Source organism: Coregonus clupeaformis, chromosome 17 (assembly GCF_020615455.1).
Source record: "Coregonus clupeaformis isolate EN_2021a chromosome 17, ASM2061545v1, whole genome shotgun sequence".
Classification (NCBI taxonomy): Eukaryota; Metazoa; Chordata; class Actinopteri; order Salmoniformes; family Salmonidae; genus Coregonus; species Coregonus clupeaformis.
In genome coordinates this window covers 45,422,851-45,544,546 of record NC_059208.1, presented here as the reverse complement: position 1 = coordinate 45,544,546, position 121,696 = coordinate 45,422,851, and the positions used below count along the sequence as shown (strand labels likewise).

At 44.0% G+C, this 121,696-nt stretch overlaps 2 protein-coding genes and 2 pseudogenes across 8 annotated transcripts; 1 reads left to right on the top strand and 3 right to left on the bottom strand.

The window, feature by feature from the left end:
* Positions 1–1,771: 1,771 nt before the first annotated feature.
* LOC121564671 lies at positions 1,772–31,645 on the bottom strand (annotated as a pseudogene).
* Positions 31,646–67,752: 36,107 nt separating this feature from the next.
* Positions 67,753–104,532, bottom strand: LOC121586909 (annotated as a pseudogene).
* Positions 104,533–106,909: 2,377 nt separating this feature from the next.
* Positions 106,910–114,002, bottom strand: LOC121586908 (SNARE-associated protein Snapin). The gene is made up of 4 exons (XM_041903956.2): positions 113,854–114,002; positions 109,586–109,632; positions 109,021–109,139; positions 106,910–108,712 (listed from the first exon to the last, which is right to left on the bottom strand). The coding sequence occupies exons 1-4, from the start codon at positions 113,967–113,969 to the stop codon at positions 108,605–108,607; spliced, it is 390 nt and encodes a 129-aa protein (XP_041759890.1). The 5' UTR covers positions 113,970–114,002; the 3' UTR covers positions 106,910–108,604.
* A 71-nt stretch (positions 114,003–114,073) lies between these two features.
* Positions 114,074–119,938, top strand: LOC121586906 (chromatin target of PRMT1 protein). 7 transcript variants are annotated; one of them, XM_041903953.2, is made up of 6 exons: positions 114,074–114,338; positions 115,011–115,094; positions 116,282–116,432; positions 116,911–117,094; positions 118,289–118,420; positions 118,591–119,938. In XM_041903953.2, exons 2-6 carry the CDS (start codon positions 115,030–115,032, stop codon positions 118,806–118,808), a joined length of 750 nt encoding a protein of 249 aa, XP_041759887.1. In that variant the 5' UTR covers positions 114,074–114,338; positions 115,011–115,029; the 3' UTR covers positions 118,809–119,938. The 7 variants fall into 7 exon arrangements, with proteins under 7 accessions (XP_041759887.1, XP_041759886.1, XP_041759888.1 ...); XM_041903952.2 differs by having other exon boundaries at positions 114,076–114,338; positions 118,271–118,420; XM_041903954.2 differs by lacking the exon at positions 115,011–115,094 and having other exon boundaries at positions 114,076–114,338; positions 118,271–118,420.
* The last annotated feature ends 1,758 nt before the right edge of the window (positions 119,939–121,696 follow it).

The following is a 121,696-nucleotide window of genomic DNA, read 5'->3' as shown; positions in this document are numbered from 1 at the left end:
TGTGTTAGTCAGATGTTTTTATTCAGCCATCAAGGATCAATATAAAGATTCAGTCTAGTTCGTCCTGTTTGTCAAAACCCGATCCAAAATAACAAGATACTGCGAGATTTTGCAGACTCACGGATACAGAGCCTCAGAAATAAAAAGTTCTGACCACGGGATCAGGAGCCACTGCCAATATTTTATGTGATATCATGTTATCTACTGTATATTACAGTAGAGGCTGCTGGGGAGGACGACTCACAATAATGGCTGGAACGGAGAGAATGGGAATTGCATGAAACACATACCATTCAGCTCCAGCCATTACCACGAGCCCATCCTCCCCAATTAAGGTGCCACCAACTTCCTGTGGTATATTATAATACCAAAAGCTTCTCAGCTGCGGGAGGATCTCTTCCTACAATTTTGCGCTGACTTTGATAATGAATAATGTTCTGGAGGCAGCTCTGCAGAGTGGTCACTAGCTGGCACAGCTACAAAGTTATAAAATCTTATTTAAACCTAAACCAAATTTAATGTCTAACCTAACCTGCTAAATTAAGACCAAGAAAACATAGCCAATTTTGACTTTGCAGCTGGTTTAAGGGGAAATTGCTCAGTTCTGCCTCCAGGACAAGACTCATGACAATTAACGCCTAACCTGCTTTTGAAATTACATTTTACATTTTAGTCATTTAGCAGACGCTCTTATCCAGAGCGACTTACAGTTAGTGAGTGAATACATTTTTTTTTTTGGGAAATCGAACCCACAACCCTGGCGTTGCAAACGCCATGCTCTACCAACTGAGCTACATCCCTGCCGGCCACACGAGGTGCCACCAATGGATTCAAATGGAGTAGCCTAACAATCAGCCTATTTACATGGCCCTAGTTGCATTTGCAACTAAATAACTTTTCTGTGCGACATCAATAATAGTTGCACACATTAGGATGACAGTGAGCAATTGACATTGATCAGTGAGCAAAATAACCATAGACAGGAAGTTGACAATAGCTTATAAATAGTATAAATAAAATGTATTTATATGGTGGCAGTCCTCAAAAAATGGAATCGCATCGAATGGAATTAATCAGATGCAATGATTTACCGCCGTATGGCGGGGTGCTGCAAGTTTGTGTATATTAGAACATTCATCAATATGAACCTGAGTGGTGTGGCTACGAATCTAGCTAGATGTACTCAGGCTTTTCTGAAGTTATCTAAGTTAGCTTCACATTCCAGCTCAGGCTTCATCCATGTTACGAAGTTGGATATTGATTATATACCCATCGCTTTTTTTTAGCTTGCTCGAGCCAGGCTTGTAACTGCACATTCATGTCGCATGTGGCTAGGGTTTTCAACCTAGCTTCATTTTCTTCTGAAAACCGGACGTGGGAACTCCGCTCAGGCGTTTCTCTTATGCCTGGTATGTTAGGTTAGTCGAAGGCAACCTCTTCATGTACAGTAGACAACGCTGAAACATTAATCCATAGGCGAGTCAGTGGCACATTTTTATTTTTGCCGAAATCAAAATGAAAGAAAAGTTATCTTGCAAATTCAGCAGGCTATGGTGTGAAATAGGCTATTAGAAGTGCCACCATTCTTATATTATGTATCATTAATGCTGTCTTTGGTGTGCTTTGGTGTGGTGTATCAATTCAAGAGCACCTTTTTCTACACCTCTATAGATACTATTATTTTATTAAAGGGATACTTCGGATTTTTTGGCAAAGAGCATGCTAGCATACTAACAGATACCCATAGACTTCCATTCATTGTGCTAAAGCTTCATACTGGACACAGAGACATAAAAATGGTATCCACGAGTTCATCTGCCTCTGGGGAAGTAGATAAAGGGCCTCATTACCAAAATCCCGAAGTATCCCTTTAACATACAAAAGTTTTACTGTGCATCAAGTTGCAAATGCATCCTGTTATTACTAAATGTGTAAAGTAATAGGCATTTTAATGTTACTATTTTTAACACAAAAACATGGAGGGGATGATGATGCACTCTTTGCAAGAGGGAGGGAATCTAATATGATTGTTCCTCAACTCACATCTCAAACACTTCATTCAGGATAAGTGTAGTTAGCCCTGAGATAGCCTGCCCCAGAGCGGGTTAGTTCTGAAGGATTCATTGCCATAGAAATGTACCTGGCAAAAGGTGAGCTACTTTTGTGTCACCAGTTATCCCGAGTTGAACTCAGGGTTGACCAAAGTTACCTCACTAACTCCCTCAAACCATATTCGTAGTATAGGGCTCTGTTCACCTTAATCTTCATATATGAAACATCTGATCCTGTATTACACACACACACATACACACAAACACACGCATGAAGAAATAATTGGATCAATCATTTATAGAAAAATAAATTAAAACCATACAGTAAGGAAATCCAAATAGAAGTATAACATTTTAATGTTTCCAATAAAATATAAAACCACAGCATACAAATAATGTATAAATAACTTTTTAGGATGTAGGTTAGACAGAGTCCAACATGTAGCTGTATCGCCCCCTGGCTGTGGAGTTGTATTAACACGGGTTAGGGTGTAGGAGTTATGGTGAAGGGTTAGGGTGTAGGGGTTAGGGTGTACAGGCATTTTATTGGAAACATTAAAATGTTATACTTCTATTTGGATTTCTTCATGCGTGTGTATGTGTGTGTGTGTCTCTAGCATTTTGGGGGCCCTACGCAAGATTTGGTTGGGGGGCCCCCCAGTAAGTTTTCTGCAGTTCTACACATTTTGCAATGGAGCGGAGAGAACATTTTGCAATTTTATAACACATTTCATGCAATTCTACTCATTTTGCCATGGGGCAGAGATACATTATTGCCGTTTTAAAGCTAATTTCCTGCAATGCTACAGATTTTGCAATGATTTACGCCCTTAACCCTAATTGCTGATGTAAGTCGCTCTGGACAAGAGCGTCTGCTAAATGACTAAAATGTAAATGTTAATGATATCTGAGTGAGAGTGACAAACAAAGTCAATGGGGGCCCATACTGTGTCTCAGTGTAATCAAGGTATGAAATTACTGTTATTTTCAAATACAACCTCTTTTTGGGCTTAGTTGTGGTCAATTTGCAGTGTACAAATTGTTATAATTATGTTCCTGCCCCCCCGACCATCCGCTTGTTAGGTGTACAGGGTCCAACATGTAGCTGTAGCGCCCCCTGGCTGTGGAGTTGTAGTAATAGTAGGAACTCTTTAGGCATGGTGTGCATGAAGTGACTTGGACCAACGTTGTCATAGTAATGATGGGGCAAAGTATTTTGGGATAGATCCAGACGGAAGGGCCAGAAGCCGTACAGATGAACCTGACAGAGAGAGATAAAGACTTAGAAACATACATGCACGCGCGCACACACACACACTTAATCTCTTAAGGTAGTCGATCGCATCCAATAATGACTTCTAATGACCTCTAATGCTTGTGGATTCGCTGATGACTGTATAATCCGATGCGGGATGCACACTGTCGTTGAGGCCAGTGCAGCCATGGACATATGTCTTCTCTGTCACTTTGCCAGGCATCGTTCAGTACATTTCTCCTCAGCCAACTGCACTCCTTCATGACAGAGGCCGGTCTGCAGCAACAGTTCATGGAGGCAGGGTTTATCCCACACTTCTTTAGTGAAGTCTTCAATTGGTCCTTTAGACGCTTTTTCTGACCACCTGCTGAACGACGGCCCAGTTGTAGCTGTCTGTACAGCTGCTGTGAGGGTGGCTTGTAGAGCTTCTTGGGTATGTGCCACAAGAGCACAATCATCCACGTACTGAAGCTCAAGTACTCGTTCAGATTCAAGCTTTGTGGCAGATGCTACCAGAGTCCCAGTGCGGCTTCAGAAAGAACAGAAGCACGTGGACATGATCTTCAGTGCACGCCAACTGCAGGACAAGTGCAGTGAAACAATACCTATTCATGGGCTTTGTGGACCTCTCCAAAGCCTTCAACACAGTACAACGTGAACTCCTTTGGAAGGTCCTCCTGCAGCATGGCTGCCCCGGGAAATGTGTGAACATCCTGTGTTAGTTCCATGAGGGGATGATGGCCAGGATAACAGTTGGTGGTCAGGAGTCTGAACCCTTTGGAGTAGACACTAGTGTGAGGCAAGGGTGTGTGCTTGCGCCGGTCCTATTCAATGTTTTCCTCATTTGTGTCCCAACACTCCTGCACAAGGACATGGAAACTTCAGATTGGACGGGAACCTCTTCTGAGGCAACACACACACACACACCTGTTCACAAATCTCCAGAGCAGTGCTGGCCAGCATCATACCAGAAGAGAGCCGTGGGGCTCGTTGCCCGCGGCGACGCCAGAACCTGTCCAGCTCAAGCAGGTAGACTGGGTGAAAGAACTCCACTTCCTGTTGGGGGGCGGGCCTTACGAAGGGCGTGGTACACCTCGGACAGAACAAAGACTGATTAATGACATTATTACGATCTACCCTCCTCGCCCAACCCTCCTCTCCTCCCCAGGATCAAAATGTTAGTTATCAATTTTGTCGTTCTTAAAAATGCTACCGAGCCCGGCCCATGCCCTAGTTATTGATGAAAAAATAGGCCCGGCCCTTACCAGGTGCATAGCAATGGGTCCTGTTGGGCCGGTGCCGGGTAGCAGGGCCCTAACTAGTCTCATCTCAAAATAGCAGCTCACCTTGAAGCAGGAGGTGGTCCCAAGCCAAAAGAGAAGGCTGGAGAAGCAGATGGGCGTGGCCATAGACTGACACGCGTTCCACCAGGGGTCCAGGGTTCCGCTGGAGGTCAGGGTATCTGAGGACAAGCGAGGGGAGGTGTTAGGAGACAGGTGAGAGGCAGAGTTAGGAGACAGATGGGGAGGAGTTAGGAGGCAGGTGAGAGGCGGAGTTAGGAGACAGATGGGGAGGAGTTAGGAGGCAGGTGAGTGGACGAGATAGGAGAGAGATGATTATTAACGATATACAGTGCATTCGGAAAGTATTCAGACCCCTTTACGTTACAGCTTTATTATGAAATTGATTAAATTGTTTTTTTCCCCACATCAATCTACACACAATACTCCATAACTACAAAGTAAAAACAGTTTTTTTGCAAATTTATTAAAAATTAAAAACGGAAATATCACATTTACATACAGTACCAGTCATCAGTTTGGAAACACCTAATCATTTTTTTTTTTACTATTTTCTACATTGTAGAATAACAGTGAAGAAATCAAAACTATGAAATAACGCATATGGAATCATGTAGTAACCAAAAAAGTTTTAAACAAATCAAAATATATTTTAGATTCTTCAAAGTAGCCACCCTTTGCCTTCATGACAGCTTTGCACACTCTTGGCATTCTCTCAACCAGCTTCACCTGGAATGCTTTTCCAACAGTCTTGAAGGAGTTCCCACATATGCTTAGCACTTGTTGGCTGCTTATCCTTCACTCTGCGGTCCAACTCATCCCAAACCATCTCAATTGGGTTGAGGTCGGGTGATTGTGGAGGCCAGGTCATCTGATGCAGCACTCCATCACTCTCCTTCTTGGTCAAATAGCCCTTACACAGCCTGGAGGTGTGTTGGGTCATTGTCCTGTTGAAAAACAAATGATAGTCCCACTAAGCCCAAACCAGATGGGATGGTGTATCGCTGCAGAATGCTGTGGTAGCCAGGCTGGTTAAGTGTGCCTTGAACTCTAAATAAATCACAGACAGTGTCACCAGCAAAGCGCCCCCACACTATAACACCACCTCCTCCACGCTTTACGGTGGGAAATAAACATGTGGAGATCATCCGTTCACACACACCGCGTCTCACAAAGACACAGCGGTTTGAACCAAAAATCTCCAATTTGGATTCCATACCAATGGACACATTTCCACCAGTCTAATGTCCATTGCTCGTGTTTCTTGGCCCAAGCAAGTCTCTTCTTCTTATTGGTGTCCTTTAGTAGTGGTTTCTTTGCAGCAATTCGACAATGAAGGCCTGATTCACACAGTCCCCTCTGAACAGTTGATGTTGAGATGTGTCTGTTACTTGTACTCTGTGAAGCATTTATTTGGGTTGCAATTTCTGAGGCTGGTAACTCTAATGAACTTATCCTCTGCAGCAGAGTTAACTCTGGGTCTTCCATTCCTGTGGCGGTCCTCATGAGAGCCAGTTTCATCATACTGCTGGATTGTTTTTGCAACTGCACTTGAAGAAACTTTCAAAGTTTTTGAAACTTTCCGTATTGATTGACCTTCATGTCTTAAAGTAATGATGGACTGTCGTTTCTCTGTGCTTATTTGAGCTGTTCTTGCCATGATAACAGGGCTATCTTCTGTATGCCCCCCCCTCCCCCCACCCCCCACCTTGTCACAACACAACTGATTGGCTCAAACGCATTAAGAAGGAAATCAATTCCACAAATTCACTTTTAAGAAGGCACACCTGTTAATTTAAATGCATTCCAGGTGACTACCGCATGAAGCTGGTTGAGAGAATGCCAAGAGTGTGCAAAGCTGTCATGAAGGCAAAGGGTGGCTATTTGAAGAATCTCAAATGTAAAATATATTTTGATTTGTTTAACACTTTTTTGGTTACTACATGATTCCATAGGTGTTATTTCATAGTTTTGATGTCTTCACTATTATTCTACAATGTAGAAAATAGTCAAAATAAAGAAAAACCCTTGAATGAGTAGGTGTTTTAAAACTTTTGACCAGTAGTTTATATTGTATGCAACAACAAAAACTATCGGGAACTTACAGTATATTATTTTTATAGTAATACAATTGCTCATAGAAAAATATTTTGTTTAAGTAATAAAGAAATCTCAAGGGGTCAAATTATTGTCACCCCTGTGAGGATCATCCCTTGTGAGGATTATCCCTTGTGAGGATAACAACACTGAGCCTTGGGGAGGGTGCTAATTAATTGACCAAAAATGTTGATTTTGTGGTGAATTACAGCTGCACTGCATAACTATGTGTGTACAGATGTTTTGTAGTGACCCCTCTGACAAGAATGCAGATTTTTTTCTAGATTTGATTTCTACAATTTCCCAGAACACCCCCCCTTCATGGGTAGTCGGCTGGGAGTGACGTAGTAACAACATCCTCTCTGAACAGTCTAGGCTGCTGCAAATCTTTAACTGATAGTGGATGCGATAACAGTTTACAGACAAGATTGAAAAGAAGATTAATCTATTCCATTTTCCAATGTCTTCAGAACAGGTAAAAAAAGATATACACTGTATATAAATCTTTGTTTTTACACTGAAATAAAACGTATTCATGCTGTTTGCCAGAAAGGTAGCAATGTTAGGTACATTGTCTTGTAATAATGTTGTAGCTACTGCTAATTTCTCTGCCTGGTAAAATATTTGATCGATATCCAAGCTAGCTAACGTGGTAGCTACATTAACTATCACACTGGAAAAAAAGCAGTGTAAAACAAGTTTGGCAGTATTGAGCCCTGGGACAAGAAAAGGGTGGTGATCCCTAGGCTGTAGAGCTCAGATGTCTTCACTCCAGAAGGCAGCACAGTAAATAAACTTTCAGCACCATCAAAAGAAAGCCTATAACAACATGGTGAACTGTTCTATCATTTACAGTCCAGCAGTACTACCAGAGACATCTCCAAGTTCACAGACTGCTAAATACCTCCATCCAAAGACTCATGCACCTTACACCATACCACTGCTGCCATTTCACAACTGCACTATTCTATTTATTTATTACCAAGTATGTTTACATACTGGCTGTATTGGAGGGGGGAGTGGTTTCTCCTCTCTTAGGGAATCAGCAATTAGTACCGGCAGGTGTGCTCTTCACCTCTGCTAGGCAATTAGCAATTAGTGATGGTATTTCAACCTCCCCTGTTTTCTCAGCGGCAGTCATGTCAGCAGCGGTCTCATAGCCAAATCTAAGATCGTCGCCGAAAGGAAGAAAGGCTCCACACCACTCTCACGTTTTTTTTTTTGTAGGGGGTAGATCAGCTTTAATATTGCAGATAGATTGTAGCTTCCATCAATGTAATTGTCTGCATAATTTCCAATCCCCCATAAAATATTTTTGTTAATATATTTATATACACTACCGGTCAAAAGTTTTAGAACACCGACTCATTCAAGGGTTTTTCTTTGTTTTTACTAACCCGTCGTCCAGGTTAGGGTAGGGTTTGGTTAGGGTAGGGTAGGGTTTGGCCGGGGGGCTTTACTTGGCTCATCGCTCTCTAGTGACTCCTTGTAGCGGGCCGGGCGCCTGCAGGCTGACCTCGATCGTCAGGTGAATGGTGTTTCCTCCGATACATTGATGCAGCTGGCTTCCGGATTAAGCAGGCATATGTTAAGAAGCGCGGTTTGGCGGGTAATGTTTTGGAGGACGCATGACTCGAACTTCACCTCCCGAGCCCGTTGGGGAGTTGCAGCGATGAGACAAGATCGAAATTGGGGAGAAAAAGGGGGTAAAATATTTTTTTTATATAGATATATGAGGACGAGCAATGTCGGAGACCGGAGTATAAATACACTACATGACCAAAAGTATGTGGACACCTTCTCGTCGAACATCTCATTACAAAATCATGGGCATTAATATGGAGTTGGTCCCCCCTTTGCTGCTATAACAGCCTCCACTCTTCTGGGAAGGCTTTCCACTAGATGTTGAAACATTGCTGCGGTTGACTTGCTTCCATTCAGCCACAAGAGCATTGGTGAGGTCGGGCACTGATGTTGGGCGATTAGGCCTGGCTCGAAGTCGGAGTTCCAATTCATCCCAAAGGTGTTCGATGGAGTTGAGGTCAGGGCTCTGTGTCCAGTCAAGTTCTTCCACACTGATCTCGACAAACCATTTCTGTATGGACCTCACTTTGTGCACGGAGGCATTGTCATGCTGAAACAGGAAAGGGCCTTCCCCAAACTGTTGCCACAAAGTTGGAAGCACAGAATCATCTAGAATGTCATTATATGCTGTAGCGTTAAGATTTCCCTTTACTGGAACTAAGGGGCCTAGCACAAAGCATAAAAAACTGCCCCAGACCATTATTCCTCCTCCACCAAACTTTACAGTTGGCACTATGCATTGGGGCAGGTAGCATTCTCCTGGCATCCGCCACACCCAGATTCGTCTGTCGTACTGCCAGATGGTGAAGCGTGTTTCATCACTCCAGAGAACACGTTTCCACTGCTCCAGAGTCCAGTGGCGGCAAGCTTTACATCACTCCAGCCGACGCTTGGCATTGCACATGGTGATCTTAGGCTTGTGTGCGGCTGCATGACGGTGCCATGTTGAAAGACACTGAGCTCTTCAGTAAGGCCATTCTACTGCCACTGTTTGTCTATGGAGATTGCATGGCGGTGTGCTCAATTTTATACACCTGTCAGCAACGGGTGTGGCTGAAATAGCAGAGTCCACTAATTTGAAGGGGTGTCCACATACTTTTGTATATATAGTGTGGTTGAGATTCTTCATTATCTTCTTAGCTTTCCTGTGACACCGGGTGCTGTAGATGTCCTGGAGGGCAGGCAGTGTGCCCCCCGGTGATGCGTTGGGCAGACCTCACCACCCTCTGGAGAGCCCTACAGTTGTGGACGGTGCAGTTGCCGTACTAGGTGGTGATACAGCCTGACTGGATGCTCTCAATGGTGCATCTGTAAAAGTTTGTGAGGGTCTTAGGGGCCAAGCCGAATGAAGAAGGCACTGGTGCGCCTTCTTCACCACACTGTCTGTGTGGTGGACCATTTCAGAATGTCAGTGATGTGTACGCTGAGGAACTTAAAGCTTTTCAACTTCTACTATTATTGCAAACAGGATGCATGTTTTGGAATATTTTTTTAATTCTGTACAAGATTCTTTCTTTTCACTCTGTAATTTAGGTTAGTATTGTGAAGTACCTACAATGTTGTTGCTCCATCCTCACTCTTCTCCTATCACAGCCATTAAACGCTGTAACTGTTTTAAAGTCACCATTGAACTCATGAGCGGTTTCCTTCCTCTCTGGCAAGTTAGGAAGGGGGCCTCCCCGAGTGGCCCATCGGCACCTAGTGTGTAGGTGCCACTACAGCCTCGGGATCGATCCCAGGTTGTGTCACAGCCGGCCGTGACCGCGCACAATTGGCCCAGCGTTGTCCGGGTTAGGGGAGGGTTTGGCTGGGGGGATTTCCTTGTCCTATCGTGCTCTAGTAAGTCCTTGTGGTGGTATGGGCACCTGCAAGCTGACTTCCGGCTCGCTTCCGTGTTAAGTGAGCAGTGTGTTTCGGAGAACGCATGACTCTCGACCTTCGCCTCTCCCGAGTCCGTTGGGGAGTTGCAGCAATGAGACAAGATTATAACTACCAATTGGGGAACAAAAGGGGGTAAAACAAACACAGAGTTAGGAAGGACGCCTGTATCTTTGTAGTGACTGGGTATATTGATACACCATCCAAAGTGTAATTAATGACTTCACCATGCTCAAAGGGAGCAATAGGTGCCAGTCTTTGCGAGGCATTGGAAAACGTCCCTGGTCTTTGTGGTTGAATCTGTGTTTGAAATTCACTGCTCGACTGAGGGACCTTACAGATAATTTTATGTGTGGGGTTTAGAGATGAGGTTGTCATAAAAAAAATCACGTTAAACACTGTTATTGCACACAGAGTCCATGGAACTTATGTAACTTATTAAGCAAATTTTTACTCCTGAACTTATTTAGGCTTGCCATAACAAAGGGGTTGAATACTTATTGACTCAAGACATTTCAGCTTTCTTTTTTAAAATTAATTTGTAAACATTTCGAAAAACATAATTCCACTTTCACATTATGGGGTATAGTGTGTAGGCCAGTGACATAAAATCTCTATTTAATTTAAATTCATGCTGTAACAACAAAATGTGGAAAAAGACTCCTTTAGCTGGAAGATAGAATAATACTTGGTGAGTATTTCCATGATCCACACTTCTTTGACAATATATATAATAAATTATCAACTATGCAAGCAATTCAATACTCTATTATTATGGTGGGAGATTATAATACCATTTTAAATAGCTCAATGGACCGTAAAGGAAATCACACTACAAACAATCACCCTCATGCTCTTAAGGAAATTGTGAATGTCATGGATACATTAGAACTAGTAGATATATGGAGGCTTAAATATCCTGATCTAGTGAGATATACATGGCGGAGACTCAATCAAGCTAGTCGTCTTGACTTCTTTCCTATGTCATTCTCGTTGGCACCAAAAGTTTAAAAAGTGTTGATAGGGTACAGAATGCGGTCGGACCATCATATAATCGGCATATACATTACTCTTACTGAATATCCACGTGGGGCGAGGATATTGGAAAATTAATCAAAGCCTATTGGATGATAACTTGTTTTTAACTAGGACAGAGGAATTTATAACTGATTTCTTCCGACATAACATAGGTACAGCAAATCCCCTTATTGTATGGGACACCTTTAAATGTGCCTTTAGAGGCCATGCAATTCAGTACTCATCTAGAAAACAAAAGCAATTTAGGTCAAAAGAGTCCACACTAACAAAGGAAATAGAAGGTCTAACAGAACAGATAGATAGCAATAAAAACTGTAACATAGAGGCTCGAATACATTAGAGGAAAAACTAAAAGAAATGGATAAACTTATTCAAGAAAGATCAAGTGTAATATATTATAAAAAATAAAGCAAACTGGATGGAATATGGGGAAAAATGCACCAAATAATGTTTTCATCTTCAACATAGGAATGCTGCCAAAAAGAATTTACTGAAACTGGTTACAAATGACGGAGTCACCCATGATTCACCAAATGATATTTTGAAGGAGGAAACAAAGTACTTTAAGCATATGTTTTCGTTTCAGTCGCCTCCATCTCCTCTAACTGAAGCAAATTGAAGAGATTATTTTTCTATTGATAATGTAAAACTAACAGCCATACAGAAAGACTCATGTGAAGGTGAAATTACAGAGAAGGAACTTCTGGATGCAATTAAAGACTTTAAGTCCGGGAAAACTCCAGGGTTGGATGGCATACCAGTCGAGGTATACCAAACCTTTTTTGATATACTCAGAGGACCGTTATTAGCATGTGTTAACCACTCCTATGTAAATGGTAGATTATCAGACACTCAAGAAGAGCAAAATAAATAACAATATAGGGATGAGGTAGTTGGGTGGGCTAATTTCAGATGGGCTGTGTACAGGTGCAGTGATCGGTAAGGTGCTCTGACAACTGATGCTTAAAGTTAGTGAGGGAGATAAGAGTCTCCAGCTTCAGAGATTTTTGCAATTCGTTCCAGTCATTGGCAGCAGAGAACTGGAAGGAATGGCGGCCAAAGGAGGTGTTGGTTTTGGGAATGACCAGTGAGATATACCTGCTGGAGCGCAGACTACGGGTGGGTGCTGCTATGGTGACCAATGAGCTAAGATAAGGCGGGGATTTGCCTAGCAGTGATTTATAGATGGCCTGGAGCCAGTGGGTTTGGCGACGAACATGTAGTGAGGACCAGCCAACAAGAGCGTACAGGTCACAGTGGTGGGTAGTGTATGGGGCTTTGGAGACAAAACGGATGGCACTGTGATAGACTACATCCAATTTGCTGAGTAGAGTGTTGGAGGCTATTTTGTAAATGACATCGCCGAAGTCAAGGATCGGTAGGATAGTCAGTTTTACGAGGGCATGTTTGGCAGCATGAGTGAAGGAGGCTTTGTTGCGAAATAGGAAGCCGATTCTAGATTTAACTTTGGATTGGAGATTCTTTATGTGAGTCTGGAAGGAGAGTTTACAGTCTAACCAGACACCTAGGTATTTGTAGTTGTCCACATACTCTAGGTCAGACCCGTCGAGAGTGGTGATTCTAGTCGGGTGGGCGGGTGCCAGCAGCGTTCGATTGAAAAGCATGCATTTAGTTTTACTAGTGTTTAAGAGCAGTTGGAGGCTACTGAAGGAGTGTTGTATGGCATTGAAGCTCATTTGGAGGTTTGTTAACACAGTGTCCAATGAAGGGCCAGATGTATACAAAATGGTGTCGTCTGCGTAGAGGTGGATCTGAGAGTCACCAGCAGCAAGAGCGACATCATTGATATAAACTCTTTAGTATTATCCCAGTTTGTCTATTTGCTTATGGTCTTGCCTACAGTTTTTTTTTATTATATGAGAAAAAAATATTCAATTTTATTTGGAACGGCAAGCCAGACAAAATTAAACGGGCCTATTTATATAATGAATATGAATTCGGAGGACAGAAATTATTAAATATTAAAGCATTAGACCTATCACTAAAAGCTTCAGTCATACAAAAGTTATACTTAAATCCGAACTGGTTCTCTAGCAAATTAGTAAGATTGTCTCACCCAATGTTCAAGAATGGCCTTTTTCCCTTTATTCAGATTACAACCTCTCACTTTCCGTTATTTGAAAAATAAATAATCTCCCAAATATCACTATTTCTAAAACAAGCCATAGAAAGTTGGTTGCAATTTCAATTTAATCCTCCAGAAACGACAGAACAAATATTGCAACAAATTTTGTGGTTAAACTCAAATATACTAATTGATGAAAAACAATTTTTTTGGACAAAATGTTTAAAAAAGGTATAATCTTCGTAAATGATATTATCGGTAGGACTGGTGGAGTTATGTACCACATGCAGCTAACAAAACATATGGAAATGTCTGCTCTACCCAAAATTACAACCAAATAATTGCAGCATTACCGCAAAAAATGGAAGAGGAAAGTGGAAGGGGGAAAAAGTAAGGAACTTGTCTGTTGGCCTTGCATTAAAGAACATAATTGGTTAAAGAAAATTGTGATAAATAAAAAAGTATACCAGTTTCAATTAAGGACCAAAGGATTGACAGCCGTCCCATATAGATTGCAAAATAGTTGGGAAGAGATTTTTGACGTACCGATTCCATGGCATAGTGTTTATGAACTGATACGCAAAACGACGCCGGATTCAAAACTTAGAATTGTTCTATTTAAATTATTATATAAAATTCTTGCTACCAATAGAATGTTATTTATATGGGGTATACAATCTTCCCAGCTCTGCAGATTTTGCTGCGAAGAGACAGAATCATTAGATCATTTGTTTTGGTACTGTCCATTTGTAGCTTGTTTTTGGACAAAGGTCCAGGAATGGCTAAAGGATTGCAATATTTACCTGGAGCTAACCCTGCAGTTAGCACTACTGGGTGATCTGAAAAGTCATAGTCAATCGATCAATAATATAATAATACTTAAGCAAAAATGTTTATTTTCAATTTACAATCTGTAGAAACAATGAGAATTGAAAGGTTCAGAACTTTTGTAAAACATCACAGTACAGTTGAAAAATATATGGCAAATAGAAATCCAATATGGATGGTGTTAAGAGATAGATGGGTGGTGTTGAATGGAGCTGAAGGATGGGACTAATAACAACAACTAATAACAGCAAGATAACTCATGTAGGGTATACTGTGTTCATAATAAGTATACAAGTTATAGGTTGAGAGCTTTTGTGAAAGAGCACAGTTAGAAAAATATGGCATATAGAAGCAAACCAGATGGACATTATGAAAATGAACGGAGGAAGTTCAGGAGTAAAAACAAACAAAATATAATTATTGTAAAATTTGACAGTGTCCATAAAATGTATATAATATGTATAAGCTGGAAGTAGAGGCCTAAGCATTGTTGTTCACAAGTTTACTCCAATTAGGGAAGGGGTGGTGGGGTTGGAAAGTAATGAAGGGAAATATCATTTAAAAAAGGATATGTATGTGTGTGTATATATATATATATATATGTGTGTGTGTGTGTATGTACAGTTGAAGTCATACAGTTGAAGTCGGAAGTTTACATACACCTTAGCCAAATAGATTTAAACTCAGTTTTTCACAATTCCTGGCATTTAATCCTAGCAATTGCAGGCCTCCTTGCTCGCACACGCTTTTTCAGTTCTGCCTACTAAAATCTTTAAGGATTGAGGTCAGGGCTTTGTGACGGCCACTCCAATACCTTGACTTTGTTGTCCTTAAGCCATTTTGCCACAACTATGGAAGTATGCTTGGGGTCATTGTCCATTTGGAAGACCCATTTGCGACCAAGCTTTAACTTCCTGACTGATGTCTTGAGATGTTGCTTCAATATATCCACCAAATTTTCCTTCCTCATGATGCCATCTATTTTGTGAAGTGCACCAGTCCCTCTTGCAGCAAAGCATCCCCACAGCATGATGCTGCCACCCCCGTGCTTCACGGTTGGGATGGTGTTCTTCGGCTTGCAAGCGACCCCCTTTTTCCTCCAAACATAACGATGGTCATTATGGCCAAACAGTTCTATTTTTGTTTCATCAGACCAGAGGACATTTCTCCAAAAAGTACGATGTGCAGTTGCAAACAGTAGTCTGGCTTTTTTATGGTGGTTTTGGAGCAGTGGCTTCTTCCTTGCTGAGCTGCCTTTCAGGTTATGTCGATATAGGACTCGTTTTACTGTGGATATAGATACTTTTGTACCTGTTTCCTCCAGCATCTTCACAAGGTCCTTTGCTGTTGTTCTGGGATTGATTTGCACTTTTCGCACAAAAGTATCGTTCATCTCTAGGAGACAGAACGCGTCTCCTTACTGAGTGGTATGACGGCTGCGTGGTCCCATAGTGTTTATACTTGCATACTATTGTTTGTACAGATGAACGTGGTACCTTCAGGCGTTTGGAAATTGCTCCCACCAGACTTGTGGAGGTCTACAATTGTTTTTCTGAGGTCTTGGCTGATTTCTTTTGATTTTCCCATGATGTCAAGCAAAGAGGCACTGAGTTTGAAGGTAGGCCTTGAAATACACCCACAGGTACACCTCCAATTGACTCAAATGATGTCAATTAGCCTATCAGAAGCTTCTAAAGCCATGACATCATTTTCTGGAATTTTACAAGCTGTTTAAAGACACAGTCAACTTAGTGTATGTAAACTTCAGACTCACTTTAATTGTGCTACAGTGAATTATAAGTGAAATAATCTGTCTGTAAACAATTGTTGAAAAAATTACTTGTGTCATGAACAAAGTAGATGTCCTAACCGACTTGCCAAAACTATAGTTTGTTAACAAGAAAATTGTGGAGTGGTTGAAAAACGAGTTTTAATGACTCCAACCTAAGTGTATGTAACCTTGCGTCCAAATAATCAGTGATGAAAACCCAAACACAGGAACTACTGCTGCTCGTTATCCTATGAATTCAATCCCGCCGTGACAGATTCTTCGTTTTTATGCACAGAATCTGTCCATGAGAGATTAGATGACAACTTTCTTCAAATGCTGCTAGTATAATTCTCCCGCTAGTGTAAATTGCTAGCTAGCCAACACGACCAGCTAACTGTACTGTAGTAGCTAAATACAATATACTTGTGCTAGCTAGCCAACGTTTAATTATTGCTGCATTATGAAAGGAACTAGACACGGACACGAATTATCTGTTTAGTGTGTTAACACACTATTGGTAGTTTGTTGTAACCAAGTATTGGTGCTAAACTGTGTGTTATTGGATGCTAGCATGCTAGTTAGCTATGGTGTCATAGTTAGCTAGCTGAATAAAGTGGGTTGAGTCTATTCCTTGAAACATTGAACCGCTGTGGTTCACAACAATTCTGATTTTGAAAAGGTGGAAGTTGGGAGAGTTTTTGTTCGGGTGGTTCAGTGAAACAATTATAGTTTCTGAGGTGGAAGTTTTGGTGAGGGAGGCCCTGCTCTCTCCTCTCCCAGATGTTTAGCTCATTTCATTCCGATCTCCTCTGCATTATTGTAGCCATTTGCTACAGCCTGTCAACTATGCCTCTGCCTATCCCTGTTCTCTCCTCTCTGCACAGGCTACACAAACGCCTCACACCGCGTGGCTGCTGCCTCTCTAACCTGGTGGTCCCTGCACGCACCCCACACCTGGAGTTCCAGGTCTCAGGCAGCCTCTGGAACTGCCGTTCTGCTGCCAACAAAGCTGACTTCATCCCAGCCTATGCTAACCTCCAGTCCCTCGACTTCCTGGCGCTGACGGAAACATGGATTACCACTGAAAACACTGCTACTCCTACTGCTCTCTCCTCGTCTGACCATGTGTTCTCGCATACCCCGAGAGCATCTGGTCAGAGGGGTGGTGGCACAGGAATCCTCATCTCTCTCCAAGTGGACATTCTCAATTTTTCCCCTAACCCATCTGTCTATCTCCTCATTTGAATTCCATGCTGTCACAGTCACTAGCCCATTTAAGCTTAATATCCTTGTCATCTATCGCCCTCCAGGTTCCCTTGGAGAGTTCATCAATGAGCTTGACGCCTTGATAAGTTCCTTTCCTGAGGATGGCTCACCCCTCACAGTTTTGGGGGATTTCAACCTCCCTACGTCCACATTTGACTCATTTCTCTCTGCCTCCTTCTTTCCACTCCTCTCCTCTTTTGACCTCACCCTCTCACCGTCCCCCCCTACTCACAAGGCAGGCAATACGCTTGACCTCATCTTTACTAGATGCTGCTCTTCTACTAATCTCACTGCAACTCCCCTCCATGTCTCCGACCACTACTTTGTTTCCTTTTCTCTCTCGCTCTCCTCCAACACTACTCACTCTGCCCCTACACAGATGGTAATGCGCCGCCGCAACCTTCGCTCTCTCTCTCCCACTACTCTCTCCTCTTCCATCCTATCATCTCTTCCCTCTGCTCAATCCTTCTCCCTCCAATCTCCTGATTCTGCCTCCTCAACCCTCCTCTCCTCCCTTTCTGCATCCTTTGACTCTCTGTGTCCCCTATCCTCCCGGCCGGCTCGGTCCTCCCCTCCAGCTCCGTGGCTTGATGACTCATTGCGAGCTCACAGAACAGAGCTCCGGGCAGCGGAGCGGAAATGGAAGAAAACTAAACTCCCTGCCGACCTGGCATCTTTTCACTCCCTCCTCTCTACATTTTCTTCATCTGTTTCTGCTGCTAAGGCCACTTTCTACCACTCTAAATTCCAAGCATCTGCCTCTAACCCTAGGAAGCTCTTTGCCACATTTTCCTCCCTGCTGAATCGCACCCCCAGGTTTCAGGACTGGTCATTCAACTGAGACTGCTCTTCTCTGTGTCACGGAGGCTCTCCGCACTGCTAAAGCTAACTCTCTCTCCTCTGCTCTTGTCCTTCTAGACCTGTCTGCTGCCTTTGATACTGTGAACCATCAGATCCTCCTCTCCACCCTCTCCGAGCTGGGCATCTCCGGCGTGGCTCACTCCTGGATTGCGTCCTACCTGACCGGTCGCTCCTACCAAGTGGCGTGGCGAGAAGCTGTCTCCGCACCACGTGCTCTCACCACTGGTGTCCCCCAGGGCTCAGTTCTAGGCCCTCTCCTATTCTCCCCTATACACCAAGTCACTTGGCTCTGTCATATCCTCACATGGCCTCTCCTATCATTGCTACGCTGACGATACACAACTAATCTTCTCCTTTCCCCCTTCTGATAACCAGGTGGCGAATCGCATCTCTGCATGTCTGGCAGACATATCAGTATGGATGACGGATCACCACCTCAAGCTGAACCCTGGCAAGACGGAGCTGCTCTTCCTCCCGGGGAAGGACTGCCCGTTCCATGATCTCGCCATCACGGTTGACAACTCCGTTGTGTCCTCCTCCCAGAGTGCGAAGAGCCTTGGCGTGACCCTGGACAACACCCTGTCGTTCTCCGCTAACATCAAGGCGGTGACCCGATCCTGCAGGTTCATGCTCTACAACATTCGGAGAGTACGACCCTGCCTTACACAGGAAGCGGCACAGGTCCTAATCCAGGCACTTGTCATCTCCCGTCTGGATTACTGCAACTCGCTGTTGGCTGGCCTCCCTGCCTGTGCCATTAAACCCCTACAACTCATCCAGAATGCCGCAGCCCGTCTGGTGTTCAACCTTCCCAAGTTCTCTCACGTCACCCCCCTCCTCCGCACACTCCACTGGCTTCCAGTTGAAGCTCGCATCCGTTACAAGACCATGGTGCTTGCCTATGGAGCAGTGAGGGGAACGGCACCTCCGTACCTTCAGGCTCTGATCAGTCCCTACACCCAAACGAGGGCATTGCGTTCATCCACCTCTGGCCTGCTGGCTCCCTTCCTCTGCGGAAGCATAGTTCCCGCTCAGCCCAGTCAAAACTGTTCGCTGCTCTGGCACCCCAATGGTGGAACAAGCTCCCTCACGACGCCAGGACAGCTGGCGTCGTGAGGGACACTGGCTATAGGGTGAATGCACCAATTTGTAAGTCGCTCTGGATAAGAGCGTCTGCTAAATGACGTAAATGTGCCCTTGAGCAAGGCACTTAACTCTAATTGCTCCTGTAAGTCGCTCTGGATAAGAGCGTCTGCTAAATGACTAAAATGTAATGTAAATGTAATGTAAACTTCCGACTTCAACTGTATATATATATATATATATACAGTGGGGAGAACAAGTATTTGATACACTGCCGATTTTGCAGGTTTTCCTACTTACAAAGCATGTAGAGGTCTGTAATTTTTATCATAGATACACTTCAACTGTGAGAGACGGAATCTAAATCAAAAATCCAGAAAATCACATTGGATGATTTTTAAGTAATTAATTTGCATTTTATTGCATGACATAAGTATTTGATACATCAGAAAAGCAGAACTTAATATTTGGTACAGAAACCTTTGTTTGCAATTACAGAGATCATACGTTTCCTGTAGGTCTTGACCAGGTTTGCACACACTGCAGTAGGGATTTTGGCCCACTCCTCCATACAGACCTTCTCCAGATCCTTCAGGTTTCGGGGCTGTCGCTGGGCAATACAGACTTTCAGCTCCCTCCAAAGATTTTCTATTGGGTTCAGGTCTGGAGACTGGCTAGGCCACTCCAGGACCTTGAGATGCCTCTTACGGAGCCACTCCTTAGTTGCCCTGGCTGTGTGTTTCGGGTCGTTGTCATGCTGGAAGACCCAGTCACGACCCATCTTCAATGCTCTTACTGAGGGAAGGAGGTTGTTGGCCAAGATCTCGCGATACATGGCCCCATCTATCCTCCCCTCAATACGGTGCAGTTGTCCTGTCCCCTTTGCAGAAAAGCATCCCCAAAGAATGATGTTTCCACCTCCATGCTTCACGGTTGGGATGGTGTTCTTGGGGTTGTACTCATCCTTCTTCTACCTCCAAACACGGCGAGTGGAGTTTAGACCAAAAAGCTCTATTTTTGTCTCATCAGACCACATGACCTTCTCCCATTCCTCCTCTGGATCATCCAGATGGTCATTACCAACTTCAGACGGGCCTGGACATGCGCTGGCTTGAGCAGGGGGACCTTGCGTGCGCTGCAGGATTTTAATCCATGACGGCGTAGTGTGTTACTAATGGTTTCCTTTGAGACTGTGGTCCCAGCTCTCTTCAGGTCATTGACCAGGTCCTGCCGTGTAGTTCTGGGCTGATCCCTCAACTTCCTCATGATCATTGATGCCCCACGAGGTGAGATCTTGCATGGAGCCCCAGACCGAGGGTGATTGACCGTCATCTTGAACTTCTTCCATTTTCTAATAATTGTGCCAACAGTTGTTGCCTTCTCACCAAGCTGCTTGCCTATTGTCCTGTAGCCCATCCCAGCCTTGTGCAGGTCTACAATTTTATCCCTGATGTCCTTACACAGCTCTCTGGTCTTGGCCATTGTGGAGAGGTTGGATTCTGTTTGATTGAGTGTGTGGACTGGTGTCTTTTATACAGGTAACGAGTTCAAACAGGTGCAGTTAATACAGGTAATGAGTGGAGAACAGGAGGGCTTCTTAAAGAAAAACTAACAGGTCTGTGAGAGCCGGAATTCTTACTGGTTGGTAGGTGATCAAATACTTATGTCATGCAATAAAATGCAAATTAATTACTTAAAAATCATACAATGTGATTTTCTGGATTTTTGTTTTAGATTCCGTCTCTCACAGTTGAAGTGTACATATAATAAAAATTACAGACCTCTACATGCTTTGTAAGTAGGGAAACCTGCAAAATCGGCAGTGTATCAAATACTTGTTCTCCCCACTGTATACCCTTTGTTGGCAATGACACAGGTCAAACGTTTTCTGTAAGTCTTCACAAGGTTTTCACACACTGTTGCTGGTATTTTGGCCCATTCCTCCATGCAGATCTCCTCTAGAGCAGTGATGTTTTGGGGCTGTCGCTGGGCAACACGGACTTTCAACTCCCTCCAAAGATTTTCTATGGGGTTGAGATCTGGAGACTGGCTAAGCCACTCCAGGACCTTGAAATGCTTCTTACGAAGCCACTCCTTCGTTGCCCGGGCGGTGTGTTTGGGATCATTGTCATGCTGAAAGACCCAGCCACGTTTCATCTTCAATGCCCTTGCTGATGGAAGGAGGTTTTCACTCAAATTCTCACGATACATGGCCCCATTCATTCTTTCCTTTACACGGATCAGTCGTCCTGGTCCCTTTGCAGAAAAAACAGCCCCAAAGCATGATGTTTCCACCCCCATGCTTCACAGTAGGTATGGTGTTCTTTGGATGCAACTCAGCATTCTTTGTCCTCCAAACACGACGAGTTGAGTTTTTACCAAAAAAGTTATATTTTGGTTTCATCTGACCATATGACATTCTCCCAATCCTCTTCTGGATCATCCAAATGCACTCTAGCAAACTTCAGACGGGCCTGGACATGTACTGGCTTAAGCAGGGGGACACGTCTGGCACTGCAGGATTTGAGTCCCCGGCGGTGTGGTGTGTTACTGATGGTAGGCTTTGTTACTTTGGTCCCAGCTCTCTGCAGGTCATTCACTAGGTCCCCCCCGTGTGGTTCTGGGATTTTTGCTCACCGTTCTTGTGATCATTTTGACCCCACGGGGTGAGATCTTGCGTCGAGCCCCAGATCGAGGGAGATTATCAGTGGTCTTGTATGTCTTCCATTTCCAAATAATTGCTCCCACAGTTGATTTCTTCAAACCAAGCTGCTTACCTATTGCAGATTCAGTCTTCCCAGCCTGGTGCAGGTCTACAATTTTGTTTCTGGTGTCCTTTGACAGCTCTTTGGTCTTGGCCATAGTGGAGTTTGCACAATTGGTGGCTGACTAAATACTTTTTTCCCCCACTGTATATATATATATATATATATATATATATATATATATATATATATATATATATATATATATATATATATTTTCGAAGAAAAAAAAACATATGGGGGATTGGAAGTGATGCAGACAATTACATTGATGGAAGTTACAATCTATCTGCAATATTAAAGCTGATCTATACCCTGGCCTCAGGACCAGTGGAAGCAAAATAGCCCCATAACATCAAAGATCCACCATCATATTTTACTGTAGGTATGAACTACTTTTCTGCATATGCTTCTATTTTTCAACACCAAGCTCTATTTTTATGTCATCTGACCATAGCACCGCCTGGAGTTTGATAAACGGCATTGGCTCTAGGATTGGAACAGGTGCTTCGGTCAGATGACATGAAAATAGAGCTCTTTAACTGTATCTGATCATGTGTATTGATAGAGTATATACTGTACCCTTTAATGATCTGGGAAGGGTTGGCTGTTATGAGGTCTGTCTTCACTCCCACGTCACGACTCTTGTTGATAGGAGCCAGGTTAAACCTAACAACAACAACAACAATAACAATCACACAACATTACAAACAACTAAGATCACACAACATTCACACAAGATTAGAAACAACAATCTAGACAACAACATTCACAGAATATTAAATCGACATTCACACAACATTACATCAACATTCACACAACTTTACATCAATATTCACGCAACATTCACATGACAACTGAATACCCCTACCTACATGTACATATTCCCTCAACTAACCTGTACCCTCGCACATTGACTCGGTACCGGTACCCCCTGTATATAGCCTCATTATTGTTATTTTACTGTGTTACTTTTTTTTCCATTTTTTATTATATATTTTTAGCAAATATTTTGTTACTTAATTAAATAAAATAAAACTCTGCATTGTTGGTTAAGGGCTTGTAAGTAAGCATTTCACGGTAAGGTCCTACACCTGTTGTATTCGCGCATGTGACAAATTACATTTGATTTGATTTGATTTGAATAAGAGCGCCATATACAAACTAGTGATGGACTCAGAAAGAGGTGCCGGTTTCGATAGGATAAAACAACATTCTAACAACATATTTTTTACCTTTATTTAACTAGGCAAGTCAGTTAAGAACAAATTCTTATTTTCAATGACAGCCTACACCGGCCAAACCCGGACGAAGCTGGGCCAATTGTGCGCCGCCCTATGGAACTCCCAATCACGGGCGGTTGTGATACAGCCTGGAATCTAACCAGGGGGTCTGTAGTGACGCCTCAAGCACTGAGATGCGCCACTCGGGAGCACATACACAGAATGTCTACACAATGTTCAAACAACATTATAAACAACAACATTCATACATCACGTCAACGTTAAACCCTACACAACAGCACTACATTGCTATAGATTACTACCTATAACAAATTGATTGATTGATTGCTTGCTTGATTGATAGATGTTGTTGCTGATACCTGATGACATAATCAGCATTGTCAATTTCCGCTCCACAGCTGCTGTTCTGCAGGATTCCTCCACTTCCCACCACGGCACAACGACTCAATGAACCTTTACTCCAGGGCACGGTCTACAGACACACACACACGTTTTGTTCTTCTATCCTCATGGGGACATAAAATTGATTTCTGTTAAAAATCCTATTTTCCCTGACCACTAACCCTAACCCTTACTATAACCATAACCCTATTCTTAACCCCTAACCCAAACCCTAAATCTAACTCATAACCACCAACCCCTTACCCTAACCCTAAGTCTAACCCTAAACCTAACCCCTAAGCTTAAAATAGCCTTTGTCCTGATGGGGACGTGGGAAATGTCCCCACGGGCGACAATTGTCCTGGTTTGACTATCCTTGTAGGGACTTTTGGGAATTTTAGCTCCCCACAAGGATAGAAGAACTAACCCACACAAACCTGAGGCAGCATCTCCCATAGTGCTTGGTCCACCTTTCTCTTCCTCCACCTCTCTCCATCATAAGCCAGAATCTGGTTCTGATTGGTGTTCTGTCTGGTCACCATCAGCCTGTCAGAAGCATTACAGCATGACCACAACTCTGTCCTGGGGGGGAAGGACAGGAAGTTTGTTGGAGACGATCGCAAGACTGAGCAAGGTGTGTGTGTGTGTGTGTGTGTATATCAGTGGAGGCTGGTGGGAGGAGCTATAGGAGGACGGGCTCATTGTAATGGCTGGAATGGAATATTTGGAATGGGTTCAAATGTGGTTTCCATGTATTTGATACAGTTCCATTCATTCCACTACAGCCATTACAATGAGCCCGTCCTCCTATAGCTCCTCCCACCAGCCTCCACTGGTGTGTATCTCACCTGTGTAGTTCTCTGTGTGTGAGGTTGAGTCTCCAAGGACAGTCCATCAGCTCTCTCACCTCCTGAGAGAACAGGGCAATGTCTACTCTGACACACACATACAGACACACACACACACACACACCAGCCAGGTCACTCCAGATCCAATGCAATATTCAACGTTCGTCCAGGTCCCCACGACGTCGGGAGATGCCTTCAATACTGGCCACTAGGGGCAACGGTGAGCATTATTACTATCAAGTAGTCTTGCGTCGTTGGCTCCAAGAATCGTGGGTTCATTCCCAGTGCTAGGCATTCGTTTGTATTTAATTTGTTATTTTTTTTACCCTATCCCAAACCTTAACCCTTACCTTAACTATTCAGAATTAATACCTAAACATAACCTTCGAGTTGTTTCTGTTTGAACCCTCTCCCAAACCTTAACCCTTACCTTAACTATTCGGAATTAATACCTAAACATAACCTTCGAATTGTTTCTGTTTTAACCCTCTCCCAAACCTTAACCCTTACCTTAACTATTTGGAATTAATACCTAAACATAACCTTCGAGTTGTTTCTGTTTTAACCCTCTCCCAAACCTTAACCCTTAAAACCCTTTCCTGCAGTTAAATGACCAAATCGCCCTCTACTGGCCTCATCGATTAAATGTTATTAATATTTTTCATAATTTCATAATTAATCAACATTATTTATTTTAAACAGCCGAAAATCCGGTGCTTCTATGTGAAATGGTTTTGTTATATTTCAGTCTTCTGTGATGTATATAAAGTGTAATATTGGGATGTAAACTCAAAATTGAATACATTTCAACTCTATATTTGGGCCCATACCATGTGTGTGAGGTGTATACTTTTGTTTCAAAGTAGATTTGTTTAAGACTACCAAGAAACACTCTGTGACCCTGATTTAGCCCACCCTAGTAAAAGGTTACTTAACCAATCAGAATTCATTCCTAAAATTAACCGTCAAATTATGACGTTTAGACAAATGTGGACAAACGTAGAATACTGAATTCAGACCATGTCAAACCGTGAAATCTTGTTGCACACACACACTCATAATGTAAATAAACATATAGATGGAGAACTTGTTGGATCAGGATGGATTGTCTGGTTGATCTGATCAGACTTTCAGACTTTCCAGTAAAGAATATCTTACATAGAATCTTTCTCTCTCGGACCCCAGGAAGATTAGCTTGCATCATGGTGTCAGCTAATGGGGATCCCAAAAAAAAATCTAATTCAAAACTCCACCTACTTTTTCATAGTAGTCATGGTCACCAGTTTCTCTCGCAGTCTCCTGCACTGCAACATCTTCTGGACAGAGTCCAGGAACCCATCTCTGCAACACACAAACACACGCATGCACACAAAAACACACACATTTATCATTTAGCCTAATCAGAGAAGTGACCTATCATAGAAAGGCTTTATGACTAGATAAGGTTGTAAACTAGTCTATAAGGTTTAGTATGAAAAGACAATTATGCAGTACTCGGAAATCCGGCTCCGGTTAGAGATTGAGGTGGACAAGACTCCAATGAACATTCAACCATTTATTTTAACTGCAAAAACCAGAACAGCACAGATGGCAAAACACAGATGAGAACATAGAATGTATGGTTATGTTTTTTCATCAAGAACACATACTGGAAGAGTCCTCTGATGGTGGCCAAACCAAATAATGGTAGACAGCCCTCAGCCCTAAGCCCTCAGCCTTTGAATTACGTTTTACATCGTCACATCCGAGTGTACCTTAAATGTCCCTTGCCCAAGAGAGGGAGAGGGATGATCAGAGAGGCAACGTCCTTGGTGGAAATCTTGAAGTTGAGCTTAAAAACAACCAACCTAAAGCTATTAATGTACCTAGAAAGCTAACATAGCTAGCTAGCACTCCTGTCAGGTAGTTAGCTACCCATAGCTGGCAAGCTAGTTTTATAGTTTGGTCATTTATTCCAATACATTTCAGAATTCCCAAAAATATGTTTATGAAGCTAGCTAGCTCCTCACTACAAGACTAAGCCAATTTGCCAACGCTAAAATCAATGTCATCTACAGTAGCAGTCAAATGTTCGGACACACCTACTCATTCAAGGGTTTTTCTTTATTTTGAAAATGTTTTACATTGTAGAATGATAGTGAAGACATCAAAACTATGAAATAACACATATGGAACCATGTAGTAACCCAAAAAGTGTTAAACAAATCAAAATATATTTTATATTTGAGATTCTTCAAATAGCCACTGTTTGCCTAGATGACAGCTTTGCACACACTTGGCATTCTCTCAACCAGCTTCACCTGGAATGCTTTTCCAACAGTCTTGAAGGAGTTCCCACATATGCTGAGCACTTGTTGGCTGCATTTCCTTCACTCTGCCACCCGACTCATCCCAAACCATCTCAATTGGGTTGAGGTCAGGGGATTGTGGAGGCCAGGTCATCTGATGCAGCACTCCATCACTCTCCTTCTTGGTAAAATAGCCCTTACACAGCCTGGAGATGTGTTGGGTCATTGTCCTGTTGAAAAACAAATGATAGTCCCACTAAGCCCAAACCAGATGGGATGGTGTATCGCTGCAGAATGCTGTGGTAGCCATGCTGGTTAAGTGTGCCTTGAATTCTAAATAAATCACAGACAGTGTCACCAGCAAAGCACCCCCACACCATAACACATCCTCCTCCATGCTTTACAGTGGGAACTACACATGCGAAGATCATCCGTTCACCCACACCGCGTCTCACAAACACACCGCGGTTTGAACCAAAAATCTATAATTTGGACAAATTTCCACCGGTCTAATGTCCATTGCTCGTGTTTCTTGGCCCAAGCAGGTCTCTTCTTATTATTGGTGTCCTTTAGTAGTGGTTTCTTTGCAGCAATTCGACCATGAAGGCCTGATTGTTGAGATGTGTCTGTGACTTGAACTCTATGAAGCATTTATTTGAGCTGTAATTTCTGAGGCTGGTAACTCTAATGAACTTATCCTCTGCAGCAGAGGTAACTCTGGGTCTTCCATTCCTGTGGCGGTCCTCATGAGAGCCAGTTTCATCATAGCGCTTGATGTTTTTCAAAGTTCTTTACATTTTCCGTATTGACTGACCTTCATGTCTTAAAGTAATGTGTCACGATTCTCTAAAGCAGAACCCAGAAGCAGACCAGGACAAGGTGAGTAGAACGAAGGTGAGTATTTATTTACAAGCAGAATAATCCAGGAGACGGAGCGGGCAGCGGAGGTGAGTTGGTGGGAGTGAATAGGCAGATCCGATGATGTCACAGAAGCCACCGACGACCAGGCAGGGGTGGGGTGAATGTTCCGGGAGAATGATGTTCATGGCTAACGATCCGGCAGGGAATGGATGTCAGGTCAGAGCTTATGAAGTGGAGAGGTGATGATCAGGACCAGTTGTGCAGATAGCTGATGAGATGCAGGTGCGGGTAATAGAGAGATCCCCGCCTAGCTTCGTCGCCTGGCAACCAGACAGGGTGTGTTCAGGAACCTCAGAAAACAGACTTCAGAACAGAAAACAGGCAACACAGGCAGAAACAGGCTCAGGAAGCGGGATTCATGACATAATGATGGACTGTCGTTTCTCTTTGCTTATTTGAGCTGTTCTTGCCATAATATGGACTTCGTCTTTTACCAAATAGGGTAATATATGTGAAGAATCTCACATATAAAATGTACTTTGATTTGTTTAACACTTTTTTGGTTACTACAATGTAGAAAATAGTAAAAATAAAGAAAAACCCTTGAATGAGTAGGTTTGTCCAAACTTTTGACTGGTACTGTAATTCAAGGATTATGTTTAAAATGTCCATTAAAGTGTGGTTAATCTGTGTACATTTTACAGTTATTAAATGGACCTTCCTGGGGTGTTGAAATGAACGCCCAGGTCTTCTGGGTCTGCTTTATCAGGTATTGAACAGATGGCGCTAAAGAGGAAATTGCAATGAACTTGTAAATACATAATCATTATAGTCATTAGTATCCTGGGACCTGAACTGGACATCCACATCCATTAACAGTAAAGGACAGAAGGATACACTAGAACCTTCTTGTGGATTTGGTAGGACAAAAACACCATGGCGAGCTCATCATGCTTGTGACATTATGCTAGCTAGCTATCCCCAGTTACAGTGCCTTCAGGAAGTATTCAGACCCTTTGATGCACATATTGTTAGGTTACAGCCTTATTCTAAAATGTATTAAATTGTTATTCTGTCTCTCACTGTTCAAATAAACCTACTATTAAAATTATAGACTGATCATTTCTTTGTCAGTGGGCAAACGTACAAAATCAGCAGGGGATCAAATACTTTTTTCCCTCACTGTAGACAGGTGTGTGCCTTTCCAAATCATGTCCAATCAATTGAATTGACCATATGTGGACTCCAATTAAGTTGTAGAAACATCTCAAGGATGATCAATGGAAACAGGATGCACCTGAGCTCAATTTCGAGTCTCATCGCAAAGGGTCTGAATACTTATGTAAATAAGGTATTTCTGTTTTTAGTTTTTAATAAATGTGCAAAAAAATTTAAAAACCTGTTTTCGCTTTGTCATTATGGGGTATTGTGTGTAGATTGCTGAGGAAATTGTTTTATTTAATCCATTTTAGAATAAGGCTGTAACGTAACAAAATGTGGAAAAAGTGAAGGGGTCTGAATACTTTCCGAAGGCACTGTAGATCATTTGTGTTCACTTGTCGCATCTGTGCTTGGTTGCGTTTTCCCTGTGTTTGTGTCACCGATGCACTTGGGACCTGGCTGCGCGCTGCTCATTCTAAAAATATAACTTTTGGTAGGCTAATCAAAACAGTGGCATCATGTGCAGCAGTTGTGGTCATGTCTAGCAATGTACAGGTCCTTGTATGAACAGCAACCATTCACAACATGGGCAACAGACTCCATTACTTTTGACTAATGTAAAATACAAAATGTGTCATTGTTTGCAGGGTACCACACACACACACACAGAAATTGTTTGACAAACCAACTTCCCCTACTGGAATAAATAAAGTACAAACACACACACACACACACACACATATACACACACACACACACACAAACACAGAGTAATATGAATTTCCAGGTGAACATAAAGCCCACTGGGCAAAAACTGGTTGAATCAACGTTGTTTCCACTTCATTTCAACAATAATGCAATGTGATGACATTTAATCAATGTGGGAAACAGATTTGCAAAAAGTCATCAACATCAGGGAATTTCCTTTCTATTTTTTATTTTATTTTTTTATTTCACATTGAATTCACGTTAATTGACAACTCATCCAAATTTAAATCAAAACTAGATGTTGAACTGACGTCTCTGCCCAGTGGAAGGAGAGCAGTCATTGGTAAATCTATCTGGTTTATTGCAAGTTGAAACAGGGAGCCACCACCAGCACAGAAGCAGAAATAAAATGTAACTGGCCTCTTGGAGACAGGCCCTTCATATCCTAATTAGACAGCACCAGCCCGGTAGGCTTGTGTGAAAGCCAAATAAAAAGATAGTGACTTTGTCAGCTGCTACAGAATCACACAGTGTTCACAGAATGTTATCGATACAATTTAACAGTGAATAATAATTGTGTCCTCGGTCCTTTTACCTCCAATCTGGCGTCAAGCATTATCAACAGATATGAGAATAATCCATAACATTCAGCTTCAAGTCTAGTGACCATGAACCCGCACCTTGAGTGTCACAAACAGAACACTGGAAATTATGTGTATTACAGAAACTCCAAATATGCTAAACATTGTGTTGATCACTTTAAACTACACTGAACAAAAATATAAACGCAACATGTAAAGTTTTGGTCCCATGTTTCATGAGCTGAAATAAAAGATCCCAGAAATTTTCCATACGCACAAATAATTTATTTCTCTCCAATTTTGTGCACAAATGTTTACATTCCTGTTAGTGAGCATTTCTCCTTTGCCAAGATAATCCATCCACCTGACAGGTGTGGCATATCAAGAAGCTGATTAAACAGCATGATCATTACACAGGTGCACCTTGCACTGGGGACAATAAAAGGCCACTCTAAAATGTGCAGTTTTATCACTCAACACAATGCCATGGATGTCAAGTTGAGGGAACATGCAATTGGCATGCTGACTGCAGGAATGTCAACCAGAGCTGTTGCCAGATAATTGAATGTTAATTTCTCTACCATAGAATTTGGCAGTACGTCCAACCCGCCTCACAACCCCGCAAACCACGTGTATGGCGTTGTGAGGGCGAGCGGTTTGCTGATGTCAACGTTGTGAACAGAGTGCACCACGGTGGCGGTGGGGTTATGGTATAGGCAGGCATAAGCTACAGACAATGAACACAATTACATTTTATCGATGGCAATTTGAATGCACAGGACGCCAGGACAGCGGAGTCACTCACCACCTTCCGGAGACATTTGAAACCCCACCTCTTTAAGGAATACCTGGGATAGGATAAAGTAATCCTTCTACCCCCCCCCCCAAAAAAAAAAGTGTAAAGTGGTTTTCCCACTGGCTATAGGGTGAATGCACTAATTTGTAAGTCGCTCTGGATAAGAGCGTCTGCTAAATGACGTAAATGTGCCCTTGAGCAAGGCACTTAACCCTAATTGCTCCTGTAAGTCGCTCTGGATAAGAGCGTCTGCTAAATGACTAAAATGTAAATGTAAATGTATGAGATCCTGAAGCCCATTGTCGTGCCATTCATCCGCCGCCATCACCTCATGTTTCAGCATGATAAGGTATGGCCCCATGTCGCAAGGATTTGTACACAATTCCTGGACGCTGAAAATGTCCCAGTTCTTCCGTGGCCTGCATACTCACCAGACATATCACCCATTGAGCATGTTTGTAGAGGAGTGGGACAACCTTCCACAGGCCACAATCAACAGCCTGATCAACTCTTTTCAAAGGAGATGTGTTGCGCTGCATGAGGCAAATGGTGGTCTCACCAGATACTGACTGGCTTTCTGATCCAAGCCTCTACCTTTTTTGGGGGGTATCTGTGAACAACAGATGCATATCTGTATTCCCAGTCATGTGAAATCCATAGATTAGGGCCTAATGAATTTGTTTCAATTGACTGATTTCCTTATATGAACTGTAACTCAGTAAAATCTTTGAAATTGTTGCATGTTGCGCTTTTATTTATGTTCAGTATAAATCACTCTTAAATTTCCTCATTACACACACACGCACACATACACAGCATTACAAACGTACCTTTGGTGTTGGTAGTAGTCTATGAGTGTAATAGACAGGAGAGTTCCGGAGCAGAGGAGAATGAATAGAATCAGGTAACGCATTGTTACAACAGGTCACAGACTGTATGACAGAATGACAACTACACTCTCCATCAGGAAGGAATAGAGGGAGGGAGAAGCAGCCTGGTCTCATAGACTATACGTAACATAGTAGATGTAATTCCGTGACACTTAAATTACTATAATATGTTACGTTTGGTATGGTTCCATAAGACAGAAGCTTACTTAAGTCAAATACGAAAGTAGGGTGGTTGGTCAGGCTGGATGGGTTGACATATAACGTGAACCTGACTCCAGGTTGGGAGGAGAGGAGGAGTCGGAGGGGAGGGGGGGAGAGGTGTGTGTGTGTATAGAGTACCACAGTATGAGTCATAATACCCATAAAACCTTGTGGTCAAACAGGGAAAAATGGTTCCAATCATTTTTCCACCATTCATTTTTCCTATAGGGGGATTTTAGAAACACAAAAATAAGGGCTGTGTTTTGTGTAGGCTTACCCTGGCATGACGTTGTGATAACTGTATAAATCTCTCTAGGGCAAGGTGTCTTTTATCAATATATTCACCTGTATTTACCCCCCAAAAATGAAATGCTAATAAGCTGCTAATGTGGCTATCATAAAGAACTACAAATGCCATGATGATCTGGACGTGACTGCCAAATTAAGGCAAAGGTAAGAATCTCTGGATTAACTATCTAATGTTAGCTAAATGTAGTAATGAATGAATTATCAAAATGTCTTTAACCCCCTAGAGTAATTTAACGCACCGGTGCGTCAATCTAAGTAGCGTAATAAAAAAGATCCCCATCAAAATCCGTCAGTTTAACATAGAGATATTTGGGGGTTTTTGCATTGGATGCGTCTCAATCCACTGCATCCACCGATGTCGCACTTCCACATTTGCAGTGAAAGGTGACAGAGATAGAGCAGTGTTTGTCAAACCATGAGACATCCCGAAAATCAGTCTTTTCACGAAAACATCTGTAGTGTCCGGCGTCTTTGACCCCAACAAGTGTCAGGGTACTCGTCTGAAGTTGGTACCGTCCCAATGTGCCAACTTCCGTTTGTAGCGTCCAAACTGTTTGGGCAAAGGTTGAATGGCAGGAACCCGGTTACCGAGATTTACCGGGATTTATCGGCCAAAAGTATGTGCGCACCTGTTCCTCAAACATCTCATTACAAAATCATGGGCATTAATATGGAGTTGGTCCCCCCTTTGCTGCTATAACAGCCTCCACTCTTCTGAGAAGGCTTTCCACTAGATGTTGGAACATTGCTGCGGGGACTTGCTTCCATTCAGCCTCAAGAGCATTAGTGAGGTCAGGCACTGATGTTGGCCAATTAGGCCTGGCTCGCAGTCTGTGTTCCAATTCATCCTAAAGGTGTTCGATAGGGTTGAGGTCAGGGCTCTGTGCAGGCCAGTCAAGTTCTTCCACACCGATCTCAACAAACAATTTCTGTATGGACCATCACTTTGTGCACGGGGGCATTGTCATGCTGAAACAGGAAAGGGCCTTCCTCAAACTGTTGCCACAAAGTTGGAAGTACAGAATCATCTATAATGTCATTGTATGCTGTAGAGTTAAGATTTCCCTTCACTGGAACTAACCATGAAAAACAGCCCCAGACCCAGTGGTGGAAAAAGTACTCAATTGTCATACTTGAGTAAAAGTAAAGATACCTTAATTGAAAATGACTCAAGTAAAAGTGAAAGTCACCCAGTAAAATACTACTTGAGTAAAAGTCTAAAAGTATTTGTTTTTAAATATACTTAAGTATCAAAAGTAAATGGAACTGCTAAAATATACTTAAGTATCAAAAGTAAAAGTATAAACCATTTAAAATTCCATATATTAAGCAAACCAGCCGGACCAATTTTATTTATTTTTAATTGACGGTTAGCCAGGGGCACACTCAAACACTCAGACATAATTTACAAACAAAGCATTTGTGTTTAGTGAGTCCGCCAGATCAGAGGCAGTAGGGATGACCAGGGATGTTCTCTTGATAAGTGTGTGAATTGGACCATTTTCCTGTCAAAATGTAACGAGTACTTTTCGGTGTCAGGGAAAATGCATGGAGTAAAAAGTACATTAGTACTTTAAAGTATTTTTACTTTAGTACTTTACACCACTGCCCAGACCATTATTCCTCCTCCACCAAACTATACAGTTGGCACTGGGCATTCGGGCAAGTAGCATTCTCCTTGCATCCGCCAAACCCAGATTCGTCCGTCGGACCGCCAGATGGTGAAGCGTGATCTCCCACTCCAAAGAACGCGTTTCCACTGAGTTCAATGACGGCGAGCTTTACACCACTCCAGCCGACGCTTGGAATTGCGCATGGTGATCTTAGGCTTGTGTGCGGCTGCTCGGCCATGGAAACCCATTTCATGAAGCTCCCGACGAACAGTTCTTGTACTGACGTCGCTTCCAGAGGCAGTTTGGAACTCGGTAGTGAGTGTTGCAACCGAGGACAGATGATTTTTACACGGAACGCGCTTCAGCACTCGCCGATCCCATTCTTTGAGCTTGTGTGGCCTACCACTTTTCGGCTGAGCCGTTGTTGCTCCTAGATGTTTCCACTACACAATAACAGCACATGGCTGGTGTGCTCGATTTTATACACCTGTCAAATCAAATCAAATACATTTGTATTTGTCCCATGCACCGAATACAACAGGTGTAGTAGACCTTACCGTGAAATGCTTACTTACAAGCCCTTAATCAACAATGAAATAGAGTTAAGAAAATATTTACGAAATAAACTAAAGTAAAAAATAAAAAGTAACACAATAAGATTACATAACAATAACGAGGCTATATACAGGGGGTACCGGTACCGCGTCAATGTGCAGGAGTACAGGTTAGTCGAGGTAGTAAAAACAAAGGGGGGTCAATGTAAATAGTCCGGGTGGCCATTTGATTAATTGTTCAGCAGTCTTATAGCTTGGGAGTACAAGCTGTTAAGGAACCTTTTGGACCTAGACTATGCGCTCCTGTAACGCTTGCCATGCGGTAGCAGAGAGAACAGTCTATGACTTGGGTAACTGGAGTCTTTGACAGTTTTTTGGGCCTTTCTCTGACACCGCCTAGTATATAGGTCCTGGATGACAGGAAGCTTGGTCCCAGTGACGTATTGGGCCTTACGCACTACCCTCTGTAGCGCCTTACGGTCGGATACCGAGCAGTAGCCATACCAGGCAGTGATACAACCGGTCACGATGCTCTGGTGCAGCTGTATAACCTTTTGAGGATCTGGGGACCCATGCCAAATCTTTTCAGTCTCCTGAGGGGAAAAAGGTGGTGTTGTGCCCTCTTCACGACTGTCTTGGTGTGTTTGGACCATGATAGTTTGTTGGTGATGTGGACACCAAGGAACTTGAAACTCTCTCCACTACAGCCCCATCGATGTTAATGGGGGCCTGTTCGGCCCACCTTTTTCTGTAGTCCACAATCATCTCCTTTCTCTTGCTCACATTGAGGGAGAGGTTGTTATCCTGGCACCACACGGCCAGGTCTCTGACCTCCTCCCTATAGGCTCATCGTTGTCGGTGATCAGGCCTACCACTGTTGTGTCGCCAGCAAACTTAATGATGGTGTTGGAGTCGTGCTTGGCCACGCAGTCGTGGGTGAACAGGGAGTACAGGAGGGGACTAAGCATGCACCCCTGAGGGGCCCTGGTGTTGAGGATCAGCGAGGCAGATGTGTTGTTGCCTACCCTTACCACCTTGGGGAGGCCCGCCAGTTGCAGAAGGAGGTGTTCAGTCCCAGGGTCCTTAGCTTATTGTGGGCAATATGGTGTTGAACACTGAGCTGTAGTCAATGAACAGCATTCTCACATAGGTGTTCCTTTTGTCCAGGTGGGAAAGGGCAGTGTGTAGTGCGATTGAGATTGCGTCATCTGTGGATTTGTTGGGGCGGTATGCGAATTGGAGTGGATCTAGGGTTTCCGGGATGATGGTGTTGATGTGAGCCATGATAACAGGTTAGGACTGCTAGAACCTTGAAGTTGGGGCTTAACTGGAACAACAGTGATTTATGTTGAAAAATACAGAATAAAAGTCTACTCATACAGTGCCCTCGGGAAGTATTCACACCCCTTGACTCAGTCGAGCAGTGAATTTCAAACACAGATTCAACCATAAAGACCACAGATGTTTTCCAATGCTTCGCAAAGAAAGGCACCTATTGGTAGATGGGTAAAAAAAACAACATTAAATAACCCTTTGAGCATGGTGAAGTCCTTAATTACACTTTGGATGGTGTATCAATACATCCAGTCACTACAAAGATACAGGCGCCCTTCCTAACTCAGTTGCCGGAGAGGAAGGAAACCGCTCAGGGATTTCACCATGAGGCCAATGGTGACTTTAAAACAGTTACAGTGTTTAATGGCTGTGATAGGAGAAAACTGAGGATGGATCAACAACATTGTAGTTATTCCACAACACTAACCTAAATGACAGAGTGAAAAGAATGAAGCCTGTACAAAATAAAACATATTCCAAAACATGTATCCTGTTTTGCAATAAGGCACTAAAGTAAAACAGCAACAAAAACATTTGGCAAAGAAATTAACTTTATGTCCTGAATACAAAGTGTTATGTTTGGGGCAAATCCAACACAACACATCACTGAGTACCAGTCTTCATATTTTCAAGCATGGTGGTGGCTGCATCATGTTATGGGTATGCTTGTCATCTGAAAGGACTAGGGAGTTTTTTGGATAAATTTTTTTTTAAAGCGCTAAGCACAGGAAAAATCCTAGAGAAAAACTGCGTTCAGCCTGCTTTCCAACAGACACTGGGAGACAAATTCACCTTTCAGCAGGACAATAACCTAAAACACAAGGCCAAATATACACAGGAGTTGCTTACCAAGACGACATCTGCTAAACGACATCTGCTAAATGATGTAAATGTAAATGTAATTGAATGTTCCTGTGTGCACTAGTTAGAGTTTTGACTTAAATGGCTTTAAAATCTATGGCAAGTCTTGAAAATGGCTGTCTAGCAATGATCAAGAAACAACTTGACAGAGCTTGAAGAATTTTGAAAATAATAATGTGCAAATATTGTACAGTCCAGGTGTGCAATGCTCTTAGAGACTAACCCAGAAAGACTCACTGCTGTAATTGCTGCCAAAGGTGATTCTAACATATATTGACTCATGGGTGAAATACTTATGTAAATTAGATATTTCTGTATTTCATTCAATAAATTAGCAAAAATGTCTAAAAACATGTTTTCACTTTGTCATTATGGGTATTGTTTGTAGATTGCTGAGAGAGAAAACATATATTTAATACAATTTGAATTCAGGCTGTAACACAACAAAATGTGGAATACAGTGAGGGAAAAAAGTATTTGATCCCCTGCTGATTTTGTACGTTTGCCCACTGACAAAGAAATTATCAGTCTATAATTTTAATGGTAGGTTTATTTGAACAGTGAGAGACAGAATAACAAAACAAAAATCCAGAAAAACGCATGTCAAAAATGTTATAAATTGATTTGCATTTTAATGAGGGAAATAAGTATTTGACCTCCTCTCAATCAGAAAGATTTCTGGCTCCCACGTGTCTTTTATACAGGTAACGAGCTGAGATTAGGAGCACACTCTTAAAGGGAGTGCTCCTAATCTCAGCTTGTTACCTGTATAAAAGACACCTGTCCACAGAAGCAATCAATCAACCAGATTCCAAACTCTCCACCATGGCCAAGACCAAAGAGCTCTCCAAGGATGTCAGGGACAAGATTGTAGACCTACACAAGGCTGGAATGGGCTACAAGACCATCGCCAAGCAGCTTGGTGAGAAGGTGACAACAGTTGGTGCGATTATTCGCAAATGGAAGAAACACAAAATAACTGTCAATCTCCCTCGGCCTGGGGCTCCATGCAAAATCTCACCTCGTGGAGTTGCAATGATCATGAGAACGGTGAGTAATCAGCCCAGAACTACACGGGAGGATCTTGTCAATGATCTCCAGGCAGCTGGGACCATAGTCACCAAGAAAACAATTGGTAACACACTACGCCGTGAAGGACTGAAATCCTGCAGCGCCCGCAAGGTCCCCCTGCTCAAGAAAGCACATATACAGGCCCGTCTGAAGTTTGCCAATGAACATCTGAATGATTCAGAGGAGAACTGGGTGAAAGTGTTGTGGTCAGATGAGACCAAAATGGAGCTCTTTGGCATCAACTCAACTCGCCGTGTTTGGAGGAGGAGGAATGCTGCCTATGACCTCAAGAACACCATCCCCACCATCAAACATGGAGGTGGAAACATTATGCTTTGGGGGGTGTTTTTCTGCGAAGGGGACAGGACAACTTCACTGCATCAAAGGAACGATGGACGGGACCATGTACCGTCAAATCTTGGGTGAGAACCTCCTTCCCTCAGCCAGGGCATTGAAAATGGGTTGTGGATGGGTATTCCAGCATGACAATGACCCAAAACACACGGCCAAGGCAACAAAGGAGTGGCTCAAGAAGAAGCACATTAAGGTCCTGGAGTGGCCTAGCCAGTCTCCAGACCTTAATCCCATAGAACATCTGTGGAGGGAGCTGAAGGTTCGAGTTGCCAAACGTCAGCCTCAAAACCTTAATGACTTGGAGAAGATCTGCAAAGAGGAGTGGAACAAAATCCCTCCTGAGATGTGTGCAAACCAGGTGGCCAACTACAAGAAACGTCTGACCTCTGTGATTGCCAGCAAGGGTTTTGCCACCAAGTACTAAGTCATGTTTTGCAGAGGGGTCAAATACTTATATGTTTTTCTGGATTATTTTGTTGTTATTCCGTCTCTCACTGTTCAAATAAACCTACCATTAAAATTATAGACTGATCATGTCTTTGTCAGTGGGCAAACGTACAAAATCAGCAGGGGATCAAATACTTTTTTCCCTCACTGTATGTCAAGGGGTATGAATAATTTCTGAAGGTACTGTACACTATAGAATATATAGTATGTACTATGAAATGTGCTATGTCAATAATATGAGTTATTTATAAGTAAATAAAGTAAGCAGTAATAAAACATTGAAGAAAATTATAGCAGCAGTGACGGTAGTGTGTGTGTTGTGTGTAGTCAGTGCAAATAGTCTCTTATGGTGCAGTTGAACAGCAGGTTGTGCAGGTGGACAGCTAACGTCGGCTTTTCAACAGTTGGCCTGGAGTTAGAAGCTGTCTCGGAAACTGTTGGTCCGTGACCGTATGCTCCGGTACCGGAAGCGGAGAGAACATGCCTTGGCTGGGGTGGCTGAAGTCCTTGGTGATCTTCCAGGCCTTCCTCAGACACCGCCTGGTGTAGATGTCCTGTAGGGCTGGGAGCTGGCCCCCAGTGATGGACTGTGTACAGTTGGGGAAAAAGTATTTGATCCCCTGCTGATTTTGTACATTTGTCCACTGACAAAGACATGATCAGTCTATAATTTTAATGGTAGGTTTATTTGAACAGTGAGAGACAGAATAACAACAAAAAAATCAAGAAAAACTCTGGTCAAAAATGTTATAAATTGATTTGCATTTTAATGAGGGAAATAAGTATTTGACCCCTCTGCAAAACATGACTTAGTACTTGGAGGCAAAACCCTTGTTGGCAATCACAGAGGTCAGACGTTTCTTGTAGTTGGCCACCAGGTTTGCACACATCTCAGGAGGGATTTTGTCCCACTCCTTTTTGCACTCACTAACTGTAAGTCGCTCTGGATGAGCGTCTGCTAAATGACTAAAATGTAAAATGTAAATGTAAATCTTTCTGATTGAGAGGGGGTCAAATACTTATTTCCCTCATTAAAATGCAAATCAATTCATAACATTTTTGACATGCGTTTTTCTGGATTTATTTGTTGTTATTCTGTCTCTCACTGTTCAAATAAACCTACCATTAAAATTTTAGACTGATCATTTCTTTGTCAGTGGGCAAACGTACAAAATCAGCAGGGGATCAAATACTTTTTTCCCTCACTGTATTCTTCACCACCCTCTGTAGAACCTTGCGGTCGAGGTTGTTGCACCTGCCATACCAACTTTTTGAAGATGGGGTCCATGTCTGCTGTGAAAATAATAGCAAAAGTTTGTAATTATGAATATAAGATGTCAAATTGAATCACAGTGAGCATATTGGATGTAGATGTAATATTAAATTAATAGTAGCAAACACCAGCAAACCCTTCCTCAAAGTCCTCCACTGGCCTCCCTGAGTCTCTAGAGCAGATTTGAGTGCCTCGTAACATTCTGACGATTTTTATTGGTCGATATCTTGGCACTAAACATGGCTGCCATTGAGAAATGTGAAGTTGGATATGGAGGGGGAGAAAAGGGAGACGAAGGAGGAACACAGGTGTACAAGGAGACCCGGGATGTTTCTCAATATGCATACTACCGTGCTCCACACTCTCATGCTCCATTTGCATTCTCAGACGACGTTCTCTTGAGTACGTTCTTGTGAGGACGAGAGTATGGAGAATGCGTAAAACATTACATTTCAGAAGCACTCCTACTCCCCCTACTGTATTACCTCACGCTTCACCTCCCCTTAAGTGATAATGCCAGAGAAGTCGGTGTTTGGAGGATGTATTGGCACGGGTGTTGTTAAGCCCGGGGGCAGCAGGTAGCTTAATGGTTAAGAGCATTGTGCCAGTAACCGAAAGGTCGCTGGTTCTAATCCCTGATCCGACTAGGTGAGAAATCTGTCAATGTGCCCTTGAGCAAGGCACTTAACCCTAATTGCTCCTGTAAGTCACTCTGGATAAGAGTGTCTGCTAAATGACAACAACAAAAAAGTTGAGGGCCGGCAAACCGTGCCAATATATCCTTCAAACACCGGCTTCGAGGGCTTTATCACTTTTATATAACGGGTTACCAACATATTCAAAAAATGATTATTAACGTTATTTTAATGAATTTATTCATACTATTTCATCCTTCCACAAGATATAGTCCCAACACAATTCTAGGGTTGCTACCCAAGCCGACTGGTTTTTCGCTCTATCGGTTCGGTTGCCAGAGATGCGACCCAGTCGTTCGTTCTAAATGTTCCATACTGGCTGGCAATGTTCTTATCCCTTGCTAGCCAACTACGGCTAACTTACAGTCATGGCAAACAGTGCAGCCAGAATAACAACAGTAACTGCATTTGTTTAAGCTGTTTTCTAGTGACATTTATTTGGACACATCCATAACAATGAGCTAATGAGTTGCGATATCGCCTGGCATAGAAAATGTGCTCTCGTCAGGAGCAAACCAACAATGTTGCAAATGTCGGAGAGACTGACAGCAAGGTTTATAAAAATCTCAGCTGTTAAAAAACAAAATGTTAGTCTAAAAGAAATGTGAGATAATGTCTAAAGTTTATAAATTGCCTGGCTGGTCTGATGAGACAGTGGATTGCACAGTCAGCATAACAGAGTAAATAGGCATTTTAACATCATAGATTTAGCAGGCTGGAATGCGGTTTTAACCAATCAGCATTCAGGATTAGACACACCTGTTGTATAAATTCACTGAACCTTCTTCCAGCCAGGACAATGGCAACAATAGACGAAACAAGATATACACAAAGCAAACATTTTACTTCATAATTATCAGCTAGATATGTGAATCGTAATAATCTAGCTAGCCAGCTAGTTAAAAAGGCAAAAATGACCTAAAACTAATGTTCTGCAATGTAGATGTAAAAGATGTTGTGGCTAGCTAGCTAGCCAGTTAGCCCTATTGACCTATGGACTTACCCATTCACTGAACCATCTTCCAGCCAGGACAATGGCAATAGAGACTAAAAAAGATATACACAAAGCAACCGTTTTACTTCATAACTATCAGCTGATAGCTATATGTGAATCGTAATAATGTAGCTAACTAAATAGTTTAACAGGCAAAATTACCTAAAACAAATAGTATGCAAGATAGATGTAAATTCTTTGTGGGTAGCTAGCTAACAATTATTGGTTAGATAACAGTAGTAGCTAACCAGTTAGCTCTATTGACTTATTATGGGCTTGCAAACTACGGTACGTATGCAGGTATACCAAAATTAACACAGCATGTATTTATTAACGTATCAAGATAAAATATTGTAGTCAAGCAACATATGAGATGTTTAAACATCCCAGATGTTTAGTTCATTTCATTCCGATCTCCTTTGCATTATTGTAGCCTTTTTCTGTAGCCTGTCAACTATGTGTCAGTCTATCCCTGTTTTCTCCTCTCTGCACAGGCCATACAAACGCTTCACACCACGTGGCTGTTGCCACTCTAATCTGGTGGTCCCTGCGCGCACGACCCACGTGGAGTTCCAGGTCTCTGGCAGCCTCTGTAACTGCCGTTCTGCGGCCAACAAGGCAGAGTTCATCTCAGCCTATGCTACCCTCCAGTCCCTCGACTTCTTGGCGCTGACGGAAACATGGATTACCACAGAAAACACTGCTACTCCTACTGCTCTTTCCTCGTCTAACCATGTGTTCTCGCATACCCCGAGAGCATCTGGTCAGCATGGCGGTGGCACAGGAATCCTCATCTCTCCCAAGTGGACATTCTCTCTTTTTCCCCTGACCCATCTGTCTATCTCAGGGGTGTCAAACTCATTTTAGCTCAGGGGCCACATGGAGGAAAATATATTCCCATGTGGGCCGGACCGGAAAAATCATGATATATATCACTTAAAAACAACAACTTCAGATTGTTTTCTTTGTTTTAATACGATCAACATACAACATAAAGCTGGAGCCTGAGGACAATGTGTCCAAAATAGTACAAGCACAACATCACTATTAATCATAAAACACGTCAAGTTTATTTGAAAATTCTAAAGAAAAAGAACACACAAACACACAATGCCTCAGTGATTAACAGAACTGTTTCACAGATCACAGAACTATATCAGGGTGTCATTTCTCAGGCAGAAATGTAGATAAAAATAATGAAATCCTGTTCCCCAAACAAGTGCAAGAACCACAGAGTCAAGAATAGGTTAAATATACAAATCAAATAAAATAAAATAAAAACAATAGCACATCAACATAAAAACATATAAACATAAAGCTGGAGCCTGAGGACAGTGTGTCCAAAAGCACAACATCACTATTAATCATAAAACACCTCAAGTTATTTGAAAGTTCTGAGGACAAAGAACACACAAACACACAATGCCTCAGTGATTCACAGAAGTATATCACAGATCACAGAACTATATCAGGGTGTCATTTCTCAGGCAGAAATGTAGATAAAAATAATGAAATCCTGTTCCCCAAACAAGTGCAAGAACCACAGAGTCAAGAATAGGTTAAATATACAAATAAAATAAAATCAAATAAAAACAATAGCACATCAACATAAAAACATATAAACATAAAGCTGGAGCCTGAGGACACTGTGTCCAAAAGCACAACATCACTATTAATCATAAAACTGTCATGAGCCCTCTCACTCCACCGGGTTACCACCTTAATGTGTTTCCACTATCTTCCACTCTGCTCATCTCTCTCTCTCTACTCAGCCTAACGAGCTCCACCTGTCCCTGCTCTGCTCGGCTCTAATTACTCTGCCAGCTGCGCTGCATTACCCACTAACCTCTCCCAGTATTTAAAGTCCCGTCTTTCAGCTCTCCTTTGTCAGATCGTCTGCAAAGCTCACACCCGGAACCTGTGTGCTCGTGCTTCTGGCTCACCCCTGTTTTGTGACCCCGGACCTGCCTGATTCTTGGAGACTCTTCTGCCCCAGGAAAACCAGACCTGCTTTCTGCCATTACGACTCCTGACTACTCTTCGACCCCGGCCTTCTGGACCACCAACCACCGGCGTCATCGGACGCATCGCTGCCACTGGGGGGAGGCACAGACCCAGCACATCGGACGGGATAACCCCTGGAGCCTTCACTCACTCCCTACATCCCTTTCCCCTTAAGTTTAAATAAACTTTCTGGTGTGACGCAATTGTGGTCCTCTTGTCGTCTGTCTGAACCGTGACAGTACGATCTGACCATCATGGACTCAGCGCACACTTCCCCCGACATGGAAGCCGAAGAACCTGAGCAACCCACCGCCATGCTACGCCTGGAACACACTGAGAGAGAGCTAAGCCGCATGAGCGGCGACGTCACCTCTCTGCTTCAGGTCGGCCACCAACAGCATCAGCAGTTCCAGCAGCACCAGCAGCAGTCCCAGCAGCAGCAACAACAACTCGCCGGGATCATCCAACTCCTCACCAACCTTACCCCAGCCAGTCTGCCCACCAGCCCTGCCTCCGAGTTACCTGCCCCGGTCATAGCAGCCGCTACCCGGAACCCAAGATTGGAAACCCCGAGCGGTTCAACGGCGATTCTACCCAGGTCCGGCCATTCCTGACTAGCTGCCGACTTCAGTTCTCCTTGCAGCCAAGGACCTTCGCCACGGAGGGGGCTAGGGTCGGGTATGCCATCACTCACCTGACGGGCCGAGCTCGACTCTGGGGAACAGCAGAGTTCGAACGTCAAACCCCGCATGTGCAACCTTCGACCTGTTTGCTGAGGAGATGCTGAAGGTGTTTGACCTGGATTCACCAACCGCAGAGGCGTCTCGTGAACTGTTCAGTATTCGACAAGGCAGACGTACAGTCGCAGACCATTCCATCGACTTCCGAACCCTGGCAAGACGAAGTTCTTGGAACACACCCTCGTTGGTGGGCGCGTTCTTCCATAGCTTGGCTGACTATATCAAGGACGAGTTGGTCTCCCATGAACTGCCTTCCACTCTTGATGAAGCCATCGCACTGACTGTCCGGATCGACAGAAGGATACAGACCCGTCGTCGTGAGAGGGGGCGCCAAGGTCCACCAACTACCGGCATTCGGAGAGATCCGACTGGGCTCCTGTCAGCTACTGCCACTCACCCAAGTCAGCTTGATCAGTCTGAGCCTATGGAGATTGGGCGAGCCTCTCTCACTCCTGCAGAGCGCCAGCGCCGCTTCACCTCAAACCTCTGCCTCTATTGTGGAGGTGATGGACATCGTGTGGTAACCTGCCCTTTAAAAGGCCGAAGCTCACCGGGCATAGGGGAGTCCGGTTGAGCTCAATGACCACCCAGTCCTCCGACCGCAAACCCTTGCTGCAAGTTCACCTCCGCCTCTCTGACTCAACTCACACCCTGGCTGCTCTGGTGGATTCGGGCGCCGAAGCCAACATAATGGACATCAAGCTGGCACGCCAACTGGGACTGGAGAACCTCCGTTTGACACCTCCTATTCCTGCCCGGGCACTGGACGGACACTTACTCGGATCGGTCACTCATGTCACGGCCCCGGTCTTGATGGGTCTGTCCGGAAACCATCAAGAAACTATCCAGTTTCACCTGCTCCCCTCTCCAGGCCAACCCCTCATCCTGGGTTACCCATGGCTCCGCCCGGCACAACCCTCAGCTCGACTGGGTGACCGGGGTGATCAGGGAGTGGGGAGAGGACTGCCACCGAACCTGCCTGCTTGCTGCCGCACTACCCCCTCGGCCAGTACCTACTAACTCCGCTCCTGACCTCTCCCATGTCCCAGAATGCTACCATGGTCTCAGAGAAGTGTTTAACAAAGCTAGAGCCACATCTCTGCCCCCTCACCGACCGTACGACTGTGCCATCGACCTCCTCCCTGGAACAGCCCCTCCAAGGGGCCGTCTTTATTCGTTGTCTGCTCCTGAAAGAAGGTCCATGGAGGACTACATCAATGGCTCTCTGTCCACAGGATTGATCCGTTCATCTTCATCTCCGGCTGGTGCTGGCTTCTTCTTTGTGGGGGAAGAGGGACGGATCTCTTCGCCCCTGCATCGACTACAGGGGACTCAACGACATCACAGTGAAAAACCGTTACCCTCTCCCTCTGCTCACCTCTGCTTTTGAGTTGCTCCAGGGAGCCACTGTTTTTACCAAGTTGGATCTCAGAAACGCTTACCACCTAGTGCGGATCCGGGAGGGAGATGAATGGAAGACCGCATTCAATACACCAACAGGCCACTACGAGTATCTGGTTATGCCTTTTGGCCTCACCAATGCTCCTGCTGTGTTCCAGGCTCTAGTGAATGATGTACTGCGGGACATGTTAAACAAGTTTGTCTTCGTTTACCTGGATGACATCTTAATCTACTCCAGAAACCTGTCTGAACACACCCGCCATGTCCAGCAAGTCCTTCATCGTCTTCTGGAGAATTCCCTCACGCCAAGGCAGAGAAATGTGAGTTTCACGTCAAGACAGTGGCCTTCCTGGGGTACATAGTGGCAGAGGGAAGTATCCAAATGGATCCTGCCAAAGTATCAGCAGTCACTTCATGGCCAGTTCCGGAGAACAGAAAGAAGCTGCAACAGTTTCTGGGGTTTGCTAACTTCTATAGAAAGTTTATCCGGAACTACAGTACCGTTGCTGCCCCTCTCACTGCTCTAACCAGCACCAAGCAACCCCTTCACCTGGACCCCAGCAGCCGACAAGGCCTTCAGTACCCTCAAGGTAAGGTTCACCTCCGCTCCCATCCTCCAGATGCCTGACGTGGACCGGCAATTCATTGTGGAGGTGGACGCCTCGGATGTGGGAGTTGGTGCTGTGATTTCTCAGTGGGCTGCGGAGGATAGGAAGCTCCATCCCTGTGCCTTTTTCTCACGTCGGTTGTCCCCCTCTGAGTGCAATTACGACATAGGGAACCGAGAGCTGCTGGCTGTGAAGCTTGCCTTGGAGGAGTGGCGTCACTGGCTGGAGGGGTCCACCATTCCATTTCTCGTTTGGACCGATCATAAGAACTTGGAGTACATCCGCACGGCCAAACGGTTGAACTCCAGGCAGTCCCGCTGGGCCCTGTTCTTCACCAGGTTTAATTTCACTCTGTCATACCGGCCTGGGTCACGCAACACCAAGCCAGACGCCCTCTCCCGTCAATTCCAGAAGGATGACAACCCCTCCAAGGATCCTGTGTCGATTCTGCCAAGTCCCTGCATCGTAGCAGCTCTGACCTGGGCTGTTGAGGAACAGGTGCTGGAAGCTCTCCGTAACCAGCCCGGTCCCAGCACTTGCCCAGCTGACCGCCTTTTGTCCCCCGAAAACCTAAGGTCCCAGGTCGTTCAGTGGGGACATGACTCCCGCCTAGCTTGTCACCCTGGCTCCACCCGCACTTACAACCTGCTCGCCCAGAGGTTCTGGTGGCCCGCTCTGAGAAAGGATGTACGGGAATTCGTCCAAGCCTGCCCCATCTGCAACCAACACAAGTCGTCCTGCCAGCCCCCAGCCGGATTGCTGCAGCCCCTGCCTGTGCCCAGACGTCCCTGGTCTCACATCGCCCTTGACTTTGTCACGGGGCTGCCCCCTTCAAGGGGGCAAGACCGTCATTCTCACCATAGTTGACCGATTCAGCAAGATGGCACACTTCATTCCCCTCCCCAAGCTCCCAACCGCCAAGGAGACCGCCCAGGTGGTCCTGGAACACGTCTTCCGGATCCACGGACTGCCAAAGGATGTAGTTTCTGACCGTGGTCCACAATTCTCCTCCGCTTTTTGGAAGGAGTTCTGTCACCTGCTGGGAGCCACAGTCAGTCTGACTTCCGGATTCCATCCCCAATCCAATGGGCAGTCAGAGCGGGCAAATCAGGAGCTCGAGAAGGCACTGCGATGCATGACTTCACGCAACCCCCACTCCTGGTCGCAGCAATTGACATGGGTGGAGTACGCACACAATTCTCTGACCTGCTCTGCCATCGGTATGTCCCCTTTCCAATGTGTTTATGGATACCAGCCTCCTCTATTTGCCAGTCAGGAAGGGGAGGTTACTTGCCCATCTGCACTTGCGTTTGCCCGTCGATGTCGCCGCACCTGGTCACAGGCCCGAGCCACACTTCTCAGATCCGTTGCCAGCTACACTACCGGGGCCAACCGTCGGAGAATCCCTGCTCCCACCTACCATGTTGGTCAAAGGGTGTGGTTGTCGTCAAGGAACCTGCCACTCAGGGTGGAGTCGCAGAAGTTGGCACCTCGGTTCATTGGCCCATTCCCTATCATAAGAGTGATTAGCCCAACTGCTGTCCGGCTCCAACTGCCTAATTCCATGAGGGTGCACCCCACTTTCCATGTGTCTAAGATTAAGCCCGTTCATGAGAGTCCGCTGGTCCCTGCTGCGCCTTGTCCTCCTCCTCCACGGCTCGTCGATGGTGGTCTGGTTTACACCGTCCGCCGCCTGCTTCGGTCCAGACGGAGGGGTAGGGGTCTCCAGTACCTCATTGACTGGGAGGGCTATGGACCTGAGGAAAGGACCTGGGTGCCAGCTAGTCGGATTGTGGATAGGACTCTCATCACCGCCTTCCACCAACGGCATCCTGATCAACCTGCAATCCGTAGGGGGCCGCCCCAGAGGGATCCCTAACCGTCCTGCCCGCTCGGCTTCCTGTCCTGTGCCTGATCCTGTCTCGGGACCTGTCCCATCTCCCGACCACGGCCCTCCGGCTTCCTCCGAGGATGAGGGCGTTCGCTCGGACCGTTCGGAAGAGTTCTAGCCCTCCTCCGGCTCCCCTCCTCCCGCCCGGCGTGGTGTTGCTCTTGGGACTTCTGGGGCCGTCCCTTGGGGGGGTTCTGTCATGAGCCCTCTCACTCCACCGGGTTACCACCTTAATGTGTTTCCACTATCTTCCACTCTGCTCATCTCTCTCTCTCTACTCAGCCTAACGAGCTCCACCTGTCCCTGCTCTGCTCGGCTCTAATTACTCTGCCAGCTGCGCTGCATTACCCACTAACCTCTCCCAGTATTTAAAGTCCCGTCTTTCAGCTCTCCTTTGTCAGATCGTCTGCAAAGCTCACACCCCGGAACCTGTGTGCTCGCGCTTCTGGCTCACCCCTGTTTTGTGACCCCGGACCTGCCTGATTCTTGGAGACTCTTCTGCCCCAGGAAAACCAGACCTGCTTTCTGCCATTACGACTCCTGACTACTCTTCGACCCCGGCCTTCTGGACCACCAACCACCGGCGTCATCGGACGCATCGCTGCCACTGGGGGGAGGCACAGACCCAGCACATCGGACGGGATAACCCCTGGAGCCTTCACTCACTCCCTACATCCCTTTCCCCTTAAGTTTAAATAAACTTTCTGGTGTGACGCAATTGTGGTCCTCTTGTCGTCTGTCTGAACCGTGACAAAAACACCTCAAGTTATTTGAAAGTTCTGAGGACAAAGAACACACAAACACACAATGCCTCAGTGATTCACAGAAGTATATCACAGATCACAGAACTATATCAGGGTGTCATTTCTCAGGCAGAAATGTAGATAAAAATAATGAAATCCTGTTCCCCAAACAAGTGCAAGAACCACAGAGTCAAGAATAGGTTAAATATACAAATAAAATAAAATCAATTAAAAACAATAGCACATCAACATAAAAACATATAAACATAAAGCTGGAGCCTGAGGACAGTGTGTCTAAAAGCACAACATCACTATTAATCATAAAACACCTCAAGTTATTTGAAAGTTCTGAGGACAAAGAACACACAAACACACAATGCCTCAGTGATTCACAGAAGTATATCACAGATCACAGAACTATATCAGGGTGTCTCATGCAGCACTTTAAGTGGGGTTGCATAGTTTATTTGACTCCTGATACCTGGCATCTTTTAGCTTTCACCAGCGCATCAATATCAGGCGTCACATTCTGAGTGGCAGCCAACTTCAGGATGTGATTCAAGTGCTTGTGCGTGAGCCTTGAGAGCAGCTTTGTTTTATTTATGCTCATTACAGAGAAAACTTGCTCACAAAGATATGTGGTTCCAAACATGCACAACAGTTTTGCAGCGAGGGCTGTCAAGTTGGGGTAACCTGGCAAGAGATTCTGATAAAATGTGTCCAAGCCAGCTGCAGCAAATTTGCCCTTCAAATCCGAGTCACACTGCAAGTCTATTATTTCAAGTTGGATGCTGATGGGCAGATCAGAGGGATTCACGGTGAATGGCGAGCAAAAACGTTGAAGTCTTTCTCCAGTTCACCAAAAATCTGAAAGCGTTGCTCAAACTCCCGTAACAGTCCCGTTATTTTATCTTTGAACCGCTTCATGTCTGCCACATGTTGGGTCGCGCACACATTTTTCAGACAAGGGAAGTGAGCTGCATCACCACCGGCAAGTTGCGTCTCCCACAATGACAGCTTCAACTTGAAAGAACGTATGCTGTCATAATACTGCGTGACAACTTTGTTGCGCCCTTGCAGCTGTTTGTTCAAGTTATTCAGGTGCTCTGTAACATCCACCATAAATGCAAGGTCCTGCATCCATTCTGCGGAATGAAATTCTAACACTGGTTTGCCCTTTTCTTCCATGAACTGTTCAATTTCTTCTCGTAAATCAAAGAAACGCCTCAGCACAGCACCTCGGCTTAACCATCTTACCTCAGTGTGGTATGGCAGGCCATAGATGTGGTCTTTCTCTCTGAGAAGGCTGTCAAACTGACGGTGATTCAGGCTTCTGGATCGGATGAAATTAATAGTTTGGATGACCACCTTCATGACGTTATCCATCTTTAATGACTTGCAACACAAAGCCTCCTGGTGCAAAATACAGTGAAAAGTCAAAAAATCACTTCCTCCATTTGCAGATTGCACTTTCTCTCTGAACTTTGTCACAACGCCTGCTTTTTTCCCGATCATTGAGGGCGCACCATCTGTAGCCAGGCTGACAGCGCGGGACCAGTCCACTCCGACCCTGTCCAGCGCGCCGACGAGTGCAGTAAAAATATCAGCTGCTGTCGTTGTATCTGTCATCAGCACCAACTCCACGAACTCCTCGGTGACGGTCAATGTGTCATCAACTCCGCGGATGAAAATGGCCAGTTGTGCAACATCTGTAATGTCCGTGCTTTCATCAATTGCAACCAAAACGCAATAAATGACTTTACTTTTTGCTTCAACTGGCTGTCCAAATCCACTGAAAGATCGGAAATCCTGTCTGCAACTGTGTTTCTTGTCAGGCTGATATTTGCAAAAGCCTGCCGCTTTTCAGGGCACACAATCTCCGCTGCCTTCATCATGCATGTTTTTACAAATTCACCCTCACTAAATGGTTTTGAAGCCACTGCGATTTCATTAGCAATGAGGTAGCTAGCTTTCACTGCAGCGTCACTGATGTCTCGGCTGTGAGTAAACACAGACTGCTGTTTCTTCAGACCCGCCAACAGTTCATTCACCTTCTCTCTTCTCCGCTGTCCTTGAAAGTTGTCATATTTGTCGGCATGAAGACTCACATAGTGGCGACGAAGGTTATATTCTTTCAGCACTGCAACATGCTGTGAACACACCAAACATACAGCTTTCCCATTCAATTCCGTGAATAAATAGGAGGATGACCATTTTTCTTGGAACACTCTGCACTCTGTGTCAACTTTTCTCTTTTTTGACAGAGACATATTGGGGCAATGAGGGTGCCAAAGCACATAATGTTAAAAGTAGAAGCCGTAATAAATATCGCGGGCAAAACAAAGTAGCTCATTGGCTGCACGTGCTTGCCCTACTTGCTCTGCCCCGGTATAAACAGTTTGCTTGCTTAACACAATTGCTATTGCGCCATCCAGTGGACGCAATTGGAACAGCAGTTTAGTTTATTGAAAAATTGCAGCGCATTTTTATACTTTACAAAATCATCTCGCGGGCCGGATTAAACCCGTTTGCGGGCCTGATCCCGGCCCGCGGGCTGACGTTGACACCCCTGGTCTATCTCCTCATTTGAATTCCATGCTGTCACAGTCACTAGTCCATTCAAGCTTAACATCCTTGTCATTTGTCGCCCTCCAGGTTCCCTTGGAGAGTTCATCAATGAGCTTGACGCCTTGATAAGTTCCTTTCCTGAGGATGGCTCACCCCTCACAGTTCTGGGTGACTTTAACCTCCCTACGTCTGCCTTTGACTCATTTCTCTCTGCCTCCTTCTTTCCACTCCTTTCCTCTTTTGACCTCACCCTCTCACCATCCCCCCCTACTCACAAGGCAGGCAATACGCTTGACCTCCTCCCGGCTGGCTCGGTCCTCCCCTCCTGCTCCGTGGCTTGACGACTCATTGAGAGCTCACAGAACAGGGCTCCGGGCAGCCGAGCGGAAATAGAGGAAAACTAGACTCCCTGCGGACCTGTCATCTTTTCACTCCCTCCCTCTCTACATTCTCTTCCTCTGTTTCCGCTGCTAAAGCCACTTTCTACCACTCTAAATAACCCTAGGAAGCTCTTTGCCACCTTCTCCTCCCTGCTGAATCCTCCTCCTCCTCCCCCCTCCCTCCTCCCCCTCTGTGGATGACTTCGTCAACCATTTTGAAAAGAAGGTTGACGACATCCGATCCTCATTTATTAAGTCAAATGACACCGCTGGTCCTGCTCACACTGCCCTACCCTATGCTTTGACTTCTTTCTCCCCTCTCTCTCCAGATGAAATCTTGCGACTTGTGACGGCAGGCCGCCCAACAACCTGCCCGCTTGACCCTATTCCCTCCTCTCTTCTCCAGACCATTTCCGGAGACCTTCTCCCTTACCTCACCTCGCTCATCAACTCGTCCTTGACCGCTGGCCATGTCCCTTCCGTCTTCAAGAGAGCGAGAGTTGCACCCCTCCTCAAAAAACCTACACTCGATCCCCATCCGATGTCAACAGCTACAGACCAGTATCCCTTCTTTATTTTCTCTCCAAAACTCTTGAGCGTGCCGTCTCTAGCCAACTCTCCTGCTATCTCTCTCAGAATGACCTTCTTGATCCAAACCAGTCAGGTTTCAAGACTGGTCATTCAACTGAGACTGCTCTTCTCTGTGTCACGGAGGCTCTCCGCACTGCTAAAGCTAACTCTCTCTCCTCTGCTCTTGTCCTTCTAGACCTATCCGCTGCCTTTGATACTGTGAACCATCAGATCCTCCTCTCCACCCTCTCCGAGTTGGGCATCTCCGGCGCTGCTCACTCTTGGATTGCGTCCTACCTGACAGGTCGCTCCTACCAGGTGGTGTGGCGAGAATCTGTCTCCACACCACGTGCTCTCACCACTGGTGTCCCACAGGGCTCAGTTCTAGGCCCTCTCCTATTCTCTCTATACACCAAGTCACTTGGCTCTGTCATATCCTCACATGGTCTCTCCTATCATTGCTACGCAGACGACACACAATTAATTTTCTCCTTTCCCCCTTCTGATAACCAGGTCTCTGCATGTCTGGCAGACATATCAGTGTGGATGTCGGATCACCACCTCAAGCTGAACCTCGGCAAGACGGAGCTGCTCTTCCTCCTGGGGAAGGACTGCCCGCTCCATGATCTCGCCATCACGGTTGACAACTCCATTGTGTCCTCCTCCCAGAGTGCAAAGAACCTTGGCGTGACCCTGGACAACACCCTGTCGTTCTCCGCTAACATCAAAGCAGTGACCCGATCCTGCAGGTTCATGCTCTACAACATTTGCAGAGTACGACCCTACCTTACACAGAAAGCGGCACAGGTCCTAATCCAGGCACTGGATTACTGCAACTTCGCTGTTGGCTGGGCTCCCTGCCTGTGCCATTAAACCCCTACAACTTATCCAGAACGCCGCAGCCCGTCTGGTGTTCGACCTTCCCAAGTTCTCTCATGTCACCCCACTCCTCCGCACACTCCACTGGCTTCCAGTTGAGGCTCGCATCTACTACAAGACCATGGTGCTTGCCTACGGAGCTGTGAGGGGAACGGCACCTCCTTACCTTCAGGCTATGATCAGACCCTACACCCAAACGAGGGCACTACGTTCATCCACCTCTGGCCTGCTAGCCCCCTACCTCTACGGAAGCACAGTTCCCGCTCAGCCCAGTCAAAGCTGTAAGTTGCTCTGGATAAGAGCGTCTGCTAAATGATGTAAATGTAAAAATGTAAATGTGAATAGGCAACATTTCATTCTGAAGTCTGAGGGTATTTTCTCTCGCTTCAGCTCAAATAATGGCCACCATTGAGTTCAATCAATTTTGCATCGTTTTTTTACATGGTTGCGTCATATTTCTTTGCATACTTTCCATTGAAGCTTGCATCGATACATGCTTCTAAATATGTACAAATGGAGTACGCATTCGAGAAGTGTCCTCCTTGCTCCGTTTGGCATACTTTGATTTGGACTCCAACTCCGACCATCCCGTGCTCCAATTTGCATGCTCGGAGCATGGTAGTATGCATTTTGAGAAACACCCCGTGAGAAACACCCCCCGGTGTGCAGGTTCTCTTCAATGTGAACAACAGCAACAACAATGAGGAAGAGTATGAACATGCACATACATACACATACACACACACACACACACACACACACACACAAGCAAGTCGTTACAACTAAAAGCACAAGTCTTTGTACACAACTTCCCTCCTTTGTGTGTGTGTGTCTGTATGCACCAATGGTGTGCACTCATGTCTGTGCTCATGAATGCAGTATGTATGGGTTATGAATGGGTTATGTTAGGTTCAGAACAAATATTAATAACTGAAATGGTGACTAGAAAAAGCTCAAGCCAAGTTTATTCATCCCATTGGGTCATACAGCTGCAAAGACAAGGTATGATTACACAAGCACATATATTTTTAACCTCCTACTAGGCGAGGTCAACTCCTTACACATCTAGACAGCCAATACATCTCTGTTGCTAGGCAGGAACTTAATTGGTTCCTCTCACTGGTGTAGTCATGGCCTTGCCTGATGCAAGAACTTTCGTGGGTGTGGAAGTGTGAGATAGGACTGTAGTAGGACGGTTGTTGGGGTGGGCCCCTCTGGCCCCCCCTCCCAGAGGTTTCTTCTCACTTCATCTGTTGACTTGACCTCGGGCCGAATTCCTCGCTCTGCCCTAGTTCCGCAGCTGGCCTGCCTTATCAGAGATTGTTGCCCTTTGCCTCCCTCAGTAACTTTCCATACATTCCTTATTCACCCTTCATTGACAGAGAACATAAACAGTTATCATACATGTAACGTAATCAATAAGTTCTTCTATAGTGACAGAAATAAGTATATTTCAAGTTAGAACCCAACAGTTATGAAGTCCTAATGTAGGACATTATTTTGAATTGTATGCCATAACAATATCACAATTGAGTTACACAATATAAAACATTCTACTCCGGGATAATGTGGACATGAAGTGCGAAAATGCTAATATGGGTACCATTGACTAATATAGGATAGCCTAGGTTATGTATAATTGTTTGGAACAGAATATAGAAAAGGCTATACTAAAAAGTCAATAGGATGAATAGAATGTAAAATCTATTCCCAATGCATAAGCACTGTTTATGATAGGTTGCCAATGTAACTAATAGATTCTGCAACATATGGTGTGTTTTTCCCAGTCTGTCATCAGTTCCTGCTACTACTAAAAGGGAAAGGGGAAAGGGTATGGCTGGATAGAGAGAGAATGCCCTCCAGTGTTCAACCTGAACAGTAGCAAGACTACGGCCACTAGAATAATAGTCTCTCCTCAAAGCCAGAGATACAGTGGCTGTGAGAAGAAACTATTAATTCCATTCCTCAGGACTTGAAGGACCTGAATATTATAACTAAATGAACATGAAAAGTCATTTAAACAGTGGCAACATGTGACGACCCTCCCACTCTGTCTGCCGTATTCTCTCTTTGTTCTTGTTTCCTTGTTAGGATGCCGGTGGGCGGAGTTGGGAGGGTCGTCAGCTACATGGGAAACACCTGGGCCGGGTGTGTCCCAGGATAAATGGACCTCTTCCACATTCATTAGGGAGACTCTCTCCAGGCAGTTACTTTGATCTTGGTTGTGATATTTTTGAGGCCTTTTTGGGTTGTTTGCTTTGGCACTTTTCAACACTTTTCCATATTACATTTATGCATGCAAACACTCACGTACACTACTGTTTACTGATTACACACGCCATTGTTATTTGATTTAGTTTACTTTAATTAATAAATATATACTTTGAGTACTCCTTGTCTCCACGTGTCTCCCTTTTGTTACGAACTTGAGCCGGTTCGTGACAAGTGGGGGCTCGTCTGGGATTTTGAACTGGTTGTGTTTGGGAGAACGTGGAGTTAATGTCCAATTCTGTAGGGTTTTTCTTTGTAAATTTTGTTAGTTTGTTTGAGTTTGATAGGCCAGTATTGGTTGCCTTTGGGTTTTGTACTGCGTTGGAGAGAGTACATTGGTTAGTTTCCAGTCCCTGCCCAGCCTGGAAACTCTTGCTCTACTCGCTGTTGGGACATCGGTCTGAGGTGAGTACAATCGGCTGTGTACCTCAGTGGGAGATTGGGTAGGGTAGTGACATTTGCTACCCGGAGCTATAGCTTTTTCCCCTGATAGGCTTAGTGACGTGTTTTGTTTTGGGATACGTGGGCATGGTTAAATGTTTGTTATTTTTGTGTGGTGTCAGTGGACTGAGCAGTTGTCTCGGGGGCACATCCGTGGCTTGGGGAAATCTACCAGCGTGCTGGGGGGTTTAATTCCTTGCCAGCGGGCTACAGTGCGTAATTACCCACTGCAAATCTGCACGAAGACTAGGGTTGAGTTATTGTAGGTTTTGGGGAAGCTCCATATCCCAGCTCTTTTCTGTGGTGCTCGGTGTGATTGTATTTCTCTTGTGTCTGGTGTGCTCAGCAGAGGGGTTGAGCAAGATTATTATGATCTATATATATTTAATTTTTTTTCCCTGATTATGGCGTCTAATGTAGACGAGTTCATTCGCTTTCCATCAGAAGAACTGTTAGAATTATGTACTAAAGAACAGCTGTTGAAGGTTGCTGAACACTACAAGGTTGAAATTAGTGATAAACGTCTAAAAAATTCTATTAGGTTAATATTGAAGGCCAATTTGATGGAGAGTGGTATTCTGGATGTTACCACTGGGGCAGCCTCTGCTGAGGACACGTTGTCTCCCCGATATGGTACAATGACCGTTCCATCGGTTAGTCATAGTAGTCTTCTTTTTGAACAGCAGAAAGAACTGCTTCTGTTACAGCTAGAGCATGGACAAAGATCTAAAATGGAGTATGAACAAGCTAAAATGGAGCATGATCGTGTAAAATATGAAAGGGAATTGGAATTTAAACAGGATATGGAGCGTGCTAAAATCAAGCTGCAACAAGAGCGACTAGAGTTGGTTAGGGAAGGAAAGCTCTCAGGGGAGAGTTTGCTCTGGGAAGGGGATCCAGAGTTACCTAGGGGTCGTTCCTCTTTTGGTCGTAATCCAGACACATTTGATATTGTTGGGAATTTACGGTTGTTGCCCCAGTTTAATGAAAAGGACCCGGAGACATTCTTTTCGTTGTTTGAGCGTGTTGCTGACGCTAGGAGTTGGCCTGATTCTGATCGCACTTTGATGTTGCAGTGTGTGCTGACTGGTAAAGCGCAAGAAGCATATTCAGCTCTTAGTGTAGCAGACAGTGTTAGTTATGAGAAGGTTAAAACGGCTGTGTTACAGAGTTATGAATTGGTCCCTGAGGCTTACAGCCAACGATTTAGAACTTTAAAAAGGGATGATCAGCAGACTCATGTTGAGTTTGCGCGAATATTATCTTCACAGTTCAATCGCTGGTGTTCCGCCTCTGCAGTTATGACTTTCCAAGGGCTGTGTGATCTGATTATGTTAGAACAATTTAAGGACACAATCCCTGATCGTATAGCGACGTACATTAACGAACGAAAAATAAAGACTGTCGCTGAAGCTGCGGTTTTGGCAGATGAATATGTGTTGACTCACACACATTTTTTTGCAGAACCCCGTATTCGGAGTGAGTGGGGGTGTTTGCAGAGATTTGGGCCTCGCTCGCGAGATACTTCGGTTCCCGGGCAGAGTTTCATTCAACTGGGGTTGAGCCTGATACCCGTGGTAAAACTGACTTTGGTCAAGAGTGTCACTACTGTCGAGAATTAGGTCATTGGAAAAATGAATGTCCGATTCTTAGGTCTAGGGGTAAATTCAGTACAGGTGCTTATGGTAAATCGAGGCCTATAGCGTTAGCAGCGCCTGTTCCACATCAGTTCACTCCTGACGCATTGTCTCATGCCCAGAGCCATGTGAAGGGCTATATTGATCCAGTATTTACCTTTTGTTACGGAGGGTTTTGTGTCTATGGTAGGAAGTAAGAACCTAGTGCCAGTAAAGATCCTAAGAGATACAGGTGCCTCGGAATCATTTGTGTTGGAATCTGTGTTACCCTTCTCTGCGGAGACTGATTCGGGGAATAGTGTTCTAATTAGGGGAATAGGTTTGAACACTCTGTCAGTTCCATTGCATAAACTGATGTTGGATTGTGGACTGGTGAAAGGTGAGGTTGTTGTGGGGGTGCGTCCTTCATTGCCTATTGAGGGTGTTGACGTGATCCTTGGAAATAACTTGGCTGGGGAGCGTGTGTGGCCTATCGTGTTTCCATCTTTAGCGGTTTCTACTAAGCCTTCAATTGTAGGGATTCCTGATGAGAGTGCGCAGAATTTCCCAGAGGTGTTTTCTGCGTGTGCAGTGACGCGTTCTATGATCCCTGATGACTTGGTCACGGAACTGGCTAACGAGAATACCATAAAGAAGTCTGTTACTGTTTTCCCTGTTATCCCGTTATCCGTATCCCGCTCCGATTTAATCAAGGCGCAACGGGCTGACCCTACATTAGAAGAGTTGCGGGACCAAATTGTGCCTGTAGAACAGTTGGGAGATGTCGCACAGGGCTATTTTCTCCAAGAGGAGGTCCTGATGAGGAAGTGGATGTCTCATGGTAGTTGTTTTCTGGGGGAGGCGATTAGTCAGGTTGTGGTACCAGTTAGGCTTCGTGAGGTGGTGCTGACAACTTCTCACAACGACGTTGCTGGGCATATGGGTGTGAGAAAAACCTACAATCGCATATTACGACATATGGCCAAGATTAAAGAGGGATGTTTCTGATTTCATCAAAACTTGTCACACCTGTCAATTAACTGGTAAACCTAATCAAGCTATTAAGCCGGTACCACTGTTCCCTATTCCTGTACTCAGTAAACCTTTTGAGTATTTGATTATTGACTGTGTTGGTCCTCTGCCTCGTTCTAGAAAGGGTAGTAATTATTTGTTGACTGTGATGTGTCAGACCACTAGGTTTCCTGTTGCCTACCCTCTCCGGTCTATCACGACTAAGGCTGTGTTAAAAGCTTTGACTCAGTTTCTCTCACTGTTTGGAATCCCTAAGGTCATTCAAAGTGATCAAGGATCTAATTTCACCTCTAATCTCTTTGGACAGGTTCTCCAACAACTCCATATTAAACACAACTTGTCTAGCGCTTATCATGCCCAAAGTCAAGGAGCACTGGAACGTTTCCATCAAACACTTAAGTCTTTGTTGAGAGCTTATTGTACTGAGATGGATAAGGATTGGGAGGAGGGTTGCCTTGGTTACTGTTAGCTGCTAGGGAGGTTTCACAGGAGAGCACGGGTTTTAGCCCAAATGACCTAGTGTTTGGACATCGGGGGCGTGGGCTTTTATCTGTTCTCCAGGATGACTGGAAGTCTCCCGAGCATCCTCAGTCCCTGTTATCATATGTGGGTGATTTTCGGCGACGCTTGTATGCCGCTGGTGAAATGGCTAAAGAGGAGCTATCATCTTCACAGGACAGGATGAAGAGCATATATGATCGCCGAGCTGAGCCTCATCACTTTAGTCCAGGTGATCAGGTTCTGGCTCTGCTGCCAATTGTTGGTTCTCCTTTTCAAGCCAAGTTTCAAGGTTCATATACAGTGGTGCGCCAGTACACTGAGCAAAATTATCTAGTTGCCACTCCAGAACGGAGGAAAGCACACCAACTGTGCCATGTAAATTTGTTAAAACCCTATTATGCACGTTCCTCTGAGACTGAACAGGGGGAGTCTACAGAGGACGGTAAGGCTGTTCTTTTGGCTGATATTGTTTATTCCCTGAGTTCTGGTCATGCTAGGTCTGTGCAGGAGCAGGAAGATGTTTCTGGTCCTGACGATTGCATACTGCAGGGTAGATTGAAAAATTCAGAGACACTGGAGATTGTAGATAGCCTTCTTACTCATCTACCTGTTGATGAGCGGAAAGAGAGGGTTGGTTTGATTCGGAGATTTCCAGGGTTGTTTTCGGATACACCTACACGTACAAACTTAATAGAACATGATATTGACATTGGAGATGCTGACCCCATTCGTCAACGGTTCTATAGAGTTTCTTCAGAGAAACTGCGTTGTCTGGATGCTGAGGTCAGGTACATGCTGGAGAGTAAAATAGCAGATCCTTCTTTCTCCAGTTGGGCTTCTCCCTGTATCTTGGGCAGTAAATCGGATGGAACAAATAGATTTTGTACGGACTACCGTAAGGTAAACGATGTCACTGGGCCGGATTCATTTCCTCTTCCTCGGATGGAGGGCTGCGTTGGTCAAGTCGGCGCAGCTACGTTTGTGAGCAAATTTGACCTGTTAAAGGGGTATTGGCAGGTGCCACTGATGAGTAGGGCACGTGAAATCTCTGCCTTTATTACACCTTTTGGTCTGTACTCGTATTCGGTTATGAGTTTCGGACTGCGTAATGCGCCTGCCACTTTTCAGCGATTTATGAACAGGGTTGTCTCTGGTCTGGCCGGTTGCGCTGTTTATCTGGACGATGTAGTGATATATGCAGATGCTTGGGAGGAGCATCTGTCCCGTATTCAGGCCTTGTTCGGACGTCTGGCTGCGGGTCGCCTCACGATGAATTTGGCTGAATGTGAGTTTGCTCGGGCGACTGTTGTATACCTTGGAAAGGTGGTTGGGCAGGGTGACGTGCGCCCTGTTCATGAATATTGATGTGACCGACCATTGTTTGATTTTGTCATGTTCTATCCTTCCTGTTTGTCCCCTCCTAGTCTTGTGTTCTTCTTTCCTCTTAAAGGTTGCTTCCTGTGTAAAGGTTGCTGAGGTCTGGAGAGGAGGATGATGGGTGGGGCAAGTGGAGGTGTGAACATGTACAATTTGTCGGTTTGGGACGCAGGGGGCTGGTACGTTGGTCCGGGGGTCCTTGTTGGTCCCCGGTCTTATGGGGGGGGTGTGACGACCCTCCCACTCTGTCTGCCGTATTCTCTCTTTGTTCTTGTTTCCTTGTTAGGATGCCGGTGGGCGGAGTTGGGAGGGTCGTCAGCTACATGGGAAACACCTGGGCCGGGTGTGTCCCAGGATAAATGGACCTCTTCCACATTCATTAGGGAGACTCTCTCCAGGCAGTTACTTTGATCTTGGTTGTGATATTTTTGAGGCCTTTTTGGGTTGTTTGCTTTGGCACTTTTCAACACTTTTCCATATTACATTTATGCATGCAAACACTCACGTACACTACTGTTTACTGATTACACACGCCATTGTTATTTGATTTAGTTTACTTTAATTAATAAATATATACTTTGAGTACTCCTTGTCTCCACGTGTCTCCCTTTTGTTACGAACTTGAGCCGGTTCGTGACACAACACATGACAAAACAAAGTTTGTATCAAAATTACAATGCTGTATTTTTATTTCACTTTGGTGTACAGTCAACATTACAAGAGCAGCATGTCTTTTTACAATAAAATAATTACAATTACAACAATAATAGACATAACAATACCCATAAAATAGCCAAATTGAGTAATTTCACACTTGATAACATATTGTCTATTATATTTTCTGTTTTAAAATGAAATAGTTAATTTATGTACGGAATGATGTACGATTCCTGTTGAGTGGCCGTCATCTCACTCACGTTCTCTTTTGTGACAGGTATCAGTTTGAATGTGGTCAAATGCAGAGGAACATGACATGGGTCTCAATTAGGGTTGCAAAGGGAGGGTATATTACTGGATACTTTCAGTTTACCAGTAAACTACCAGAATTGTTTTTATCTTTCAAGGATTTAATGTTATCTATCATAAGACATCAAGTGGCCCTTTTGGGTAGTCATATTATCATAGGTGTCTGTATTTATCTCTGGCCCTCTGTGTAGCATTATCACATGTAAAATATAAGCTGTAAAACATTATCCTAAATATAAATGATCAACTTAGTGAATACCATTAATGTTTAATATGAGGGTTTCAGCATGAAATATATATATATATTTATTTTTTTACTATGTCAACAGTGCCTTCGGAAAGTATTCAGACCACTGTTTTGATTAGCCTACCAAAAGTTATATTTTTAGAATGAGCAGCGCGCAGCCAGGTCCCAAGTGCATCGGTGACACAAACACAGGGAAAACGCAACCAAGCACAGATGCGACAAGTGAACACAAATGATCTACAGTGCCTTCGGAAAGTATTCAGACCCCTTCACTTTTTCCACATTTTGGTACGTTACAGCCTTATTCTAAAATGGATTAAATAAAACAATTTCCTCAGCAATCTAAACACAATACCCCATAATGACAAAGCAAAAACAGGTTTTTAGAATTTTTAGCAATTTTATAAAAATACAATAAAAATAAAACAGAAACATTTTATTTACATAAGTATTCAGCCCCTTTGCTATGAGACTCGAAATTGAGCTCAGGTGCATAATGTTTCCATTGATCATCCTTGAGATGTTTCTACAACTTAATTGGAGTCCACATATGGTCAATTCAATTCATTGGACATGATTTGGAAAGGCACACACCTGTCTATATAAGGTCCCACAGTTGACAGCGCATATCAGAGCAAAAACCAAACCATGAGGTCGAAGGAATTGTCCGTAGAGCTCCGAGACAGGCTTGTGTCGAGGCACAGATCTGGGGAAGGGTACGAAAACATTTCTGCAGCATTAAAGGTCCCCAAGAACACAGTGGCCTCCATCATTCTTAAATGGAAAAAGTTTGGAACCACCAAGACTCTTCCAAGAGCTGGCTGCCCGGCCACACTGAGGAATCAGGGGAGAAGGGCCTTGGTCAGGGAGGTGACCAAGAACCTGATGGTCACTCTGACAGAGCTCTAGAGTTCCTCTGTGGAGATGGGAGAACCTTCCAGAAGGACAACCATCTCTGCAGCACTCCACCAATCAGGCATTTATGGTAGAGTGGCCAGATGGAAGCCACTCCTCAGTAAAAGGCACATGACAGCCCGCTTGAAGTTTGCCAAAAGGCACCTAAAGGACTCTCAGACCATTAGAAACAAGATTCTCTGGTCTGATGAAACCAAGATTGAACTCTTTGGCCTGAATGACAAGCGTCACGTCTGGAGGAAACCTGGCACCATCCCTACGGTGAAGCATTGTGGTGGCAGCATCATGCTGTGGGGATGTTTTTCAGCGGCAGGGACTGAGAGACTAGTCAGGATCGAGGCAAAGATGAACGGAGCAATGTACAGAGAGATCCTTGATGAAAACCTGCTCCAACAGGACAATGACCCTAAGCACACAGCCAAGACAACGCAGGAGTGGCTTCGGGACAAGTCTCTGAATGTCCTTGAGTGGCCCAGGAGAGACCGGACTTAAACCCGATCGAACATCTCTGGAGAGACCTGAAAATAGCTGTGCAGCAACGCTCCCCGTCAACCTGACAGAGCTTGAGAGGATCTGCAGAGAAGAATGGGAGAAACTCCCCAAATACAGGTGTCTCATGCTTGTAGCGTTATACCTGAGAAGACTCAAAGCTGTAATCGCTGCTAAAGGTGCTTCAACAAAGTACTGAGTAAAGGGTCCTCTGTAGCTCAGCTGGTAGAGCACGGCGCTTGTAACGCCAAGGTAGTGGGTTCGATCCCCGGGACCACCCATACACAAAAAAATGGTATGTATGCACGCATGACTGTAAGTCGCTTTGGATAAAAGCGTCTGCTAAATGGCATATTATTATTATATTATACTTACGTAAATGTGATATTTCAGTTGTTTATTTGTAATAAATGTGCAAACATTTCTAAAAACCTGTTATTGCTTTGTCATTATGGGGTATTGTGTGTAGATTGATGAGGGGGAAAAACTATTTAATCCATTTTAGAATAAGGCTGTAACGTAGCAAAATGTTGAAAAAGTCAAGGGGTCTGAATACTTTCCGAATGCACTGTACGTATTTGTTGTCATTGTTCTGGCTTCAAACTGATGGCAGTTGTAAAAAAAAAAAAAAAAAGAGTCAATGGTTGGAAGAGTTGCAGAGTTATATCTATTGTAAGTCGCTCTGGATAAGAGTGTCTGCTAAATTACTAAAATGTAAAATAATGCCATTGTTGATTACATGCTTTTTTCATTAATAAGACTATTTTTCCTTTAACCATATGGTCTATTTACTAGAAACTAATGGACAATATGGACACCGATATATAAAAAAGGAATATTATATATGAATGCATTTTTTTAAAGTTATTGAAGTATAAATTACCAAAGTTACGATAGATTGCCATAGATTTTCTGTTAATTACCTAAATTACTAAGGATTCTGGTAACTTTGGTAAACTACTGTTATCTTTGCAAACCTATTCTCAATGGTTAAAGCATTGGTAGAGGGGAGATGTAGTGGGGTAGATATAGCACTATGATAAGCAGAGCCATAGATGGAGCAACAATAGTTTTAAACCTGTCTTCATCCCTGAATACGAAACAGTCCCAGAGCCTAAGTGATAAATAATGAAATAAATTGTGACATGGGGGTGTGGAGTGCATGCGCAGTTTCAAGGGGCAGCAAGTTTTCCAATTCCTATTAGACACCTTAGTAACATAATAATTCGGTAAGGCTAAATAAAACCACAAGGGCTATATGGATATTTGGGGTATAACTGTCAAACAGTATTAATCCAATACCAGCCTGATGCAATAATAACATGTTATGTAATAACACCTACAATGGGGCTGTAACCCAGTACCTGAGGGAACCACTAGATGTTGGTCTCAATCTAACTCAGGGGCTGTTGAGCTCAACACATTTCACTTCTTATTGCTGCATTGCCCGAATTGATCAGCAAAACTCAGTGACATGTACAAACACTTGAGCTGTGTTCTTTTTTATTTCCCCCCAACCAACACACTCAACAGAAGGGATAAACCTATTGAGATGACAACCCGTATATCATGGTACTGTATATCTACAGACAAAGGAAGACAAAGTATTGTTTGTGTGTTACAATCCACTGTGAGGGGTGTCATCTACTTTGACTAAAACTAAAGGCACAAATCACAAACAGTGAGTATAAATGGACACCTCTGATTTGCTAACTATGGGGGAAAGAATTTACCTTTTGACCTTGAGCATAGGGTATGTGGTCCTCTATAGGTCATTTGGTAGGGCATGGTGCTTGTAACGCCAGGGTAGTGGGTTCGATCCCCGGGACCACCCATACGTAAAAATGTATGCACACATGACTGTAAGTCGCTTTGGATAAAAGCGTCTGCTAAATGGCATATTATATTATTATTATTATTTTGCCAACATGTAGGCTTAGTAGAAATCACACTCCAACTGGAGCAAATAGTCATGCTTTGGAGATGTCCAACTTATGAACGACATAAACCCTAGCGTCTGTGAAGTACATCCCTAAAAAGCCTGACTTGGAGAATGGAAAGGCACAGGTATCAAATGCACCAGAGCACAGGAAGGATCCAATAAAAGCACTCATGTTCCTGCCCCTGGATAGCGTGAAGGTTTGCATTCAGTTCAGGTTCTTCAACGCAAAATCATGAAGGCTGGCCTACTTCCTGCTGTTGTAGAAAGTGTGTTACCACGTCTTAAATGATTAGCTTGCATATCATATCATGCATCAATGTTAGAACATCTGTCATAACTTCACTTCAGTAGGCTTGAGGTTGATTGTTACCAAAACTAGGGTACCTGATTTAAATGAATGCAAAAAAAATATTAGGAAGGTGTTCTTAATGTTTTGTACACTCAGTGTCAGTCACAGTATAAGTGATATTATTCTGGCCTAATTTAAACTGACTGAGATTGAATCATTGTATCCAAAGTTGGGGCATCCTATTACAATGATATTTTTATAAGTTGTGTTGGGTCTCTTCTCAAAAGATTACCGTATTTTCCGCACTATAAAGTGCACCGGATTATAAGGCGCACCTTCAATGAATGGCCTATTTTAGAACTGTTTTCATATATAGGGCGCACCGGATTATAAGGCGCATAGAATAGAAGATACTGTAGTCAAACGTTTGACTGGGGTTGCGTTATGTATCCACTAGATGGAGCTGTGCTAAAGGGAATGTCAACAAAACAGTCAGATAAAGTCTAACTTTATTAAGCGTTCTGACAACTCCGTTCACTCCCATGGTAACGTTGTTCAAACGTTAATGTGCATATTAACAATATCTCCCAGCCTTGCTCACTCTTATCCCAAACGTGGAGGGGAACTTTTCCCTGATTCAGTATACACGTAGTAAAAGAAACAGTCTGATACCACTAAATCAAACGTTAGTGCATAACTCAACATTGTTCAGTTACGTATAACACGTAAAGCTCACTTTTTCAGTTCATTCCCCATCCACGAATCCCTCGAATTCTTCTCTTCAGTGTCCGAATTGAACGGAAACTCTGTTTAGTCTTCTTTACTTGGCGCAGGTCATCTTCTTGCTTCCTCCACTTCCGTACCATTGATTCATTAATGTTGAATTCTCTCGCTGCTGCTCTATTCCCATATTCTACTGCGTGACCGACAGCCTTGAGCTTGACCTCTGCGTCGTAAGCGTGTCTCTTGAAAGGTGCCATTTTGGGGTCTTTATACACACACAAGTGGTGTGGGACTGTGAGTAAGCACAGTACCAGTGTTTACTGACTACGGTAGCCGTAATGCTGCAAGCGGTGCGGCTTTGTAGTTTACCAGTCGTACTGAAACATTTCATTATTATTAAATTGTTTTTATTGGTTTTTCATACTGAAACATTTTGACAGAGCGCCTTGAGCGCCGTGTACAACCAGTATGGATCAACCAATTAACCAATTGATCCATATATAAGGCGCTCCGGATTATAAGGCGCACTGTCGTTTTTTGAGAAAATTAAAGGCTTTTAAGTGCGCCTTATAGTGCGGAAAATACGGTATTCCCACGAGTCACTGGATTTCAACTTTTAAAGCTTAATAACTACTGTATTACAGCCTGGATCATGTCTTGGTGTTCCCCAAGGCTCCATTGTGGGTCCACTCCATATTATATCTTATACTGATTTGGTGATAAAGGCATAGTGTGATATGAGGCTGTAAAGGCATCAGCATGCTTCAGTTCGGCTGGCGGCTAGTGAACCAAAAGAGTGTTCTCGCATACTCCCTTGAAAAACGAGAAAAAAGCGGCAATAGTACTGTTTGTCAATTTTGACATGCCGTAGCCAGTATACACTTCCTCAAAATAGTCAGAATTAATCTAAGATAACTCAAGAAATCTGTCATTCATTTTACATCTAACTAAGATGTTTGGTGCAGTATTTCTCAATGAAAAAATGTGCATGAAAACGAGTCGTCTCTCATTGAGTGACAACCATGGGTGTGTTCGTAAATTTACTCTGGCTATTTACTCCGATTTCAGAGTACTCTTGTCTGAGTGTGCCAGAGCACAGAATAACTGATGAATTTACGATCACGCAACACCCGATGAATATGACCGGTGTCAGTAAACGTCTGCAAAAAAACGGAATTAAATTGTTGCCAGCGGCACAGTTACAGTCACTAACGCTCTAGATAACATGAAAACAGCCTAACCAGCTCTGCTAGGGCGAGTAAAATGGTCTCTCATTTGTGTCTGGAACTAGCTAGCAAACTAGCCAACTTTAGCCAGTTAGTTTGGGTGCTTCACTGTCGTTGAGGTCAGAATACTCGGATCAACCCTACTCCTCGGCCAGTGCGTCCAGTGTGCACTCTGAATGCTCCGAGAGCGAAACGCTCTGAATTTAGAACAGACAATCTGACAACGCTCTGAATTTACGAATGACCCAGAGCACACTCTGACACAATGGAGGCAATTTACAAACACACCCAAATACTTTATTGAAGAATCCCTACAATTGACCAATCACGGACGAAGGGGCGTAGACTCCGGCTCCCGACCTTCGGCTGTCCTCGAGAAAAAATGTTGTGTGCCGGGAACAGCCGGAAAAAACCTTACCGATGTCCAAAACAAACAAAAACGTCACAAAATGTTGTCATAATATATGCACAAACTCTTCCAAATTGTTTCGGCTGGGAAGCATGCGGACGCCTTAAGGGGGAACTTACAAGAGAAAATGCTGCGCGTCTGAGGTTTTGGCTGAAAGACAAACTGTGGGTTTACACTGTTATCATGAGGTATTCTGGTTTTGGTGAGTTCCGCCGTATGGCAAACTGTTTGGTTACATACACTGTACTGCTTCATCACAAATACCCACACAACTATTTTAAAGCTGACATTTTTTGGCTTTTTTCGTCGTTTGGTAAGAAAATAAATTAGCTTTATTATAGAGCTAACAAGATAAGAATGCCTAACTATTTGAGTTGAGATCCACACACAAGAGAACACAACACAAGCACAGAGATGACAAAAGGTTGGCTGGCTAGGTTAATTATGACGCTGGTTCCATCACTCTGTGGTTCTTCCACAGTTCCGAGCCATTTTGGTTCTGTGACCCAGGTTCTAATCACTGATATCAAGTGTCTGTTCTATTGGTCTGGATTTGCCAAAAACTCTGTACATCTTCTAGGTTAACCTCGGAATCCACATCAGATTTTTTTGTGTGAGATTTGTGTGTGACCAGGTCATATTGTTCATAAGTTATTTGGGTCAAGTTCTTTAGTCCTCCTGGGTTTGGGTGATCTCTGGATTTCTGACGTGTGTGTATGTGTGTGTGTGTGTGTGTAAGCAGGAAATAAGCAAGTGTGGATTGTGTGTGCATTTGAGGAGTACCAAAGTGCTTGTATCATGTCAGGACACTGGATCTCTGAAACACATCCCTAGATTTCTACAGTGCATATCTATTTCTGTAGAGAACAGAAGAAGAATAAACATAAATTACTCAGTATACATATTCACTAAAGTTACCTGATTATACTATAATAAAGAACCTCTATGAAAGGTAATTCAGGGGTCAAGGCTGCTTTGTAGTGTTTGTGTTTAGCATGTGGGAGTTGTGAAAAAAGAATGAATGTTCACAAAACTTGGAAAGTATGCTAAAGACATCAGTAGTTTTATGTCTGCATGCCCACAGGTTTGGTTAGTGGTTGCATGGGCGTGTGGGAGACAGTACAAGTGGTTAAGGAGAGTGCAGTGATTTTTGGCTGCTTGAGTGTGTGTCTGTGTGTGACGGAGAGATTGAGGTTAGCCTTTGTGGGGCTTTGAGTGGCTCTACATTGCGTTAAATAGAAAGAAAACATGTATGTGGTTGTATGTGCATGTGTCAATCTGTATCGGTCTATATGTATCGTCAAGAGGGGGAATCAGTGTGTGTGTATGTGTGATTGTAAGTTTTTAACCCAGTATGGATTTTTAACTGTTCCTCTTTCCTTTCACTCAGTTAGCGGGTCCTGGGTCGGCCAAGGGCATGGTGTGTAGTACCTCGTCCAGCAGCTGCAGAGCCCGGTGCAGGTGTACCTCCACCCAACAGGGGGTATGTTTGATGCTCTGCCGGGGGTAGTCGGGCCCCCAGCCCTTCACAAAGCTCAGCCGCAGGATACACAGCCTCCGGAGGTCATCCACACCTATCCCCGCTGCTGCAGAAAGACCTGGAAGAAAGAGGAAGTGAGGTATTAGGGATGGCCATTTTAAATGATTTCACAATCTGAATAATATCATGATATTTTTTCGGATATCCAGATAGTCAAAATACATGTTTAACTTGTTGGGGAATTGCTCGTGCGACTCGGGAGAGAGCCGGTGCGCTGCGCACTGCTTGTTTGGGGAAGGATGGGGAAGCGGCGGAAGAGGAGCAGGGGCCAGTGTGTGTGACAGTCTATGTGTGTGGCATGGAGGGAGAGAAAAAAGTAGCCAAACCGACTCGCGCTAGTTAGGACAAACTTGTCGCTTTATAGGTGAGCTATCATACCATCTGGTAGTGCCTATCTTGACTGCATCAAATCAATGTAAAAATGCTAACTAGCTACAGTAGCAAGGCTAATTTCGTTTTTTTTTGCTGCTCTCCCTGTCATTGTCTACAACAACTCCATTCATATTAAACAACAGCCTACCTGTTGGTTGATCATTGTAGCCTTCTACTTCTCATTTAGACAACTTAATTCCGTAATTGTAATTCCATTTTGCATTGATTACAAATCTCCCACTTCACTTGCTACACATGAAGTCCCTGACAACAAGAACAAGCTACACGTGTATAACCTGTGTAGCCTATGAGGTATTACTTCTTATGGGGTGCACGTCATAAAAACTACATTCAAAAGTTTGTTGTTTTATTAAATTTAGAATATAAAATGTAATGGTATATCTTTGTGTTTAGCTGTCATGCCCTGGCCTATATAACTCTAGCTAGTTTGGTCAGGGTGTGAATATATTCTAGGTTTGTATTTCTATGTTTGGCCGGGTGTGGTTCCCAATCAGAGGCAGCTGTCGCTCGTTGTCTCTGATTGGGGATCATACTTAGGCAGCCAGTTTTCCTGCCTGCGTTGTGGAATTGTGTTATGTTCATGTTTAGGCTTGTGTGTTAGCCTTTGGACCGTCATGGTTAAGTTTGTTGTTTTGGTTACTGTTTTGGTTTTCACACACTGTTGCTGGTATTTTGGCCCATTCCTCCATGCAGATCTCCTCTAGAGCAGTGATGTTTTGGGGCTGTCGCTGGGCAACACAGACTTTCAACTCCCTCCAAAGATTTTCTATGGGGTTGAGATCTGGAGACTGGCTAGGCCACTCCAGGACCTTGAAATGCTTCTTACGAAGCCACTCCTTCGTTGCCCGTGCGGTGTGTTTGGGATCATTGTCATGCTGAAAGACCCAGCCACGTTTCATCTTCAATGCCCTTGCTGATGGAAGGAGGTTTTCACTCAAAATCTCACGATACATGGCCCCATTCATTCTTTCCTTTACACGGATCAGTCGTCCTGGTCCCTTTGCAGAAAAACAGCCCCAAAGCATGATGTTTCCACCCCCATGCTTCACAGTAGGTATGGTGTTCTTTGGATGCAACTCAGCATTCTTTGTCCTCCAAACACGACGAGTTGAGTTTTTACCAAAAAGTTATATTTTGGTTTCATCTGACCATATGACATTCTCCCAATCCTCTTCTGGATCATCCAAATGCACTCTAGCAAACTTCAGACGGGCCTGGACATGTACTGGCTTAAGCAGGGGGACACGTCTGGCACTGCAGGATTTGAGTCCCTGGCGGTGTGGTGTGTTACTGATGGTAGGCTTTGTTACTTTGGTCCCAGCTCTCTGCAGGTCATTCACTAGGTCCCCCCGTGTGGTTCTGGGATTTTTGCTCACAGTTCTTGTGATCATTTTGACCCCACGGGGTGAGATCTTGCGTGGAACCCCAGATCGAGGGAGATTATCAGTGGTCTTGTATGTCTTCCATTTCCTAATAATTGCTCCCACAGTTGATTTCTTAAAACCAAGCTGCTTACCTATTGCAGATTCAGTCTTCTCAGCCTGGTGCAGGTCTACAATTTTGTTTCTGGTGTCCTTTGACAGCTCTTTGGTCTTGGCCATAGTGGAGTTTGGAGTGTGACTGTTTGAGGTTGTGGACAGGTGTCTTTTATACTGATAACAAGTTCAAACAGGTGCCATTAATACAGGTAACGAGTGGAGGACAGAGGAGCCTCTTAAAGAAGAAGTTACACGTCTGTGAGAGCCAGAAATCTTGCTTGTTTGTAGGTGACCAAATACTTATTTTCCACCATAATTTCCAAATAAATTCATTAAAAATCCTACAATGTGATTTTCTGGATTTTTTTTCCTCAATTTGTCTGTCATAGTTGACGTGTACCTATGATGAAAATTACAGGCCTCTCTCATCTTTTTAAGTGGGAGAACTTGCACAATTGGTGGCTGACTAAATACTTTTTTCCCCCCACTGTATATCCCTTTATTACTTTCCAACCCCACCATCCCCTCCCTAATTGGATTAAACTAGTGAACAACAATGCTTAGGCCTCTACTTCATGCTTATACATACTATATACATTTTATGGACACAGTCACTAATTATATTTTGTTTGTTTTTACTCCTGAACTTCCTCCGATCATTTTCATGATGTCCATCTGGTATGCTTCTATATGCCATATCTTTCTAACTGTGCTCTTTCACAAAAGCTCACAATATATAACCTATATACTTCTATGGACACAGCATGTCTTACACTAGTTATCTTGTTGTTATTAGTTGTTGTTATTAGATCATTTTATTTAATTGAGAAAAAGCCTTCATTGTTAAAATAGGGCTATATATTTTTATTTTATTTTAAATGAATCCTCTTTCAAGTAATCGAATACTAAGGTCCATTCAGATATTCAAATATTTGAATAACCGTGCCCATTCCTATGAGGTATAGATTAAAAGAGAAATATGGTGTCCCACAGGGGTCAATACTTGGACCCATTCTCATTCAAAAGAATACCACTTCAACAGAGGCTATAAATTCACAAATTCACAATAGCCAAATTGAACAAAATATGAAAATAAAACACACTAAGGCTGTGCATATCTCATATACTGTACATTGTACTTACTGACTGCAGGGGCAATGCCTCCAACGCTGCCTGGCCCAGGGATGTTGCCTGCCACGGCGGCAGCCTGAGCTGCTGCTGCTGCCTGCGCTGTAGCTGCCTGCTGCTGCATTTGCCTGTGACACTGTCTCAGGTCAAACACCTACAGGGGAGAGAACAGTCTGATGTCAGAACACCTACAGAGAGACATCAGTGTCCAGTCAAACTCCTATAAGGAGAGGTCATCAAGAGGACAAACAACTGCAAAGAGAACAGACAGCGGTAATTGTGTTTCTCACCTTGATGTAGGCGCCGGGGTAGATCTTGTGTACTGCGTCGCCTGGCGCTCTGCCTGCCTCTCTGTCCAGGTAGTAGCTCTGCACGAACACGGCGTGGTCGCTCATACAGCGCATCCACACGTCTCCCTCGCCACGACACTCCAGCTGCACTCCTTTACCTATGTGCAACCTGTGAGAGAGAGGGAGAGATGAAGATGCTGAGTACAAGTGAACATAAGTTGTATTAAAGTGTTATATTTCAGTCAACAAAATAAGTTGCATTTTGCTACAGTGCGTCTTCTGCCACAGGTACAAACAGATAGAGACAAGGCATGGCATGATTATGAATGACAGATATACACATAAACATAGTTTGCACAAAGGCATAGATATACCAATCAACATTTCTGAGCCAAAACAACAGACACATATAAAGGAATCAAAATAGACATTTGCGGCAAGGTAAGAACTAGCATGCTTATTAATATAGAGATAGCACTAGAGGAGCACAGACCTGGCTCTCTCGCTGGTGTCAGTGCGGTGGACGTTGCTGAGCTGGCCCAAACAGAAGCGGTCACCCCCTGAGGGGTCCACGTAGCCGTCCACCGTCACCACCGGGCAGCTAGCTGGCACCTTGAACATCTCCCCCACCTGGACATCCATCTCAAAGTAGGAGATGGAGCACCAGAACTCTGGCCCTGCACACAGACAATAATGTGGTCAGCAGAGTGTGTGTGTGCGTGCATGCATGCGTTTGCATCTATACATCTATATACAGTGGGGAAAAAAAGTATTTAGTCAGCCACCAATTGTGCAAGTTCTCCAACTTAAAAAGATGAGAGAGGCCTGTAATTTTCATCATAGGTACACGTCAACTATGACAGACAAATTGAGAAAAATAAATCCAGAAAATCACATTGTAGGATTTGTAATGAATTTATTTGCAAATTATGGTGGAAAATAAGTATTTGGTCACCTACAAACAAGCAAGATTTCTGGCTCTCACAGACCTGTAACTTCTTCTTTAAGAGGCTCCTCTGTCCTCCACTCGTTACCTGTATTAATGGCACCTGTTTGAACTTGTTATCAGTATAAAAGACACCTGTCCACAACCTCAAACAGTCACACTCCAAACTCCACTATGGCCAAGACCAAAGAGCTGTCAAAGGACACCAGAAACAAAATTGTAGACCTGCACCAGGCTGGGAAGACTGAATCTGCAATAGGTAAGCTGCTTGGTTTGAAGAAATCAACTGTGGGAGCAATTATTAGGAAATGGAAGACATACAAGACCACTGATAATCTCCCTCGATCTGGGGTTCCACGCAAGATCTCACCCCGTGGGGTCAAAATGATCACAAGAACGGTGAGCAAAAATCCCAGAACCACACGGGGGGACCTAGTGAATGACCTGCAGAGAGCTGGGACCAAAGTAACAAAGCCTACCATCAGTAACACACCACACCGCCAGGGACTCAAATCCTGCAGTGCCAGACGTGTCCCCCTGTTTAAGCCAGTACATGTCCAGGCCCATCTGAAGTTTGCTAGAGTGCATTTGGATGATCCAGAAGAGGATTGGGAGAATGTCATATGGTCAGATGAAACCAAAATATAACTTTTTGGTAAAAACTCAACTCGTCGTGTTTGGAGGACAAAGAATGCTGAGTTGCATCCAAAGAACACCATACCTACTGTGAAGCATGGGGGTGGAAACATCATGCTTTGGGGCTGTTTTTTCTGCAAAGGGACCAGGACGACTGATCCGTGTAAAGGAAAGAATGAATGGGGCCATGTATCGTGAGATTTTGAGTGAAAACCTCCTTCCGTCAGCAAGGGCATTGAAGATGAAACGTGGCTGGGTCTTTCAGCATGACAATGATCCCAAACACACCGCCCGGGCAACGAAGGAGTGGCTTCGTAAGAAGCATTTCAAGGTCCTGGAGTGGCCTAGCCAGTCTCCAGATCTCAACCCCATAGAAAATCTTTGGAGGGAGTTGAAAGTCCGTGTTGCCCAGCGACAGCCCCAAAACATCACTGCTCTAGAGGAGATCTGCATGGAGGAATGGGTCAAAATACCAGCAACAGTGTGTGAAAACCTTGTGAAGACTTACAGAAAACGTTTGACCTGTATGATTGCCAACAAAGGGTATATAACAAAGAATTGAGAAACTTTTGTTATTGACCAAATACTTATTTTCCACCATAATCTGCAAATAAATTCATTAAAAATCCTACAATGTGATTTTCTGGAGAAAAAAAATCTCATTTTGTCTGTCATAGTTGACGTGTACCTATGATGAAAATTACAGGCCTCTCTCATCTTTTTAAGTGAGAGAACATGCACAATTGGTGGCTGACTAAATACTTTTTTTCCCCACTGTATACTGTGTATATGTGTTGTCTTACCTGGATGATTGGACACAGGGGGAGGAAAGGAGGCCGAGCCATGATGCTGAGACCCTAAAAGGTGAACAAGGAAACGACACAGGTTACCAAACATACACTATTCCTAACAATATCGGGGAAAAAAGCACCTCAGAAGACATACAGACACACTTTGGGCATACTGTGACACTGTAACTGCCTAACTTACAGAAGTGTGTTGGATGGTGGAGAGGAGGCTGTTGGTGGCCACACCCATTCTGTTGTTGGGGTCCTACAGGAGTGTAGGATGCTGTGCTACTGCCTGTCCAAGTTGCTGAATTCCAAAACAATAAATACAAATTAACAACGGGCACAAGCTTAAGCCATCAATCTGGCAAACTACCATTTTGCATTTGTACAAATATTTAGATTTTCTTTTCCACTTTTCAAATACAGTATGAGGATTCATCATGCCGTTGAAATGAATTGTGTATGGCTCCCTGAGTGTGTGTGTGTGTGTGTGTGTGTGTGTGTGTGTGTGTGTGTGTGTGTGTGTGTGTGTGTGTGTGTGTGTGTGTGTGTGTGTCGTGTATGCGTGTGTGCGTGTGTGAACCGTATGGCAGTACTAACTGTGGAACGCAGCCTGTGTCTGTGTGTGTTTGGAGCTGTTGTATCCATTCTGACCAGGCGGGGGCTGGGGCGGCTGGGGGTTCTGTGGTGGCCCGTGTGGCAGCCCGTGTGTTGGGGTGGAGGGGGGCGGCGTGGGGGTCATAGGGGTCATGACCTGACCCTGAGGAGAGGCGATCTGTAGGAGCCCCTCACTGTGACCTCCCTGGAGAGGCAGCATAGAGCCGGACACTAGAGAGGAGAGAGAGAGAGACACACACACACACACACACACACACACACACACACACATGAAGAGCTACCAGGTTGTTGTCAATATCAATAGGTAGGCAGCAATCAATAAACAAACGTCACATAACAGGATGACGCAGTGACACCCATAGAAACTGAAATAGAACACTTGTGGACATCTTTGGTAACACCTATCTGCCAAACAATCACCTAAGCTTTATTAAAAGATCACCTTAGGGAGCAGCAAAACAGGAGCGGACATTCCATTTTTCTCTATGTATTGGAACTTATTTTTGTCCAGCTCCCATTACTAAGTTGGATGTGCGTAAAACTCCCTCCATTCATTTAACACCTATCGGTCTTACCTGTGGGCGAGAGGGGCATGTTGGGGTAGAGGGTGATGGGCGGAGGGGCGCGCTGCGGTTCCGGCGGGAGCTGCAGAGGCGGGAGGGGCTGGCCGTAGTGGTCTGGAGGCTGTAGCTTGAGCGCCCCTGGGTGGGGGTGAGGGTGGGGGTGGTCCGACGGGGACATGCATGGTGGCATATCCATCTGGATACAGTCATGAATGTACTCCTCCTTGATCAGCCTCCCAGGGGGGCCTAGAGGAGAGAGGGCTACCAACAACATGGTATAACATTGTCATTAGTTTCAAGTTTTATTAGTCGTACGGGATACACATGGTATACACCGTCCAACGAAACGCTTACTTGCAGGTTCCTTCTCGACAATGCAACAACAATAAGAAATAATAAAATATTAGAATACAAACATAAAATAAATGGCTCAGTAGAAAATAATAAAGATTTTAGCATAAGTATAATATTAACCACCTGTGTGTAATGCATTGTAAATGCATTTATGCAATTATAAACATTAAATGCTTTGTAATGAATACAAGTACATTTTTGCAAGGCAACTATAAAGAATTGATTAATGCAGAAACAGTCTGGCATCCAGGCCAGTGAGACATGGGCATACCACAATAGTACTTTTTTCACACTATTGTGCCAAGCCGAACCGTAAGTTGCTGCCTTGGATATTTTCTTTTCACATTGTCCTTTCCAGCACAGTTCCAGCAACTATGGTGGATGCTTAACCAGACCAGCACAGTGCAGCTTGGCTTGATGTGGCTAGGCTCTGTAGTATGATAAGGGTATAGGACTGAAGGGAAAGAGGAATGTTTGGAAATCTGACACCATCAACAAAGTAGATGAAGACAAAATAATACTGTTATAATTAACAAGCCTGCAGTAAGTTGGTTAGTACTGTGATAGTGCACTCACCTGTATTTTGGAGACTGAGACCAACTTTGAAAGAGAACAAAAGAAAGGAGGGGCAAAGAAAGAAAGAAAGAAAGAAAGAAAGAAAGAAAGAAAGAAAGAAAGAAAGAAAGAAAGAAAGAAAGAAAGAAAGAAAGAAAGAAAGAAAGAAAGAAAGAAAGAAAGAAAGAAAGAAAGAAAGAATACGAGAGAGAAAATGGGGGGGTAAATGTCTGCAATTTCACTGCAATGATTGTAATTAATTCAAATTGTGGTGAAGTCAAAATATCATTCACATAAACCAACCTTTTTATGCGAGTAAAGTACAAAAATTCACGACAGGCCTGATGAAAACAGCAAATGTCGGTAAACTTTCCATATGTCGACATAAAAAAAAAACTCTATACAAGGTGGGATCTTTTTGTGTCGGTAAAATGAATTATGTGAGAAATGGAGGTGGAAACGCTTTTATGCAAAATATTGATACGCTATATGGCCAAAAGTATGTGGAACCTCCTTCAAATTAGTGGATTCGGCAATTTCAGCCACACCTGTTGCTCTTATCCATAATAACCTCATCATGTAGGTAGCCTACCCGCACTGTATCTGCAAGTTGTTGGCTTGACCAGAGTGGGCACATCTGTTATTTTTTTACTAAACCATCAGTAGAATTGAAAATGCGATGGAAACCCATTTAACTTCATCATGCACAGCTTTTTATCCGCAAAAAGTCAATTTGATGGAAACACATCTCTGGTGGGGAACATGCGCATATTGTTTAAGCAGATTTTCGAATATTTGCATGAAAATCTGTTACTGTAATATGTGTAATGTTATGGCAGAAAACACAGCATTTCCAGTACATATCAGAAACACCTGCACCATTAGGCATTAAGCAATATAGGGTGAACTATCCCTTTAAGCTGTTGAACAGACCTACCAATGCCGGGGCGAAACCACTCTCTCGTAGTGGTAGGGGTTGACACACACATTGTCATATTTGAGGTCGAAGGCGTATTGGCAGAACTTGACGTGCTTTAGCTCATTCTTGTGTAGGTCTGGCCAGCGCCATAGTCGAGCGTAGATCACATGGGGGAAGCCTTTCCTCCCTGCAACCTGGAGTGAGGGGGAGGGCGGAGAGAGAGAGAGAGTTAGAGATACATGGCCCTATTCAATCAAAACTAGTATATGGGTATAAGTTAAATCTCTTAACTGGGCTAGAAATGTTTTAAAGAGGCTGTGCAGTCAAAAACGTGATTTTCCTCTTTTTTTTAAATGATATTTTATATGAGTTTGAAATAACACTCCAAATGTTATTTAGGCCTGGAATTTCAGCCTGTTCAGGTGGAATGGAGTTTTTGGCCCACATCATGAAACAGCAATCTGATCTGATTATTCTGACCAATGACCAATCATCTTTTATTTGCATATGTATCCTCCTACTTTGAAGGGGTAAATGGGGTAGACTTTAGAGTCTAGAGAATCCTATCCGCCAATCATGGTTGTGTACATAAATATATAAAAATGTGCATCAACATGCCCACACGATCAGACTGAGCATTTCAATTGCAAAAGGAGGCTCAGGGAAATAAATGTTTAATATATTTTGAGTTATTTTCATGAAATAAACACACACAGTGATTTATTAGACATACAGTGATGATTTAAAAATGAAAATAAATAGACTGTATGGGGGCTTTAAAAAATTCAATTTCTTTGTGAAGCTTGCGTTCAATTGCCCCTCCCTGTTAAACATAACAAGCTGATCTGACTGACTTAAGATGAAAACTTCAACCCTGTTACGGTCAACCCTGTTACTTTATTTGGCACTTAATAAGCACTTACTATAGTCATTTATTTATTTAACCTTTTGAAAAGTGTAGGCATCCTGATAAATAAGAACACACCCTTTTCCATTATACCTCAGCACACGGATCAAGAAGGCCGCTTTCTAATTTTGAATTGTATATCCCCTCCGGGGCAAATCTGGTGTTGTAGATAGAATTCAAGCTATATTAGATCAAATCCAGACAGGAACTATAATTTTAGCAGGTGATCTAAATCACACATTCGGCAAGTTAGACAGACATAGCAATAAAAAAGAAAATACACTTAGTGACAGAATATAGAGACTGAACAGAGCACATCTTCAAGACCCGAAATGTATTAAATACGTAAACGAAAAAATAAAGACCTTTATCAACATAAATGGAGACATAGAGGCCAGAGAAAAGCTGACCCGACATAATTTTGAATGCTTTTAAGGCGTACATTAGGGGAATGATAATCTCATACTCGGCAACAGTTAAATCTTTGTTAGAAATCAAAATTTAATAAAAATACATTACTATCTTAAAAAAAGACCATAAAAAATCTTTACACGGTAAAGAAAAAAAAACAAATTCTGAACTTAAGCAGGAATATGATCTTTTACTTTTGAAGAGAGCCAACAACTACAGGTTAAACTCAAATAAAACATACTATTTAATAGCAAATAAACCTGGTAAACACCTCGCAGCCCCCACAAAATGAATACACGCCAAATCAGTTATCATTTTAAAAGATAAGGATAAAAATGCTTTCATTAGAAACAATAACGCTATTAATATATATATTTTAAAGCTTCTTTTAAACTCTATATGAATCAGAATTAAACAACAGTTGGACTAATCCTACAGCCTTCTTTGACTCAATAACCCTGAAGCAACTATCAGCAGACAAAAAATAATCACCCAAAAATAAATATTAGACACTGTTAAAACATTTGCGCAGAGAAAAGCAGCAGGTACAGTGGGGGAAAAAAGTATTTAGTCAGCCACCAATTGTGCAAGTTCTCCCACTTAAAAAGATGAGAGAGGCCTGTAATTTTCATCATAGGTACACGTCAACTATGACAGACAAAATGAGAATTTTTATTCCAGAAAATCAAATTGTAGGATTTTTTATGAATTTATTTGCAGATTATGGTGGAAAATAAGTATTTGGTCAATAACAAAAGTTTCTCAATACTTTGTTATATACCCTTTGTTGGCAATGACACAGGTCAAACATTTTCTGTAAGTCTTCACAAGGTTTTCACACACTGTTGCTGGTATTTTGGCCCATTCCTCCATGCATATCTCCTCTAGAGCAGTGATGTTTTGGGGCTGTCGCTGGGCAACACAGACTTTCAACTACCTCCAAAGATTTTCTATGGGGTTGAGATCTGGAGACTGGCTAGGCCACTCCAGGACCTTGAAATGCTTCTTACGAAGCCACTCCTTCGTTGCCCGGGCGGTGTGTTTGGGATCATTGTCATGCTGAAAGACCCAGCCACGTTTCATCTTCAATGCCCTTGCTGATGGAAGGAGGTTTTCACTCAAAATCTCACGATACATGGCCCGATTCATTCTTTCCTTTACACGGATCAGTCGTCCTGGTCCCTTTGCAGAAAAACAGCCCCAAAGCATGATTTTCCCACCCCCATGCTTCACAGTAGATATGGTGTTCTTTGGATGCAACTCAGCATTCTTTGTCCTCCAAACACGACGAGTTGAGTTTTTACCAAAAAGTTATATTTTGGTTTCATCTGACCATATGACATTCTCCGAATCCTCTTATGGATCATCCAAATGCACTCTAGCAAACTTCAGATGGGCCTGGACATGTACTGGCTTAAGCAGGGGGACACGTCTGGCACTGCAGGATTTGAGTCCCTGGCGGCGTAGTTTGTTACTGATGGTAGGCTTTGTTACTTTGGTCCCAGCTCTCTGCAGGTCATTCACTAGGTCCCCCCATGTGGTTCTGGGATTTTTGCTCACCGTTCTTGTGATCTTGAGATCTTGCGTGGAGCCCCAAATCGAGGGAGATTATCAGTGGTCTTGTATGTCTTCCATTTCGTAATAATTGCTCCCACAGTTGATTTCTTCAAACCAAGCTGCTTACCTATTGCAGATTCAGTCTTCCCAGCCTGGTGCAGGTCTACAATTTTGTTTCTGGTGTCCTTTGACAGCTCTTTGGTCTTGGCCATAGTGGAGTTTGGAGTGTGACTGTTTGAGGTTGTGGACAGGTGTCTTTTATACTGATAACAAGTTCAAACAGGTGCCATTAATAGAGGTAACGAGTTGAGGACAGAGGAGGCTCTTAAAGAATAAGTTACAGGTCTGTGAGAGCCAGAAATCTTGCTTGTTTGTAGGTGACCAAATACTTATTTTCCACCATAATTTGCAAATAAATTCATTAAAAATCCTACAATGTGATTTTCTGGAAAAAAATTTTTCTCAATTTGTCTGTCATAGTTGACGTGTACCTATGATGAAAATTACAGGCCTCTCTCATCTTTTTAAGTTGGAGAACTTGCACAATTGGTGGCTGACTAAATACCTTTTTTCCCCACTGTATGGACAGCTTTTCCATATAATTGTATTTGACATTCTGGGACAAAGTAGTGCCCCTATTTAGTCAAATGACAACACATATCACTCAATTCAGTGCCTCCGAGTTCCATGTATCAAACAGTTATTTCAGTTATATTAAAACCAGGAAAATCTGGAGAGCCTTCTGCAGATTACAGACCCATACATTTAATAAATTGTGACAATAAAATAATAACAAAACTTGTAAGCAACAGAATGGCAAAAGTCTTATCAGACTTGATACATATTAATCATACAGGGTTTATTAAAAAAAGACACAAACAAATATAAGAACATGTTTCAGTATAATACAATACGCTAAAAAACAAGATGTAGATTTATCAATAATGGCTGTTGATGCCAAAAAGGCTTTGGAAGCCTTCAACTTTCCAGCTGAAATAATACATGTCATGAAAATATTACATAAATATCCTAAAGCAAAAATATACAAAAATAATACATTATCTGATGAATCTGCTTTAGAAAGGGGCACAAGAAAGAGATGTCCCCTCTACCCTCTCCTGTTTGCACTGGCAATTGATCCGCTTGCAGAAACATTTTGACAGTACCCAAGCGTAAAAGGTATCAGTATTGGTAAACATTATGTGATGTCACGAGAGGCTGTGTCCTGGAGGGACGTTACATCCCCCTGAGGTGGCTGCAAACCCAGACAGCTATGGCTCCATCTGCTGGTATGGTCGGGAACTCCAACCCTCTGTGGCCAATCTTCCCACGCAGCTGAAACCAATCAGGGGCTGATGGGCTGGAGAGGTTTGGAAGGGAAGAGACACGGTCTGGAGTGTGGGCGCTGGGAAGAAGAGAATTGTGTTATAATTTCGTTAGTTGCCGAAGACCTTGAATAAAATCCTTGTTTTGGTTGAACCTGGACTCCTTGCACTACTTGGGCAACCCCGCTGGAAGCGGTAGCCTCTCGTGGCATCACAGATGGTGGAGAATACAGGCACGCTCAAGCGTTAATAGTGCATGTCAGAGGAGGATACCGAAGGTTTGATCACCCAGTTTTCCAAGTTGGCCGTAGGCTCCCCGCCGACTGAAATGGAGGACATATTGAAAGCCCTTGTTGCTGGCCAGCAAGCCCAGATGCAAGCAAACGTGGCTCTCTTGGAGGAGCAAAAGAAAGCCAACCTTCTGAAGGCAGAGGAATTGCAGTTGCAGAGACAGAGGGTGGTCCAAAATACCCGCCCAATAAAGGCAAGTGACTTTATATCTAAGATGGGAGCTACCGATGACATTGAGGCATACCTGCATGCATTTGAGGCCACGGCCACTAGGGAAGCCTGGCCCAAGCAACAGTGGGTTGGTCTGTTAGCCCCCTTTCTAACCGGGAAGCGCTGAATGCTGTCCGGGATCTGGGCCCTGACCAGGTTACTGACTATGATGCCCTGAAGTCTGAGATCCTCAGCAGATATGGACTCACAAAATTTGGTATGGCCCAGCGCTTTCACAGTTGGACCTTCCAACCAGACCAACCTCCTCGGGCGCAGATGCATGAACTTGTCCGAATCGCAAGGAAATGGCTGGATCCGCAGAGGAATACAGCAGCGGCGGTGGTGGAGGCCGTTGTGGTGGATCGTTACCTACGCGCCCTGCCTTATGAGGCAAAACGGTTCATCAGTCAACAGGCCTTGACCACGGCTGATCTGACCGTGGAAGCTGTGGAAAAGTACCAGGCCACAGCGGAGATACTGAATGCTTCCCGGAAAGACCCCAGGAGTGCGGCCCCACCACAAATGGGAAGGACCCGTCCAAAGGACCCCAAGGTCTCGAACCCAGCCACGTCAGGACTTATCCCGGCTCCAGGGGGAGCCAGAAACCAGGCGGGTCCAAGAAGAGTACACCAGGAGGGGGAAACTCGACAGTGTTACCGGTGTGGGGAGATGGGACATATCTCCTGGCAGTGTGGGAAACCAGCCGATGAACCTATGCCCACTGCGGAGTCCTCCAGCTCAGCACCCACACACCGTGTTGCCTCGCTCTTGGGAGTCGTAGATGGCGGCCCAGATCGACCCCCCCACCTGCCCGGTAACTGTGAATCACCATGATGTGGAGGCCTTACTGGATTCTGGTAGCCGGGCCACCCTGGTGCGTAAGGATTTGGTGGGCCCAACGTGTCTGACCCCGGGGAAAGTCCTCCCAGTTTCCTGTGTCCATGGGGACACCAGAGAATACCCCATTACTGAACTTACAATGACCAGCACACGGGGAACCATACACACGACGGCGGGGGTGGTTGATTCCCTCCCCGTCCCTGTCCTAATTGGACGAGACTGCCCAGCCTTTTACCCACTCTGGAGAGAGTCTCAGGAGAGGATAACCCGAGTACCTCGGAAACGGAGAGGCAAGTCTCATCCTGGGAAGGCTCCGGTGCAATCCTCCGAGTTACTCACTCCCGCCCGGGCTCTGATAGGGATGGCAGGTGCCCAGACCGACACCGAGACTGGTCCGGATACGGGAGAAGAGAACGCAGCCCAGGAAAGTGCTCCGTTCTCCAGTGAAGAAGACGTCCCAGGCACCCAAGAGCTTCCCCCTCTCACAGGCCAGTATGGTACGGCTCAATTACAAGATCCTACTCTTGCAAATGCCTTAAGAAATGTGCAGGTATTAGAAGGTGTAGTGTTAGGTGATAAGACAACCCCTACTTACCCCCATTTCGCAGTAAACCGGGGGTTAGTATATCAGATAGTCAAGAAAAATGAGGAAGTGCATGAACAGCTCCTCGTGCCACAGCCCTATCGGGCCACAGTACTCAACCTAGCCCACACACACCCGCTAGGGGCCCACTTGGGGGTAGAGAAGACTAAGGAAAGAATCATGCAACGTTTCTTTTGGCCAGGAGTACACAAAGAGATAGAGAACTACTGCCGTAGTTGCCCTGAGTGTCAGCAGGTTGCGCCAAAGCCCACATATAGAAACCCGCTCATTCCCTTGCCCATTATCGAAACTCCGTTTGAGAGGATTGGATTAGACATAGTCGGGCCCTTACCGAAAAGTGCCAGGGGACATCAATACATTCTGGTCATTCTGGACTATGCGTCCCGGTACCCGGAGGCCATTCCGCTGAGGAAGGCTACATCCAGACAAATCGCCAAGGAGCTGTTCCGTCTCTCAACTAGTCTGGGAATCCCAAAAGAGATATTGACGGACCAAGGGACTCCATTCATGTCCAGGGTGATGAAAGAACTCTGTGCTTTACTGAAAATCAAACAGCTGAGAACCTCGGTCTACCACCCCCAGACAGATGGCCTAGTCGAACGTTTTAACAAAACACTAAAATCCATGCTGCGGAAAGCGGTAGGGGAAGATGGGCGCAACTGGGATCAGCTGTTACCATACATATTATTTGCGGTGAGAGAGGTACCTCAGTCTTCTACTGGTTTTTCACCCTTTGAGCTCTTGCTTTCCTACAGACCCAGAGGACTGCTCGACATCGCCAAGGAGGCCTGGGAGGAGCAGCCATGCCAACAGCGGACACTGATCGACCATGTAGGGGCTATGAGGGGAGAGAATGAAGGCCATCTATCCCATGATGCGGGAACACATGGAGGCCAGTCAGCGGCAACAGCAAGCCTCCTACAACAGATCTGCTCAGCCCAGGGAGTTTAAGCCGGGGGACAGAGTGCTGGTCCTGGTGCCAACCGTTGAGTGCAAATTCCTGGCAACCTGGCAAGGACCATATGAGGTCATTGAACGCATGGGAGAAGTAAACTACAAGGTGAGGCAACCAGATAAAAGGAAAACTGAGCAGATTTATCATGTTAACCTTTTAAAGAAGTGGCACGCCAGAGAGGCGCTGTTTAGCTCTCTACCCCCCACAGAGACCCAGGAACCGGCGCGAGAAGAGGTTCAGCTGGGTCCAAATCTGTCCCCACATCAACGACAGATGGCCCTGGAACTCGTGGAGCAGAACCAGGATGTCTTCTCCTCCCTTCCCGGTCACACAGAGGTGGTCCAACATGAGATCCGCACCATGCCTGACCGAACGGTAAACCAGCGCCCGTACCGCGTGCCAGAGGCTCGTAAAGTGGTTATACAGAAGGAGGTAAGGAAGATGCGGGAGTTGGGAGTAATCGAAGAGTCCCACAGTGCCTGGGCAAGTCCCATAGTACTAGTTCCCAAGCCAGACGGTTCAGTACGATTTTGTAATGACTATCGAAAGTTGAATGAAGTGTCTGAATTTGATGCATACCCAATGCCTCGTGTCGATGATTTAATAGACTCCTTGGGGCATGCTCGTTTCATAACCACTCTTGATCTCACAAAAGGCTACTGGCAGGTGCCCCTTGACCCCGGCGTCTAAGGAGAAGACAGCCTTTGCCACCCCGGAGGGGCTCTACCAGTATACCCGACTTCCGTTTGGTCTCCACGGGGCACCTGCCACGTTCCAACGCCTGATGGATCGAGTCCTTGCGCCCCACAAGAGTGCCGCAGCGGCTTATTTGGATGATGTGGTTATACAAAGTCAGGATTGGGCCAGCCACCTACCCCGGGTACAAGCGGTGCTGGATTCGCTCAGGGAAGCAGGGCTCACGGCAAACCCGAAGAAGTGCAAGGTGGCCTTCAGTGAGACAAACTACCTGGGGTACACCATTGGGCGGGGTTGGTCAAACCACAGGAAGCCAAACTGCGGGCCATACAGGACTGGCCGCAGCCCATCAACAAGAAGCAAGTAAGGTCATTTTTGGGCCTCGCTGGCTACTATAGACGCTTTATTGCAGATTTTGCTACCATAGCGGCACCATTGACGGAGCTGACGACCAAACGCCACTCACGAATGGTGAAGTGGAACCCTGCGGCGGAGGCGGCTTTCCGCAACCTGAAGCGAGCACTCTGCTCCAGTCCGATCCTGGTGGCACCAGACTTCAAGAAGGAATTCATTGTCCAAGCGGATGCTTCGGAGGTGGGTCTGGGTGCTGTCCTCGCCCAGGCACATGACGGGGAAGAACATCCCATTCTCTACCTAAGCAGGAAGTTACTTCCAAGAGAGAAGAACTATTCAACGGTGGAGAAGGAATGTCTGGCTGTAGTCTGGGCCCTGGAGTCCCTTCGGTTCTATCTCCTGGGCCGACGTTTCATGGTGGTATCTGATCACGCCCCTCTGCAGTGGATGGCCAAGAACAAGGAATCAAACAGTAGAGTAACCAGATGGTTTTTGAGCTTGCAACCGTTTAACTTTTCGGTTGTCCACAGGGCTGGCAAGCACCACGGAAATGCGGACGCCCTCTCCCGGCGTGATGCCTTCTTCACTGCCTTTACCCCGACGAGGACGTCGGTCCCGAGGAGGGGGATGTGTGATGTCACGAGAGGCTGTGTCCTGGAGGGACGTTACATCCCCCTGAGGTGGCTGCAAACCCAGACAGCTATGGCTCCATCTGCTGGTATGGTCGGGAACTCCAACCCTCTGTGGCCAATCTTCCCACGCAGCTGAAACCAATCAGGGGCTGATGGGCTGGAGAGGTTTGGAAGGGAAGAGACACGGTCTGGAGTGTGGGCGCTGGGAAGAAGAGAATTGTGTTATAATTTCGTTAGTTGCCGAAGACCTTGAATAAAATCCTTGTTTTGGTTGAACCTGGACTCCTTGCACTACTTGGGCAACCCCGCTGGAAGCGGTAGCCTCTCGTGGCATCACAATTAATATAAACTAAACTTATTTGCAGACAATCTCCTGATATACCTGACTAATATTGAAAACTCAATGCCCCTAAAATACTCTAAAATCTAAGAATATAAAATTGACATGGAAAAACCGGAAATAATGGCAATAGGAAAAAGACAATGAATAACTCATGATCTACAGCAATCCTTCAAGTGGACCACAAAAAAGATAAATAATAATAATAATATGCCATTTAGCAGGCGCTTTTATCCAAAGCGACTTACAGTCATGCATGCATACATTTTTTGTGTATGGGTGGTCCCGGGGATCGAACCCACTACTTTGGCGTTACAAGCGCCGTGCTCTACCAGCTGAGCTACAGATATTAAATACTTTGGTTGCTTAATAAGTCACAACAAAACCAAAAATATACAAAGATTATTTTATCCCATTACTCAACAACTTGAAAGCAGATCTAATTAAATGGAACAATCTTCCCATGAATCTTACAGGTATAATAAACATATTTAGAATGGCATGTCTCCCAAAGTTTCTATAGTAAAAAATGTATACTCGGTCATAACAGACTTTATATGGGGAAATAAAACTCATTGAATAAAAAGGAAATTTTAACATCTCCCTAAGTCTGATGGTGGTTTTAACTTTAAAGACTTGGAATAGTATAAACTCGCCACCCAAGGCTTTTACTTGCGCCATATTGTTAAATGCACTAAAGAGGAACAATGGATACATATTGAAGATGCACATCCCCAGAATATTTTCACGTGTCTATTTTCAAAAGATAAAGTTAAGAACATTAACAACTTCATAGTTAACAACACTATAACAATATGGAAGAAAATGAAATGTATTCTACAAGAACTAATAACCCTCCTTAAAAACACACCCCTATGGAACAATCCTTGGATAGCTTTTCAGAATTCAGCAATAAATTGGCCCACATGGAAAAGTCAAGTCAAGTCAAATAAATGTATTTCCATGAAATAATTAAAAAGCCATTTTGGACTGACCAATGTAGACATTTTCAAATACATGCAACTTCAAAGTTTTATATCACAAAATGTTGATCTGAAATCTTTTGGACATCAGAGCAATGTTGAGGGAATCCTATTTGAGTCAGAAAAGGATATTCATATGATAGGGAAGATATACAAAACCTTGCAGGGAGCATATCCAACTGACAATCTCTTAGAAAAAAATATAAACTACTGGAACCAAGAATTAAAAAGAACAGATATTGGCACAAGATGGAGGGAGTTTTGGAACATAACTAACGGAATTACAATTAACAAAAATGTGTGCTTAATCCAGTATAAACTAATGTATAGAATTTATTATACAAGAGACAAAATGCATAAATTATACAGCACAACGGCAGAGTCATGTCTTAAGTGTAAATTTAACAATGACTCAATAATTCATGCCTTCTGGGAGTGTTATAAAGTCCAAAAGTTATGGGCGGAAGTCCAAAAGTTATGGGCGGAGTTAGAAAGTTGGTTGTCAGAAGTTTTACAATGTACATTTTAATCCGTCTATCCGCATATTTCAAGACATGGCATATGAGGGTACGGTGAGATACCCAGTGAGTTGGACCATATTTTTCTCGTCAATCATTGAAAGAAACGTTTACTTAAAAACAGGAAATTAAGTGATCCTCCATCGTTGGGATGGTGGAAGAATCAAATGCATTATTGTTAGAATATTGAAAGGGTGTGGGCGACAGAGAAGGGCAGAGTGGTGCAGTTTTAGGCCATGTGCCATAGAGTCTTGCAGGCGCTGAAGATGGATGCGGTGGGAACATGTGGGTCTGGGCAGGTGTGATGTCGTTGATGTTTGTGTGCGTCTGTCTGTTGACTGCGTATGTTTATTTTGTTAGAAAAATTACATAAATTGTTATAAATAAATACAATTCGAAAAAAAGATATGTGAAAACGTTTTTATGAAGTTGAACATGTGCTCTTTAAGACAGAATGTTAAAATTAGGTGAAATATATACAGTGGGGGAAAAAAGTATTTAGTCAGCCACCAATTGTGCAAGTTCTCCCACTTAAAAAGATGAGAGAGGCCTGTAATTTTCATCATAGGTACACGTCAACTATGACAGACAAAATGAGGAAAAAAAATCCAGAAAATCACATTGTAGGATTTTTAATGAATTTATTTGCAAATTATGGTGGAAAATAAGTATTTGGTCAATAACAAAAGTTTCTCAATACTTTGTTATATACCCTTTGTTGGCAATGACACAGGTCAAATGTTTTCTGTAAGTCTTCACAAGGTTTTCACACACTGTTGCTGGTATTTTGGCCCATTCCTCCATGCAGATCTCCTCTAGAGCAGTGATGTTTTGGGGCTGTCGCTGGGCAACACGGACTTTCAACTCCCTCCAAAGATTTTCTATGGGGTTGAGATCTGGAGACTGGCTAGACCACTCCAGGACCTTGAAATGCTTCTTACGAAGCCACTCCTTCGTTGCCCGGGCGGTGTGTTTGGGATCATTGTCATGCTGAAAGACCCAGCCACGTTTCATCTTCAATGCCCTTGCTGATGGAAGGAGGTTTTCACTCAAAATCTCACGATACATGGCCCCATTCATTCTTTCCTTTACACAGATCAGCCGTCCTGGTCCCTTTGCAGAAAAACAGCCCCAAAGCATGATGTTTCCACCCCCATGCTTCACAGTAAGTATGGTGTTCTTTGGATGCAACTCAGCATTCTTTGTCCTCCAAACACGACGAGTTGAGTTTTTCATCTGACCATATGACAATCTCCCAATCCTCTTCTGGATTATCCAAATGCACTCTAGCAAACTTCAGATGGGCCTGGACATGTACTGGCTTAAGCAGGGGGACACGTCTGGCACTGCAGGATTTTGAGTCCCTGGCGGCGTAGTGTGTTACTGATGTTAGGCTTTGTTACTTTGGTCCCAGCTCTCTGCAGGTCATTCACTAGGTCCCCCCGTGTGGTTCTGGGATTTTTGCTCACCGTTCTTGTGATCATTTTGACCCCACGGGGTGAGATCTTGCGTGGAGCCCCAGATCGAGGGAGATTATCAGTGGTCTTGTATGTCTTCCATTTCCTAATAATTGCTCCCACAGTTGATTTCTTCAAACCAAGCTGCTTACCTATTGCAGATTCAGTCTTCCCAGCCTGGTGCAGGTCTATAATTTTGTTTCTGGTGTCCTTTGACAGCTCTTTGGTCTTGGCCATAGTGGAGTTTGGAGTGTGACTGTTTGAGGTTGTGGACAGGTGTCTTTTATACTGATAACAAGTTCAAACAGGTGCCATTAATACAGGTAACGAGTGGAGGACAGAGGAGCCTCTTAAAGAAGAAGTTACAGGTCTGTGAGAGCCAGAAATCTTGCTTGTTTGTAGGTGACCAAATACTTATTTTCCACCATAATTTGCAAATAAATTCATTAAAAATCCTACAATGTGATTTTCTGGAGAAAAAAATCTCAATTTGTCTGTCATAGTTGACATGTACCTATGATGAAAATTACAGGCCTCTCTCATCTTTTTAAGTGGGAGAACATACACAATTGGTGGCTGACTAAATACTTTTTTCCCCCACTGTATATATATCTATATATATTTTTTTTTTACAAAAGTACACTACCTAAAAGGCACTCTATTGGTGGAATGACCCAACTGTTAAAAATAAATATATTCCTGTACAATATGACAGCATGTTTTAATCAATAGGCAATGTGGTTATATTTCATATTGTTTAACACTGAAAATAAATATGATTAAATATTAAACGGATGTGAAAATATACTGTCTGTCATGCAGATTGAAGCAAATATGGAACCTCATGATAATCTTTCATGAGGTTTCTATGGAAGAGGAACAGAGACATTAGAGACACAAGAGACTTTAGCCTCAGTTTATACAGGCTTGGGCTAAAGTCAGGGATCAAATGATAGGGGTTACTAGGGATGCTGGTGTAGCGGACATGAGGCCGACTTATGGTCTTGTGATGAGGTAACCCTGCCTGGGACTTCAAAATAAGTGTCACCCTCACCCTTGGTCTAACGGTCAAGTCATTGGTTTCTCCTGTAGGATACCTTTTTTCCTTTAGTTTATTTAGCAAATATTTTATTTTGGGTTCAATGGCACCCAATTGTGGGATAGTCTCTTGTGGAGGAGGTGGTCTAAGGGAGGTGAATGTAGCGGACATGAGTCGGACACATGGTCTCATAATGAGGCAGCCCTGCCTGCGACTTCAAAATCAGTGTCACACTTGGTCTAACGGTCAAGACATTGGTTTCTCCCTTGGGATACCTGGGTTCAGATCCCGCCCGTGACACTGGCTTCTCCCATTACAAATCAGGGCACCCTCATAAACCTTGAAAATATGAACATATAAATTGTTTATGTAGAGAACTTTTCAGGGCACCTCCAAGAGTCAATGTATAATTCGCACCCTGTACCAAGTCTCATGTAGTGTGTGATGATGTCACTTTTGCTCTGCTACTACAGCTGCTGGGGTCAATACTGTTCTGACTGTACCTGGAGCATTCTGGAAACAGCAGGGGAAAGGGTGTGTGTGTGGCAGGGAGGTTAATTATGTGTAAATGGAGGGGGTTGAGTTTGTACAGTATTTAATGTGTGTGTGTGTGTTTGTGTGTGCCTGCGTGCGTGTGTTCATGCATGTGTGTGTGTGTGTGTGTGTGTGTGTGTGTGTGTGTGTGTGTGTGTGTGTGTGTGTGTGTGTGTGACAGAGAAAGAGAGAGACAAAGAGAGAGACAGAGAACGGGAGAGAGGGTGACAGAAAGACAGGATATGGATCTACATGTGACTTTGAGCAAAGTCCTTAGACATTTGAAGCCTGATCTAGTCTACAGCTATGTCTCTACAGCTCCCCCTCTCTCTCCCTATTTCGCTCTCTCTCGCTCTCTCCCTCCCCCTCTTGTTGGGGAGAAGGTCACAGAAGGTGAGACATGATGTCTTCACTCAGCAGTTAGGATTTATTCTGCCAGGGCGTATTGAATTAACTACCTCTCTCTAGTTCTACCGTGGGCGCGCACACACACACACATACACACAGTATCAACAAACACACACTCTCAAAACAGACGGCCTCAGATTAGCCCCGGCCCCTTTCCTGTGTCTCAGACAAAACAACTTGCACAGCCCCTCCAGCCCTCCTCTCCCTCCCTATCTTTCTCCCTCTCTTCAGGGGGAGGGTGGGGGTTCTATGGGGAACTCCCTACAGCGTTCTCTCTCTTGACATGCAAATATTGACTGTGTGCTTCTCTGTTGACAGTACATATGGTACTGGCCACCATAACTCAGGCTTCAATGTACCCACAAGTTTCTGATTTATTTTTTAGCTAAAGCTGTTAGCAACTTTGTAGCATTAGCATCACCAATAACCAAACAGCCTCAACCACCATTGGTGATAGGATTCTCTTTAGCAATACTGAGGTGTTAGCTGCTATTAGCAAGTATCCCTTTGTCTCACTACTATAGCACCAGCCACATTAGCTAAACCTGGCTGTTAGCTAGCACTTTTAGTGTTTACTGTAAGTAGTGAGACTTCCAGCTGTCAGTAACTCTATAGCGTTAGCCTCATTGAGTACAGTCAGCTGCCTAGTAACTTTGCAGCATTAGCCACCATTAGCAAGGCTTAAGTAACTGAAATCTCATAGCATCCGCATAAATTAGCAACTCCTCATTTGACTATTGCTATGTAACATTAGCCAACACTGTTTACAGGCATAGTCTATGAAAGAGTTTAGCATTTATCTGTATCTAGGAAAATATATATAAGTTTCCATGTAGCCTATCGTCATAAAAATCATTCAGAAATGTCAATGTCTTTCAACACAATATCTCCGACATGTTTGACAGCAAGTGCTTGACAGAAACCTGGGCCTAACTCGGCAAGGAAAAACTCCCTACAGTAGGTAGGAAGAAACCTTGAGAGATTTCACAGTAGGCTACATATGACCATGTGGCATGACATACATAAATTGTCTATTTATGTATTGCTCAGTTTACTAAACTCAAGTTAAATAATCGCCTCGTCATATCGCACATTGTTGACGAAAAGTTTCAAATAAAATCAGAATGCAAGATTATAATGAGTTTTATGGTATTTTTTGCATTTTGCACAATGCTTTTGCACTATGAAAAATTGCACTTTCTCTGTGATATTACATTTACATTTTAGTCATTTAGCAGATGTTCTTATCCAGAGCGACTTACAGCATCAATAGGCCTGTACTGTGTACTACTTACATGTCTCTATGTGTGCTATAGGTGACCCATCTGCAGGTGTCAATATAGTGCCTTTAGAAAGTATTCATACCCCTTGACTTATTCCATGATTTGTTGTGTTACAGCCTGATTTCAAAACAGATTAAATTGATTTTGTTTCTCACCCATCTACATACAATACCCCATAATGACAAAGTGAAAACATGTTTTTAGAAATGTTTGCACATTAATAATTAAATTAGGGCTGGGCGATATGGACAAAATATCATATCACGATATTTTTCACATGTTTGACGGTAAAAGTTCTAAATATGCTTTCTGAGTAGTTCATGACCCCTAGGGTAACAACACATAAATTATAAGTGATTTCCTGCCACGAACTCCTGTCACGAACCTTTGGGGAAAACGCAAATTGGAACTTTCTCGTTCTCAACACATGTGGCTGGATGCCACTCGGACTTGATGGATGTATCCCCGCCTTGTCATCTGTCCCTATCCGAATGGCCTGTGCTACCTGGAATCTGCCTGCCAAGGAAGTCGTCTCCATCTGCTTTTCCTCCTCCATCTTGTAGTAGAGTAGACAGAGAACAGCAAGAGGATTGTTCCAATCAGCGCTGGTCCCATGTCACAAGTCGTGAGACCGAAGGCAGCGGCATTCTGCTAAGTGGACTGGAGTGTCTGCGAGAGGTCCGGAGCAGATTGTTATGAGGAATAGCTTTGCAGCCCTGGTGCCTGATCTACATGCACCTTCATCGCTGGGACTGCCTGTGTCTGCGACGGCTGAGCTGACTCCAACTACGCGGACTCCAGCAGCGGCTTCGTCATCAAGTTCTGCTCCTTTCCGTCTCTCTGGATCTGACGGGGCATTGCCTGCCATGGGAGGTCTGGACCTATCGCCGGGAGCTGCGGGTGTATGCTATCCTGCTTCTCGTGGGCCCGTGAAAGGTTCCATGAATTGTGTGAGGTGTAGGAATGGCCGGATTTCTCCATCCCCTTCTCCAGCCGTTGTATTGGGCAGTTCAATGGTGAGAAATGTCTCAGTACCTGGAGCAAAAACTGAGTGCAGGACATCAATAAGCTGCTCCCAAACATTTTAAACCTGCAGCAAGAAATTGAGTCTATCATAGTTCATGTGGGATTCAATGACATTATGAATGGGTCTCTGCTTGACACCAACAAACTCCCCATAATATCTGGCCCTGTGCCCTCCTAAATCGTGGCATTGAACGTTTCAGAATACTTTTAGCCCTCCATAACTGGCTACATGACTACTGCAACTCTGTGGGTGTAACATTTATTCACAATTTCGATACCTTCTGGAAACAAAGCTAGTTTTATAAGGAGGAAGGGATCCACCCAAATAATTTGAGTTCCTGGATCATTTCACAGCATTATAAGGCTGAGTTGAGACAATGACTTATCAATGACCCAAGCCCAGCTCAGTTAATCCCTACCATTGTGTTGCTGAGTTGTCATAATGCTTCAGCAAATGTACATTATACCAGGGGCGTTGGAAGACATAATGTAAGTAACCTAATTTATGTCCCTCTAACTGCCCTGAATGCCTCTGCTGATCCTACAGCTATTGTATGCATTAATCATGTGCCTATGAACCAGAGTTATACTGTTAGCACTGAGGCGGTGTGCCCTAGTAGGAAGTCCACTGGGTGCAGCGCACCCTGCACTAACATAAATAACATGAGCATGTCTACTTCTGCTAAGCTTCCCAGTAAACAATGAAAACAATCAAGCATCCCAGAAACAGGCTCAGAACAGGGAAGCACGGCTGGCCCTTAAATGTACACGGAGAGCTAACATTAATAATATGCATGTAAATCTCTCATGGCTCAAAGTCGAGGAGAGATTGACTTCATCACTACTTGTTTTTGTAAGTGTTTTTGTAAGTGTTGACATGCTGAATGCACTGAGGTGTCTGTTTAAACTACTAGCACACAGCTCGGACACCCATGCATACCCCACAAGACATGCCACCAAAGGTCTCTTCACAATCCCCAAGTCAAGAACAGACTATGGGAGGCGCACAGTACTACATAGAGCCATGGCTACATGGAACTCTATTCCACATCAGGTAACTGATGCAAGCAGTAGAAACAGATAAAAACCTTATGGAGCAGCGGGGAACGTGAAGAGACACAGGCACAGACACACATACACATGATAAGACACGCACTCTACAGACACGTACACATGGATTTTGTATTATAGATATGTGATAGTAGAGTAGTGGCCTGAGGGAACACACTTAATGTGTTGTGAAAAGTGTTATGAAATGTAATGCCATGTAATATTTTTAATTGTATATAACTGCCTTAATATTACTGGACCCCAGGAAGAGTAGCTGCTGCCTTAATAAATACAAATACAAAATGGGGCTTTCTCCATTTATACTGTTGAATTTTCAGCATTTTCATCAATTTCTGCATTTCCTGCAATTTTATTATATTTTCCATACTGTGCCACACAGCATGATGTGGGCAAGAAAATCTAGGCCTAGTTAATTGGTGAACTGTTGGAATCATAGAAATATAATGATTAATCTAATTCTATAGTTGGAATATAGTGGGCAGAACCTTGAATACATTGTTGTTAGACATGTTAATGAATGAATAAGTCAGTGAGGAATTATTGACAGGGTAGGGACCAAAGTGTTGGTCAGTGTTTCCAGTTGACCCTAATTAGATGTTTTCCTACTTCATGTAGCTAGCTAGCTAGCCAACATATTCATGCTTCGCCTATTCCTCTCTGATAAGATACCGTTGTACAAACATGCTTATCTAGGCCTACACCAGCACTCGTACCAGGCAGTATTAGCTAACTAGCTATGTTTGCTTTGACTCTTAGTACATTTAGCAAGCTAGCTAGCCAGCTAGCTAGCGATTAGCATTAGTGGCTAACACAAATTATTTTAGCAACACCTTGCTAAGAAAAGACAAACTAGCAAACAGTAGTTTGCAGACGGTAAGATACACAAACTAATAGTGTACAGTAATTATAGAACGCTTGTGGAAAGCAGCATGTCACCAACATTGTTGCATCCATCTGACCATGAAGAGTAAACGGCAAGAAAGTGCTCGTGACTACGTGGTCAAGCAACTGATCTCTCCTTGAGTGACAGGGAGCAGGGCTTGGTGTGGTTAGCGGCACGCAGCAGCGGGAGGTGAAGGAGAGCGATGACTCAGGTAGAAAATTGAGTAAACTATCAAATTGGACATTACACATGTCGGAGTTGCGCATCACATTTAACAAACCAAACACTGAAATACCGTTATAAAACATAAAGTAAAAACTCAAACCGGTCCGTGCATCAATACCGGTATATAGTAAAATACGGTATACCACCCAGCCCTAAATGAAATACAGAAATATCTCATTTACATACAGTGGGGAAAAAAAGTATTTAGTCAGCCACCAATTGTGCAAGTTCTCCCATTTAAAAAGATGAGTGAGCAAAAATCCCAGAACCACACGGGGGGACCTAGTGAATGACCTGCAGAGAGCTGGGACCAAAGTAACAAAGCCTAACATCAGTAACACACTACGCCGCCAGGGACTCAAATCGTGCAGTGCCAGACGTGTCCCCCTGCTTAAGCCAGTACATATTGGGAGAATGTCATATGGTCAGATGAAACCAAAATAGAACTTTTTGGTAAAAACTCAACTCGTCGTGTTTGGAGGACAAAGGATGCTGAGTTGCATCCAAAGAACACCATACCTACTGTGAAGCATGGGGGTGGAAACATCATGCTTTGGGGCTGTTTTCCTGCAAAGGGACCAGGACGACTGATCCGTGTAAAGGAAAGAATGAATGGGGCCATGTATCGTGAGATTTTGAGTGAAAACCTCCTTCCATCAGCAAGGGCATTGAAGATGAAACGTGGCTGGGTCTTTCAGCATGACAATGATCCCAAACACACCGCCCGAGCAACGAAGGAGTGGCTTCGTAAGAAGCATTTCAAGGTCCTGGAGTGGCCTAGCCAGTCTCCAGATCTCAACCCCATAGAAAATCTTTGGAGGGGAGTTGAAAGTCTGTGTTGCCCAGTGACAGCCCCAAAACATCACTGCTCTAGAGGAGATCTGCATGGAGGAATGGGCCAAAATACCAGCAACAGTGTGTGAAAACCTTGTGAAGACTTACAGAAAACGTTTGACCTGTGTCATTGCCAACAAAGGGTATATAACAAAGTATTGAGAAACTTTTGTTATTGACCAAATACTTATTTTCCACCATAATTTGCAAATAAATTCATAAAAAATCCTACAATGTGATTTTCTGGATTTCTTTTCTCATTTTGTTTGTCATAGTTGACGTGTACCTATGATGAAAATTACAGGCCTCTCTCATCTTTTTAAGTGGGAGAACTTGCACAATTGGTGGCTGACTAAATACTTTTTTCCCCCACTGTAAGTATTCACACGCATGAGTCAATACTTTGTAGAAGCACCTTTGGCAGCGTTTACAGCTGTGAGTCTTTATGGGTACGTCTCTAAGAGCTTTCCACACCTGGATTGTGCAACATTTTCCCATTATTCTTATCAAAATTCTTCAAGCGCTGTCAAATTAGTTGTTGATCATTGCTTGACAACCATTTTCAAGTCTTGCCATAGATTTTCAAGTAGATTTAAGTCAAAACTGTAACTCAGCCAATCAGGAACATTCACTGTCTTCTTGGTAAGCAACTCCAGTGTAGATTTGGCCTTGTGCTGAAAGGTGAATTCATCTCCCAGTGTCTGGTGGAAAGCAGACTGAACCAGATTTTCCTCTCGGATTTTGCCTGTACTTAGCTCCAATTCAGTTTTTTTTTATCCTGAAAAACTCCCCAGTCCATAACGATTACAGGCATACCCATAATATGATGCAGCAACCACTATGCTTGAAAATATGGAGAGTGGTACTCAGTTGATCCATCAACAGTTTTCTCCTATCACAGCCATTAAACTCTGTAACTGTTTTAAAGTCACCATTCTCCTCATGGTTAAATTCCTGAGCGGTTTCCTTTCTCTCCAACAACTGAGTTAGGAAGGACACCTGTATCTTTGTAGTGACTGGGTGTATTGATACACCATCCAGAGTGTAATTAATAACTTCACCATGCTCAAAGGGATATTCAATGTCTGCTTCCCCCCAATCTACCAATAGGTGCCCTTCTTTGCGAGGCGTTTGTAAAACCGTCCTGGTCTTTGCGGTTGAATCTGTGTTTGAAATTCACTGCTCAACTGAGTGACTTTACAGATAATTGTATGTGTGGGGTATAGAGATGAGGTAGTAAAAAAAATACAATTATCCTGAACTTATTTAGGCTTGCCATAACAAAGGGGTTGAAAACTTATTGACTCAAGACATTTCAGATTTTCAGCTTTTAATAATAAAATATTATTAAAATGTAGTAACAGTGTAATAACAACATGAGCACTACGTTATCATCCACTTATAGGCCTAAATGTATAACATGTTGAAGTTACATTTAATGTGCACATGATATACTGTATCTTTAGGCCCTAGTAGTGAAGTTATTATAACATAACCGTATGGCCTACACTACAGAGTAGTGAGCATTCTGACATTCTGACATTTCCTCATAAAACAGCTGATGTTGCCAATAACATTTCCTATCCAGCAATGCTCACAATACATAGGTCCCTTTTTTTTACATTAAGGGGTATTGTGTGTAGGCCAGTGACAAAATATCTCAATTTAACCCATTTTAAATTCAGGCTTTAACACAGCAAAATGTGGAAAAAGTCAAGGGGTGTGAATACTTTCTAAAGGCAATGAATGTGTACATGAATGAATACACAATTGAATACACAATATATTATTTATACTATAGACTTTGCACAATGCTTTTGCACTATGAAAATGTCTATAGTCTATAGTATAAATTGTATATTGTGTATTCATTCATGTACACTGAGTGTACAAAACACGCTCTTTCCATGACATAGACTGACCAGGTGAATCCAGGTGAAAGCTATGATCCCTTTTGATGTCACCTGTTAAATCCACATCAATCAGTGTAGATGAAGGAGACAATTGAGACATGGATTGTGTATGTGTGCCATTCAGAGGATGAATGGGCAAGAGAAAATATTTAAGTGCCTTTGAACAGGATATGGTAGGTAGTAGGTGCCAGGCGCACCAGTTTGAGTGTGTCAAGAACTGCAGCGCTGCTGGGTTTTTCACGCTCAACAGTTTCCCTTGTGTATCAAGAATGGTCCACCACCCAAAGGACATCCAGCCAACTTGACACAACTGTGGGAAGCATTGGAGTCAACATAGGCCCGCATCCCTGTGGAATGCTTTCGACACCTTGTAGTCCATGCCCCAACGAATTGAGGCTGTTCTGAGGTCATAAGGGGGTACAACTCAATATGAGGAAGTCCCTCTCTTTTTACTACTGTATGACCCACCTGCAGGCGTCCGTCCAGGGTCCTCTGGATGGTGACACACTTGCTGGGGTGCACTCCATTGGTGGTGATGGCAGTGATGAGCGAGTCCAGCTCATCCTTCTTCTCCTTCAGCTTCTTCACCAGGCTCTCGATGGCGCGCTTGGCGAAGCCCTCATTCTCGCCGCCCTGCCGATGGCACATGAGGCTGTGCACGATGCTCAGGCAGGCGTCATTGCTGCTGGGGGCGTTTACCGACATGATGCTGCCGAGGGAGGGAGGATGGAGAGGTCAGTGGTTGGCATAATGATAACCCTTATCATATGTTATAACGTTTGTCATAAAGGTTCAGGTGCATGCAAAATGACACTGTCTTGTCACTTGACATTCAGTTGTTATGCAATGTTAATGACAACATTGTGATACTGTTATGGCATACAATTCAAAATAGTTTCCTACATAAGGACTTAATAACTCATTCATAACCCATACATTCTGCATTCATGAGCACAGACATGAGTGCACACCATTAGCGCATACAGACACACACACAAAAGGGAGGGAAGTTGTGTATCAAGGCTTGTGCTTTTAGTTGTTACGACGTGTGTGTGTGTGTGTGTGTGTGTGTGTGTGTGTGTGTGTGTGTGTGTGTGTGTGTGTGTGTGTGTGTGTGTGTGTGTGTGTGTGTGTGTATGTAAAATGTTATTTACTGGCATTGTTACTCAGCTGATAACCCTCAGTATCAACAAATTAATTTAAGCGTTCCAACTGGCTTCCCTCTATCTCCACTCTAGAAAGAGTCCCAGGGCTGCATTCAATAAAATGTGCTTCTTCAATGTTGATGTTGATGCAGTATCTTTGCTTACAAGCTGCTGCCCCTGCTCGGGTTGCCATTGCCAACCCTCCCGGCTGGTCTCCACCGGAGTCTCCAGGAATTGGCCTTTATCTTGGGGTATAAAGCTATTCTGGAAGATTATAGTAATGTAAATGACTGAGATGTGGAAAATGTTGAAAGGCTTCCTATGAATACACTCTTCATAATGCATTATAATTAAGCAATAATGCACGAGGGGGTGTGGTATATGGCCAATATACCACGGCTAAGGGCTGTTATTATGCACGACGCAACGCAGAGTGCCTGGATACAGCCCTTAGCCGTGGTATATTGGCCATGTACCACAAACCCCCGAGGTGCCTTATTGCTATTATAAACTGGTTACCAAATATTTATTTTTTCATACCCATGGTATACGGTCTGATATACCACGACTGTCAGCCAATCAGCATTCAGGGCTCGAACCACCCAGTTTGTAATCACATTAATAATATCTTATGAGCCATGGATAGTGCAGTCTTATGCACAATATGCGTGCTAACAATTCTAATCTCCCAGAATGAGCTTGATCCAATTTGGCAACCCTGGCCTAGCCGGGAGGCATCTACCTGTGAGGGGAATCTACCTGGTACTTTAAAGTAGCCTGCCCTTAACCATTCTACAGTTTCATTTGGAAAGGGGGAAAACATGTTTATGTGCTACTAGTGCAATGTGAATTTTATTCAATTGCGCCCCCCATACTAACTAACCAACATACCTCAACTACCAGGGTCGAGTTCAGGAGGCACGAAGTAAAAAAACGCCTCAAAACTGAGTGAAACAGATAGGTACTATCTACTTGATCTTATGTAAGCTCATTTCTGAACTGTTAGGTCAATAACGCCCAAATGTCACTATTAGGAAATCCATAGCAAAACTGCAGCCTTGCTCTGTTTGTCTGTCTGTTAATACGAGCCAGAGCTAAGATAATTCTGCCATGACAGAGCTATTATAACCTGTTGCATCTACGTGGCTAATCTGACTGGAAGTGACTCTATGTTCTCCCTCCTCTCATTATTTTAATATCTGTCAGTTTGGAAACATGCTCACACAACAACATGGCTTCAAGCTGTGGGAGAAAGTCTCAGGCTACCAGTGTGTGTGTCCTCTGATGAAGGAAATTCATTGACACAGCTTCTTCAACATTGAACATCCACAAAAAGACATACTCAGTCACTATAACGTGCGTCACATCACAAAATAGCCAGTCCTATTCATATCGAGCGATGTGTGTCTTCGTTATTCACGATATACTGTATAGGCCAGGCCTACTGAGTTGGTGTTGTAGTAAAAAGCTTTTCTAGAGCAGGATAGCATTGCTTTGATAGTCGTTCTTTTTTAAGCAGTCATAGAGAATGGTGCATGTCACCATCAAAAAGCCAGGTGTGTCTGTCCTCTTACACTGAACCAATCTGAGAAGTATCTAGGGGCAGGGGTTAGGGGGTTATATTAGACTAGGCCAGTGTTACTGTGAGGTCATTCCTCCAATAGAGATGGAGGGTGATATTATGAAAAGAGAGGATTTGGGGGCTCTGAGCAAAGGGGATAAGTCTCAGTTGATGAGAAAGCTAGGATGGTTTACAGTAGGTCTAAGGCAGTGGTCACTTTCTGAGTCAAAATGCAAGCTGAGATCTACCGTTCAGATGTTTTTTTTAATATTACTTAAAAAACGTAAGCCTATGCAACATTAACCTAGCAAAAACAGTACTGTAGCAATGAGGTTTGTGCAGTAAACTATAGGCCCAATACATTACCACCGCATATTGACTTTGCTTGAATTGCCCTGCCAATGCATTGTTGTTCTGACCATTGTTTTAAACATATTTCAAAATTTGAGGTTGGCTATATGATCACACCTTGTGAGGCACATCTGAGTGAGCATACATTTAAGTATGTTTCTGACCTGAAGGTGCCTGCATCTGATGGTCAGTGTCAGCGGAGGGAGAGCAGCAGACTGAGGGTCCACCTCTCAACGTCCTTCTGCTCTCCCTTTCCTCCGCTGACACTGACCAAAAAGGGATACATTCTTCCAGCTAATGGCGAAACTCGAGTCGCACCGGATAATTTCTGCCTCATGCACAAATTCAGATTGTTACTCCTATGAACAGAGAAAGTGAAATATTTCTCGATATTAAAAAGAACCAAGCCACTAATAATAACGCAAACATATCGATACACTTTCCTACTCAATTATTACATCTGCAGTGCTGGTTGTAGCGCGAGTGGGAAGAACACACATTTTATGGCTTATAAAAGTGTTGAATAAAAAGTGTTGACAGTGCTGCATAAGAACTTATTTAAAGCGAACTTACTCATAAAAACAGCAGCTCTTTGCTGTATTCGTTGACGGTCTCGCTCTAGTCATAGTTGTAAAAGTTTTGAAATCTCACAGTATAAACTCTATAGTGCGCTTGATTTGCTCTTTGGGCCCGCAGGGAAGGCAGAGTTTGTACCTTCAGACACATGAAATGGTTCCAAATGGGAACATTTCTCCGAGCTGGTGCACCTACGGCCAACAGCATGAAAGGCTTTATCGTTGTTTTTTAAAGAGAAATATTTGGCAATCGACTACGAATGCCTTGGAGATCGACCAGTTCGGTTGGTGACCACTGGTCTAAGGATTGTTGATCAACCTGTCGTCAGATCGACTACAAACCAAGCTTAAGAAAGGCTCTAAATCATAAAGCAAAATTCAAGTATTCAGAAGTGAATCCATGCAACAGGTGACCAACAATAAAGGCAGTCTGAGAAAAGAATAATAGCATTCTGCCACTATTTCTGTAGGCCTAAAGTACCCTCTTAGGGCTGCCCCATTTAGAAGGTAAAATATTATTAAAATGTAATAACAGTGTAATAACAACATGAGCACTACGTTATCATCCACTTATTGGCCTAAATGTATAACATGTTGAAGTTACATTTAATGTGCACATGATATACTGTATCTTTAGGCCCTAGTAGTGAACCTATTATAACACAACAGTATGGCCTACACTACATAGTCTGCTGTTATGTAGCAAGTAGTGAGCATTCTGACATTTAATCATAAAACAGCTGATGTTGCCAATAACATTTCCTATCCAGCAAAGCTCACAATACATAGGTCCCTAGCGCCCAAATAAAATTTGCCAATTGAAGATGTACTGTATTATGTCAGTGTCTGGTGCACCTGCACTTGACTATAAACCCATCTCAAGGAATGAAAAAAATAATAATTGGCTACAACCAAAACACAGCATTGCTGTTGTAACCTTCTTGGCCGACCCTTACAATGCATTATTGTAACTCAATCTGACCAATTTTCAAGCCATGCATTCACTTTACCAGGATCTTCCGCGGAGACGTAAACACTGCCACACCATATTTGGTCATATCGCGTCACCAAGTCTAGGCTACCGTCTAAACATTTTAAGAAATCCTAGTAGGGATGATAAAACGCTTCCAGCATTGTATCAATCTAATCATTCGAAAGCAGGCGCTACATTGTAACTCATTACAGTAGCATCTTTGAATAGAACATTAGAAGTTGATAAGATAGAGGGCAACATGTCATATCAACTAGTCATGCAGCCAGTGATATCACTTCTGGACCAAATCATTCGGAATAAAAGCAGCTAAAACAAGCATCTCATAAAACCCAAGACAGACAGACACACTCCCCAGACATTTGTCTGGTTGATACAACTAGCGAGTAATCAAGCTATTTTGCTTGTCTGGACCGGGTACAGAAATCTCCTCAACATCCATATCTTATTTAGTAAGCTTGAAGATTGGAGACTGGAGAGCTCGCGTGACGAGAAGAAGCTGCATAATTTGATAAATTGACTATACTTACACATCAACCGGAGTGTTGAGGGATTAGAAGAGAAGTAGTGGTGAATGTGGTGCACTGAGGTAGCTAATAATCCGAATTCCCTTCCTCCCCTCCTGGGCTATCTGTTTCTATCCCTGTCGATATGACCATCAGCCTCGCTGTCTCCGCTCGTGCAGCCTGCTCCTCCCGGAAGCCTACCCTCGCGCTCCGTACAATAACAAAAGAGGGTAGATATTGTGCGCGTGAGTATCTCGCCGAGCTCCAGTCTCAAAGGGATGGCGTCTCTCAGCCAATAGTGACGCGGCTCTCACGGCTGGGCCCCCGGGCGGAGGTCTGTCTGGGTCTTGTCTAGATTGACATATCAACGCGACTGTTTTTTTAAAGTGGCGCCGCCGAGATTACCACGCCCCTCTGCCCAACCCACTCATCCCCTCCCCGACTCCACTTTGTCTATACTGCTAATGACAAGTGGTGTGTGTTGTAGGCTATTACAACTATAGGCCTATACACCGCCCCAAGTTTGATGACTATTGTATTGTTTCTTATGTCCCTATTATTTTGCACCTCATTTGTTAACTCTATGATCATTTTAGAGTGAAACTGAAGGGGTGTGGATAACAATGACAGACAACAAGGTACAATGGTGACAAATAGGGCAATTAGTATCTACTTAAAACACTTGTCTTGGGTAATACATTTGATCTACTGTGAGATACATTCGCAGTCACACAACTCTACATAAAGGGGTGTGATAACTTTTTTTCTAAACCAACCGTGTACCTTTCAAAGAGTCAGTACAATTCCATTTTAATGTACCATTTGTATGACATTCTGTGATAAACAAGTGCACTAGCGTGGCATATGTGAATGCTACTACCTCTACCTGAGCCCCAGGCTTTGTGGTACAGGTCGTTAAACAATCGCTTCTGCACCGCAGATCGAGGATCGAGCCCCCTTCAGCTTTTCTCTAAGTTACAATAGAGCTATAGGCATAAAGAACTGTCGTGAAACTCTATATCTAACTCTCCATTGAAAGTGCCATACATACTTGTGTGCACAAATTCTCTCCAAATCCATGTTCAGGGAAATCCAGGGATATTCAAGAAAGTCAGGTCTGATCTGCAACACACACCAAGGGCCATACAGTCAATGTAACATCTTCACTTTGTCTCAGCCTTTCCCTCCATCTCTTTCTTTCTAACTACCCCAACCTAAGCTGACGCCACCATCAAACATAAACTCAGCCAATCCATTTGATCAATTCCTCTTCCTCTTCCACAAGCCTTCCTCTCTTGACCTCTGCCCCTCTCTCAAATCCCTCTCTTGCATTCCCTCCTACTCCAGCTCAAACCCAATGGGGTCACCTTCAACCCCCCTTCTCTCATTACAAAACATTCAGTATTGACATAGGAGGCAGACATACCTTGCATTTTATCACTGATCCAATTTTGCAGGAGGACAATGCTGATGAAGTATTCAGGTGAAGGACTTTTTAAAAAGAAAGGAGGAGCAATTCTAGCCCGATCTCAGATTTGTTGGCTAACAATGACCATAGGAACTGGCAAGATAGCACAAAAAGATATGGGAGCAGGATAGAGCAATTTTTTTTTTTTTTTTTAAAGCCCATTATTCTAACAACAGTTCAATGTCTTGTTGTTCCTAAATGATCACAATCAGTGATGTTACATTCCACTGATGGTCAATATACACTTTATTAGGTACACCCATCTAGTACTGGGTCGGACCCCACTTTGCCTCCAGAACAACCTGAATTCTTCGGGGCAATCTACAAGGTGTCGGAAACATTTCACAGGGATTATGGTCCATGCTGACACAATGGCATCACGCAGTTGCTGCAGATTGGACGGCAGTACATTCATGCTGCGAACAGCCTATTCCATCTCATCCCAAAGATGCACTTTTGGGTTGAGGTCTGGGGACTGCGTAGGCCACTCAAGTAAACTGAACTCACTTTCATGTTCCAGGCAATGTTTTTCCACATTGGCACCGATGATCATACCACGCTCAAAGTCGCTTAGCCCATTCTAACGGTCAATGAAACAGTAACTGAATGCCTCGATGCCTGCTTTATATAGCAAGCCACGGCCATGTGACTCACTGTCTGTAGGAGCGATCCATTTTCGTGAACGGGGTGGCGTACCTAATAAATTAATATGAGTATCCTACAAGCTGTCTCTCATGGCATGACAACACATACAATTATTTAAGTTCAGTATACCCACATAAACATAAGGTTTATACACCACTCAGGGTTGGTTTGTGAGAAAGACGGTGTTGGTTGAGATTTGTGATTAGAATTACAAAGGAATTACAGAGCAGAATTTGAATTAAATCATGTTTTTTTTTTTAGGTGTCCTTGAAGTTCACTGTTAAATGCTTGAAAACAGTTGCTAGTAAGGATACTGGCTCACCACCATTCATCTTCCACTTTGATACTGATCTGTCATCTTGAACCAATTAAAACTGCTTGTGTAAAACATCAAAGTTAATATTTGGCTACTATAACACATTTCATTGTGGAGTCAAACCACTCCCCTAGAACTCAAATTTAAGTTTATGGATTTGCTCTGATTGTCTATACACACATCATACAACCATGTCATGACAGTAGTACTAAGACAGTTTCCTTATACTACAATTTATACACTTTAACAGAGTATATGCACAATTCATAATATAGAGGACCAGAAAATGGTGATGCTTCTCTGTTTTATTCAATAGCAACTACTAAGTACAGAAGTTGTCATTAACATGTTTTGTATGGTTAGGTATTAATGCCCTGTTGGAGCTAGAAACATAAGCATTTTGCTGCACCTGCGATAACATCTGCTAAATATGTGTATGCAACCAATAAAATGTGATTTGACATCTAGGAAAAAAAGGTTTGACAAACCATATCAGGCAGGGTTGCATATCAGCTGCTGCTAGAAGCGTGAAACAGTGACTGCTCTGTTTCCGAACATTCCTTGCATCTTTTTTTCTGCACTAAATGTTATTGCCGGGTCTAGTTACTTAGACCAACCACAGTGACAAAAATACTTCACACTAGAGAAGAACCAGTTCCATCAACTACATATCTGTGGGCATAGCTTTGAATGGAATGCAGAGGCATTCATAAACATATTCTGGAAAGAGAGGGTCGTAAAAATCAGTAGGCCCAAAGCCCTCCAGCAGTGTAAACTCATATCTCTTTGCATAACTTGAACATAACCAGCCACCCATGCTTCTACACTTAATCCTATTTCAGTTGCAATTTCTGAACATATCAGATTAATTGTTTCATGAATTTTCATGAAATATATGTGGAAAATAGTGTGACAAGTGTTTGGCAAGTCAAACAGTGTCATGTGGGGGAAACAATGGGGGGAACTGATAGGATAGGCTTAGGTTGTTAAGGATGAACCAAGCCCTCTTGGGTCCATAGCAAAGCTGTACATATATGCAATTGTGAAAAGGCATGACTTGAGATGGCATTCAAATAACATTTGATCAAGTTGTGTACGTTTTTGAAGCAAAAGCACCCCTGATTCTAATTGCCTTTGGCTTATTGTAAACTAGTAGTTTATGACTACACAAGACACGTACACGTTGCTACAATAGCACAAAGCAGAGATGTGAGGTTGGCGTTTCAGCAGGTAAACTGAGCATTGCCTTAGTCTGTGAGAATGGAAAGAGAACTTTCCCCCAGTCTCACTGCTGCAGTATCCAATGGTACATCACACCTGGGTGGAGAGTAGGCTTTGGCGATATACCGTATGTACCATATACTGGGGTATTTTGAAATACAGATTTTCAATACTGTCCCCGGGCCCCCTAAAGCTCTAAACCTCCCGTGTCGCGGGGCTGCGGTGGTGCGTGCTACACCTCTGCTTATAACTAAGTTAACTATCTAAGATGTGCCAAATAATTTATATCCATCTCAGGGCTCCAGTTATGCAGCTATGTGGCTAGATGGCAAGATTAAGCTTCTTGGTTACAGCAGAGACAATCAATCCCCTACTGTCTAATATTTGTTTTGTGCATGCAGCAAACTGTGAGTAGCCTTTTGAGATAGTGGTCTGTCCTTGCAATTAGTTTATGTTCGCTTGTGCTTGTTAGCATTTAGCTAGCATCCGCTATGGGAATTCGCTTGTAACTCGTTGGGACCCCAACCCCCCCCAAAATAATTTTTTTTCAAAATAAATAGCGGCCCTTGTGTGCACTGACTGTAATACCGTATTTCCCGGTATGGTACAGGAACGGTATGAATATATGAAAATCTGGATACTGCCCAACCCCAGTGGAGAGTTGAATGTGAAAACTTTATTCAGTCCAGGACACAGGAAGACAAGCTCAGTGTTGTTACTAAGCAGTTTGTTGAGCTGAGGAGTGGGGCATGGTTTACTGGTCATGGTTTACTGGGCGACCGAGGCGTGAACGCTCCAGAGGTCTCCAGCATGGTCTTCCGACGCGCCGTCTCTTTGGCGACGTTGTGATTGAGTCGTCGCAGCCGTTCCTAGAGAGAGGGAAACTCAAGTGAGCATTGAATGTTGAAAGTCAGTAGCTTGACATAATATACCACCTGAGTGGCTAGCAGAGCTGCATGAATTCAAAATGCACAGACAAAGCAGAATTGCCATGCCCATTGGAATTAATGTATAGATACATGGGATGAACACTAAGCCACTGAATTTGACACAGTGACACACATAAAAATAGAGTGTTAGGTACAAGGACAGGAGTAAAAGAAGGCCCACAAAATAGTATAAGATACTGCACAGGCAAAGAAAGAAAGCATCCAAGCTCTTGCTTTGAGCCACTGACCTGAGCATTCTGTAGTATGTTGTTGACCAGCACCACCCTGCGTCTTGCATTCAGCAGCTTTTTCACATAGGGGTCCAGGTCTAGCACCACCTTCTGGTGTTCATTTATCCTGCACAACTCTAAAAATGAAGGGATGAGATGAGGATGACCGACAGGATGATTGGCTAATCTCATAAAGAAAATGGATAAGACAGCAGCCATTTTGGTAAGGTATTCAGCTCTTGTTCATGCCTTCAATTGTAGGATTGATTCTGTATATAATTAAAAGCAATGTTTTTTTATGATCTCATGAAAATCAAAGAAGGTTCTGAATAAAGGACATACCTCTTTCGATTGAATTACCCTCAGGCAGCACAGGAGCTTCTAGAAGCCTTACACATGAGTTAAAAAAAATATGTGGTTGTACTAGTCACATCACAGCAGCCTCTGCCTGTCTCACACAATGGTTTTCATTGGCTTGGCTATGGGCTTTCTTTCACAGGGTCAAGTGCATTAACCTGGCACCCATCAACTTCCCTGTTCCCCCAGGAGGGCATAATAAGCATGTAAAAGTAAATAATTTTACCTGTGGCTAGATTGTCTATGTGTTCTCGTAGTTCCACCTGGCTTTCCCTATAACAAGGACACAACACAATAGCATTATTCATAGAGAAATATAGTAAAGTAACAAATCATGACTACTACTACAACAACAGACAGAGTGGTTACAGCAGACGACATTGATATCTGTAGCCTAGGCCTACAGCAAGTAACAAAGTAATGAGGAAAGGACACATTCAGAACATCCCTCCATAAAAACACGCCACTTCGATACAACTTTTCGTAGCAGGTTAGGAGAGCATTTTCTAAAACCCTAACCCTTTTCCTAACCTTAATTTAATTATCTTAACCTGCTGCGTAAGTTCTCCCAGCCTGCTACGAAAAAGTTGTAGCTGAGCCACCAACACAGAGAATAGTGAGGCACTGGACAGAGGAGGCAGACGCAATGCTGCAGGACTGTTTTGAGAATACTGATTGGAATATTTTCATCCACCCAGGACTCATCCATCAATGTTGAGGAATATACATTGTCAGTCACAGGCTTCATTAGGAAATGTTTTGATGTTGTACCCACACAAAAAAAAAAGCCCTTGGTGAACGGAGATATCTGTATCATGCGGAGAGCCCGTACTGCAGCTTTCAATGTCAGCAGAACAAACCCAGATGACTCGGTGACCCGCAACGTGTACAAGGCAAGCAGGTACGAGCTCCACAAATCCATTAGTGACGCAAAAAGACAATACAGACTCAAACTTGAATTTATGTTCGACAACTCAGACTCGCAACGCATTTGGCAAGGACTACAGACTATCACGGACTACAAAGGCAAATCCAGCTGTGTGGTGCCTACTGAAGACTCCCTCCCAGACGAGCTTAACACATTCTATACTCGCTTTGAGGCAGACAATACCGAGCCATCGAGGAAGACACTTGCAGCTCCGGTCGACCAGGTGCTTTCGCTCTCTGAGAAAATGCACAATTTTGAGAGTTGGCAGATGTGTGTGCTGAACAGCTGGCGTGCGTCTTCTCTGACATCTTCAACTTGTCCAGGCTGTAGTCCCCACTTGCTTCAAGGAGCCCACCATCGTCCCAGTGCCCAAGAAAAACAAGGTGACATGCCCAAATGACTATCACCCCAGTGATCATGAAGTGCTTTGAGAGGCTGGTCATGGCCAACATCAAGGCCAGCATGCCAGGCACACTGGACCCACTCCAATTTGCCACCGCTCCAACAGATCCACAGAAGATGCCATTTCCATTGCTATTCACACGGCCATAACACATCTGGACAAGAGGAACAGCTATGTGAAAATACTGTTCAGTGACTACAGTTCAGCATTCAACACTATTGCACCCTCCAACCACCAAGCTCAGAGCCCTGGGTCTGGACACCACCCTCAGCAACTGGATTCTGGATTTTCTGACGGGCAGGACACAGGTTGTGAGGATTGGCAACAACACCTCCTCCACGCTGACGCAACACAGGGGCCCCCCAGGGGTGTGTCCTGTACTCCCTGTTCACCCACGACTGTGTTGCTTTGCACAACACGTTGATTGTTGACTTCAGGAAACAGATGAAGGGAACATGCCCCGATCCACATCAACAGGACAGCAGTAGACAGAGTCAGCAGTTGTAAGTTATTCTGCGTCCACATCAAAGAGGACTTGACCAACAACACCACCACCCTTGTCAAGAGTGTGCAACAGTGTCTCTACTCCCTAAGGCGGTTGAAAAAATTTGGCATACCATCCCGGGTCCTCTCCAAATACTACCAGTGCACCATCGAGAGCGTCCTGACCAGTTGCATCACGGTCTGGTATGGGAATTGATCCGTCCACGACCGCAAGGCCCTCCAACAGGTGGTGAGGACGGCCCATTACGTCACTGGGACCATGCTGCCATCCATCCAGGACATCTACTCGAAGCGGTGCCTGAGGAAGGCCCACAGAATCATCAAGGACCCCACACACCCCAGCCTTGAGCTGTTCACTCCCTTACAATAATAATAATAATAATAATATGCCATTTAGCAGACGCATTTATCCAAAGCGACTTACAGTCATGCGTGCATACATTTTTTTTTTGTGTATGGGTGGTCCCGGGGATCGAACCCACTACCTTGGCGTTATAAGCGCCGTGCTCTACCAGCTGAGCTACAGAGGACCACATTTCTGTATGGACCTCGCTTTGTGCATGGGGGAATTGTCATGCTGAAACAAGAAAGGGCCTTCCCCAAACTGTTGCCACAAAGTTGGAAGCACAGAATCATCTAGAATGTCATTGTCAGGCGGACTGTATCGGAACATGAAGTCTGACACCAAAAGGCTCAGAGAAAGTTTCTATCTACAAGCCAGAATGCTGAATACTTGAACTGGACCGACCACCTGCTGTGATTCTCTGCACCTTAGCACACAGACACACATATTCATGCTTCAGATCCCTTAAAAAAAAAAAAAAGTAGGTGCGTGGATCAGAAAACCAGTCAGTATCTGGTGTGACCACCATTTGCCTCATGCAGCACGACATCTCCTTCGCATAGAGTTGATCAGGCTGTTGATTCTGGCCTGTGGAATGTTGTCCCAGTCCTTTTCAATGGCTGTGCAAAGTTGCTGGATATTGGCGGGAACTGGAACACGCTGTCGTACACGTCGATCCAGAGCTTTCCAAACATCCTCAATGGGTGACATGTCTGGTGACTATGCAGGCCATGGAAGAACTGGGACATTTTCAGCTTCCAGGAATTGTGTACAGATCCTTGCGACATGGAGCCGTGCATTATCATGCTGAAACATGAGGTGATGGCGGCGGATGAATGGCACAACAATGGGCCTCAGGATCTCGTCACGGTATCTCTGAACATTAAAATTGACATATATAAAATGCAATTGTGTTCATTGTCCGTAGCTTATGCCTGCCCATACCATAACCCCACTGCCACCATGGGGCACTCTGTTGACAACGTTGACATCAGCAAACCGCTCACCCACATGTCATCATCTGCCCGGTACAGTTGAAATCGAGATTCATCCGTGAAGAGCCCACTTCTCCAGCGTGCCAGTGGCCATCGAAGGTGAGCATTTGCCCACTGAAGTCGGTTACGACGCCAATCTGCAGTCAGGTCAAGAGCCTGGTGAGGGCGAGCACGCGGATGAGCTTCCCTAAGATGGATTCTGACAGTTTGTGCAGAAATTATTCTGTTGTGCAAACCCACAGTTTCATCAGCTGTCCGGGTGGCTGGCGTGGTTACACGTGGTCTGCGGTTGTGAGGCCGGTTGGACGTACTGCCAAATTCTCTAAAACAACGTTGGAGGCAGCTTATGGTAGAGAAATGAACATTCAATTATCTGGCAACAGCTCTGGTGGACATTCCTGCAGTCAGCATGCCAATTGCACGCTCCCTCAACTTGAGACATTTGTGGCATTGTGTTGTGTGACAAAACTGCACATTTTAGAGTGGCCTTTTATTGTCCCCAGCACAAGAGGCACCTGTGTAATGATCATGCTGTTTAATCAGCTTCTTGATATGCCACACAATTACATTTACATTTTAGTCATTTAGCCTGTCAGGTGGATGGATTATCTTGTCAAAAGGAGAAATGCTCACTAACAGGGATGTAAACAAATATGTGCACAACATTTGAGAGACATTTTCTGGGATCTTTTATTTCAGTTCATGAAACAAGGGACCAACACTTTACATGTTGCGTTTATATTTTTGTTTAGTATAAATTGTGCCTTCCTTTATTATACATATGCTAAAATATTTTTATATTCTACTTAGCCATTTCCTTTATGTTCGTATTCTTATATTTTATTATTTCCTATTGTTGTTGCATTGTCGAGAAGGAACCTGCAAGTAAGCATTTTGTAGGACCGTGTATCCCGTACATACGACTAATTAAACTGTATCGAAGTGACGTGTTTTTAGGGAATCTCCCTCCCTGATAACTAACTAGGAGAGGAAGGGCCGCATCATGGGACTGTCATGATGATGGAGTTAGCTATTGCCGTGTTCAAAACAACTGGAAATCTCCGACTTCCGATTCCAAATTCTCGGAAAGAACCGAGCTCCAACTGAGAAAATCGTATTGAACGGTCATGCCACTCGGAATTCTCTTTCTAGAGCTCCGCTTTCCGACCTGAAGATCACTGACTTTATGATTTGACCTCGTTTTTCCCCAAGTTCCCAGTTGTCTTGAACGCACCACAAGTGGCTAGCTAGCTGTGAATGAAGGGAGCGGTATCTAGCAAGCACATTTGAAATCGAAACACATATCTTGCTAGCTACCTACCTCACTGAATGAACATGAAGATCAAGCTGCTGGACAGCTGGTTTCAAGAGACCAAGCAGTCCTTCTGCAATTGCATCTTTCCCGGATGGTGTCTCCACAACAGCTAGGGCAGCCATTTCTCTTCCTGAACCAGAAGTGATAACAAGAAACGTAAAGCACGCCAGGAAGTAAATCTGTGACGTAGCTGTAAAACCTCTCCATTTTCCCCAGTTAGCACCATTTTGTAAGGAAAGGAGAGAGAGGGAGAACAGGCTGGCCTCCGTGTTTTATATTTTTAGGAAATACCGTTTTAATCACTGTAGCTAGCTAGTATAGTTCATATTTTAGTAGTATCTGAAAGAGTAAGGCGAAATAAAACATCAAGTGAGAAGTGGATCCAGATCTGTCGGTTGCAACTAGCTTAGCTGCTAACTGGTTCATCGCTCAAGCTAACGAGCTTGCTAGCCAAGTGATACACGAGTATCGGCAAACAAGCAACGATCAAAGTAAGTTTTTACAAATAATCGCCTACTGAACTTGTTTGAAACAATGTTGACTGTTTTTAGGAAGAGATTTTCTAGCTAGCTACGTTGGCTAATAATGTTCAGGCTCGATAGGGACACTAGCCTAACAGCGTACAGGCTCCTATTTAGTTTTTCGCACAGTCACAGGCTACTTAGTTAATTCGCTAGTTAACGTAGTTAGCTAGCTTTCGTAGCTACCCCGTCTCTCGTTGTCATTCAAACGCAGTGAAGTCGACTCATTTGCTACATTTGTTTTATGAACCTGACGTGTATGTTGTGCCTTTCGGGAAAGTCCACGATAAGTTTATTTCGAGCTCGTGGCGTGGCCCTTTTGCGTCTTTTCTTCAAAGTATGTATCCAACGTTAGTTGGCAAATGGAAGGATACTAGCTAACTGCATACCACAACTAGTCAAATTTTAACTAGTTATCTACTAACTAAGCTGACCATTTTTCCAACTAAATATAATGTATTGTTATGAAACTAGCAAGTACCTACGACCTTGAATGGTTATGCACAGATGGAATGTAATGGCCAACACTGGTGTATTTCCTTCGTGAAATTGTTTTTCTAACCTATTTTTTCCCTACTACACCCTCCCCTGGCACCTCCCAATTTGACCTATCCCTCCCTCTTGTCTGTCACTTGTTCCAAGGAGTTCCAGTGAAGTCAAAATGAGTGCTCCCTCCTCCCAAAAAGTAGTGCTGAAAAGCACCACCAAGCAGTCCCTGAATGAGCGGTGAGACGCGCTACGCACCCTGACAGCACTAAGCGAGGCGAAGGGCGAAAAAGTGGTACAGACGGCCCTAGTGTGCTCTACTACGGAAGGCCACTGTTGGGGACCAGACATGGACGCTAGACTGCCCGGGGCCGACGTGTGCGCTGCTCACTCAAAATGCATGCCGTATTCAACATTTGCTTACATTAGAAGTTTGCGCTCCAGGCCAACCTTTTGTTTGAGCAGCGCACACTTAGACCCAAGGAGAGAGGGTAACGGTGATGCCTGGTAAGGCGACTGTCCTAGAATGGGCACAGGCCGCACTCCTGATATGCCCCGGCACTCCTCCTCTCTGTGTGTCACACATTGGTGCAGTCCCAAAACATACTGTACGTATGGGAGAGGAGAGAACAAACCAATGAAAAGGGGAGGGTGCGCTCACCCAAAGCACCCTCCCGCTCCTCTCCCACCCTCTCTCTACACACACAACTCTCTCTCAACTAAATGACTGTTTGTTTAGCCATTTGACTCCTTTTCCTCCTCTCTTTGCTACCACTTTCATTTTCAGTTCTCTGTGCTCTGAAGTCTTTCTGTGAGACTAGGTGCCCAGTCCTAGCCCGGACGTGACCAACCCCTCTTCCCTTGAACTTCTCTCTCCCCCTTTTCTTCCTATTCTCATATGTGTGGTGTGAGCACAAGGCACGGTCCGGGCTGTAAGTGGCTGGGTTGCCAGATACCCCTCCAGTCCTGGGCCTCCAACCTCCGCCAGGCCTTTTTCGCAGGCTGATGCCATCAAAACAGGGTGGCGGGGAGGCCTGTAAGTGGCAATCACTCTCCTCTCTTGTCATCTGGTTTCCTTTCTCTCCATTTTCTCTTCTGCCGTTCTCATTCTTGTCTTCCCATCTGTTCCAGTGTTTCTTCTACTGCATTTCTATCCATCTTTCTACTTTGTTTTACTTTAACCTAAAATGTGCTGAATTGCTTCCAGAAAGCATTTTGGGTTGTCAAGTACTTAACAATGAGAGAGAGAGAGCGAAACAAAGAGAGTGAGGTGCCAACAAGCGGGGCATTCATAACACACGCCACAGCTCCTGTGGCCGTGTCCATGGTATGAGAAATGACTTGATTTGGAACCCTCCCCCCCTCCGTATCCTCTCTCTTTCCCTCCTTTTACCCCCTCTTTGTCCCGCTCCCCCTCCCCTCCAAAGCTTCACTACCATGCTGAAGAACAAGGCGCCAACAGCGGTGAGTGTGCGAGCCACCATGCAGCAGCAACACATGGCCAGCGCCCGCAACCGCCGCCTCGCCCAGCAGATGGAGAACAGGCCCTCTGTGCAGGCCGCTCTGCACCACAAGCAGGTGAGACAAGGGGATCTAGCGCAATTAGTCTTTCTGCAATTCCTCACCTTCTCAACAGTATTGGAGGAGACGATCCAAGTCCCTTTCCTCAAACCTTCTCCAATGCATTTTGAGGAGGAATCGGGGAAAGATGAAATGAGGAAGAGCCAAATGGGGAGACATCTGAAGCACTGTAAACAGGTGAGATGGAGAGAGGAATGGGATACCGGACACAGGCCATGTTCTACAAACGTGTAAGAGGGAGATGGGGAACGGGAAAAGGGCTATACACTTGGGAATCACTAGATATTAGGAACTTGAAATGCTTGACGCAGACCTAGTAAGAGAGGGGACCATAGAGCAAAGGTTAATATACAGATCAGATAAATGGCTGTGTTTGGGTCAAGCACTGAAGCGACAATTTGACAAATGCAGCACAAGTGTTCACCACCTCCCTATCCCTGCCACTTGGTATCAACCTTCCACCTAACCCTCCCAGAGCCTGAAGCAGCGCCTGGGGAAGAGCAACATCCAGGCCAGGCTAGGCCGGCCCATCGGGGCCTTGATGCGGGGGGGCGCTGGAGGCCGGGGATTCGCCGTTGGAGGGATGCGGGGGATGACCAGAGGAGGTCTACGAGGCCGCGGCAGAGGAGGAGCCCTGAGGGGAGCTATGGCTCTGAGAGGTGAGCATTTGTAACCACACAGCAAAGCCTACTGGGATTGATGTTTTGCTACAATGTTAGAACTGAACATTTTGGCTTCATAAATTGTTGAAAGACATATGACAAGACGTTTAATGTTTTCTCTGAATTGTTCTACTCTGGGGCTGAAGTATACTTTCCACAGTGATGTCCAGGCTTTTAAGTAGGCCTTGTACTTTTTTTGCATGGGGGAAAGGCAAACTTTATTATTTAAAGGGGTGATGTGATCTCATCTGGAAACTAGCTTGAGCAAATACACCCTGCTGAGTTGAATGGAATACCCCAGCTGTCAGTCCATGTGGATCTGTCAAGAGTATGGCTTCACCCCCTGGTTTACTATCCATCCCCTCAACCTGAGGGAATGTGGCTGTCAATCATCGTGACTCCACCGTCCATAATCCCCCTGCTGTCTTGGTTGGCCCAATATCTTGGCACCTGTTGTGCTACTGAGCATGTGGTGACGGATCTAACAGCTGCACTGTCCCTGCTTATCCACACAGTCACCCCACACCCACTTATACACACTCCCGGTGGAGGGGATTGGGGATTTTAGATGCCATTTAGACAACAACAAAAGTCACAGTAATACTTAGGCCTAAGTGAAATTCATTTAAATACGTTGGCTTTAATTTATCGGGGTTTAGAATGGAATGGTGCAGATACAAGATGTGCACTGCGGTCACATATATGTTGCATACAACGCATAACAGTGGCATTCCAGGATTTTGGTGAATACGAACATAAAATGTTGGTCATAGCATTTGAAGTGATATTAATGTGTTTTCACAGTAGCACAAATTGTTATTCTGTCAGAATACCCCATGCCTAGCTAGAAGTTATTCCAGAATACATGGGCTAGGCACCCAGCAAACACCTCTAACCTGTCTTGTCATGGCTAACGTAAAACAAGTTGGAGTATAACTGACATGCTTAACATGTTTTTCCCCTGCATAGAATTTGAATACTTTAGCTGCTTTAGTTAGGTGTGTTGGTGGCTGAGATGTGGGTCAATGATGGGCATGTAGAAGGTTTTTGTATTCACTTGACAACTTTGTTCTTAAACTGAAATGTGATAAATTGGTTAAATTCCTAAATGCTATCAACATTAAGCTAAGTCACTAGTCAACTGCTCCTTTATTACATCCTGTGTCCTGATAGGGAATCGCCTTTCCCCAGGCATGGGCCAGATGCGTGGCAGAGGGGGTCCAGGCCGTGTGGCCCTCCGTAGGGGAATGCGTCAAAGAGGAGGGGCTGCTGGTCGTGGGGGTGCCTTCGGCAGAGGAGCTGGAAGAGGAATGGGAGCCAGGGGTAAGGAACTGGATTTAGAGTTCGGATTCATTTAATCTGTAAACTGACACGTCACAATCTACTTCAAGTTTCTTGTTTACATGAACACTTATGCAACAACCATTTTGTTAATGCATTGTGACAAATTTTTTTTTGGTGTTGTTGTCCACCATTTCTTTCCCTCCCTCCAGGACGAGGTGGCCTGCGTGGGCGTGGTGGCTTCGCCGGCAGGGGTGGTGGCCGCGGTCGTGGTGGTGGAAGAGGAGGCCGTGGCAGGGGAGGTGGCCCGGGAATGACCCGCGAGCAGCTGGACAACCAGCTTGACGCCTACATGTCCAAGACAAAGGGCAACCTGGACGCAGAGCTGGACGCGTACATGGCCCAGGCTGACCCAGAGGGCATGGAGTGAACCAGGACCTCTACCACAAGAGAGTAGGGACTCCTTGAACAGGCCCACACTGAGACAGTACTGATAACATGATGACACAGAGAGAAGCTTGTATAGTACAATTACACGACACAAACTTAATGATAAACGCACATACGTAAACTCAGTGCAGTGTCTCACACTACATGGCTCAAATTTGACATGTGATCACAACATCGGCTTAAATATAAAACTCACATACTCACTGACACACATGCATACAAACACACTCATTCTAAAATTGTGGGCTTATGAAGAGAACTGTTTGAAATTGACTGTTTTACTGAATGTGGACTTGACCATTCTATCAGTATCATTGCAAAGTAGACTCGCACCTGCACAGTTTAAAACTTTTTCCTGTATGTGCAAGTGTGCATGAAGAAAACAAAGATATTTTAGACTTGAATGGACGACACTGACCGGAGTAGAGACTTAAAGAACCAACACTATCAACACTCCTCAAAGGCCTGCTTTTTGGACTAGAATCTCTCTTGGCATAATCTGTTTTGAAGCTGAATTGGACTATTACCGAACTTTGCGTCTATGTCCATATGGTTAAAAGTGCTTTAGCTCCATCATGTCTAACTAGCATCCACTTCTCATATTTCGTAAACCTATTTTTTACTACCATGTTTTTATGTTAGGATTTGTATTTAGTAATGGATGCTCCTTTTTATTGTTTTAGCAGAAGTGTACAAAGACTTGACTCGAGTAAAAAATCTAATGAAAATGACAAGGGGAATTCTAGAGAGATCATTTATTGCATTTTTGTTCTATTTAACGCCACCAACTTTGCTTCTGGATAATTGACATATGTTGCTGTCTTTGGTTGAAACTCCCCTAACAGCATTTTATGGATGCTTGACATACCAAAAATAGCAACTACACAAGAAGGTGCAAAATATTTCCATCCTGGTGTCAATTGTATGAATTTGAAATGGTCTTTAAAAAAAAACTGTGGTTGTTGAACACCACTCAAATGAAGTGAGTGAGAATGTTTTCAGATTGTGTCCATCTGGATGAAACTATCTAAACTCCAATTGCTATGTAATTCCCTCTCCTTCCATCTGGTTATTGGCAGAGAATAAACGTGTATTGTCATCTTCTCTTAACACAGTAGTTGTTAGTGTTTTGAGTATTGGTTCCATCATGTATTCTCTCAAGACTAATACACTGCAAGCACTTGGCTAAATCACCATATACACTCATCGGCCAGTTTATTCGGTACACCACCCCGTTCATGAAAATGGATCGCTCCTCCAGACAGTGAGTCACGTGGCCATGGCTTGCTATATAAAGCAGGCAGACAGGCATCCAGTTACTGTTAAATTGAACGTTAGAATGGGCAAGAAGAGTGACCTAAGCGATTCTAAAATGACACAATACATTATTTACCATTCATTTCTATTGGGCATAACATAATCCCATAACACAACCAAAACAATCTACAAATGCATCCAACAAATGTGTAGTCACAAGCTTGATGTAATCATTGCTTGGTAGGAATATGGGACCAAATACTAAACTTTTTACTTAATGTAATACACTATAACTCCAAAATGGCACATTATTAACCATTAATTTATATTGGCCACAACATAATCTGAAACACAACCAAAACTAACTGCATCCAACAAGTTTGTAGAGTCCCAAGCTTGATGTAGTCATTGTGTGCTATGAATATCAAATTTTATTTGTCACATGCGCCGAATACAACAGTGAAATGCTTACTTACAAGCCCTTAACCAACAATGCAGTTTTAAGAAAGAATACCAAAAACAAATCACACAAAAAAATACAATATAAAATAATACGGAATAAAAGTAACAAATAATTAAAGAGCAGCAGTAAAAATAACAATAGCGAGGCTATATACAGGGGCTACCGGTACCGAGTCAATGTGCGGGGGCACCAGTTAATTGAGGTAATATGTGTATGTAGGTAGAGTTATTAAAGTGACTATGCATGGATAATAAACAGAGAGTAGCAGCAGAGTAAAAGGGGGGGGCAATGCAAATAGTCTGGGTAGCCATTTGATTAGATGTTCAGGAGTCTTTTGGCTTGGGGGTAGAAGCTGTTTAGAAGCCTCTTGGACCTAGACATGACGCTCCGGTACTGCTTGCAGTGCGGTAGCAGAGAGAACAGTCTATGACTAGGTTGGCTGGAGTCTTTGACAATTTTTAGGGCCTTCCTCTGACACTGCCTGGTATAGAGGTCCTGGATGGCAGGAAGCTTGGCCCCAGTGATGTACTGGGCCGTACACACTACCCTCTGTAGTGCCTTGCGATCGGAGGCCGAGCAGTTGCCATACCAGGCAGTGATGCAACCAGTCAGGATGATCTCAATAGTGCAGCTGTAGAACCTTTTGAGGATCTGAGGACCCATGCCAAATGTTTTCTGTCTCCTTAGGGCGAATAGGTTTTTCCTTTGTCTTGATCACGTTGAGGGAGAGGTTGTTATCCTGGCACCACACAGCCAGGTCTCTGACCTCCTCCCTATAGGCTGTCTCATCGTTGTCGGTGATCAGGCCTACCACTGTTGTGTCGTCGGAAAACTTAATGATGGTGTTGGAGTCGTGCCTGGCCATGCAGTCATGGGTGAACAGGGAGTACAGGAGGGGACTGAGCACGCACCCCTGAGGGGCTCCTGTGTTGAGGATCAGCGTGACGGATGTGTTGTTACCTACCCTTACCACCTGGGGGCGGCCCATCAGGAAGTCCAGGATCCAGTTGCAGAGGGAGGTGTTTAGTCTCAGGGTCCTTAGCTTAGTGATGAGCTTTGAGGGCACTATGGTGTTGAATGCTGAGCTGTAGTCAATGAATAGCATTCTCACATAGGTGTTCCTTTTGTCCAGGTGTGAAAGGGCAGTG

Coding starts and splice junctions, on each gene's coding strand:
- LOC121586906 (XM_041903949.2), top strand. CDS start 115,204: ATGGACGCTAGACTGCCCGGGGCCGACGTGTGCGCTGCTCACTCAAAA. Junction 115,362..116,281: donor GAGGGTAACGGTGATGCCTG/GTAAGGCGACTG, acceptor TCCCCTCCAAAG/CTTCACTACCATGCTGAAGA. Junction 117,095..118,270: donor GGGAGCTATGGCTCTGAGAG/GTGAGCATTTGT, acceptor GTGTCCTGATAG/GGAATCGCCTTTCCCCAGGC.
- LOC121586908 (XM_041903956.2), bottom strand. CDS start 113,969: ATGGCTGCCCTAGCTGTTGTGGAGACACCATCCGGGAAAGATGCAATT. Junction 109,633..113,853: donor CTTCATGTTCATTCAGTGAG/GTAGGTAGCTAG, acceptor TCCTTGTTATAG/GGAAAGCCAGGTGGAACTAC. Junction 108,713..109,020: donor ACATACTACAGAATGCTCAG/GTCAGTGGCTCA, acceptor CCCTCTCTCTAG/GAACGGCTGCGACGACTCAA.